The sequence below is a fragment of the Eretmochelys imbricata genome, chromosome 3 (genome assembly GCF_965152235.1).
Source record: "Eretmochelys imbricata isolate rEreImb1 chromosome 3, rEreImb1.hap1, whole genome shotgun sequence".
NCBI classification, from domain to species: domain Eukaryota; kingdom Metazoa; phylum Chordata; order Testudines; family Cheloniidae; genus Eretmochelys; species Eretmochelys imbricata.
In genome coordinates this window covers 46784947-46929125 of record NC_135574.1, presented here as the reverse complement: position 1 = coordinate 46929125, position 144179 = coordinate 46784947, and the positions used below count along the sequence as shown (strand labels likewise).

The 144179-nt window shown below is 41.3% G+C and overlaps 1 protein-coding gene across 1 annotated transcript; it reads right to left on the bottom strand.

Annotated features, from left to right (window-relative positions):
• Positions 1 to 72681: 72681 nt before the first annotated feature.
• FAM83B (family with sequence similarity 83 member B) lies at positions 72682 to 134531 on the bottom strand. Its single transcript, XM_077811586.1, has 5 exons — positions 134088 to 134531; positions 93957 to 94121; positions 78176 to 78300; positions 73220 to 75076; positions 72682 to 73162 (listed from the first exon to the last, which is right to left on the bottom strand). Exons 1-5 carry the CDS (start codon positions 134529 to 134531, stop codon positions 72682 to 72684), a joined length of 3072 nt encoding a protein of 1023 aa, XP_077667712.1.
• Between the last annotated feature and the right edge of the window lie 9648 nt (positions 134532 to 144179).

The following is a 144179-nucleotide window of genomic DNA, read 5'->3' as shown; positions in this document are numbered from 1 at the left end:
GCCAATTTTCTGATCCTATTTTCAGGGACTCAGAGGGTGGAATAATTGCGAAACTACAATCCTCCTGTTCTTTCTCTCAGTCTTCTCTTTTCCAGACTAAACAAACCCAGTTTTTTCAATCTTCCCTCATAGGTCATGTTTTCTAGACCTTTCATTTTTTTTTCTTTTTTTTATAAACACAATGGTGCCTTGTAGCCTCGGAATCTATGAAAAATTTATAAAAGTTCATTCATTTCAATGCAATGGGTGAAGTGGCTTCATTATGTCCCCCATTTTGTATCTGTAACTTTTGTGTGTTCTCTCTGTGTAAAGAATTACATTAATTGGTACCAAATCTCTCTTTTTTGCCCTCAGCACCTATTTGTCTTTGCAGTTCAGTCTTCTTTTCTTTTTGTTAACTATTTCAATTTTGGCATGACCCACAAACATAATCATGGTTCAACTGATATCAAATAAATACCCAAGACAGACAGACATGAAGTAGATTCATGGAGTACAGAGAAAGGGTACATTTCAGGGTTTAATATGTCAAAAAAATCTACTGGAAACCCTAAAACAGCCCAGGGCTACACTTTAATTGTCAGAAAGCAACACTGACAGATTTTTCAGCACTGTGAGAGACAGCTCTGTGACTTACCAGTGATGCAAAGAGTACAGGCTGTGAACCACCGCCCTAGGGGATATTAATCAAAACCAACAAAAGCTTTGAAATATAGATTAGTAATGTCTGTTTAAAAGATTCTATTTAACTCTTCAAATTATCCTTTAAAATTCATTCTGTCTTTGTAGAGATCACACTATCTCCCTTCCTTACTGAGTAGTTTTTGGTATATGGGCATTTTCTGCTTATTGATCTTACTCCTCTTTACTTTTTAATTAGTCACATTGGCCTTTGCTACCCCTTTTTCTCTTAAATCCTCATTGAGATCAATTTCAATTAACGATAGGCTCAAGCCACAGAAGATCTCTTCTGGATCTGGATCTTGATCAGCCCACACTTGGACGGTTTGTATCCAGGGTTTTGGCTCAGGCACTTCTCTAACTTAAGACAGAGTTTCAATGAATGAGTTAAGTATGTCTCACCTTTCTGCAAATGTAGGCGAAAAAAAAATGATTTTTGCCATGAGGCAATCTCACCACATATTTACAATCACCATTAGCTGTTCAATCCCTCCAGCAATGTCCTGTGACAGGCTGCGGGAGCAATTTGATGTCCTCAGCAAATCAGGAGTTAAATCTGGCTTCTGTTACTCCACACCCTTGCACAGATGTTCAGTGGAGAAGCAATAAGAATGGCTGCTGGGAAGCTAGAATAGGGAAAATGCTGTAGAAAGACAAGGATACATGGTCCAGGTTCGGAGGCCTAAAGAGTGCTAGGTTGGACTCTATGGTGAGGAGTGACTTCTGATAGCTTGCTCTGAGCACCTCTCATAAAAATTTACTCAAAATAAGACACCTCTTACTGCTATCTTACTTATACTTATTCACCGGTTTACAAGAGTATTAAACTATTCTTAAACTGGATGGGTAAGCTATGTAACCTTTATGAAGTTTGACAGTGATATATAGTGTATGTGTATATCTCAGAAGAATTAAATCCCTATAAATGGACTTGTAGCGATTGTATCTTAATGGTAATACATGTAAAACAACATTTTACATGCTCTTAAATTCATGGAGAGGGACAATAATCAGAGTTTTTGTCTAATTTATGAGAAATGTTGGAAAAATATAGACTGTCCTTTTACATCAGATTTAGAAGTGGTCTTCTGAATATACTTGTTGCACTGACATATGATGAGATTCACACAGTAGTCTACAGTTTTCCTGGAAACCAAGAAGTATAAGGAATAGAAAACTAGTGCTCTTTTTATAAAAAGCTGTTTAAGGAACATGGCAGCCAATTTGGTAGATGCTAATTAGCAAAAGGTGGCCCGTTCATTTTAAGGAAAGAAAAGAAAGCTTTTGTTGAGGTGGTGAATGTCATTTTTATGGCCAAAGCTAGTAGCATCTTCTGCTACACCCTGACTGCTTCCTTTTCAACCTAGATGATCACAATGGTTCCTTCTGGCCTTGGAATGTAGGAATTTATGACTCTCAAGGACACAGGCATTTTCTTATTGTTTCTACAGGTCTCAGTTTTTGAAAGTTCTGTGGTGGAACTAGCATGGACAATCACACATTGCACACCTTTAGACAACACATATTTTTGCCAAAATTCTGCATGATAATCTGGAATCACCTTCTTTTCAAACTGTGGATTATTTAAAATTCTACTTTTAGCAGTTTAGATCGTGTAGACACTAGTCCAGTTGATCCCAGTTTTAGCAGCCTCTGAAAGAGAGCCAGGAATGGAGGGCACAATCACTAAATCGGGCCTTCCTGAGAGACAGTTATAGACTGTTTCAACTGGGCTCCCACAAATACCCGTTGCTTTCCACCTTGGCATGACAGCAGGTCAGGAAGAAATCAAAACGAGGAAAAGAAGAATATACTTGCTATCCCAAGGCAGGACATTCAAAGAAAAAGATCAAAGGTAATTTTCCTATTGCTACTGGGCATTGTTCTGGACAGCATTAGCCATGCGTCCGCCCAATCCACCATCTTGCCTCTGCGCAATCCACCAGTTTACCTCCCTACATAGCCTTCAAACCATGACAGGATGGGATGTTACTTATCTTATATGCTGCCTTACAGCTGGATGCAAACCCCATCTTCAGAAGTTCTGTGATTGCCAATAAAAAGTCAGTTACCACAACAGCTAGGTGAATAACTCAAATTTCTATTTATCTATTAAAAAATAAAAATAAAAAGGAGAGAATAGGAATAAGCTGTTGTATCCTACATAGCTTTGTGGTAAAATGTTGATTTATTAATTGTGACTATCATAACAGAAGCTCCTTTATCTTTTTTGACAAATTTTTGGCTAATGTATGTATTGACTCCATTTAGAAAATGGCATGTAGCCAAGAAAACACTGAATGATTTTCTTTTGGCCTGTGGCTTGCCTGTTGCATTTTACGTAAATGACAGAGTTCAAGGCCAAGTGAGTGAATGGTAAGTGTTTTCTATTTAAGCACAATAATAGATTTGGAACATTTAGAAAATACCCTCTAGGTTGTGTGGTTCATTCTTTCATCCAGACCCTTTTTGATGGCATGTTCATTCATTGCCATTCTTTCAGTCATTCTTTGGAATATGTATCATTGCTTATCCTTGAATGTAAAATATTTATGGGCTGAACTTCAGTGCTTGGAACAGGAAGATCTTTAAAGCACGTACTGTGGAAAATTAGGTCTTTTGTTCACTCCATAGGAATGGCAATGGACATGTGGCAGGATAATTTTGTCATTTGTAAAGGCCTACAATTTAGCTGCCAGGAAATAAGATCTCTCAGATGTCATCGGATTTATTCTACCAACAAACACTGATCATAATGTTTCCTGATACTCCCACCTCAGGTGGTGCTACTCCAAATCTCTGTCAATTCTGGTCTGTGCCTTGAAAACACTGTTCCATGTTAGCACCTTTCTGGTAAATAATATTTACAGAGATAAAAAGATTTACAGCAAACATAAAAGCCACAAAAATAAGAAAGAATTAGTGGGATGTGATTTTTTATTTTAGGCTGGTTAACTGGAGGATCTGAGAAATGTAAATTTGCAAGGCACATTGTATATGCAAGCTGAGCCCAGTTTTTGGGCCACTGAACTGATTGGAAAACCACAGAAGAGAAGTTAAATGGGTTTTAGCCATCCCACATCTTGTGACAATGTTGTCTTGTTCAAGCAGCTTTTACCTACATATAGTGTTTGAAATTCAACAGAAGCAAGGTCATTTTCACAAACACCAGGTGTTGCACTTATTCAGGGTCTGGCCTAGAATGACAATGATCCATCATGCTCTATGCTGCACTAAACTTCTTTTCACATGGCCTCCAAATTGGCAAGTATGCAACATATAGTGTTTGCTAGCTACAGGGCAAAAGACACCACTAAGAACACTTACAGTGCGAATTCCTCACTGTAGTACAGATTCTGTATATTCTCCACAATATACCCCTTACTTCCTTTTGTTTTGTTTTTTTTTAAAATGGTGCGCAATTTAGGTAAAAGCATGGGTCAATTTTTTTCTGATAGTTTTATTGATTTTAAATGTATTGATTTACACAAGTGTAATTGCAACAACAGTATATGGGCCATCACTACTAATGCAAAGATCAGAGGGGAATTAGTTAAGGTCAATAAACCATTTTAAAACTCTGTGCCTCAGCTTACCAGTCTGTGAAATGGGGATGATAATACATGCCTATCTCAGTATGCAAGGCTCAATTCATAAAGGGCCAGATTCAGCCACCCTTACTGCTGTAGAATAGGTTTCAGAGCAGCAGCCGTGTTAGTCTGTATTCGCAAAAAGAAAAGGAGTACTGGTGCCAGAATAGTACATTTCCTATTGATCCCAACTGAGGTGTAAGATAGTATGCTCATTGTGAGGAAGGGTGGCAGAATCTGGCTCTAGAATTTGTACAAAAATGTGAGAGCCTTGAAGGGAAGGCATTACAGAAATGTGACAAATATTAACAATTCAGTGAACTACGTTAAAATAATTCTGAGGTTGCAAAGTGAAACATGATAATTGCCGGCATGCTTAAGTTACAGTTGCACGCACAACATTAATTCCACCCTCTTCTGCATACACATTATGATCTGGATATGTTGTTCAATACTATATTCAAATAATGTAGTATATCACTGTCATGGTTCCCAGGCTACCTGCACTTCTGACCCTGCCTAGTCCCTGAGTGCATGCCCTCTCAGATCTCAGGCCTTGAGCTATACAGTCTCTGAATATAGAATCAGGTTATTCTTCCTGTGGAGAATTAGGGAGATAGGGGTGGTGGTTTTTTTTTCTAAAATAGCATGTGCACCTTAGTTTGTCTTATGATATTATCCTGCCTGGCTGCATAGAGTTAAATCAAAGGAGGCTGGAAGAGGGAAACCAAACAATAGAAAAGATAAGGTACTGTCAGAGAGAATACCAAGGGTCCTTGGACACCCCATCATCTCAGGCATTGGCTTACCCTAACAGCAGGATTGTCTGGCTATGTGGACTCTCTCTGCAGGCCCTACACTCCCAGCTATCTTCGAGACACCACTGACTTCCTGAGGAAACTACAATCCATCGGTGATCTTCCTGAAAACACCCTGCCACTATGGATGTAGAAGCCCTCTACACCAACATTCCACACAAAGATGGACTACAGGCTATCAGGAACAGTATCCCCAATAATGTTACAGCAAACCTGGTGGCTGAACTTTGTGACTCTGTCCTCACACATAACTATTTCACATTTGGGGACAATGTATACCTTCAAATCAGCGGCACTGCTATGGGTACCCGCATGGCCCCACAGTATGCCAACATTTTTATGGCTGACTTAGAGCAACGCTTCGTTAGCTCTCGTCCTCTTATGCCCCTGCTCTACTTGTGCTACACTGATGACATCTTCATTGTCTGGACCTATGGAAAAGAAGCCCTTGAGGAATTCCACCATGATTTCAACAATTTCCATCCCACCATCAACCTCAGCCTAGACCAATCCACACAAGCAGTCCATTTCCTGGACACGACTGTGCTAATAAGCGATGGTCACATAAACACCACCCTATACTGGAAACCTACTGACTGCTATTCCTACCTACATGCCTCCAGCTTTCACCCAGATCACACCACACGATCCATTGTCTACAGCCAAGCTCTACGATACAACCACATTTGCTCCAATCCCTCAGACAGAGACAAACACCTATAGGATCTCTATCAAGCATTCGTAAAACTACAATACCCACCTGCTGAAGTGAAGAAACAAATTGACAGAGCCAGAAGAGTACCCAGAAGTCACCTACTACAGGACAGGCCCAACAAAGATAATAACAGAATGCCACTAGCCATCACCTTCAGCCCCCAACTAAAACCTCTCCAACGCATCATCAAGGATCTACAACCTATCCTGAAGGACGAGCCATCACTCTCACAAATCTTGGGAGACAGGCCAGTCCTTGCCTATAGACAGCCCCCCAATCTGAAGCAAATACTCACCAGCAACCACACACCACACAACAGAACCACTAACCCAGGGACCTATCCTTGCAACAAAGCCCGTTGCCAACTGTGTCCACATATCTATTCAAGTGACACCGTCATAGGACCTTATCACATCAGCCATGTCATCAGGTGCTCGTTCACGTGCACATCTACCAATGTGATATGTGCCATCATGTGCCAGCATTGCCCCTCCGCCATGTACATTGGTCAGACCGGACAGTCTCTACGCAAAAGAATAAATGGACACAAATCTGACATCAGGAATCATAACATTCAGAAACCAGTAGGAGAACACTTCAACCTCTCTGGTCACTCAGTAACAGACTTAAAGATGGCAATTTTGCAACAGAAAAGCTTCAAAAACAGACTCCAATGAGAAACTGCTGAACTGGAATTAATTTGCAAACTAGATACCATTAACTTGAGCTTGAATAGAGACTGGGAGTGGCTGGGTTATTACACAAATTGAATCTATTTCCCCATGTTAAGTATCTTGTCAACTGTCTGAAATGGGCCATCTTGATTATCACTACAAAAGTTTTTTTTTCCTCTTGCTGATAATAGTTCATCTTAATGAATTAGCCTCTTAGAGTTGGTAAGGCAACTTCCACCTTTTCATGTTCTTTGTATGTGTGTGTGTGTGTGTGTGTGTGTATATATATCTTCTTACTATATGTTCCATTCTATGCATCTGATGAAGTGGGCTGTAACCCATGAAAGCTTATGCTCAAATAAATTGGTTAGTCTCTAAGGTGCCACAAGTACTCCTGTTCTTTTTAAGGATCCTTGAGGAAACAATGGGGAAGCTATTGACTGAGGAATACCACCAGCCTGGTTCCAGCTAATCAGGCAAGGTTTTTCTCTTCCAGATCTAAACCTAGGATCAAAGAGGATGCTAAAACCTCAAAGATGTTAGCCCTGAGAAGGATGGGGGGTTAAGTAGGCTGACAGAAGCTGTTCAGGAAGTCTGTCAGAACTGACAGGATGCAGTGAGATCCACAGAAAGCAGCAGGACAGTTCAAAAAGAAAGATACAGATGTTTCAGTTCAAAATGACTTTTTGTTTCCAAATTTCCTTTAATTTTATTAAAAAACAACCATTTTCAAATGGTAAGAATGGAAGCTTCAAAAACAAAATTTGTTTCAATTTTCTAAAAAAAAGAAAAAAGAATGTTTTGACTTCCCCACCCCCTTTTTTTTCCAACTTTTTGATTTGCCAAAAATTTCATTTTTGGTCTGACCTAAAAGAGTTTTTTTTCAGAACTGCCAGCAAACCAAAACAATTGTTATTTGTGCAGCTCTACTAACAAGCAATACTGTTGACTGCTTGAAATGGAGGAAGAAGAAAGGGATCGTAATCTCAGTCACAGTAGCACTGGTGCTTGCAGAAGTGCTTTTTCTCAAAGTCTGTCCTGTGTGCACAGAGCCATTGTGTTTGTATGGAGTCTGGAAAGACTGTCCTGTATTGCTGCTGTTCGATAGTCTGGCCTGGCTTCCTTCCCTGCTCCCTAGCCAACCTTCTTCTCCTGTTTCCCCCTTACGTTTGGTGCCATGAAAAATACCATTCTGCAGTGGTCATGCTGCTTGCAATGAGCCAGTTCATCACTGTTTCTACACATTTTGAGTTACACGGGGGAAAATTAGAAAGAAGACAGTAGTAGAATCTAGTAACAACAGATAGCTTCTCACAGGAGAAAACCCTCAGGGTAGAGTTGCTCTCAATCCACAGGTATTCACAGAGTTTAAGGTCAGAAGAGACCACTAGATCTTTTTTTCTGACCTCCTGTATATATCACAGGCTATTAAATTTCATCCAGTCACCCCATAGTGAACCCAATAACTTGTGTTTGACTAAAGCATATCTGTCCAAAAGGCATCCAAGTCTTGGTATGAAGACAAAAAGCAATGGGGAATCCACCACTTCCCTTGGTAGTTTGTTAATCACCCTCACCGTTGAAAAATTGTGCTTTATTTCTACTTTGAATTTGTCTGGCTACAGGTTCTTGTTATGCCTTTCTCTGCTAGATTAAAGAGCCCTTTAGTACCTGGTATATTCTCCCCACGGAGGTACTGTAATCAAGTCACCTCTCTGATTTTTTGTGGGGGCTAAACAGATAGAGCTCTAAGTCTCTCACTGTAAGCATTATCTAAAGCCCTTGAATCATTTATGTGGGTCTTGGCTGCACTCTCTCCAGTTTGTCAACATCCTTTTTAAAATGAGGATACTAGAACTGTACGCAACATTCCAGTACTAGTCTCATCAGTGCCATACACAAAGATAAAATCACCACCCTATTCCTACTCACTATGCCTTTGTTTATACATAGCCCCTTTTTGCCTCAGCATTGCTTCTGTTCAGTTGAAATCCTTTTCAAAAATCACTGCATTCCATGAGACAGTGCCCCATTCTGTAGGTATGGCCTGCATTCCTTGTTCGTAGGTGTATAACTTTGCATATGGCGGTCTTAAAAATCACATTTTGTTTGAATGGACGGTTTACCAAGTGATCCAGATCACTCTATAAGGCTGTTATCGTTATTTACCACTTGGCGAATCTTTGTGACAACTGCAGATTTTATCAATGGTGATATTATATGTACTCCCAGATCATTAATTAAAGTGTTGAACAACACTGAGTCTAGAACATATCCCTGCGGAACCCCAATAGAAACACCTTCATGCAATGATGATTCCCACTGACAACTTCTTCTAGAGCTCTGTCAGTTAGTCATTTCTTAGTCCATTTAACACATACTCTACTGACATTGTATAGTGCTTATTTTTAATCAGCTTGTCCTGCAATACTGAATCAAACACCTTACAAAAATCTAAGTGTATTACATCTACGCAGTTCTCCATTATCAACCAAACTTGTAATATCAAAGAATGAAATCAGTCTTGTTCAACAAGATCTGTTTAAAAAAAACAAACAATTTGACTGGCATTAATTATATTCCTATCCATTAATTCTTTATGAATTGAATCCTGTATCTCATTGTCTATTATTATACCCAGGACTGAGGTCAGGCCAACCATCCTATAGCTACGTACATCATCTCACTTGCCCTTTTTAAATATTGGCACAACACTACACTCTTCCAGTCTTCTGCAATTTCCCCAGTGTTCCATGATTTATTAAAAATTAACAACAGTGGTCTTAGAAATCTCCTCAGTCAACTCTTTTAGGACTCCTGAGTGTAAGTTATTGGGCCTGCTGATTTAAAATTTTTTATCCCTGGCAGATATTGTTTCACATTCTCTTTAACATCCCTAGTATGGCCCCTAGGACCCTGGGTGGGGCCCCTGAACTCCTCCCCCTAGGTGCTCCTGGCACAACGCTTGAACCATTCCAGGAAACCCTGACATGATCTCTGTGGCCTGGAAAGGGGCCACTGACCCCCTTGCAGAGCTCTTTATTCGTTTTGCCTTTCTATCTGCTATCACTGAACCCATTGGTCCAAGGAAGGTGCCAAATTAAGATCAAATCACACACAGCAACACTATAAAGAGATTGTGTCTAACCCTACAGCCCTACCGCAGAAGAGCAGAGCAGCACCAACACATGGCCACGTTGTGTGTATAGAGCACTTAACCACTGGGTGGTGAGCAGTTAGCCCTCCGCAGTAGAAGACACTGTCAATCATAGCATCTCCCTAAGCTCTTTGACAGAGACATGCTGCTACTACAACTTTTGCGGGTGCGCAGAATTCACACATCCCTGCAGCCACTCTGCTACCAAGTGCAGGGTAGGCCTTGGCCCTGAGTTCTCCTTGCCTTTCTGGGGTGCCTAATGCAACCCAAACAACTAAACCCCTTTTTATTGCTTTTTCCTCTGACTATCACCAGCCATTGTATTACTGTTGCTCCAAACACAATTTGGGAGATGGGAAAGAAAAAAAACACACCTCTGCTTTCTGGAGTCCACCAGTGCTGTTCTCTCAGCCAGAGTTTATCAGAGAGACACTCCCACCTTCAAACACCTGATGCCACAATATTCACACTCGGATTCTTCAAATCAGGCACCTTAGTCGTGATTCTGATTATCAGACATGTGGAGCATTCATAACTCTCATTGACATCAGGGGACCAGGATCTGGCCCTTAATTACCAGTTGGCAGCCAATAGCTGAGTCAAGCCAGTCTAAATCTATTAATACAAATCTAATACATGTAGAGTAGAAAGGTCAAGCAAAGCAGAGTAGATGTACATTCAGTTACAACAAGTGGGCCCTCTGGTTCCCTGCAAATCATTATACAAGTGGTTTCTCATCACACACAGATATCATTTGGTCTCATGTCAACAGAAAATGCAATATTATTTGGAATGAATAATTATTTTTAGTGACAAGAGAATCTCATTACTAGAGGCCCAAAAATTAACAGGACCCTTCTTTCAAAGCACAGGAGTATTTAACTAAATTTGGCTTATTTAGCAGTGGAAGCCCTTAAATTTCTACAAATAAGTGCACAATGATTTAGCAAGCATGATACCGAATAGATGGAGGTTCTCCCATTACAGCTTGTTCTTCAGGTGAACCTATATCCCCTTCCAGTCTCCAGCACCATCTCCTTTTCCAGCTTCCTACTAAGTCATTCAGAGAAGACAACCATAGTATTTAGGTTACGCCTGAGGGGGTCACCCGTGCCATTAGCAACACAGTGGTGAAATTACATTTAATCCTGTTCTTATTTCCCCACAGGCAATAGAGAAGTGAAGTAGGAAGCCTTTGGGATCATGGGGGGAAAAGATCTTGGGTTTTCTGGAGGTCAAGCCAGGTTCTAGAAGCAAAACAACAGGACTGGGGAGGGACCAGATTGTGTGCTTATTTATGGTTATAGTCATGGACCAGGACCCCATGATACTAGGTGCTGTCCACAGAATAAAAATATGTTCCCCACCCCAAAGAGTTTACAATCTAAGCTGGTGGTCTCAGCACACCAGAGGGACATCAGTAGAGGAGAGGATGTCAGGTGGGTCAGGCTGCCATATCTGATCTCTCCTCCACAGCCATCATATTAGAGCTTTGTATTCACTAAGGCATGAAATTCAAATTATGTTCCCCAGTTGGATTCTATCCACATTAAACTTCACATTTAATGTCTCCTCTACCTTGCATTAAGGGGCATGGGGAAGTTTTCACATCTCCAAGTATGATTTTTCCTGTTTCATGGATGCACACTTAATATATATGAGATTATATTAAGAACTGTGAGAAAAACTGATTCTTTTTTTGGTTCACTGGCAATTCCAAAAAAAAAATCAGAAAAAAAATCTAGTTTGGGTTGATCCAAAATAAAAACTTTTCAGAATTTTCAATTAATAGAAAAAAAAGTCAGAATTTGTTTCAAGTCAAACAAAACATTTCAGTCAACTCAAAGTTTTGTTTTAATGAAAGCAAAGGAAATGAAAGTCTAGATTCTCAAAACACTGGGGAGAAGATGATGGGGTGCTACTGTTATGCCTAATACACTCACCTGAAAGGAGATGATGTCAGTTTAAGTCCCTGCTCTAGAGGGATAATTCATAGAATATCAAGGTTGGAAGGGACCTCAGGAAGTCATCTAGTCCAACCCCCTGCTCAAAGCAGGACCAATCCCCGATTTTTGCCCCAGATCCCTAAATTGGCCCACTCAAGGCTTGAGCTCACAACTCTGGGTTTAGCAGGTCAGTGCTCAAACCACTGAGCTATCCCTCTCCCCAATTCAAACCTGGGTCTTCCCTATCTCAACTGAATGCCCTAACCACCAGCCTACGGGGGTCGATCACTCGCAGTTTCTCCTGTTGAAGCTGTTTCACTTTGTATAAAATATTTGAATAGTCATTGTGCCAAAGAAAGAGACTGAGAATGATTCCACAGCCTGGTAGGTAGGGCACCCACCTAGGAATGGGGGACACTGAGGTTCAGGGCCCTGCACAAGTAAAAATTTATTTGTTTCCCGGAATGCAAGTCATCAATTGCCCAACTCAGTGTCAGAAGAGCTAAATCACTTACTCTGTATTCAGGCAAAAATCCCACTCGAGTCATGGCACCAATCTACCTATTGACTTCAGTGCTAGCTTTATGTCTGAGTCAGGACTGCAGATTTAACTCATCATAACTTGGAGAATATGAACCTTATCATTTGTACAATAATTTTCTTGTTACTGCATCTCTTACTGTTGGGCAGCAAATAACAGAGCTTAGTTCATTTAATAACATACCATTATTACCATCCCATTAACCTTTCCATTACAAATCCTTTTGCAGACCGTCCTTTCCTGAAAGTAAAGGAGTACTTGTGGCACCTTAGAGACTAACCAATTTATTTGAGCATGAGCTTTCGTGAGCCACAGCTCACTTCATCAGATGCATCTGATGAAGTGAGCTGTGGCTCATGAAAGCTCATGCTCAAATAAATTGGTTAGTCTCTAAGGTGCCACAAGTACTCCTTTACTTTTTGCGAATACAGACTAACACGGCTGTTACTCTGAAACCTTTCCTGAAAGCAAATTGATCAGAGGTACTGATTCTTGGCACTGAGGGCACGAAATTTAATTGCATTATCTTTAGTAATTAACTTAGACCAGTTCCTTCAACAAAGTAGAATGACCTCTAGACTCCTTGTCCACAAGGCTCCTACTTTCCAGTGAATTCATATTGTTTGGTGAGGGGGTTTGCTTGGAAAATTGAAACAGTTCCCTAGGTCCTCAAGCTCATCTTTAACACATGCATTGTTAGATTCTATAGGTCAAATTTTTATCTCTCTCCTCTTATGGTTACCATATTTCCCAAAGTCAAAACCATACACCATGTGGGGCTGACCTGAGACACCTGGCATTGCCACTCGCCTGAGCCCCACACTGCCTAGGACTGGGATGACCACCCATGCCCCATGCTGTCCAGGACTGAACGCATGAGCCCCATATTGCCCAGGATTGGGGCTGACTACTCAAGTCCCATGCCGCCAAGAGCGGACAGCCAGAGCCCCGCCACCCAGTGGCTTGCATTGTCACTCCCCCCACCCCTAACGTTCCTCTGCAATGATCAGTTGGTATAAACAAATGGGTCAAATGCCCATTTTCCCAAAAAATATCATGATGTCCAAGAGAGGGCTTAAAAAGGAGACTGTCCTGGCCAAAACGGGATGTATGGTGACCCTCTCTCTTTTATATATGGCTTTTGTCAATAAACAGTATCAGATTAACTGGCTCCAGCAGTTTTATGCTATATGTTACTATCTAATCATTAATGATTACGGGCCAATCATTTTAGATCAATTTAGTTTAGCTGTAGTGATATTTGACCTATGTACTTTTTCCTTCTTTTAATATTGTAGCTTTTCAGAGAGCTTTTTAAATGGTACCTATATAATTTATATTGTTAGCAACATTCATAACTATAGTCTGTGAATAATGGTTTTGAAACCATGTCAATGGGTTAATAGTCTGGGTCTTTTGCTCTCACTACTGTACTATTTTTAATAACAACACTTCTGAGCTAATAATTCTGAGAGCACTCATTCCATACTAATTGAACAGGTCACCCTCAATTTTGCTACATTAAATAATTGTGGTTTTTGAGAAAAACTGTATTATGGTTCAGCTAATTTATAGAAATTTCATTTGGGGCATGAAGTGAGTTTATCATTTTATCCCTATATTAGATGCCTCTGTCTACTTGGATTTTAAGAAGAACTGGCAATAAAGGAACACATTTATGATTCAGAATTTTGGATCATTGCCTCAGATTAGCTGTTAGATTACTTAATTCATAGATTCATAGATTCATAGATATTTAGGTCAGAAGGGACCATTATGATCATCTAGTCTGACCTCCTGCACAACGCAGGCCACAGAATTTCACCCACCACTCCTACAAAAAAAACCTCACACCTATATCTGTGCTATTGAAGTCCTCAAATTGTAGTTTAAAGACCTCAAGGAGCAGAGAATCCTCCAGCAAGTGACCCGTGCCCCATGCTACAGAGGAAGGCGAAAAACCTCCAGGGCCTCTTCCAATCTGCCCTGGAGGAAAATTCCTTCCCGACCCCAAATATGGCGATCAGCTAAACCCTGAGCATATGGGCAAGATTCATCAGCCAGATACTACAGAAAATTCTTTCCCAGAAAATTCTTTCCCAGGTAACTTGGATCTTACCCCATCTAAAACCCATCACAGGCCATTGGGCCTATTTACCATGAATATTTAATAACCAAAACCATGTTATCCCATCATACCATCTCCTCCATAAACTTATCGAGTTTAATCTTAAAGCAAGATAGATCTTTTGCCCCCACTACTTCCCTCGGAAGGCTATTCCAAAACTTCACTCCTCTGATGGTTAGAAACCTTCGTCTAATTTCTAATCTAAATTTCCTAGTGGCCAGTTTATATCCATTTGTTCTTGTGTCCACATTGGTACTGAGTTTAAATAATTCCTCTCCCTCTCTGGTATTTATCCCTCTGATATATTTATAGAGAGCAATCATATCTCCCCTCAGCCTTCTTTTAGTTAGGCTAAACAAGCCAAGCTCCCTGAGTCTCCTTTCATAAGACAAGTTTTCCATTCCTCGGATCATCCTAGTAGCCCTTCTCTGTACCTGTTCCAGTTTGAATTCATCCTTTTTAAACATGGGAGACCAGAACTGCACACAGTACTCCAGGTGAGGTCTCACCAGTGCCTTATATAACGGTACTAAAACCTCCTTATCCCTACTGGAAATACCTCTCCTGATGCATCCCAAGACGACATTAGCTTTTTTCACAGCCATATCACATTGGCAGCTCATAGTCATCCTATGATCAACCAATACTCCAAGGTCCTTTTCCTCCTCTGTTACTTCTAGTTGATGCGTCCCTAGCTTATAACTAAAATTCTTGTTATTAATCCCTAAATGCATGACCTTACACTTCTCACTATTAAATTTCATCCTATTCCTATTACTCCAGTTTACAAGGTCATCCAGATCCTCCTGTAGGGTATCCCTGTCCTTCTCTAAATTAGCAATACCTCCCAGCTTTGTATCATCTGCAAACTTTAGTAGCACACTCCCACTTTTTGTGCCCAGGTCAGTAATAAAAAGATTAAATAAGATTGGTCCCAAAACCGATCCCTGAGGAACTCCACTGGTAACCTCCCTCCAACTTGACAGTTCACCTTTCAGCAGGACCCGTTGTAGTCTCCCCTTTAACCAATTCCCTATCCACCTTTCAATATTCCTATTGATGCCCATCTTATCCAATTTAACTAATAATTCCCCATGTGGCACCGTATCAAACGCCTTACTAAAATCTAAGTAAATTAGATCCACTGCGTTTCCTTTATCTAAAAAATCTGTTACTTTCTCAAAGAAGGAGATCAGGTTGGTTTGGCACGATCTACCTTTTGTAAAACCATGTTGTATTTTGTCCCATTTACCATTGACTTCAATGTCCTTAACTACCTTCTCCTTCAAAATTTTTTCCAAGACCTTGCATACTACAGATGTCAAACTAACAGGCCTATAATTACTTGGATCACTTTTTTTCCCTTTCTTAAAAATAGGAACTATGTTAGCAATCCTCCAATCATACGGTACAACCCCTGAGTTTACAGATTCATTAAAAATTCTTGCTAATGGGCTTGCAATTTCTTGTGCCAATTCTTTTAATATTCTTGGATGAAGATTATCTGGGCCCCCCGATTTAGTCCCATTAAGCTGTTTGAGTTTCGCTTCTACCTCAGATATGGTGATGTCTACCTCCATATCCTCATTCCCATTTATCATGCTACCATTATCCCTAAGATCCTCTTTAGTCTTATTAAAGACTGAGGCAAAGTATTTGTTTAGATATTGGGCCATGCCTAGATTATCCTTGACCTCCACTCCATCCTCAGTTTTTAGCGGTCCCACTTCTTCTTTCTTTGTTTTCTTCCTATTTATATGACTATAGAACCTTTTACTATTGGTTTTAATTCCCTTTGCAAGGTCCAACTCTACTTGACTTTTAGCCTGTCTCACTTTATCCCTACATATTCTGACCTCAATAAGGTAGCTTGCCTTACTGATCCCTCCCTTCTTCCACTCCCTATATGCTTTCTGCTTTTTCTTAATTACCTCTCTAAGATGCTTGCTCATCCAGCTTGGTCTACAACTCCTGCCTATGAATTTTTTCCCCTTTCTTGGGATGCAGGCTTCCGATAGCTTCTGCAGCTTTAATTTAAAATAATCCCAGGCCTCCTCTACCTTTAAACCCATAAATTCTTCAGTCCAATCCACTTCCCTAACTAATTTCCTTAATTTTTGAAAGTCAGCCCTTTTGAAATCAAAAACCTTAGTTGCAGATTTATTTTTGTTAATCCTTCCATTCAGTTTGAACTGAATTAGCTCATGATCACTTGAGCCAAGATTATCCCCTACAACCATTTCCTCTATGAGGTCCTCATTACTCACCAAGACCAAATCTAAAATAGCATCCCCTCTAGTCGGTTCGGCAACTACTTGCTGAAGGAATCCATCAGCTATCGCATCTAGGAAAATCTGAGCCCTATTATTATTACTAGCACTCGTCCTCCAGTCTATATCTGGGAAGTTAAAGTCTCCCATGATCACACAGTTTCCATTAGTATTTACTTTATTAAAAACATTAAAAAGGGCTCTATCCATATCCAAATTAGATCCCGGCGGTCTATAGCACACCCCAAGCACTATCCCAGGGGAGGCTCTAATAGTTTTCTTCCCCAATTTAATTTTTGCCCAGACAGACTCAGTCATATCCATTTCATCGCTTCTTATTTCTTTACATTCTATCTCATCATTGATATACAGTGCTACTCCACCACCTTTACCTTTATTTCGGTCTTTCCTAAACAGCACATACCCTTCAATACCTGTAGCCCAGTCATGACTACTATTCCACCAGGTCTCTGTTATACCTATAATATCTGGTTTCACTTCCTGCACCAGTAACTCTAGTTCCTCCATTTTGTTACCTAGGCTCCTTGCATTAGTGTACAAACATCTTAATTTTTGCTGTTTAGCCTCACTCACATTCTGTACCCTATTAGGCACGGTTATTTTACTACCAGTATAACCTATTAGACTTGTATCTACACTGCCCTTCCTCCTACCTACAGCTGTATCCACTCTTACTTCATTTTCTTTCCACTCTATGCTTAATTCTGGCGTGGAGATTACCTGGACATCTCCCAACCATCTCCCCCAAATTCCTAGTTTAAAGCTCTCTTAATCAGTTGTGCCAGCCTCCATCCTAGAAGTCTATTTCCTTCCCTACTCAGATGAAGTCCATCCCGAGAGAACTGTCCTCTATCCATGAATGCCTCCCAATGGCCATACATCCCAAAGCCCTCCTTATAGCACCACTGCCTAAGCCATCTATTGATAGTCATAATCTTGTCACACCTTTGTTGCCCTTCTCTAGGAACAGGCAGAATCCCACTAAAGATCACCTGAGCCTCAATTTCCTTAAGCGTCCTCCCCAGCCTAGCATAGTCTCCCTTAATACTATCCAGCGAGAATCTAGCCGTATCATTTGTTCCCACATGAAGGATAATTAGGGGATTCTTTCCCGCTCCCTTTAGAATCCTTTTCAACCTCAGGTCTACATCCCGTATCTTAGCACCCGGAAGACAGCACACCCTCCTATTTTCTGGATCAGCTCTGGTTACAGGCCTATCTATTCTTCTCAGTAAAGAGTCCCCAATCACATAGACCTGCCTTTTCCTAGTGACTGTACTATTCTCCAGTCTATCCCCTGTTCCCTCTGGCTGCAAGTTCTTTCCATTCCCATTCTCCCTTGTAATCCTTTTTAACCCATCCTGTATCCTCCTGGGGCTCATATTTGGTGTAATCTCCATTAACTCTTCCCCTTTTCCTATAGGACTAACCTCTCTTCTCTTCTTCCTTGCCCTGTCACCTTCAGTGACTACCTGCTGAGCCCCTTCCTCATTTTCCAACTCTGCAAACCTATTCTTAAGCTCTATTTCTCCTTCACTAGCCCGTCTTTTCCTCTGCCTAGTTCTTTTAGTCACATGCTTCCACTGACCACTTTCCTCACCCAGTCTCCCCTCAGAATTCCCTAGTCCTGCTTCCATCTGCAAGTCTGAGCTTTTCCCTTCAGATACCTCATGTCTTTGCTCCATAATCTGCTCAAACCCCTTCCTAAACTCTACCAGACTTTCCACCTGCATCTCCAAACCTCGGATCTTTTCCTCCATCAGCTCTATCAGACGGCACTTCATGCAGACAAAACTCTTACCAGGTGCCCCCTCCAGGATCATGTACATACCACAGCTTCCACATCCAGTCATCTTCATTGTGTCTTCTGCTACATGGGTCACTCCCACTGCCACCTCTGTATCTGTCATATCCTTCCCACCTAAATCCTGTTACTCTGGGAAACACAAACCACACCAAAACACCACCACCCACAGCAAAACCAAACCCAACACAAGCACCGCAAGACAAACTCCCCTTTCAAACTCCCACTCAAACTCCCCTGTTTACAGCTCTGTTTGCTAGCTCCTGTGCCGCTGCAGCTGTCTGTGCCGCTGCAGCTGCCTGACTGGCTGCTACCTTTATAGGACCCCTAGTCAGTGAAGCCCCGCCCCCTAATCAGGGCTCAGCTTCTCTCCCAGCACAAAGCCCCTACAAACCTCTACACATACAAATACTACCAATACAAAACCAAGCACACACAAATACCTTCTCCTCCAACAGAACTCCCACTCAAACTCCCCTGTTTACAGCTCTGTGACAAGTGGGAAACCTGAGTAATGCAGACTTGAGGTACCTTTAACCAACTTTAAGCAATCAAGTTTCTAAAGGACTGAGTCTAGGTATTGGGAGGGACGACAATTTGTGACTTTACAAATGAATTGCTGGAGCATAATTAAGGCTACAGGACTAAAAAGCACGCACAACTGAACTGCAAGCAAAACAATTTGTGGGGGCAAGTGTCTGTACAAAGCAAGGCTGTCCTATTGAAACGTCTGGCTCCTGCGAAATGCTACCTTATTTAGCTATATACATGAACAGAAGAAAACTGTGATATAGCAGTTATCAAAGCATGGTAACACTTGGTTAAGGCTGACTTTTTCTTGGGAACCACTCTATGTAGCATAACCCCAAGCAAAGCACTGTATGGGACTATTTTTAATCCTGCTCCGATCCCGCCCCATAATACCCACTCCCATTTGCACTATTATGGCAGCTGGTCCTGTGGGATCCATGGGATCCCAGTCCTACTGCTGGGCCCTACGCTAGTCCTGCACAGGGCTCTAACCCCAAGGATGTACAACGTTTCAGATCTCCACGGTCTTAAGGAAACAGATTACTGTTCACAATAGCAGCTAAAAATGGTCGTGAAAAATTTAATGCTCAGTGTAAGGAAAGCGTTTTAGGAAAAAGAAGAATGAGAACTGGATAGATCTTTGCTACATAATGAATAAGAAGTGCAAGAGATATGGATGGCTTTTCTAGCAAAGTCAAGCTGGTGACACATACATAATAGATGTGACATCATATACATTCAGATGTCAAAACTAGCATGGCCTAGTGGGGGTGCGTTGCATACATTGACTATAGTTGGTGTGTGGGTTTGCCTCAATTTTGAGGTGGAATTTTCTCAGGGCTAGAAGGTTTTAGTTTAAGTAGTTTGAGTTGTAGTTTAAATAGTTAGTAGCCTATGCATTTCCATATGTAGTTCTTGAAAGGGTTTCCTTCTTTGAAGATAATTCTTAAGCAGGCCATTTGAAGTTTATGGATAGTCACTTGCTCAGGAAGATGGGGGGTGGGGCAAGAGAAGTTGACAGATGGAGCAGTCATTTTGTTTGAATGAGTCTGTGAGTTGAAAAAAAAACAACTTCCTACTCATTAAGTTTTGGGGAAACTAGAGCGTTGAATTGAAAGACATCTAAATGTGATTGTTTCTAATGAGTAAATATTATATTTGTACTGCTTCAGCTGGGGTGTTAAGAGGAAGGAAAGCAGAAACTAAAATGACCAGAAAACCATGAGTATAAATACATGTTAATTTTATGTGGTTATGAATGTTGAAATTATAAAAATATGTTTAAGGGGAATGACTGATTATTTTGTTATTTTAAAGGATATAATACAAGTGGACCACTGTAGCAGAAAAAAATCAAATCACATTAAAGGAAAACATAAGATCTGAAGCTTGGTGCATTAGTCTAGGCCTGCAAGTTATTCAGAAATCAGCAATAAAGGGAGATTTTTGAAATAGATTAAACACTATAAAGAAAACATATTAGATTATAAATATTTAGGAAGTAGATTTTTAGTATCATTAAATTTATTGCCACCCTGTACTCTGTGGTGCAATTTTTTGTTGTTTGCCTCGATTTTTGTTGTTGTTGTTTTTATTAATAATCAAACAAAACAGAAGACAAAGGGAGGAGCATAACCAAAGGGGGGGGGTTTCTACCATTTACACCCCCCCACTGGAACTGGACTACATGGAGTTTAGCAACACAACCATCCCTGGCAGGCAGACCGAATTTTGCCAAGTCATCAGATAGTCCCACCACTGAGAGTATTCTTTTTGGGCATAGAGATTTGATTTTTGTCTTGATTCTATGGACTATTTTCAAGAAGAGTGGACTCTGTGAATCAAAAATGCAGGGATGGGGTTGAATATCATGGGAGTTGTGATGGGTTTGGTCACAGAGATCCCCTTTGGACTGTCACCTGATGTGCTGAAATTACCTCTGAGCCCGTTTTCCTTGTCAGCTTGGGACTCCAGAACCCTGCCTTGTTGAGCCAGACATGCTAGTCTGGCGCAACGCATACCCAGGGTCTGGGCCATGTCCCCAAAACTGAAGACTTTAACAGCTCAGCAGGTTACCTCTCTCCAGCACCCAGACACCCAGTTCCCAATGGGATCCAAACCCCAAATAAATCCGTTTTACTCTTTATAAAGCTTCTACAGGGTAAATTCGTAAATTGTCCACCTTCTAGAATACTGATAGAGAGATATGCACAGCTGTTTCCTCCCCCAGGTATTAATCACTTACTCTGGGTTTATTAATGAACAAAAGCGATTGTATTAAGTATAAAAAGTAGGATTTTAGTGGTTTCAAGTAACAGCCAAAACAAAGTAAGTCACAAAGCAAAATAAAACAAAACACACAAGTCTAAGCCTGACACATTAAGAAACTGATTCAGGTAATATTTCACCCTCAAAGATGTTCCAGTAAGACTGACCTCACATTTGGTAAGGCAACTCCCATCTTTTCAAGTATTTATATCTGCTCCTGTATTATCCACTCCATGCATCTGATGAAGTGGGTTCTAGCCCATGAAAGCTTATGCCCAAATAAACTGGTTCATCTCTAAGGTGCCACAAGGACTCCTTCCTACTCTGGGGCCAATCCTTTCCCCTGGTACAGTCTTTGTTAGATCCAGTGCGGGGAGTTTGAGTGCAGTGGAAAATTACTGAAAGTCAGCTCAAATGAAGCATGTGATTGCAGCAGTTGTCTATAACTGAACTCACACTGGGAAACCTCCAACTGGGGAAAGAGCCTTTTTGCACCAGATTAAGATGAGGGAGGCTCATTTTAGGCTCAGATGAAGATGTTGCAGAGACTGGTTGGCAAAGGGGCAGAGGACCTTGTCTGCCTGATAGAACACAGATGATCTCCAAGGACTCTCAGAGGAACATTGAACTAATGAGGGACATTGTGTTTAGGACGTTTCATTGTTTTGTATGACCTGTACTCGCTTGTGATTTACAGGATTAAATATAAAGAGCATAAAGATGTTATACAGTTTGAAGTGTGTGTGTGTGTGTGTGTGTGTAAAACTGCTGAATAGACCTGAGAGAGAAATGGTAAAACAGAAGCTTCACAGCTTTTGGGTGGAGTTCTGGGAGGAGGTGTGTGATTAAGTAACTGGGGAGTCTGAAGGGTCAGCGCTGCACCCAGCAGAGCTAGATGGCCGGACAGCAGGTTCTGATACTCAGTGGCGGGTGCTAGACAGAATGTCTGTGCTCTGAGAGTGTGCTTAGGGATCTTGAGATGGTCTCTGCTCAGGCTCCAAGAGCTTGAAACACCCTAGGGATCCAGAGCACAGAGGCATGGATTTCCCTCACAGCAGGTCTAGTGGGCAGCTGGGAAGGGGCACTTGTTAGGAGCTGTGGCAGAACTTACAAGGTTTGAAGGCACAGACATAGAATCCAGGAAGGACTGATGCCCCCAATGAACCATGTGTCATGCTTTTTTGGTTATTAAATCTGAACTGAATCTCTATGAAGAAATAACAATACAATAATCCCCAAAATAGTCAAAGGCATCAGTCCTTATTGTGGCCAACTACATAAATCAAAATTTGAATTTCTAGGTCCACCTAATCTTAAGGTCTGGCATTTGGAAATCAAGAATAATTTTAAATGAAAAAATACATTTTTTTTAATAATCTGAAGCAGAACCAAATAAACCTAAACCATCCCTGACAGGAATTTGCCAACTTGTTCTCCAGTAAGTGTAGACAAGCTCTGAGTAGAGTGCCCTACACTTTGAACCCCCAAGGTATATACTCTACATGAGCCCTCTACATGGCCAAGCAGTGCCTTCCATGTCTACACTGCTAATTTTAGCTTCCTGCTGCCTTCCCACTGCCAGAGCCTTTCTCTGCTGCAATGAAAGGCTCCAACAGTGGGGAAAGGCTCAGCACCTTTAAAATCAGGCTTGAGGTGTACACATTCGAGCAACCACATTTAGATAGCTCTTTTGAAACATGTCTGAAGTCACAGGAAAAAATGTGTCAGAGCAGGAAAAAAATCTCTTGCCTCCTAGTCTTGTGTTATAATCACTTATGGGTTTGGGTCCATGTGGGGTTAGTCTGAAGCTTTGCCATAAACTCAAAATCTTCACTGAATCTTAGTCCCAACTCTTAGCCCCCTGGTCTAAAAACTGGACTATAGACGGGGAAAAAACATCATAAACCAGGGCTTTCATCCAAGGTTTGGAAATACCAACTGAGGAGTGCTGTGAGCAGCTAAATCATTTTTTCTTTGCTCTACAGTGTTAAGGAAAATGAAAATGCAAGTACTTGCGATATGTTGTCTTTATTATGAAGACTCCATTTCCATTGGCTGCCAGTTCATAGGAGCAGGCATTGCTATCATTCTTCCTTTGACCGTACCATCTTTGAACAGTACTAATACAAGAGTGTCACGCTTTACCTGACATTTTCTCACCAATGCAGAAAGGCCTTTTTTGTTTTTCTGTTAGTTTTAGAGAAACAAAAAGGAGGAAAAAAAAGTAATAGAGGACCACCACTTCAATACAGCTGTTTAAAAGAAAATGACAGCAGACGTAGTGGGGGGCGGGTGAGGGGAGGAGGCTGTGAGCTCCAACGTTAACTGTCATCCCTAAATCAGTAAAGAAAGTAGAAGAGAGTTAGCCAAAATAATGCAGCTGAGAAAAGCCTACTGGCACTAGAGGTGGGGGCTCAGGAGACAAGTCGCTAGCTGGCCAGTTTCAACAGGGAATAAGGCAATATACAAAAGATGCAGTAAGCACCAGCTGCAAAAGAAACATAAGAATATCAGGGTTACCCAAAGGTGCAAGTGGAAGAATCCTTAGGATTCTTTTAAACACGGCTCACAACTTCAAGTTAGGATAGACCTGGTGCCTCAGTCCCAGGGGTCATCAACAGAAGAGGTGACTAAACCATGTCCAGTTATTGTTTGACAATATAACTTGATAAAGTCCTAGACGTGACTCATAGAAAACATTAAAGGGAAAATGAAGCAACTAAGAAATCTACAGTTTGCAAGACTTTTTTTTTTAACCAAATACAAAAAAGCTTTCTTAAATGCCAGAATATGAGAGAGAGTGAGATTGCGGATATTGTGAGAAAGAATTTGCAGACTGGCTTGGTTAGCGTTAGGTGGATTCCATCGGGTAATTTCAGGAAACTGCCAATGCCCAACAGTGTTATACTGCTTTTGCCAAGAAATGGACATGTTTCACATTGTGCTGTAGTTGGTCTGGCATTTAAAGTGAGACTTTGCTAAGCTGGTGGTCACATGGCTTTACCTACAATTGAATCTTTATGTTCTGGGCTATATCTAAAAAGTACTGTAGCAGTGAGCACCAGAGAAGAAAAAGGATTCAAAATGAACTCTGTGGGCTAGTTGAAAGGCTCCTTGAAGATTTAAAGTCAGTCCTCTATTGTGTTTTATAAGGTACTTTAAAAACATGTGCATCAATAAGGTGCTAATCCTGCAACTTGTTCTGCACAGGTGGACCCCAAGTCCAAGTCCAAGTTTCAGGGCTGGGGCTTTGAATTGTACTTTTTGGGGGGCAGAGATTATGACGTGTGGCATATGTCTGTGCGCACATGCGCACACAAACAGTGCCTGGAACACTGTCAGAACCCAAGCAATTCTACCACCAATAATAATGAGTGATCTCATTCCTGTTTTCAGAGACAGCCGAGCAAATGACCATTGCTTAATGTAGTAATACATAATTTACTATTGAAATTTCTTGCATTTTGTGTCTTCATCTGTGAAAATATGAATAATGTAAAAGCAGAGCTAAGTGTCTACATTATTCCTGTGGGAAAAAATAATGTATTTAATAAGGCTATTGGCCCATGAGTTCATTTGATTTGTTTTATGCATTATGTATGTAGTTATCTGGACAGCAATGGCATGATTAGACATGTGTGAAGGTCTCACATGAATGACCTTCAATAACAATTGCCATATATATTATTGTTCAGTTATTACTATTTCTGCTGTAACAGGTGGTTGGGTGAAGACTGAGAAAGAGATAATCTGTGTACAACATTCATATAAACCAGAAGAAATGTCTTAGGACCCAGAGAGTTTTGGGGGGAAGGAAGGAGAAAACTGCAAGATAAAAGGCCAGTTGATCTTGGTATTTCTTTAGGCTCTAGTCTGGCTAGAGGTGGAGTTTTGTCCTTAAGGAGATGTTTGAGGCCACCAAAACTCCATTCACACCACCAAATCACACAAAACCTGGCCAATCATTTCTCTACAGAACCTGTCTGACAGATCCAAGTCTTGTACTCCACAGATTTATTTAGAGAACAATCACAGTCAGAGCAGGTGAGAGGCAGAGTACTGTGTGACTCAGAATTGACTATCCTGCAGACCAAGGGATAGTAAGTCTGAATGCCATCAGGTGAAGCATTTAGGAATTCATCAGATTCTCTTACATGGTCAAATTTTGAGAAATTAAGTTACTCTGGGATCAGAGAAAGTCTTTCTGTGCCAAGTGATTGGATGAAGTGAGGGAGGAACCACTAGTTGCTGATAACAGAAACAAGAGAAATAGTGCGAAGTAGCGTTCAGACAAAAAGGTATATGGTCAACTGATTCAGACAGTTATTTACATGAATATATATTTATTGAGATTAGATTATTTCCCATACTTCCCTGAATGTTAACTTTATTGCATTAGATGTCAGAGGACTTCATAGTCCTACTAAATGAAAAAGAATCCTAAATTTTCTCTACACTGGTGATGTTTTCCCAAGAAATGCACGTGAAAGAGGAAGAACATCAAAAATTGATCAAACACTCAGTAGGAGAAGACTTTTTTGCATCCTTCTAACAGCAGAAGTAGAGGCAAAGTAATCCTGATCAATCAATATACACCTTTTAAGATGTTAAAATGTGATTCTGACCCATGAGGTCACATTATAAATGTAAAGGGATAGCTATTTAGGAACACAAGAGTGTTGTTCTGTAGATATAGCTCACATAGCACAGGAAGCATGGTCCAGTGGTTAGGGAATTAACTTAGGAGTCTCTGCTTTACTTCAGACTTCTTGAGTGACCTTGGGCAAATCACTAATCCTTTCTGTGCCTCAGTTCCTCAACTGTAAAATGGAGATAATAGCACTTCCCTACTCACAAGGGTATTGTGGGAATAAACACCTTAGGAAGATTGTGAGTTGCTCAGATACTACACGTATGGGGGGCCTAGATAGATAATACCTTTCTAGTTGGCAGGTGGTCAAAAGATTTTACCTCAGGACTCCCAATCCTTACATTTGGAGACTGAATTACCAAACCCAAAGAAATCTGGGATAAATCTAGACTTCAGGAGTAGAATGGAATCCCTGAACAATGCCTCCAAAAATATTAAAATGATGTTATCCAAACTCCATTAGAAGGTGTTTGTTGAGAGAGACTTCATCTTCTTTAGGAAATGTGATGATTGCAAAAGCTGTATTATATTACTTGTTTGAGTCCTCAGTCCTGCTAGTAGATATATTAATTAATTGTTGTGACCATATTTGGTTAGTGTCCATTACATTTGCAGCTTTATCCCCCTGGTGGAGACAGATCATTCCAAACTTGACAAATCAATGGCAACCTGCTACCCTTGCCAAGATTTTCTGCTTAGTAAATTACCTAAAATATTAAGAGAGTCCTCTGATTCTATTAGTTATAATCAAGCCAGTGTTGAAGGGTAAAGTTATAGCTTTTGCATTGTGTCATGAAAGTTCGATGCTAGGAGAAATTTCCATTTAGAAATAAACACACATACACAAAAAGGAGGGGAACCAAAAACATATGAGATATTTGACGAGAGCAGGGCCAAAATTAATGCCTTACAAAATAAATTAACTGACTCCATAAATATGATAAAAGAAAATGCAGCAAGTAGATCAATATAGGTAGTAATTGCTAATGCTATTACATTTTAAAAAAATCATACTAATAGGGTTAATGAAGGTTCCACTGTTAATGAGGATAAAAACAAATTTTTATTTCTAAGTGAATTCTATTATGAACTTTATTACCCATCTTCTAGCAGAAGCAATAAATGATTAGCTAAGGAATAAACCTATGCCATCATCTAGCAGGAAGAAGAAATGTGCTTGTGAAGGATATTAACTTAGATGATCCTGGATAAGCCCCCACAAATGTTACCTTTCTGCCCAGTGTTGTCAGCCACATAAAGGGAGAGGTTCAAATATCTAGGGGTTCCTCTTAATTTACAACACACCACCAGCTTGAGCCCCCATCTAGAAACTTGACAAATACCCTCCCTGGGCACCCATAATAGGGAACACTTCCCTACTCATGAGTATTGAGTCTGTGTATATAGCAATCAAAACTACATTAAAGGGGAAAGGAATATTGCATTAATTTGAGAACACACAACAATAAATCAGCAATATATTTATACAAATAAGTAAAATGCCCACCCACCCCCACAATATCTTTGGCAACATCCTTACATCAGTTTCCCCATTTGATGGTCTGACAAACAAAAGTCCCTTTAATACCCAACCATCCCCTTCTGCTCCACTGCACCCCATTTTCCATTTGTTGCCAGGGATTGGCAAAGTCCAGAAGTCTACTCTGGCAGGTCCATCTCCAGCGGACAGAGCTATAACTAGGCATTTTAGCCCCTGCAGTGAGCAAGCATATTTGTGCCCCCTACTAATTTTCTTTGTTATTGCCTCGCTCGGCCTGCCATGGTTATGGCCTTGCCTAGGAAACATGCTATCTGGCTTCCATGAAGATAAGCCTTACTACTACCTCTACACTGTTACCTCTAGCCTCACCATCTTTACACAATCCTGTCTGCTTTCAAGGCTCCACCACTTAACTCAGCTATAGAAATTACATCTTTAATGGTATTGGGGTGAGGATCCTTACCAGAATTCACTCCACTTTCTCACTGCACTGTAGAAAGGGGTCAGCACTATATGAAAGAGCAAAGATCTCACCACTACAGATTCACTCTCTGCTAAAAAAACAAACAAACCAAAAACAAAATACAAACAAACTATTCTGTCTGGCTTCTGGCCAAGCACCAATACCCAGCCATGTAGAATGGAGTCTTTAGATATGGTGACTTCTCACTCAGGTAGTTCAGGTGCCCTTTGTCAGACAATAAAGATAACAATATTTAATTACTACTGCACCGTAAACTTAAATTAATTTTAACATGACAAAAATGTGGACTTGGGAACAGTGGGTAACAAATATGCAAATAAAGTTTGGCTCATTCTGTCTTTTCTTCCAGTTCATCAAGAGATGGCAGCAGAGAGCTCCTTCTCTTAGACCTCAAGGGTGACTTTTAGGTGCCCTGCCACCTAGTGGAGTTCACAGTCCCAGGCTAGGCACCCAGGCTTCCTACACAATGCATGGGGAGAGTTACATGCCTAAAATAAAAGGAGTATATGTGGCACCTTAGAGACTAACCAATTTATTTGAGCATGAGCTTTCGTGAGCTACAGCTCACTTCATCAGATGCATACCGTGGAAACTGCAGCAGACTTTATATATACACAGAGAATATGAAACAATACCTCCTCCCACCCCACTGTCCTGCTGGTAATAGCTTATCTAAAGTAATCATCAGGTTAGGCCATTTCCAGCACAAATCCAGGTTTTCTCACCCTCCACCCCCCCACACAAATTCACTCTCCTGCTGGTGATAGCCCATCCAAAGTGACAACTCTTTACACAATGTGCATGATAATCAAGTTAGGCCATTTCCTGCACAAATCCAGGTTCTCTCACTCCCTCACCCCCCTCCAAAAACCCACCCCCATACACACACAAACTCACTCTCCTGCTGGTAATAGCTCATCCAAACTGACCACTCTCCAAGTTTAAATCCAAGTTAAACCAGAACATCTGGGGGGGGGGGTAGGAAAAAACAAGAGGAAATAGGCTACCTTGCATAATGACTTAGCCACTCCCAGTCTTTATTTAAGCCTAAATTAATAGTATCCAATTTGCAAATGAATTCCAATTCAGCAGTTTCTTGCTGGAGTCTGGATTTGAAGTTTTTTTGTTTTAAGATAGCGACCTTCATGTCTGTGATTGCGTGACCAGAGAGATTGAAGTGTTCTCTGACTGGTTTATGAATGTTATAATTCTTGACATCTGATTTGTGTCCATTTATTCTTTTACGTAGAGACTGTCCAGTTTGACCAATGTACATGGCAGAGGGGCATTGCTGGCACATGATGGCATAAATCACATTGGTGGATGTGCATGTGAACGAGCCTCTGATAGTGTGGCTGATGTTATTAGGCCCTGTGATGGTGTCCCCTGAATAGATATGTGGGCACAATTGGCAACGGGCTTTGTTGCAAGGATAAGTTCCTGGGTTAGTGGTTCTGTTGTGTGGTATGTGGTTGTTGGTGAGTATTTGCTTCAGGTTGCGGGGCTGTCTGTAGGCAAGGACTGGCCTGTCTCCCAAGATTTCTGAGAGTGTTGGGTCATCCTTTAGGATAGGTTGTAGATCCTTAATAATGCGTTGGAGGGGTTTTAGTTGGGGGCTGAAGGTGACGGCTAGTGGCGTTCTGTTATTTTCTTTGTTAGGCCTGTCCTGTAGTAGGTAACTTCTGGGAACTCTTCTGGCTCTATCAATCTGTTTCTTTACTTCTACAGGTGGGTACTGTAGTTGTAAGAAAGCTTGACAGAGATCTTGTAGGTGTTTGTCTCTGTCTGAGGGGTTGGAGCAAATGCGGTTGTATCGCAGAGCTTGGCTGTAGACGATGGATCGTGTGGTGTGGTCAGGGTGAAAGCTGGAGGCATGCAGGTAGGAATAGCGGTCAGTAGGTTTCCGGTATAGGGTGGTGTTTATGTGACCATTATTTATTAGCACTGTAGTGTCCAGGAAGTGGATCTCTTGCGTGGACTGGACCAGGCTGAGGTTGGTGGTGGAATGGAAATTGTTGAAATCATGGTGGAATTCCTCAAGGGCTTCTTTTCCATGGGTCCAGATGATGAAGATGTCATCAATATAGCGCAAGTAGAGTAGGGGCTTTAGGGGATGAGAGCTGAGGAAGCGTTGTTCTAAATCAGCCATAAAAATGTTGGCATATTGTGGGGCCATGCGGGTACCCATAGCAGTGCCGCTGATCTGAAGGTATACATTGTCCCCAAATGTGAAATAGTTATGGGTAAGGACAAAGTCACAAAGTTCAGCCACCAGGTTAGCCGTGACATTATCGGGGATAGTGTTCCTGACGGCTTGTAGTCCATCTTTGTGTGGAATGTTGGTGTAGAGGGCTTCTACATCCATAGTGGCCAGGATGGTGTTATCAGGAAGATCACTGATGGATTGAAGTTTCCTCAGGAAGTCAGTGGTGTCTCGAAGGTAGCTGGGAGTGCTGGTAGCGTAGGGCCTGAGGAGGGAGTCAACATAGCCAGACAATCCTGCTGTCAGGGTGCCAATGCCTGAAATGATGGGGCGCCCAGGAGTTCCAGGTTTATGGATCTTGGGTAGTAGATAGAATATCCCAGGTCGGGGTTCCAGGGGTGTGTCTGTGCGGATTTGATCTTGTGCTTTTTCAGGAAGTTTCTTGAGCAAATGCTGTAGTTGCTTTTGGTAACTCTCAGTGGGATCATAGGGTAATGGCTTGTAGAAAGTGGTGTTGGAGAGCTGCCGAGCAGCCTCTTGTTCATATTCCGACCTATTCATGATGACAACAGCACCTCCTTTGTCAGCCTTTTTGATTATGATGTCAGAGTTGTTTCTGAGGCTGTGGATGGCATTGCGTTCCGCATGGCTGAGGTTATGGGGCAAGTGATGCTGCTTTTCCACAACTTCAGCCCGTGCACGTCGGCGGAAGCACTCTATGTAGAAGTCCAGTCTGCTGTTTCGACCTTCAGGAGGAGTCCACCTAGAATCCTTCTTTCTGTAGTGTTGGTAGGGAGACCTCTGTGGATTAGTATGTTGTTCAGAGGTATTTTGGAAATATTCCTTGAGTCGGAGACGTCGAAAATAGGATTCTAGGTCACCACAGAACTGTATCATGTTCGTGGGGGTGGAGGGGCAGAAGGAGAGGCCCCGAGATAGAACAGCTACTTCTGCTGGGCTGAGAGTATAGTTGGATAGGTTAACAATATTGCTAGGTGGGTTGAGGGAACCATTGCTGTGAACCATTGTGTAAAGAGTTGTCACTTTGGATGGGCTATCACCAGCAGGAGAGTGAATTTGTGTTGGGGGTGGAGGGTGAGAAAACCTGGATTTGTGCTGGAAATGGCCTAACCTGATGATTACTTTAGATAAGCTATTACCAGCAGGACAGTGGGGTGGGAGGAGGTATTGTTTCATATTCTCTGTGTATATATAAAGTCTGCTGCAGTTTCCACGGTATGCATCCGATGCAGTGAGCTGTAGCTCACGAAAGCTCATGCTCAAATAAATTGGTGAGTCTCTAAGGTGCCACAAGGACTCCTTTTCTTTTTGCGAATACAGACTAACACGGCTGTTACTCTGAAACATGCCTAAAATAGGGATTCACAGAAGCCAGCAGGCTGAGTGGAAAGCCACCTAAGTTAGCCATTAGGCGATACCTAGGCAAGAGGTGGTAAGTAAGACCCAGATGGGATGCACAGCTTTGAACACTCTCATGAAGTGGGGCACCTATGCCAGGTCAGCTCTTTCTTGTAAAAACCCAGAGTGGAGGAGGAGGAGGAAGTACTGGTGGTGATGGCACCCACCTTTGTACCCAAGAGATCAGTAGACCCAGGTTCAAATCTCTGCTCTGCCTAATTCCCTAACCATGGGCTTCAGAAACACTGTGATTCTTTTGCTGGCACAATGTTTATGTAAGTATTTTTATAAGTGGAATGGCTTGAAGGGGAGAGACAGAGAGACCCACCCCACAAACCCCCATGGCCAAGTGGCTATTTGGTGTCAGAAATGAGGCAGCTGTGCGCATATCCACCAGCAAAAATTTAAATGTCTCCGAGACTTCAACAGTGAAAATTTAGGCACCTGGGGACTTCAGACCCCTCAGGGTTAGGCAGAAGCTAAGAAGGGGTTTTGTCAATGCCGGTGGTGCCCATGTGTTGGATTCAAGTGCCTAACGGCTCAGTTAGTCCCTTTGTGAATCTAGCCCTCAGAGTGCATGCTCACATTACTCTACTGAACATTTCAACTCCCCTTTTACTACAGGAGGCTCAAACTGCAATATCCCGCTGATGGACGGAGAGTGTGCGTGCATGGGAGGAAGGGAAGGATTGAATAAAACATATCCACGCCTGGTGGAAATGTCCAGTAATTCAAGAACATCAGTGATGCAGTTTGTTACTCAGAGGCTCAGACTGGTCCTATGGCATTTCTGCAAATAAGAACATTCCTTTCAAACAAAACAGGTTGTATATACCAAACAATGCATGCTGCAGAAATGCATTTTTGCCCTACCTCCAACAGGCACGGAGTCCAATTCGTACAGTCTAGGTAACCCAACTTAGAGACAAAGAGGAACTTTAATATGGGATTACAAGAATGGTAGAGAGGAAACTAGAGCAAATTGAAAATCACTACCCATTGCTTTAAAATTAACTCAGTCTTGAACTCTTGCATTCTTTCACTCTCTAATTATTTTCTCTCCTCTTCACAGTGCACCTTTCTAACAGAACTAAAGCAATCCAGTAAGTAAAAAGGGGAAAAAAATCTAATATTTTCTGGTGCTGTAAAGGAATTAGAGAACACATGCTGCAAGCTCATCTATCATAGAAATATTTATTCCAGACAGTAGTGCATAGGAAAATATCCCCCTCCCACCCCTTTCAGGCATAAAAATGTGAACTGCCAAAAAGAAAAATGGTTGTATGCAGTGTAGTTGTAGCTGTGTCAGTCCCAGGATATTAGAGAGATAAGGTGGGTGAGGTAATATCCTTTATAAAAACTGTCAGACTATGCAGAATTCCTGGTTTCTGTCTTCTGTGTGCCGAACACTATATTCGCAGGCAATACTTGGTGTCTGCTGGCGTACTACACGTTACAACCCCCTAGGTGACTGTCCCACTTTGTATGCCTCTTCGTTTAACTGGTTCACAATTACAGATTCGCTGCAGTACCTAAAAATAGACATTAATTTTTACAGAGTACATAAAACTAGACATCTAGAAACTGTAAGCAAGACATAATATAGTAGGCAGGATATTTTTCTGGGTAATTGTTGGATTCATCTGATGGTGTGAAGCTTTAACCACTGAAGATATCCTATCATTTCCAGAAGAGTAGTTATTTTGGCATCTTTCATTACTATTATGAAATGGAATTTCTATAGAAAAATACAGAAACTGGCAAATCTTAGCAGTCGCTGGCATTATTTCTTTTTAACATAGGTCTGACATCCACTCTTTCCTTTGAGAGAGCACATTACAGAAAGCTGCTTCTAGCATTCTGTTTTGTGGGCTATTGCAACTCTTTTCTTTAACTCCCAGCTCTCCAGACTCCATCTCATGTAGAAGGCCACTGTCCACTTTCATAGACACAAAGGAGCATGACCACATCAGTCTCATTCATATCAGTATTCAAAGGGAACACAGCAAAGGAGAATCTAGCCCAATATTCCTTGTTTCCTTTTCTGCCATAAAACCTTATATGTAAGGTTGCCAATTTTGTTGGGCGTATTTCTGGAGATTTCATCACATGACACAATCTTCAATTAAAGATTAATCTTTAATTGCTGGAGACTCCAGGATAATCCTAGAGGGTTGGCAACCCTACTTATATGTATAGGCTATTCTCTCTTTTAAATTATTGAGAAGCTTTAATATCCATAGATAAACTAAGTTAGTGGCAATATTGATAAGAAAGATACATTTCTTCTCTAGATTTCAATATCTTACATGCCTTTAAATTAATGCACATTTTGAAAACATTAATACCAACATTAGTACTCATAAAGGAGGTTACATATCTTGTATCACTATGGAATAATTACTATTGTTTAGAGTGTTAAATAGCATTAATGATTGAGAATTTCAAGTTGGAAGAATTTGTTGTTGTCGTTGTAGTAGAGGCTTGGATCAGGGGGTTTTACTTTCATCTTTACAACAATCAGGAAGTGATACAATAACTTGATCATAACAAGCTGTAGGGAATAAATGCAGGGGACAGGAATTGCTTTGAAATATCACAAGAAACACAACAAGTGCAGAAGCAGAAACTATTATACCATGTAAAAGAGGGCACTTTGCCATCTTCCCACTATTAGCCCCGTACTGCCTGCCAGTGTAAGGAGGTTGTTGGAAAGAGGAGAAGGATGTTATCGTCCCACCTTCTATTCTATTCTATTCTGCATAGAGTCTTATATTGCCCTCATCGTCATCATGTTTTAGCACTTTCCAGCAGCGCATTATCTGAGGTTACTGCTTGTGTACATGCTTTCTCTCATCTTCTCCCTATCCATACTCACACTATAGCTGGCAAACTGACAAATTTTAGTCTCTCTTCTGCAGATAGAAGTAAAGTTATATTTAAGATTATATATGAAATCTTCTCATGGGGTTTGGAAGACTGCTTACCTACTGGGAAAACTTCTGGTATGCTGTGCATTGTCATTCCAATAGCTGGTTGCTAACTTTTGCTGTTTTCCAAATATTTTTCTGGTAATTGCTATTTCATTATGTGTGGGCACAGTTAATTATGGGACTAATCCAGCTAATCTTTACCTGCATGAGTATGCCTTGATTTAGCCTCAAGAAATTTTCCATAACTCTGAATTGCCATTCTCAGGAACATAGCTAATAGAGAACCCTGTCCTGAATATGTAGTTATTCTGATCTCTTGAACAAAAACATAAGGATGCAGCTTCAAAAAAAAAGTTAATATTCGCCCTCGAGATGAGACCATTTCAGTCTCTTGTGTATTCTAATTTGGGGAATGCCTGCTTTATCAGTATTAAAAATTCATAATGCAATTTGTTGTAAAAATGCCTTTGGATAAGCAGCAGTTGATTAAAAATACAAAACAAAAACCCTCTAGAATCTAGAGGGGAAGGGGTAAAAGAGGGAGGGTATCCAAAGTTTGGTGGTTTTTTCTTGTTCATTATTTGTCCATTTTAATTTTTCAGTAAGATTTTTAGCTGCAGACTTTTTAGAAAAGGGGATTCACCTACTCATTTTCCTAAAGAAACTGTTGTCATGTGAATCAAGACTAGGCCAGCAGATACATTTTACATGGTTTGCAAAAATAAAAATAATGGTACATTTTGTAATAAATAATACTTTGGAGCAGAATTTTCAACTCTAGTTATAAACCTACAAGAGCAGAGGTTCATAATGCAATTATTATCATAGAATCATAGGACTGGGAGGGAGGTCATCTAGTCCAGCCCCCCTTCTCATGGCAGAACTAAGTATTGACATCACCACCCCTACCGGCTCCAGCTGGATCCCAACCCATCGGAATGTTGATGGGCAGAAGATCCGGATGTTCCTAGATGTGGGTTCCTAGAGACAGGCAAAGAACTATGGTTCTTATTATAAAATTATTTGAACAGCAGCAAATGCAGAGGCATCAATGCAGTAACCTGCAAAACTAAGTCAAACACTAAAGGACAAGGCTATGTTTTTGTATTTTGGGACCTTGAAGTACAGACACTGTTGAACAAACTTAATAAAAGCCTAATCTCTCTGTATAATGAAAGCTGATCAATATGACAGACCCCATTAGCTGGGAAGGAACACACTGTCTGCTAGTTACAGCACAGCAATCAGATTCAGGGGCTGTTTCCTCCACTGCTTTTCCATGTGACTTTGGACAAGGCACTTAAGGCTAGTTGTGATCACTTACACTTCCCATTACAATAAAATGGGACCAATGACACAAATAGGGTAATCACAATCCTAGCCCTTCATCTCTCTGGGCCCAATTCTGCCAACCTCATTGAAGTGGAGTAACAATTTAATTCTTACATTGTCTCGGTCACTTCCGTTGGACTAATTGGGGATAAGGTACTACTCACTCAGGGCGGCAGAATATAACCCTCTATGTATGTCTCAGCTTCCGATCTGGAAAAATGGCGATAAAAATACTAATCTGACCCAGAGAGATACAGTGAGGATAAGTTCATTAGAGCCTATAAAATGCTTTTTAGAGGAGAGAAAAGTTTGTGGAGTGTGGTTCTCTCTACACGTGCCGGTAGCCCTTGTGCCTCCCAGCTGGAGTTCACAGGCTTGCTGCACAGAATCTCGGTTTGTGGGATGGGAGGAGAGGCAGCATTATGACAAACACAACTCCCTCCCTTGGTGTGTTTTTCTCTATGTAAGTCACTGTTGACCTCACACACTTCTACCTTTTCTCCAGTTGAATAAGGAACAGACAAAAGATGATGGGTCATATTCTGCACTGATTTACAACCTTAACTATGTCAATGAGATGAGGTGTAAGTGAGTGCAAAATATGGCAAAGTCTTTATATTTTTATTCTGTGAAAGTTTATAATGCTGTTCTCTAAATGCAGTCAACCCTCACTCAATGAGATGCTTGGTCCCTCCATTCAAATCTTCAGCCTGCTTAGAAATTAACTGTCTTTAATACAAAAAAAGAAAAGGAGTACTTGTGGCACCTTAGAGACTAACCAATTTATTTGAGCATGAGCTTTCGTGGGCTACAGCTCACTTCATCGGATGCATACTGTGGAAACTGCAGAAGACGGTATGCATCCGATGAAGTGAGCTGTAGCTCACGAAAGCGCATGCTCAAATAAATTGGTTAGTCTCTAAGGTGCCACAAGTACTCCTTTTCTTTTTGCGAATACAGACTAACACGGCTGCTACTCTGAAACCTGTCTTTAATACATCATCTTCTTCCTCTCCACTCCCATCCTCTTGAAGAATAGACAAATAATTTTAAGGCCTCAAGCTGGAAGCTCACCATATTCTCTAGATGGGGACCTCTTAGAAAATTATGAGGGAAGGCATGCCACTGTCTTGAAAGCAGTGAGTTTGCAAAAACTGTCAGGGTGACAATTGAAAGAAAGCTGAGTATGATCTTGTGATTTGACTTTCTTGCAAAAAAAGTACTGCGATATTAACAGAGGTACTCTGTTTCTAAGAGTCCCACATATAAAACTAGGGAAGGCATAATGCCAAACTATGGAGTTTTGGGGAAACCATAGCTGGGATGTACTAATATGTATAATGTTCTGTACATCTAAGCTGCTGTTCACAAATTAACTAGTTTAATCCTCACTGATGAAAATCAGTATTTACTGCAATCCTTGTCCTAGCAGTTTGGGAATACTAAAATAGTAAGTAAAATAGCAAAATACAGAAGGTCAATAAAAAGTACAGAAAACAAGATATATGAGGAGAGAGAGAACTACATTTATATTCTCTTGGAAAAGAGAAAGACTAATGAGGGAGTCTTGTGGATCAGAATCTAGAAATACGTAAAAGGTTACCCTGTAAATGGAGAGAATTTTTCACAGTCTCAGAAAATGGCAGGAGTAATGTGAAACTACATAAGGGAAAGTGTACATTAGATACCAGGAAGAGTCTGTGGTTGAGAGAGAAATCAGGTAGTGAGCTATGGTGATAAATGTAGTATAAGGAGTTCAGAACAGACTACCATGGGAGGTGCTCAAAGCACAGTCATTGCAGATATTCCAAAACAAGTTTAGATTAGAAATGAGGAGGAATGAAGTAATAAATAGCTTTTATGATGGAAAGGGAGATCAGGATGGAAAACCAGAAGCTACAGCTACCAAGCTTTTACTTCTATGGGTAGCCCTGGTTTCATTTTGCTTGTTTGGTTTTGGCTTTATTTAGTTTTGGCCCCCCAACCCTTTTTTCTTTTTTTAAGTGTTTTAGTTTAGGGGTTTTTTATGGGTACATTTGTCCCAAGACACTGAAAGGGCTGATTTATCAATCAGGAAAGAAAATAAATATTACCCGCATACAGACTCACAGATAATTTCATTATTACTCAACTGTAACTTGTTTCATTGGTAGACAGTATTTTCTATTTCTGTTTTTCTGAATAAATATGTTAAACGATATATTGTTGACAAAATACATTGGATTCGCAATGCAGCTAATTTAGTGTTTAGTACCTTAATTGCTGCATTTCATGGCTTTTGTGATTTTAAATGGACAACCTAATTATTCGATTAATTAGGCTTTCATTAGTTTATTTTGTATTTGCGTATATTGAACGGTCTAAGGCCCTCAACCTGCAATCAATTCCATATTGGCTGTCCCTAGGGTTGCCAGGTGTCCAGTTTTGAACTGGAATGCCCAGTCAAAAAGGGACCCTGGCAGCTCCAGTCAGCACCACTGATCGGGCCATTAAAAGTCTGGTCAGCAGTGCAGCAGGGCTAAGGCAGGAGTAATGTGGCTGCCTGCCTGCCGTGGCTCCCGGAAGCAGTGGGATGTCCTGCCTCCAGCTCCTATGCATAGGGGCAGCCAGGGGGCTCCGCACACTGCACCCGCCCCAAGCGCCAGTTCTGCAGCTCCCATTGGCTGTGAACAGCAGCCAATGGGACCTGTGGGGGTGGTGCCTCCAGATGGGGCAGCACGCAGAGCCACCTGGCCATGCCTCCATGTAGGAACTGGAGAGAGGACATGCTACTGCTTCTGGGAGCTGCTTGAGGTAAACCTGCAACCCTGATCACCTCCTGTGCCCCAACCCCCTGCCCTGAGCCCCCTACCACCCTCCAAACCCCTCGGTCCCAGCCCAAAGCACCCTCCTGCACCCCAAACCCCTCATCCATGGCCCTACCCCAGAGATCACACCCCTAGCCGGAGTCCTCATCCCCCCGTCCCAGCCCTGATCCCCCTCCCATGCTCTGAACCCCTCAGCCAAACCTGGAGCCCCCTCCTTCACCCCAAACCCCTCATCCATGGCCCTATCCCAGAGCCCACATCCTCAGCTGGAGCCCTCAGCCCTCCCCCCACCCCTACCACCTGCCCCAGTCCAGAACACCCTCCCACACTCTGAACCCCCGAGCCCAGAGCCCCCTCCTGCACCTCAAATCCCTCATCCCTAGCCCTACCCCAGAGCCCACACCCCCAGGAAGAGCCCTCACCCCCTTCTGCATCCCAACCCACTGCCTCAGCCTGGAACCCCCTTCCGCACCTTGAACTCCTCCAGCCCAGAGCCCACACCCTGAGGTGAAGCCCACACCACCTCCCGCACCCCAACCCCCTGAGCCAGCCTTGTGAAAATGTGTGAGTGAGTGAGGGTGGATGGAGGGGGCAGGGCCTCAGAGGAGGGGCGGGACAGGTGGCAGGGCAAGGGTGTTCAGTTTTGCGCGAGTAGAAAGTTGGCAACCCTAGTTGGTCCTAATGCCTAGATGGATTTGAATAGAGGATTAACAACTAAAATGTGACATTCTCTCTCAACACTGTTCTATTAGGTTATCAAATTAAAGCAGAGAAAATGTTAATGCCAGCCTGGGAAGATGACAACCTGCTAGCCATGTACAATTGCAAAACAATGTTTATTGAAATTCTATGGAAGCTTGATTTCAAAATTAATACAATAAAACAAAATTTAATACAACTTTATATTTTGCAAAACATCTCAATTCAAGTCTATGGAGGCTATAGGACTCTATGATAGAAACAACATAGAAAAGAAAGATTTTTCAATGTAATCCCTGGACAGCAGATTAATACAGCAGATTACAATAGCAAAATCAATGTAAATCTATCAAGGTAACACAACAGTAATATACTAATGAGTATATGTTAAACTCTGGCTATCTACAAAAGAATGCATCAGAATCAGCCCATCTATGTTTATAAAGGCTCCACGTGCTGGTTCAGTAAAGGAAGCTCCTTCACCTTAAAGATCCAGGACTCTGTTTTGTTTCAGAAGGATATTTTGTTGTTTTTTTTTTTGCCCCAAAAAAGGGGGGAGGGGTCTTGTTTCACCTAAAGTGTGTCTCAGATTTTTTAAAAACCATAAGTTCTATACTACAACTCATATCTTGGAGTATTAAAATGGAAATTAAAATACCCAACAACAACTAGGTGCAGATGTTTAAAATGCAACATACACCATCATACAGACAATTCACCTGGTTGTGCATACTGTGCTCCCTTGCACAGGCAGTTACTGTAACTGTGCATGTATAGTTCTGAAACTGTGGAGTCTAATTTACTTTCCACTGTTTATTTTGTGCATTACTCTGAACTTGGACAATGAAAGTTGTCTGCATTTATCGGCGACCAGTATCGGCCAAAGGCGTTGAGCCTTTGGCCCATACTGAGGGCACTTTCCAGCAGGATTTTGGTCCAGGAGTCATAATCCCTCCTTGGACATCCTTGTGTGAATGCTGCACTTTCCCTTTGTAGGGTACAGTTTACTCTCCTATCCACAGGCTGGTGTAAGGACGCACAGTCCCATCTCATTCCTTCCCCTTTGGGGCAATGTACTCTCCACCGTAGTTTTTAAAAGATTATCAGATTTGAAACCCAGAAGGAACCGCTATGGTCATCTAGTCTGATCTCCTGCATAACACAGGCCATAGAATTTTAACAGGTGGATCCTGCATCAAGCCCAAATCTTCTGCTTGAGCTACAGCTGAGAAAGGAATCCATCCGGTCATGATTTAAAGACTTCAAGTGATGGAGGATCCACCATATCGTTAACTGTTCAAACAGTTAAATTCACTGAAGGAGCATTTTCTTCACTTTCCTGAATGTGAGGACTGCAGCTGGCTGATACATGGAGGGCTCAAGGGGGTTGTGGGTTAGAACACACTTTGGGTCAGATTTTTAAAGGTCTTTAGGTGCAAAAAGCACCTAGTGGGATTTGCAAAAGTATCTAGGCACCTAAATCCCCTTGATTTCAATGAGTTAGGCACCTAGGTGCTTTTAAAAATCCCACTAGGTGCTTATCTGCATCTTTAGGCACGGGCTGAAATTGTGGAAAAGCAGCATCACTTGCCCCACAACTTCAGCCGTGCAGAACACAATGCCATCCACAGCCTCAGAAACAACTCTGACATCATAATCAAAAAGGCTGACAAAGGAGGTGCTGTTTTCATCATGAATAGGTTGGATTATGAACAAGAGGCTGCTCGGCAGCTCTCCAACACCACTTTCTACAAGCCATTACCCTCTGATCCCACTGAGAGTTACCAAAAGAAACTACAGCATTTGCTCAAGAAACTCCCTGAAAAAGCACAAGATCAAATCCGCACAGACACACCCCTGGAACCCCGACCTGGGATATTCTATCTACTACCCAAGATCCATAAACCTGGAAATTCTGGGCACCCCATCATCTCAGGCATTGGCACCCTGACAGCAGGATTGTCTGGCTATGTAGACTCCCTCCTCAGGCCCTACGCTACCAGCACTCCCAGCTACCTTCGAGACACCACTGACTTCCTGAAGAAACTACAATCCATCGGTGATCTTCCTGATAACACCATCCTGGCCGCTATGGACGTAGAAGCCCTCTACACCAACATTCCACACAAAGATAGACTACAAGCCGTCAAGAACACTATCCCCGATAATGTCACGGCTAACCTGGTGGCTGAACTTTGTGACTTTGTCCTCACCCATAATGATTTTACATTTGGGGACAATGTATACCTTCAAATCAGTGGCACTGCTATGGGTACTCGCATGGCCCCACAGTATGCCAACATTTTTATGGCTGACTTAGAACAACGCTTCCTCAGCTCTCGTCCCCTAAAGCCCCTACTCTACTTGCGCTATATTGATGACATCTTCATCATCTGGACCCCTGGAAAAGAAGCCCTTGAGGAATTCCACCATGATTTCAACAATTCCCATCCCACCATCAACCTCAGCCTGGTCCAGTCCACACAAGAGATCCACTTCCTGGACACTACAGTGCTAATAAACGATGGTCACATAAAACACCACCCTATACCGGAAACCTACTGACAGCTATTCCTACCTACATGCCTCCAGCTTTCACCCTGACCACACCACACGATCCATTGTCTACAGCCAAGCTCTGCGATACAACCGCATTTGCTCCAACCCCTCAGACAGAGACAAACACCTACAAGATCTCTATCAAGCATTCGTACAACTACAATACCCACCTGCGGAAGTGAAGAAACATATTCATAGAACCAGAAGAGTTCCCAGAAGTCACCTACTACAGGACAGGCCTAACAAAGAAAATAACAGAACACCACTAGCCGTCACCTTCAGCCCCCAACTAAAACCCCTCCAATGCATTAAGGATCTACAACCTATCCTGAAGGATGACCCAACACTCTCACAAATCTTGGGAGACAGGCCAGTCCTTGCTTACAGACAGCCCCCCAACCTGAAGCAAATACTCACCAGCAACCACATACCACACAACAGAACCACTAACCCAGGAACCTATCCTTGCAACAAAGCCCGTTGCCAATTGTGACCACATATCTATTCAGGGGACACCATCACAGGGCCTAATAACATCAGCCACACTATCAGAGGCTCGTTCACGTGCACATCCACCAATGTGATATATGCCATCATGTGCCAGCAATGCCCCTCATCCATGTACATTGGACAAACTGGACAGTCTCTACGTAAAAGAATAAATGGACACAAATCAGATGTCAAGAATTATAACATTCATAAACCAGTCAGAGAACACTTCAATCTCTCTGGTCATGCGATTACAGACATGAAAGTTGCGATATTATAACAAAAAAACTTCAAAACCAGACTCCAGCGAGAGACTGTTGAATTGGAATTCATTTGCAAATTGGATACAATTAACTTAGGCTTGAATAGAGACTGGGAGTGGCTAAGTCATTATGCAAGGTAACCTATTTCCCCTTGTTTTTTCCTACCTCCCCCACCCGACGTTCTTGTTAAACCCTGGATTTGTGCTGGAAATGGCCCACCTTGATTATCATACACATTGTAAGGAGAGTGGTCACTTTAGATAAGCTATTACCAGCAGGAGAGTGGGGTGGGGGGAGGTATTTTTTCATGCTTTGTGTGTATAAAAAGATCTTCTACACTTTCCACAGTATGCATCCGATGAAGTGAGCTGTAGCTCACGAAAGGTTATGCTCAAATAAATTGGTTAGTCTCTAAGGTGCCACAAGTACTCTTTTTCTTTTAGGCACTTAAAGACCTTTGTAAATCTGGCCCTTTGTGCCTTTCTCCCACCCACACGAAGGCTAGCAACCAGACAGTGCTCCTATTTTCATCCTTACCAGATGCCAACTTACATTCTTTTGTTCCAATATGACAGGCTGCAACTGTATTTGGCAACACACTTTTCATATAAGCCCCATACAAAAATGCTATGGCTCCTTGAATCACACAGTGACACAGTTACAAGCATACATCATAAAAAGAGAAACCAGAGGTGTACTGGCAGGAAAGATGATGTGTTTTCAGCTAAGAAATGACATGCGATGAAGGGCTGAGGAGGCAGAGACACAAAGTCTGTTGTAGATAGTAGGAGCAGCTGAAGAGAAGGCTCTCACAGGGACAGTGGAAAGATTATGAAGAAGGGAAAGGAAGGAGATTGGTGCTAGACAACAGAGAAGAATAGAGAGAGTTATTACAGGTGCTCAAACAGGATGGTAATGAGAGAACAGTAGCATAAATAGATGTAAGGTCTCTGAAATAGGCTGGAAGAAGTCCACTTTAATGTAGTTACTCCAGACTTACTATACTGTCATGAAGCAGAATCTGACCCAACGGATATTACATAATATCATGTAAAAAGTAAAGGTTATTTGATTAATTTTTTTAATCATAAAGGCAAGAAAATTCCAAATTCAGTCTCAGCTACTTTAATTTAATTCTTCCTCCTGGAGTACCTAAATATTGCAAAACATGGACTTCTATGAGGGCCAAATTCAATAACAACTCCCTAGCTTCCACACTGTAGAGCCTCCAGAATTGTATTTAATGTTACCAAAACGAGAAATATTCCATCCTCTCTAGGCAACATTTTACTGCTTAGGAATAAGTCACTAAACATCTTGTGGAATGGAACATTTCCCATGATTGTTCGGCCAGGATATGCTACAATGCCTAAACCTGTGAAGTTTATCTACAAGGGCTATATCCTGCTGTCTCACTCTGGCCCGTTGACATCTATACCAGCTGAGGATCTGGTTGATGGAAAAGTTCAAAGCACTTTGAAGTTACCCAGTCATATTTGTGCAAGCCATTATTCAAAAAATGTTCAGATTTACGTGTGTTCATACTTTATCCTTTATACTGATTTAATAAACATATAGGGCTAGATTTCTCCAGGGACATGAGCTGAAGGCTTTAGCACAATAAGAAGAGAGGTGGAAGGAAATGTTGCGCACAAGATGATCAGAGCAAAATTTCTGCTGGTGTAAATTGGTGGATTTACACCAGCAGAGGATTTCAAACTTTAGCAGAGCAGCAATGCAACCAGAAAGTGTGCACTGAGAAATATGGGCAGGCTAGAGGCATGGCCTCGAGTCAAATCTGTCACTGAGCATAGCTGAAAATAAGTTTAAACTGAAATGTAATTGCTTCGTAATAGGAATTGCATGTGGATTAATGACTACCAGAGACAAACATACAACTGATGACCTCTATTATTGTAACCACCAGTCCAAACAAACCCATAACATTTGCAGACAGATACAGAGCCAACTGTGTGTGTGGGAGCTGTAGCAGCCTGCATGGAATTTAGAGGAAGGAGGATGGGGGCAGGGGGTGCAGGAGGGAAGAATTTGGAGGATTCACCAGAAAGTTAGTGTGTGTGCACGTGGCTTGAATACTTGCTGCAGTTGCAACATCTCTGTAAATAGTTATCTTCATGAAGAGCCAGTTTGGTTTTACAAGCTTGGAGTCCTTTCATGTGATTACCTAGCATGCAGTACACGAAATAGGAATCACTCTGCCAGCATGAGATGCAGAGAACAGGATAGGTAGTCCAGCGAGCCCACAGATCACACCCAGACCAGGAAAACAGGTTATATATGGGCAAAGGGTCAACTTCTTCAGTATGACAAAGAACAATGGTGCTAGAGTTGTAGAAATGAGACAAATTATCACAGGGACTTAAACCAGGACCTGAAGGAGGAGACTCTTGTCATACAGTACTACAGCGGTCAGTGTAATCACTGCCTTAGGATTTCTAGTCACAATGTCTTTCCATAGAATTACTGGGGACACCCCCAGGTACTAGCCATTCAGCTGCATCCTGCTATATTAACCTTTCCCTTGGCACTATTCTCAAAAGCGCATAAGCAATATAGGAGTCTAAGCCCCATTTTCAAAAGTGATTTAGGCACTCAGCTCCTAAGTGCCGTATTCACCTTTGCAAATGAGACAGGCTCCAAAGTCACTTAGGTGTTTTGAATATTGTACACAAGAGATACACAATATATTTGTTTTCCACAAGAAAGACAAAATCAACAGCTGTGCACGTACTTCACTTTTGACTCCATTTCCCATTTACGCAGAGTCAGAGATGCCCACGATTCTTCACCACTCTTTCCAGTCCATAGCATGGGTTCATAGCTGTTGTAGTTCCAGTCTTTTTTCTCTTCAGACTTCTTTTGGTAGTGTCTTTTCGTCACATGCTTGGTGGCTGTCCTCTTCGTCCCATGCTTTCTTTGCTGGTCATAGAATCATAGAATATCAGGGTTGGAAGGGACCTCAGGAGGTCATCTAGTCCAACCCCCTGCTCAAAGCAGGACCAATCCCCAATTAAATCATCCCAGCCAGGGCTTTGTCAAGCCTGACCTTAAAAAGTTCTAAGGAAGGAGATTCTACCACCTCCCTAGGTAACGCATTCCAGTGTTTCACCACCCTCCTAGTGAAAAAGTTTTTCCTAATATCCAACCTAAACCTCCCCCACTGCAACTTGAGACCATTACTCCTTGTCCTGTCCTCTTCTACCACTGAGAATAGTCTAGAACCATCCTCTCTGGAACCACCTCTCAGGTAGTTGAAAGCAGCTATCAAATCCCCCCTCATTCTTCTCTTCTGCAGACTAAACAATCCCAGTTCCCTCAGCCTCTCCTCATAAGTCATGTGTTCCAGACCCCTAATCATTTTTGTTGCCCTTCGCTGGACTCTCTCCAATTTATCCACATCCTTCTTGTAGTGTGGGGCCCAAAACTGGACACAGTACTCCAGATGAGGCCTCACCAATGTCGAATAGAGGGGGACGATCACGTCCCTCGATGTGCTCGCTATGCCCCTACTTATACATCCCAAAATGCCATTGGCCTTCTTGGCAACAAGGGCACACTGCTGACTCATATCCAGCTTCTCGTCCACTGTCACCCCTAGGTCCTTTTCTGCAGAACTGCTGCCTAGCCATTCAGTCCCTAGTCTGTAGCTGTGCATTGGGTTCTTCCGTCCTAAGTGCAGGACCCTGCACTTATCCTTATTGAACCTCATCAGATTTCTTTTGGCCCAATCCTCCAATTTGTCTAGGTCCCTCTGTATCCTATCCCTGCCCTCCAGCGTATCTACCACTCCTCCCAGTTTAGTATCACCCGCAAATTTGCTGAGAGTGCAATCCACACCATCCTCCAGATCATTTATGAAGATATTGAACAAAACCAGTCCCAGGACCGACCCCTGGGGCACTCCACTTGACACCAGCTGCCAACTAGACATGGAGCCATTGATCACTACCCGTTGAGCCAGACAATCTAGCCAACTTTCTACCCACCTCATAGTGCATTCATCCAGCCCATACTTCTTTAACTTGCTGACAAGAATACTGTGGGAGACCATGTCAAAAGCTTTGCTAAAGTCAAGAAACAATACATCCACTGCTTTCCTTTCATCCACAAAACCAGTAATCTCATCATAGAAGGCGATTAGATTAGTCAGGCATGACCTTCCCTTGGTGAATCCATGCTGACTGTTCCTGATCACTTTCCTCTCATGTAAGTGCTTCAGGATTGATTCTTTGAGGACCTGCTCCATGATTTTTCTGGGGACTGAGGTGAGGCTGACTGGCCGGTAGTTCCCAGGATCCTCCTTCTTCCCTTTTTTAAAGATTGGCACTACATTAGCCTTTTTTCAGTCATCCGGGACTTCCCCCGTTCGCCACGAGTTTTCAAAGATAATGGCCAATGGCTCTGCAATCACAGCCGCCAATTCCTTTAGCACTCTCGGATGCAGCTCGTCCGGCCCCATGGACTTGTGCACGTCCAGCTTTTCTAAATAGTCCCTAACCACCTCTTTCTCCACAGAGGGCTGGCCATCTATTCCCCATGTTGTGATGCCCAGCGCAGCAGTCTGGGAGCTGACCTTGTTAGTGAAGACAGAGGCAAAAAAAGCATTGAGTACATTAGCTTTTTCCACATCCTCTGTCACTAGGTTGCCTCCCTCGTTCATTAAGGGGCCCACACTTTCCTTGGCTTTCTTCTTGTTGCCAACATATCTGAAGAAACCCTTCTTGTTACTCTTGACATCTCTTGCTAGCTGCAGCTCCAGGTGTGATTTGGCTCTCCTGATTTCATTCCTACATGCCCGAGCAATATTTTTATACTCTTCCCTGGTCATATGTCCAACCTTCCACTTCTTGTAAGCTTCTTTTTTATGTTTAAGATCCGCTAGGATTTCACCGTTAAGCCAAGCTGGTCGCCTGCCATATTTACTATTCTTTCAACACATCGGTCATTCTTCTTCCATTCTTATCACATGTCAAGCCCACCTCAAACGTGAGCAGTCCAGCCTATCAGAGAGTCCCAAGTTCACCCTCTGCATACTTTCTTCCATGTGCACCCCTTGTCTGCCCTCTGCTTGCCTGCCATTTTCCTCAGTAGATTATTTTCCTCTTCCAGTAGAGTATCTTCCTCTTCCATCTCCGTAAGACCCACCATTTCCAAACATACAGGAACAAACACACATAGCATACACTTTTTCTTACCGTTTGTTGACTGCTGGTCCCACAGTACTGCCGCCACCTTTTTTATTGATTTCCATGCACGCTGATTTTTCCTTTCAATTATCCAGACCTCTCTCCAATGGTACTAAGTGTACTTCCCAAGGGCACATCCTTTCTTCTGATTCAGCTTCTCTCCTGACTCCTCAATCAACAGCTCTTCTTCCACCTTCTCTACTTGTATAACTTCAGTTTTCTTTTTGTTACCTTCAGACCATGGTCTTCAAACACAGACACCCACTCTGATACCATATTTACATGGTGGTTTTTTTTTTATAATTGAGATAGGCAAAATTCTTGACTGAAACTTTTTCAGTGAAAAAGGCAGATTCAATGACACCAATACGTTTTATGGACTTATGTCAACTTTATTAAAAAAAAACCCTCAAAGAATCAAAACTTTGTTTCAACATTTTCGAAACAAAACATTTGGATTTCAATTTGAAATGACTTTTCATTTGCAAATTTCCTACGATTTTAGTTTAAAAATTTTTTAAAAACATTAAAAATGCTCAAAGTTGAAACAAAACATTTAGTTCAACTGGAAACCATCTCATTTTATTTTTCAATTTGTCAAATATTTAAAAAAAAATCTTTGAATTCAACATGGATTTTTTTCTCCTGATTTTTTCAGAATTGCCAGCAAACCAAAAAATTCCATTATTCACCCATCTCTACTTTATTGACAAAGCAAAGAAAGATCCCTGACTGAGGAGTTTGAAATCTAAGCTAAACTATAAAAGAGTTCTATGGCATAGCAAAACCTCATCACTTGGATTGGTGCTATAGACTGCACTTACATCTCTCTTGGTCCTATTCCCTTCCTCCAGGGAATGAGGCGACCTACAGAAGCTGGACTGTTTTCCATTCATTCACCATACAGAAGATGCACAGTACTCAGGATGGTGTCATACCTCGTACGTCCTCAGACATTCAGCCTTAGCTACAGCATTTGGAACCAATGATCTTGGTAGTGTTTGGCTGTTTGTACAGGACTGACCTTGCTGTGCATTTACATAAAGAAAGATTGATTGGACCAGTGGTCCTTCTAGCCCAGTATCCTGTTCTGTCCTAGTGGCCAGTACCAGATGCTTCAGAGGAAGGTGCAAAGGCCCTGTGCAGTGGACAATTGTGGAATAACTTGGCCACAGAGAAAGTTTCTTCCCAGCACCCTCATAAATTGACTTATGCTCTGACACATGAGGATTTACAACACCCCTGACAAACTCAGGGTTTAAAACAAATCCTGATATAATTATGGATGTTCTCATTCTCTATACAAATACTGATTGCCATAATAATGCAAAACCCACATAGCAGTTGTATTTGCCCTTTCTTACAGCTGACAATGACTCCCATTTTCTTGCCACTGAACTCCTAAGGAAGAGTTACAATGCTGCTCACATAGCCAGCAGATCCACCCCAGAAAGACCATGTAACAGTCTGAAAATGCAATTCCAATGTCTAGATTAGAAAGATGCAGTGGCCTCCTATTATATTGCCACAGCACAGTCTGGGAGATATTCCTGACTTTCAACATATTGTACAACCTTGCTATCAGATTTGGAATATCTTTAATGGAGGAGGGAGATAGCAGCCGGAAATGTTCGCAATGATTACAGTCTGGAGGGGCACTTGCAGACTGACTCATATCCTAAGGCTCAGGAAACACAAAGTCAGCATGAGACTAACTGAACACAATGTTCAGAGTAAGTGAGAACTACACAGGTAAACATATTTCACTACTAGACATAGTTGGCAATTTGTAGGACAGCACTGCATGGCATCATGCAGATAACACACTGTCTTGCAAATTTCATGAAGCAAAATGAATGTGACACACATATATATATATATAGTGGCAGAGCTCCGACCTTGTCCCCGTGGGTCCCGCGCTTCCAGGTGGTTTATGCTAGCTTCAGAGGCCCACTGCAACCCTCCACATAGCCCTTCTTTCTCTAGGGCCAGGGATACAGTCTACTGAGCCCTTTTCATCATAAGCCAGCAATGGAGGTTGGTGAGAGAATTCCCACAGTCTCTGTTGCTCCTACAGCCTCATGCAAAACAGTTTGCCTCCTGTCCTGACAGGGGCCTGTTTTCTCCTCCCAGGAGATGTTTTCTTAGTAGTAGGTGGGGGGGAACACGGCCCACCCTCTACTCCGGGTTCCGGCCCAAGGACCCTAATGGTAGCAGCTGTTGGCAGCCAACCTTTTCCTGCCAGAGTTGCTACATTTCCATGGGCCACTTCCGCACAGCTCTCCTGCTTCTCCCTTCTTCACCCTTACCTTAGGGCTCCCTTACCAATGACTCGATGGTATCTTCATTAACCAGCATTTCAGCCGTACTTCCGCTCCTCTGACTGGAGTGAGCCCTTTTATATTATCAGACCGGGCCTTAATTAGTCACGTGGTCATATTAGCTTAATTAGCCCCACCTGACTCTTTGCAGGTTAATTGAAGTCAGGTGTTCTCATAAGCCTGGAGCAGCCCCTGCTCTGGCCAGTCAGGGAACAGAAAACTGTTAATCCGGTGGCCAGTATATCTGCCTTCTGCTATACCCAACTGGCCTGGGTCTATCACAATGTATATATATGTCAGCAAGAGACGGCAAGAGAACTATGTTATGTAGTAAGAAATCTAATGACAGACTTGTTCCACTGCAATTCAAACATCAGCTATTCAAACAGCACAGAGCAAAAAGAGTCAAATAAAAGAGGCAGATGTGTCCTGAACTCTAGACATTTAGATTAAAAAAATCACTCATTCCCTTCTGACTCTCTTCTTCTTTGTTATGGCATAGAGAGCAGTGGTGTCCAATAAAAATTCGATGCTAGCCACACTGCTAGCCACACTTGTGGCTAATAAGAAAAATTAAAAACCACATTATAAAAAAGCCACAATAAGCCACATTATAAAAAAGCCACATGCATTAGTCACAATTAAATAGCCTATTAGCCACATGTGGCTAGTGGTGAACATATTGGACACCACTGGCATAGAGGTTTCTTCAGAGTTACCTCTTCATCCAGTCACTATAATGCACCATAGTTGTTTCTGGTGGCTCTTGAGAAACACTGGCCAGAAGGAACCTCCACCACATGTTTCACTAAGCTTCACTGGACTTGTGCCTTTCTGTCCCCCTGAGCATGCCTCTTTATACAATCCATGTCCTCAAACATGTCAAAATTGTTCCCTGCTCCTCCTCCGCCAGAACTTCGTTTTGCTAAATTGTAGTGGTTTCAGGCCCAGATTGAGATGTCCATGGGTCTGCACCCTTACGAGTGCATAGATAAACAAATATCCAATGGTTACTCTTTTTAGTCTCTAAGGTGCCACAAATACTCCTTTTCTTTTTGCAAATACAGACTAACATGGCTGCTACTCTGAAACCTGTCAGTTGTTATGGTGTTCCAGGCTCATTCAGAGGCACGTGTACTGGAGATTGTGACCTCTAGCATAGGATCTATCAACATTCTAGACATTTTATGCTAATGTGGATGTTTTGAACATATTGCCAGGTGCCTGAGTGATCCAAACATTGGTGTACCCTAACATAGACTCAAGCAGGGCGTGTAGCTCCAATCAGTCTGTAAGTCAGCAACCGTCAGATATGGATAATCATGTACTAAAATATATTTGGCATCGTGGGTGCCATTGAATGGTGTGGCCACAATTGCAGCACTGCACCCCATTTATTTAAATTAATCAGCATCATAAAAGGCAAGGGACATAAAGAAAATAAGAAGAAGTTCTATAAATACATTAGGAGCAAGAGAAAGATAAAAGAATGGAAAATGTAGGTCCACTGCTTCGCAGAGAAGGAAAGCTAATAAAGGCGGACATCAAGAAGGCTGCAGTATTTATTGCCTATTCTGCTTCAGTCTTCACTAAAAAGTAGATTGTAACCAGATACTTAACCTGATAAATATTAACAACAAGTGGGAAGGGAAGCAAGCAAAGATAGGGAAAGAATACGTTAAAGAATATTTAAATAGACTATATATGGGAGCTGCGGAGCCGGCACTCAGGGTGGGGTGGGGGCAGCACACAGAGCTGCCTAGCCACACCTCCGCCTGGGAGCAGCAGGGACATGTGGCTGCTTGCAGGGTACCGCCCAAGGTGAGCGCCGCCTGGATCCGGCTCTCTGCAGCCCCTCCTGTGCCCCAACACCCTGCCCCGAGCTCCCTCCCGCACCCAAACTGCCTCCCAGAGCCCGCACCGCCCCTGCACTCTGAACCCCTCATGGCCGTTCCTCCGCCTAGGAGCAACAGGGGCATGTCGCTGCTTCCAGGGAGCCATGTGGTGTCAGGTAAGGAGCCTGCCGGCCCCGCGCCAACCAGACTATAAAATGAACTTTCAATGAAGATCAGAAATGCCGGTTTATAGAGCTTTCTGGCTGGTAAAGTGCCAGATAACACAGCTTTTACTGTATACGGCTTGTTAAGCACTGGAACTGGCTTCCAAGGGAGGCTGTGGAATCTCTGTCACTGGGTGGTTTTAAGAACAGACTAGACAAACGCCTCTCAGGGATGGCCTAGGTATATTTGGTCCTATCTCAGTACGGGGGGCTGGACTAAATGACCTCTTGAGGTCCTTTTCAACCCTACATTTCTAGGAGTCTATTATATGGGTATCATGCAAACGTATCTGCTGATTGCTGTGCTTGCATCTCTGCATACAGTTTTGGTGATACTTGGACATTGAGATGGAACTTGTGGGAGGTTCTCTACTGATATCTTATTCTTTTTTTATCTCAGCCATGAAATGGGCTTGTTCAAACATACTTCATGCTCGCTGGTGCGGCAATCTCTCATGTTGTAGAATTAGGCATGCCAAAATGTTGATGTCCTCTTAGCTGACATTTGGGGGCCTTTTCCTCCTTGCCAGTGCTACACCTGTTTGTGGTCCGTATTTCCTGTGTCTCATAATTTTTGATATTATTGGTTGTCATGTAGATCTTGTACTCTACACTGACCAAGGTCAACAAAGTCCAACTCATGCTGTTCCATAAAATTGTTTATGAAAAACAGGAGATTCAACAGACTGGATTGTTTAAGTAAAAAGAACTGTGACAAAGGGACTTTAAGGCTTCTGATAAAGCTATAGGTTTATAATGACAACAAGCGGAAAGAATCAAGAAATGGGAGGAAACATTTGTAGTTGAAATTTCCAAAACATGTTTCTATTGGGTAATGCTAATAGGATGAGATTGACCCCTGTTCTTGGGCATTGTTTATCTAGGGGTCACTGAAAGGAAGTGTGGGGGAGGAATAAGTTTTTATCACCTCTATCATCTCCTGGGAACACTTGGATCCACCATGACACTGTTGGGCCTGAACAGTCCTGATACTAAAAGGCATCCTGACCAGAGCAGTCCAGAGAGAGGGAACGATGACATCACCACCTCTACCAACTTTGCCTAAATTCTGAACACCAGCTGGCATGAGAGACTTGGGTTCCTGCTATCACGCCTTCCTTTATTCGTCCTTTTCCTTCCCCACCTTATCTCCCTTTTTACTCTCTTCCTTTTTTGCCCTCTGTTTAATAAGGGTCTGGCTTAGTAGGCCAAGACTGAATCTTCTGCAACATTTCTGTGAACTCATGATCAGTAAGGCAGCTAAAAACCATGACCTAAAGAGCTGAATATTGGTACAAGTTTTCCAGGTCTCAGAGCAGCTGATAGAACTCTGTGCTGTGCCTCTGTTTCTCCAGCAGTGAGGCTGCAAGTGAGAAATAGCACCAGACACAGAAGCTGCGTTTTCTATCCTTTAAGGACTGGACTTCAGTAACTTCAGATGTAGCTCCAGCTCATCTCAACTACCTACTTCTGTTTTCCCCAGAAAGGACAGTTTTTACCATCTTTAATACCCTCTAAAAGACTGTAAAACTGGGTTTTTTTATCCCCCTTACAAAAACAAACACTCTACCACTAAAGAGAAAGGGAATAAGGGATATTATTACACTGAAAACCTTATTTTACTTTACATTTCAAAAGATTTAATTACTTTTCCTTCTTTTTCTTCATCTCTAATATAAGGTTAAATATTTGTAATGTAGTTTGAAAGAATGGGAGTTACCAACCATAACGTGGCATGAAACCCCAGACCACACTTTCACTATTACAACTTTAAATAATAAACAGAATTTTATTTACATCTTGTCCATGGTCGTGTTTCAACCCCCACACCCCTTTTAAAACACAAAATTTCTAACTCAGCCTGGCCTCTGATGCCACATTAAGCCTGAACATTTGTGCCTGCAATTTGCATGAGATCCCTTCATTGTGTTTAGGGTTTAACTTTTTCCCCTAACGTTTACCTTTCTGCAAAGGATTTGCTATGCAATGTGCAAAAACATGTCCCCAACCTGGTAATGCTCTTCTTTGTTTTAAAATATAGCTCCTACTATTATTGGGGCTTTTCTTCTACCTATAAGAGCCTAAACAATCTTATAACAGCAGCTTATTCAAAAACATTGCTTTCTTTTGCATATTATTTTCCCCCAGAGGTGGGTTGCATGCTGTTTCAACACTTCTATTATTATTCTATTATCACATGTTATTTTATTGCAGTGTGAGCTGCCTTAAAATGCTAATAAAATTAAATTCTAGTTTATAGTCTTTTTTTAAAAAAATGTTGATCAATTTTCCAAGTATTTTCCAAGAGCAGTGACAACAAAGGAGCTTTGTAACAAAAAAGAATGGGAAAAATCCATCTTTCATGTAAGTTCACTGCAGTTAGAAGAGATATCCCTGGGGTGACACTATACCTAATACTAAACTCTTTTACAGTAGTATGTATTTGTATTATGGAGGTGTCTAGAGATCCCAAAAGAGATAAGGGCCATGGTGCTAGGCACTGTACAAACACATAGAAAGAGGCAATCTCTACCCCAAAGATGTTACACCCTAAACAGACCAGACAGATAAACAGCGGGAAGAGAAAGGACATACCCAAAGTCATAGAGCAGATCAGTGACAGAACCAAGACTAGAATCCTTGTCGTCAATGACACTCTGTGTTTGTTTATGACATAAGGTCTTTTCAGGGATTCCAGATTTTTCTCAGGTTTTCAGTCTATTTTTCATTTTGAACTCCACTCTCGTAAGTTTGTATTATGACACTTCCCCACCTATTCTCTTGTTGGTGGCCCTCTGGGATTTCCACTTCTGGGTGATGCAAAGTTTGTCACAGGAAAATAATACATGAAGTAATTTTGTCATGTAATCAATTCACTAAATTATCTAAATCACCCTGCACGCGGCCTAACAAACAAGTTATGCAGCTAATTGCAAGGAATCTTTGTTTCCGGACAGCGTTTATTATTATTCGAGTGATCTCTCTTGAAGTCATTTGTTTTTCTGTTCCCCCTTATGTAAGAAATAGTTAATCTGTTATTACTGTCCAGTAGTTATGACACATCTTGGTTTCAATGCATGGGAATATAATCAAGATCTGACAATAAGTAAACATGAAGTACTGGACTTGGTATTCCTCATTTGTTCTGTTATTGCTAGAAATTTGCTCATTACCCTCCCTTCCTAAAGTCACATTCAGAGAGGACTCCCAGATTCCCCCAGAGGGTGTAAGCTTGTGATGTGTTGTATTTACTCTCTTAGAGTACGTCTGAGTAATTGAGGTTTTAGATGTTTGGCGTGCTGAGCAGATATGTTTCTGATGTGCTTTATTTCCTTGGCTCAGTTCTTTCCTCAGATAAACCCATATTTCCCCACTCAAGGGAGGCAATGTTCTTTTGAAAATAACGTAAAGGGTCACTACCAGTCACTGACTGGATCTTAAAGCTTTTCTCCCCTAGTGGAGCCCTTTAGGGTATATAGCTGTATCCAGGGCCGGCTCTAGCTTTTTTTCTAGCGGCAAAGAAAAAAAAAAAGAAGCAGGACCTGCCGCCGAATTGCCGCCGAAGAGAGGGGGGGGGGGAGTGAAGGGTGAAGGACCCGCCGCCGAAGACGCGGACGTGCCGCCCCAATTACAGACAGAGTGACACCCCTTTCTATTGGCCGCCCCAGGCACCTGCTTCCTTCGCTGGTGCCTGGAGCCGGCCCTGGCTGTATCCCCTTCTTCAGCACAGTTATCCTGTTGGCATGGGTGTGTACATACAAATTCCACTCTCTACACATGCAAGGATGAATATGGCCTAAGAGTGTTGCAAAGGTATAACTGAGGTCATGTTCATGCCTAATATCTTAATGGAAGGTCTATTCTTTGTCCTATTCTGATCTTCTATCTCCATGGAGATATATGTTATGAATGCATGCATCTCTGAATGACTTTTCACTGCTTTGTCTTCATGGAGATATGAGACATGAAGGCCAGCTTGTCTAGAAAAGTTTTGCACTCTGACATTGTTCCAATGAATACAAGCATTTCTTGATATTCTGTAAGCTGTAGTTTCAGATGAGTCAGCAGGGAGTATCCTTAAACTGTATAGTCATACCTATAAACAAGAGGTTTGATTCACAGATGTCTTAGCCAGACTGGGTGTGGTAACACTGAAGCGATTCTAAAAAGACTTGGAACAGACTGGTGAGAATGTAATTCTATGAAAAGCCATTTTCACATATGTTTTTTCAGTTTGAAGGCAGAATGATGCGTTAGTCATGGAACTCATTTATTCTTGATTTTTTCCCTCGTAAAGCTAAGTAGTTTTATTCTGAAAAGGCCTCAGGGTCTACTTTCCACCTGACCTTATCATAAAGAAATCTGCTGGGTCATTTCTTTGGGGAAATAAAAGCTGGTTTAGCTTTGAAAGAGAGTTTTTCCATTATACTTCAGCACAGTTTACACTTATTTAATATTTTATCCTGAACATTTTTAATATTTCGATAGGCCTTTCCATTTTGTGGTCTTTGGAGATGAGATCTGCACATAGTTCCTCATAAGGGACAATAGGTTGATTTTATATGAACCTCTGTACCACTTATATAAAAGGATCTGTATCTAAAAACATGAATATGGTATTATATAATGCTGGTAAAACTTCCCAAGCCTTAATTGAACCAATGTAAAGTTAGTGATAAAATAATTTTAGTTCATAGTGGGCCATATTCTCTTTTTGTGACAAGATGGAGGAGTGAGGAGATGGCTACTTTAATTTAACTCACCTGGCTGATTCCCTGTAGGATCACAGGTCAGCTGAGAAGGGGCACAGTGGAGCTCCAGTCAATGCATTTCCAGACCAGAAGAGTGAGCCGGCTGGTAAAGGAGCAGGCTCTGCTGGCACATTCAGCATTCCCATCTGCTGAGGGAATTCTCACTTCGTCGCCTGCAGCCAAATTACCTGGATGGACCTGGAGCTGAAAATCTGGCCCATTGTCTCTCCTTAATCCTTGAAGTCACTAGTTAGTTTCACCAGAAGCTTCCAGGCTTCTTTTGGCTTAATTTCTACTCATGTAAAAACCTCACCCCTGCACATCTGACAGATAGTCATTGAAAATATTTGGCAGACAATATTTTAATTATGGATATTAAAATCCTACATACACACAAGATTGTCTGTCTGTTATAACCCAATATTTTTATGCCTACTATGATACAATGTTTTTTAGCATCCTAATGCCTAGCTCACTTTGACAATGACATGTAGCTGACACATTCCTTATCTGTAAAAAGTGATGCATGATATTGCTGTGAATTTATTCACATAAGCCATTTCCACAGGATAATCCAGCTGTGGCTAGTAAATCAACAAGGTACTAAAAAGCTTCTCAGACCATCGAAGCCAAGGCAGCTCAAATTCAGCAAAATAAGACCCCCACTGTGAACTATGTACCTGCAGACATGCCTTACATAACTAAAGAAATAAAACTAAGTAATAAATGGCATTTTACAGCTTGCACCTTAAACTCAAGGGTAACCATAAATAAATATTGTCCTTCCCTTAGGCTTGCTATACTGAACTTGAAGGTCAAGACAAATCAGCCTAAATGACAGAAACACCAAGGCAGACTCTCATAAGAGCCTAGCATACACTCCTAAAGAAAAGAATTCTCCATGTAAGAAGAATATTAAACAAGCTGAACTGGTCAGTAGAAGAGGTTCTAGAGCAGCCTTAACGTAGTGCATGGTTGCATGCACTACATTAAGCGTGCTCTAGAACCTCTTCTATCAACAACAGCGATACAATAGCTGGACTTCACTTTGCACCTTCATGCAGAATCAGAATGAAAAGTACTGCCAGTCAGCAGTGTGACTTCAAACTGGCCTTTGGATGCTTTTCTTTTTCTTTAAATTAGACTGAAAACTTATTGCTAGAAATTGTTACGGCCGTGCTATGCATATTAAAAGGTTTAGCTATTCCATGATGCACCCGCAAATGTACAGCTATATCAATAGAAAACTTCAGGAGAACGGGCTCTGCTGGACTAGGTTTTTGGCACAATGGTCGGGGAATGGAATCAAATAGCAAAGTGCAAGAGCAAGTCAAGGCTTACAAGAGCGACTAATGATTTGGGGTGCCTCTGTATTTAGGCACTCAACTTGAAATATTTTAAAGGGCTTTATTTGCCGCACTTATTGTTCAGCCCTTTCCGAAAACCATCTCCCCTTATGGTGACTTTTATTGAGTTCCCAAATATTGATGTGCCGGAAATCACCAGTCACTTTTGAAAGCCTTGGCTACAATAACCAAAACTACAACCAGAAGAAAATGTTTCCCTGAAGAAAGAAAAGGGAAAAAAAGTTTTATGTTGCTGAAACAAGTTCTTATTTCCTTTACTTGGAATCAACAGTGCATACACTATTCATCTGTGCACACCTCTTTAGTTGGAATGTGCAATATATTATGCTGTTAAGCTTTGCCTCAGGCCTAGAACAAGTATTTCAATTGCCTGTTCAATTAACAGCAGCCACTTCCTCAGTGGGGCAAAACAGAAAGCAGCTTCAAATATGCAGAAAGGGTTGTGTTTGTTTGTTTGTTTTGTGGGGGAGGCTTGTTGGTAGATTTTTGTGCAAAGGTTAGTGTTTGCAAGCATGCCAGTTGCACAGCCCTGGAGACCAAATTCCTCCATCTACATTGCAGGTACAGCACAGGGAGCCCCAGGGCAATTCACAAGTCAGACTCAAATGGTCTCTCTTTGGGAGTGACGCCATTTCTAGGGGTAATTCAGTTTCTATAACCATTTACTCCTTGGCCTCTCTGCTAAGGTTGTCCATGAGGAAGTCTTGAAACAGGGCTCATTATAGTGGTACTTGTTATTTGGAAGCCTCTCTGCTGGGAAATGGACTAACAGCAAGTACATATTGTGTAATTTACCATCTGGCTGGATGGAGTGGATGAGGCACAATCTGGTCCCTAGCTCCCCAGCTGTGCAGAGAAATGCACCTGCTGCACCATCCCTTTAGAGGGTACAGCCTGCTGCTGCCCTTCCGCACTCCTAAAGTGGCTCCCTCGGCGGCACCTCATGTGGAGGCTGGGGCGGTACCAGCTGTATGTCTCCTGTCTGTGCCCTTTGGGGTGCCATGCTTGGAGGGGGCATCCCTGTGCTCTCCAAACATTTTTTCTTCTTCTTCATTTTAAAAGAAGATAAAGGAAATTGAAGAAAATGATCAAATAACTCTCCAGATTGGAGCAAAGCCTTCAGAAGTCTAGCTTGTCGAGGTAACTTTTTTTAAAAATTCATTTCTGTGGCAGGTTTTTTTATAGCAATACAACAAAATTAACCCCACTAAATGAAGGGCAAACTCAAAAGCTGCCACATAACTTGATATTCTACTGAATCATGCACTAACCTCCTTAGCCTAGAATCCTGACATCCAAAGTTATGCCCTGCTCTAATGCTACAAGTACCATACCTTACCAATTCTGGAAGAGATCTGCAGAGCACAAATGCTTACTTCTGTCTGATGAGCCCATGAAGTTATGCCCAATCTATTCAAGTAAATCTGGGTCCAAGTTTCATAAGTTGTTTAACCAAGTGGCTAAGCAGGAGGATTTGACTTATTTTTACTTGAACTGGAGGCCGTTCTTTCTTTTTCTGTCCTAAAGGTGTTAATGCATAGTAATGAGAACATGCCATCTCTGCAGATTAAGATATGGAAAATGAAGGAAAAATGCAAGAGTACTTACCAGTTAGCAGGGAAGAGAATGGAGCATGCAGAAACTACCTGCACAATGGCGACCTTAGGCCTACTCCTGCTTGGCTCTGCAAAATTTAAAGGGCCAGGCCACAGAAAGGCATGTGGAAAAAAAAGTTCCTATAAGAGGGCTACCATCTACTGGGGAGAATTAGATGGGGCCAGGTAGTCACAAAAGAAGGTGCAGTGTGTTGCATTCTTCCACTGTAGGGCAAGTAACGAAAAGACCCAATTTACTAGAGCTTAATGCCAAGAGTTGCTGAGTACCCTCAACTCCCATTTGAACATGCACAGGACCTTATTAGTACCAGTACATAAAACTGAGTTGATCTGAGCAGTATTTGTGGATTAAGCCATGAGTTGGCCTCAGAAACTGGTGATTATTGGGTACCCTTAATACACTGGAAAAAGCACTTCTCTGAGTACATTTATTGCATATGTGGGGATTTCCTTCAGCTGAACTTGCTCAGTGGAAGTAGAAGTTTAATAAAGCTTGAAATACCCTGCTATAATCTTTTTTCTCTAGGGTAGGTAACCCAGCACAGAAGAAAAGATTTCTAAGAAGAGCATAAGTGACCAATATTGAGCTCACATTTCATATTGGTAGAGGTGTTTCTGAGCAGAATCATAGTCTTTGATATGAAGTTTAGCAATCTTTCTTGAACTACAGATAAAATCACCACGGAACAAGCAAGACCCAAGGCTATTTTTGTTGTGCACAGGTACATGAAAAAGCTAAGTAACTGAGACAGATTCTGTCATTAACACCAGCGCCTTTACAGGTGAGCCCACTGAGGTATCTAGTGAAGTTAATGAGAGTTTTTCCATTGATCTCAATGGGAGCATTTATTAATGATTGATTACCATTAGTCTGTATTTGTATTACAGTAGTACCAAGAAGACTCAACCAAGATTGGGACCCCATGATACTAGGCACTGGCAAACACAGAAAAGAGTCCCTGCCCCAAACTGTTTACAGTCTAAATAGACAAGCTGGGCAAATGAAGCATTATCAACCCCTTTTTACAGATGGGAAATTGAGGCAAAAAAAGAAAAAAAGGATTCATGAGCTAGATTTAAAAACAGTATTTTAGTGCCTAAAGAGGCAGATAGGCTTCTAGTGGGATTTTGAATAGCACCTAGGCACCTGACTCCTATTGAAATCAATGGGAGTTAGGCACTTAGAGGCATTTGAAAATCGCTCTAGGCACCTATTTTTGTCTTTAGGCACTAAAATACCTTCAACAATCTGGTCCTAAGTGACTTGCCTAAGGCCAGACAGGAAGCGTGTGGCAGAACTGGGAACTGAACCCAGATCTCCTGAGTGCCAATCCTTAATGAAAATATCATCCCTCCTGAGGAGAAGGGTTAGGCTTTTACTGTGCGTAACTCAGGATGGAATTTATCCCCAAACTCTTTCAGTTCACATCAGTGTAGCAGCTGGCAGCTCTAATATTAGCTGAAACAAGTGAATATGTGTTAATTGCACTTCACAGGAAGTATAATCAAGGTCCTTCACAGAGTATTGCTTATAGATGAATACTGAAGTAAAATCGTATCTCCATCTTTAAAGGCAATATGCATCAGCTTCATGAAAAAACAGTGATTTGAAAGAGTACATAATCAGGTTCCTATTTTCTATAGCTTTGCCCATGATAATTGCCATTTGTATGCCTGCATCATAATCACATAGAAAACATATAATTAATTTGCTTTTAATGTTCCATTTTATATAATGGATTGCTTGCTGGATTAAATCTCAAATCAAACTTCACACACGTAATTTTGAAGGCTGGAAAAGGGACATCTGAAAGCCCTGAACTGTTTAATGATGGGTATTTAATCCCAGGACATTTTTCTACTTTGTTAGGTCTTTTAAAAACAGATGTTCTTGTATGTATTGTGAATTATGTTTGGATCTTATAATAGTTTAGGGATCAATAACAGCCTATACATCTCAAACATATACATCTCATTGCTAATCACTGCACAGAGTAGTTTGTTGTGGTTTCCTTAAAACTGCTGTCGTGTTAAAACACAAATACTCGCATGCAAAAAGTCATAGTGGCAGTAGAATTATCTTGTTTGAGTTACTACTGTACTAATGCCCCAGCATAGAAATGTGTTGCTGTAGAGCATTTCTTTAGGAACTGTAAAACTAAACTCGTAGTTATTCTTGGGATCATAAGCTATCCTGGTTGTGTGTGTAGAACTCGCATTGGATAGGGGAACAATATGGAACATGATCGTTAAAGCATCCACAGAGTTCTTTGCAGGAATGAGGCTATTAGTTACGCTAGGTGTCAAGTCCAAATTCCAGTTTCAGAAATTACATTCTAGCTACCTAAAACTCCACTCTAGTTTCAACTGGACACATTACTAATCACTCTCCCTCCTTAAAGTGTGCTGCTACTCTGAAAAGTGACTCTAAAAATATCATTAAGGTAGGAATTTGCATTTATTCCTTCTGTGACTTTCAATAACAAACTTTCTCGATTTACAAGAAGCTGTTTATCTATCTGCCAACAATAGATATCGACCCTTGAATCTGAAAGTCAAGCTGTGTTCTTTCAGGCTTATGCATCACCAGCAGTAGCAAAGATTTTGGAACTGGAATTTTCTAACTATTTTGCTTGATGGTTCATGAGACTGAAAAGAATCCAGCTCACACAAAGCTCTATGTGATCTTCCATGCTAAAAGACATACCTCCCCCGGCCCGCCCCCCCCCCCAAAAAAAACCTTTTAAAGCAGGTATGACTGTAAATGCAGGCAGGGAGCAGATTGATCTGTTGAGTGGTTAACATACTTACATAGCTTTCTGGCTGTAACTGCACTTCAGGTTGTTGTGTAATGTTAAAAGTGAGGCATGAGGTCCCATTTTACAAAATACAATGCACAGGTGGATTGATGTGCCCCATTGACTTGAACAGGGGCTCTGCATGGGTTAACTTAGCTCAGAAACACCTTATATTTTACAGGATTGGGGTTTTCTATTTTCTCAAAATAGATCTTTTGTAAGAATCTGAGCTTGGAGCTTGTTTCCTTTAAAAATAACAATAAATAAGTCAATGTTCCATGCAAAATACTAACCTATACTTTCCAGTGTTGTCATCTGTAACCTTATTTAGCTACATCAAAGTGCTACAAATTTGGTCTGTTGTTCAAAGAAAATTAAAAATGCCACTTTGGTTGCCTCAGGCAGCCAGAGAGACTAATATTTTCTCCTCTGTGATTTTTCCCCTTTAATTAAGAGATCTACAAAAGTGTGTTAAAGTAGAGAGTCTGATCTATATATTTACCTCAAATTATATTCTCAGGATTTCAAGGGGATTTGTGGCATTCACCACTCTGTTGAGAGGGGAAAAAGCATTTAATTACTCACAAAAGAACATAGTGATGTATATTCTACGGGCCACTTCTTAACACTTTGAAGCACTAAAGCAGATGAGGTTTGTCAGACCTTTTGTGCATCATATACGTCTTTAATCCAAGAGTGGCAGGGGAGGTGATGGACAGAGCGACCATTTAAAATTCAAAAGAAGAGATTTTATTAATTAATAGAAGGCAGTTCAATCGTGGGCAAAGAATCATGGCAAGATTGGAGATCTATTTTGATGAAGTGTAATCACTTCTGTCCTAATTTAAGCTATTTGTTAAATATTTATTACTCAGACTCTCTCAGAAATGAAGAATCAAACACATCCATGATAGAACTCTGAATTTACACCAGAAAAGAATGTGGCCCAAGAGTTGTCTTTATGACCAAAATATTGCATGTAACCATCCTTTAGAGAGAAGCTCAATTTGGATAACTGGAATCTCTGGCATAGTTTACTAGAATCTTTGTATAAGGAATGCAAAAAAAATTTCAAAAGCAGCTAAGTAATTTAGGGCCAGTTTTTTTACAGGTAGTTAGATGCCTAAAGATGCAAATAGGAACCTACTAGGAATTTTGAAAGTACTTAAGTGCCTAAATCCTAGTTAGGAGCATAGGTGTTCAAAAGAGTCCACAAGATGTCCACCTGCATACTTAGGCACCTAAATACCTTGAAAATTCTGGCCCTATGCATCTTAGTGACTTTGAAAATGGGATTAAGGCTAGTAAATCACGTAGGCACTTTTGAACTTTTTTTTTACTTTTGAACTTTTTTTTACCCCAGATATGGGAATGTGAGTTTTGAAATTCCTGCTGTTTGTTTGTTTATTTTTTGGTATCAATACCACACATTTTTAGGACTGTCCCATGCTTAATGAAAATATAAAGAAAGCTCCATACATTTGGATTTTGGCTCTTATCTTTCTTGATGTGATTGTGTGCCCCAGTAAATGTAAATCAGCTGACTAGATTGGATTTATACCGCCAAACACCACCTTAATTTACTAGTAAACTCTCAAGACCATAAGATCTAAATTGTTATAAACAATTGTTCTGAAAATAATTCAACCAAATTATTGGCTTTACCTTTTGTAGTGAATGAAATATTGGCTATTAATCCCATGATTAAAGGCAGTGAATTCATCTCTGAGAAAAAAGTCCTCCATTTGGAATTTTATTTGAGTATGATTGATGTCTTTAGGACTGATGAGGCTGAATCTATATGTGATCTCCTAGCCAGGTCAAACCCAGGAAATGTGCTGGAGACTGGCTCTATGGAACATTAACCTTACTCAGAGAAAGGCTGTCCTGATGTAGAGCTTGTTTTAAAAAACGCTGAGGGCCAAATTCAGTAGTGAAGTAAATTGTGGTACAAACTATATGCTTGATATAAATGGGTTAGAAGATGGGTCTATGCAGTCCATAAGTGGTACAGTAGTGTAACTTTACAGTAATAGAAAAAAGTGCACAAAATAGGAGCGAGGGCTAGCAGGAAAAGCAATGACCAGGAGTATGTAAGATACAGCATTTCCTTCTACCTTATCTTTTACTCTACAGTCCATTGCTTTATCTGGTACATCCTCACCTTCTGCTCCCTTGTCTTGTCTGTGAAATTGCAGTGAAGAAGGGGCTAGGCAAAGCAGAAAGTCTGTCAGTAATCCCATATAGAGTTCATATTTCATTGCTCGAAGCGGTGTTATTGCTTTGAATCTGTACATTGTGAGTGATAAACTTTACCATCCTCAAGTTGAAAAAAGGAGTCAGACAGTAGAATCTATAGCGCTTTATTTGGGAATACACACCTCTCTCAGATAAAGTTTAATCTGTCCCAACAAATTGAACAGAACATTCCTTTAGATCCGAGATTTGTTATGCTGGGCCAGGCTGGTGACCTCAAGTTTCAAAGTACAGTGACAGAGACAGCTCCATTCCAGGCCACTTGACTGAATTTTATTGAGGAATTTCTGTACCTAGAAGAACTATGCTTAATTTTCAACTGAGAACTGGAGACTTCAGTGCCAAGTGTCCAGTGTTTTGAACTCTCTGAAACAAAAGAGGAAAAAATTAGACGATTGTGTTCATTTCCTTTTAAAGTACTGCTCAGTGACTGCTTTTAATTTTTGCTGTCTGCATAATGCCAGTTTATCCGTGCTCATACATGTATTTATGTAGGCTGATAAATTCTGTGGAGTTGCACCTCAAACGGAATTTATCCTTACTCTGGGGGAGAGCAACTTTTCCTCTGTGATTATGAACAGAGAGACTTTTAACAGTCAGTACTCTTATCCTCCTGATTTATTTTTTTTTCTTTCTCTTCTTTGTGACCCAACCCACCTTTCTCACCCAAAACATTTGTAATGCTATAAAAAAAGGAGAAAAGAGGCATGAATCTTTGAGGCTTTTTTACTGCACTTGCCTGACAGACATGTTGCTGCAGTCAGCCAAGCCTGTACATCCTTGTAGCTACTCTTGTTCACTTTGAGGTTTATTCAGTTGAGGAACAACTCACCAGGCCGGCTCTAGGCACCAGCTAAGGAAGCTGGTGCCTGGGGCGGCAAATCAGAAGGGGCGGCACTTCGGCACTTTTATTTTTTCCTTCCTCACTGGCACATCAGTGGCTGGCAGCTTTTTTATTTTTTCTTCTTTGGTGGCTGCTTTTTTTTTTTTTTTTGCTTCGTGGCTTGGGGCGGCAAAAAAGGTAGAGGGCCCTGGAACTGACAATCAGGATTGAGTTCCTGTGTGTGTGCTCACTGATGGTTCTTTGACATCTGATAAACCAAAATTACCATCTATGGGCTGGCTCCCCAGCTGGTGTAAATCACTAGTTCCATTGGCCCGAGTGGAAACACCCTGAATTACACCAGTTGAAAACTGGCCCCTGGTCAGATAGTGTGGTGTTCCGAGCTTGGGAAAGCGAAGTGAAGAATGATCAATGAAGACAGTAGCTGCTTCTGATGAGCTTAGAACAGACTGCTGTATAAAAATAATAAAGATTACCCTATATTGCCATTGAACATTCAACATGTACAGGCAGTTACCACAATGACAGCACTACACTGAGAATGGAAAATAAGTGGGTATCTCAAATACAGTGTGGTAACTGTCAGTGATTTTTTGAGACTTTTATGGAAACACTGTTATATACCTATACAGAGGCCTATTTTCAAAATGGACTAGTGATTTTGGGTGGATCCATTTTGAGTCTCCTTAAATGGGCCTGATTTTCAGAGGGAAAGTGTTCAGCAATTTCTGAAAATTTGGCTTCGGCTCAGGCAGTCAAAAACGTAGGCAACCGATATCACTGGTAATCTTTGACATTTTAAAATTTGAAGGTTTAGGCCACTGGCAGGAGACTGAGGACTGGGAGTCAGGAGACCTTAATTATATCCTCAGCTTTACTATCAGCGCACTATGAAATCTTGGATGAGTGACATAAGACCTCCGTACCTCAGTTTCCACCATTTGTCAAACGGAGGTAATAATGCAGAGTCTCTGAGATTTAAGCACTTTCATAGCAGATTTCATCCTATGTATTATTATTTTTAACAGTACATACTGAATCAAAAATGACATGACACTTTTTGCTGATAAATAATATCTCATTGCTTAGTCTCAAACAAATCAATCATTTGTATCATAAATTAAATCTGGATTTTGTTTAGCTACAGAGACAAGGCTTGTTCTTCAAGTCAGTTGAGACTTTAATAGGGTTAATTATTACTGATACTAATTTTTGAGCTCCCAAATAAATGCTAGGCACTTTAGAGAAAGAAGTTGAAAACAGTCCCCCGCCCTGAAGAACTTACAGTCTAAGTTTAGATTTGACACAAGTGAGGGAAATTAACATAATGAGGGGAAAGGGAAAAAGTGGGACCCAGGAGTGTAATCCTGACATCAGGTGATTACTCAGTTACAGCACGGACACATCTTACTGAGTAGGTTAAATCTTTATGCTCTTTTATTTATATTTCTGTATATAGGGGACATTGTCTGATTTTATGTATCTGTATGTCAATCTGAACATGCGCACACACACAGAGACACACACACACATCCCATAACCAGATAACCACCCAATCTTATTTCTAAAAATCTTGTCCTCTCTTTTTCTTTCCTCTCCTTTTTGTCCATTTCCTTATTAAGTTTAAATGTAGACTGTGAGCTCTTTAGGACTTCTTTTTGCTACTTATTTCTCTAAAACACCTAGCACATATTCGGATATTCAAAATCAATTCCTCAAGAGACATGAAGTTGGAAGTCTACGCTTATGCACAGAGGTGTGTGTGAAGACACTTCTTGTAAGCAATCTGATAAAAGTGAGTTTTTAGGAAGCATTTAAATGGGGAGAGGTTAGATGCTAGGCAAACAGATTTTGAAAGGGGCAGCATGGAATAGGCCCAGAGGTGGCTGTGTTAGAAGGAAGAAAGGAAGATATCAATTATCATTAACAAAGCAGAGGTAATATGAAAGGAAACAAAGCTGGAGATGTATGTAGAAGCAGAGTGATCTAAGACCTTGAAATTAAGCACAGGAAGTTGACATAATTGACCTCATCCTTGTAACCTTAGTATCTCCTTTATTGCTACCTCTAGTTTACTATTGATATTCTACAGAAAATTATTTAAGTTTTCATCCTTCAATTCACAGTCCAAGGGTAGACTGCTGATCCTGTACCAGGCCCCATGGAAATCAGTGAGGCTCCATGAGAGCATAGCATGCACTAAATTGCACGGTTGGAGCTTTCATTACCAACATTTGTTGCTTGACTTGTTTTATGTCAGTAAATTTTTTTAATTAAAAAATGTGATGAAGATATTTAAAACTAGAAATATTAATAGTAGCATGAAATCAATGTAAATAAAGATGTCAGAGAAACTAAGCTTTAAAAGAAGCATTTTATTTGGTAAAAAATAATAAAAGTAATAAATTATTTCTTGACAAATTTTGGTTTGCATTTGTACATATACAGTATATGCATGGCATAACTACCATGTAATGTAAGTATTTCCACTGAGAAACCAGGGTTTATGTAATGAGTAACAGTGTAAAACTAAATCCAGAATAGAAACAGGCATATTAATCTGGCGTGGCCAAAACCAAGCTTCATGGAATTCCCTGGTGCTTTCAAAATTTTTGTAAATTCTATTTTCTCCTTTGCAATCAAGAATACCTATTCTGGATGCTTGTATATGTGTATAATAGCCTGTCTATTTCCTTTGCATTATCTAGATTACAAACAGCAGAAGTAATAGCTACCATTTACATGGGGCTTGGAAGGGACAATAAAATCCTGATCTGGCTATAGCTTGGCTGTGTGAAATCCAGACATTGCTCTAAGTAAATAAAAATACCATAGATTTAGATTAGCAATTGATTGGAATATGTGATTTGATGTCCAAGTAGTATGATGAGTCTTTAGACCATGATAAAAGAAAGCACTTAAGCACATGCTTAATTTTATACTTTAACTTTATGCTAGGACTACTTGAGTGCTTAAAGATAAGCACATGCTTAAATGCTTTGCTATATTGGGTTCTAAGAGCTTGATATAAAGGCCATTAAAATCAGTGAGAAACAATCAGGTTTTTGAGCTCTGACTGCTAGATGAGGCAAGAACAGGCATTTTAGAACAGACACTTAAATGCACTATGTTCACATGCAAATATTTGGTGTTTTGCATCTAGTGTATTCTTAAATCAGTAAAGAAAATAAAATTTTGCTAACGGTATCCTGCCAGTATTTTAATAGGAGACTCCCACAGGAAGGTTCCTTCCTGGACTATGTTACACCCTGTGTACTCTACTTGTAGAGAAAGTGTGTCAGGTGAGCAGTCTAATTTCCTGCCCTCCCCACCATTTTCTCAACCATACCCATCTAGAGACACAACACCAATTGGCAAACAAATTTATATTAGGTGCATTTTACTGGAAATGTTTATTATGTTCTTCCTCTTGACTTAGCAATCTACCTTTGATAGAAGAAACAGTAATTTTCCAAAAATTGTAACAAACTATATCGCATAAGATTTACTACAAGTATGTATGTACGTACACAGACACACAGAACTGCCATTTTTAACACCTGCCATGGAAGCCCCAAAAGGAAAAATATGAACCTTCCATGGTGGTATGCTGGAGAGCTTCCCAGGGCAGGAGAATGCAAATAAATGAGCTTCCATTGCCTACAAATCATGACTTACAGGTCCATGAGCAGCTCTGCAGCTTGTGTGTATTCCCGTGGAGTTCTCTTCATTGGGACTCCCTCCTAAAAACTTGCTGATCATAAAAGATGTAATGTTAATAAGAAATGCTGCTGTCTAGAGAGCAACAGGAGTCCCCATACTGGGCAGCCCCCTATAGTTGTGAGGAGGCATTTTCTGTACTGAGATAGGATCTGAAATTGCTGTCTGCTACATGTCAGAACGCTCCAGGTTTGCCAGTTCAGCATGGAAAAGGCAAACTAACAACATGTATTAGTGAAGCAATTCATATACTTTCTGCAAATATCTCAGCTAAGAAGGAACTGAATACTTTCGGTAGAAGGAAAGAGAAAGACCCAAGATACAATTGAGACACAAGAGATCACCACTAACTGTAAATACCATCCCCATTATGTATTAGTTATTGTTATTAAATATCATTTTGCTTAAAACTGTTCTCTGGGAAATGTCCTGATCCTGCCTCATAGAAGTCACTGGCAATAACCATTGCGATTTTAATGGGAACAGGAGAGGGTTCTAGGTGAAATGCAGCACACTATAGTTCAAGGACTCCCATCACAGCAATAGGTGGGAAGGAACAAGCAGGTTTCTGACCTAGCTGGTGAACAAATCAGGCATGTGTTTTTTTGGTTTTTTTTTAAAGAATTAAAATAGCATATCCCTCCCCTGGAATTTTTGAGGAGTGCTGTTGGGAGAGGGAAATTCTTTCACATCAACCACTGATTATACATTTTACTTTATCTTTCAAATTTCATGGCCCAATCTGCTGTCCTAACTGCATCTGGAAATTCAGAGTTCAGCTACGTAAGGCCTATTATCTTTGGGTCACATCTCCTTTAGGTTTCAAACTGAATGATTTTATAGACCTCTAAAGGTGGATATGATAGAGGTCTATACAATCATGACTGGTGTGGAGAAAGTAAATAAGGAAGTGTTATTTTCTCCTTCTCGTAACACAAGAACTATGGGGTCACCAAATGAAATTGATAGGTAGCAGGTTTAAAACAAACAAAAAGAAGTATTTCTTCACACAACGCACAGTCAACCTGTGGAACTCTTTGCCAGAGTATGTTATGAAGGCCAAGACTGTAACGGTTCAAAAAAGAACTAGATAAATTCATGGAGGATACGTCCATCAGTGGCTACTAGCCAGGATGGGCAGAGATGGTGTCCCTAGCCTGTTTGCCAGAAGCTGGGAACAGCTGACAGGGGATGGATCACTATATGTTAGTGTAAATCAAAAATAACTCAGTGGGGTTACAGGAGTGTAGAGCACTTAGATACTATTGTGCTGTGGTCCGTATTTGTTCCAAGTTATACAGATAAAGCTAAATGAAGTGAGATCATAATCAGGGCCTTTCTGTCAATCCAGTGATGTGAGATTAATTCAAGACAACTTTTTCCATAATATTAACAATCACTGCATGAAAATACGGTTGCTTTTAAAAAAGTTATTTGGATGGTAGCTACTCTCCTCTACAGTACAATATTCTTATTCAAAATCCCTCCCCCATTAAAATAAAGGAAATAACATACAGAAATCACTGGTGTGCTCATCTCAACAATCAGTTCAAGTACAGACATTAAAAATAAACGTTTGTGAATGAATTAACATTAAATATTAATCATCAGCATCATACTCTTCTCATATGAAATGTTGTTGTAGCCATGTTGGTCCAGGATATCAGAGAGACAAGGTTTCTCAGATCTGAAGAAGAGCTCTGTATAAGCTCAAAAACTTGTCTCTATCACCAAAAGAAGTTGGTCCAATAAAAGATATTCTTCACCAACATTTTCTCTCTCATACTCTTCTTATATTTACTATGCACAGTAGTGGGGTCCTGATTATCTTACTGCTTGATACAAGTAACTGTTATTGACTTCAGTGGGAATTACTCATGTCTTAGTTAAATAAAATGGTTGGGTCTTGATCCAATGTCCATTGAAGTCACTGGCAGAACCCAAATTTTGCAAACAGATTATCTCAATCTGAGAAATCCTTAAATTAGCACTGACCAATTCAAATGAAAAGAGTTTGTGAACATTTCCATACTTTAAAAAAATTATTTGAATGCAAGCTGGTCGAGTGAACAGTGAGCATTGTTGTGCACGGTCCTTTGGTCCATATAGTAACGAGGAAGAAATTAGGAACAGGAGTTTATAAACAAGATGGGTGAAATTTTGGCTCCACTAATGTCAATGGGTACTTTACCACTGACTCCAATGGAGTCAGAATTTCACCCAGTCTGTCTAAAAGGTAAGCTCTTTTCTTGCTTCCATTACTTTAGTCTTCGGAAATACTTCAAGTTTTGAGTGAAATACGTGCCTACAACTTTTCTTAACTGAACTACTTAGAATTGCAAATTCAATTGCGAACATTTAAAGCTAAGTACTGTATGGAGAACTTACCAGCTTACCTGAGATATGGTAATCCACAGGCTAATTTTCTTTCTTGATGCTCCAAATTTAAAAATATAGGAAAGCACACGTTTCTAAGGATGCATTATGGAATATTGGCATATACGACAAAAGGTTTAACTCCAATTGCAGCCTACTTTCAATAAATCTTGATGCATCAATAGATTTTAAAATGTCACCCTACAGTTACAACCACTTCACATTGTAAACAAGTACACCACACCCTGGTTGGAGGGTAACTTTGAGGTTTGTGGTGATATGTAATTACATACAATATTCAGTACAATAAGTGAGATTCTCCATTTGTTATGCTCACAGTTCAATATAGCAGTCTGTGGAGACAATCAGTAATATGGTAAAGTCTGTAAGAGGTTTTCAAAAATTAGTTTAAATGGCTAAGTAACATGCAATTAATTAACATCTGCTTTTATCACTTTCAAGAGTACATAAATGCTGAAAAGACACAGCAGACCACTTATCCCAGTATTATTCTATTTTTAAACGACAGGTTTTTGAAAAAAAATATTAGAGTTTAAAAAACCTCCTCCCTCTTTTTCACACTTATAAGATATTATTACATACTTTCTGCATGAGGGAAAGTATCTATCTCAAATTAATCTTACAGTATAAACATTATAAACATTGCATTTAAAACATCTTTTAGACACAGAACTTGTGCAATGACTGAAGTATAATAACTCTAGGTTTATTACATAAAAACATATACATCAATTCCAAGGTTCTAACCCCTGCAGAAACCCTTGTAAACTTTACAGGCCTGCCCATCTGTCTAATTCAGTTCAATACTTACAGCCCTGCTGCCTTTGCTATTTTTCACATAGTCCTCAGACTATATAGGTTTTATTTGTTTTTGTATAGTAAGTTTCCAAACTTTTGCATAAATCCTCGAAGCTTGTTTTCATTTGGCTGTAATGGATGGTATACGGTTGAGTTGTAATGAGCCACCTGATTGCCCCTTGCATAGTTATTCCCTAAGGTTTTGCTTTTTGTTTCTGGGGGCTGTGTACTGGTCTTGGGTGTATTTCTTGCTGGTTGACCAGAGCTTTCCATCTTCAAGAATGGCTCAAAGCGACTATAAACACGTCTTTCACTCAAACGAGATCTTAATAACTCCTCTTTGTGCTTTGAGTTTCCAGGCTGGGATGTCATTGTGCTTACTCTTTGTGGAGAACTAGAAACAGGTGCAGTTTCCTGTGTAGCATTAGTTATAGCTTCTTTCACCTCTTGGTACTGGATCTGTTCAGTATTAAATCTTGGAGTGGATGCATCTCCTACAGTTTCTAAGAACTTTTCAGGGGGGCATAAAGTAGGGCACTTTTTACTGCTTTCATCAAATGGAGGTTTGGGAGACTTTGGTGGCTTGGGAGACTTGGGTGGCTTGGGAGACTTGGGTGGCTTGGGAGACTTGGGTGGGCTCACAGTGACATCCTCTTTACTTTTATGCAAGCTGCCTTGTGAATTGGATGATGTGATCCTCTTTTTTCTTGGAGAAGAATCAGCCTTAGTCTCAGATATTTTTGGCTTTTGATTCTCTTCGCCTTCAGAAACCAACGTGTCAGAACTGCTGCACATTCTATAAAACACAGGAGCTTTGTTTTTTGACAAGTTTTCCTTCTTGTCTGGTGTGAGATTCAGCAATGACCTCAGTTTCTGGGATCCCTTTTTTAGGAAACTTGGAGAATTCCTATTTTCTTTCTTTAAAGTACATTGTTTGCTAGGTTCCTCTTTGCTATCTTCAGCTAGAGCAGCCACAGAGATGGCCTTCGTGGTAGTGGGGCTCTTTGATTCTCCTTTGAGATTTTTATCTTCATGTTCTATGTGGTTGGTCACACTGTGAAAGCTTTTAGAGTTTTTTATTGTATCTTCTGGGGGCTTTAGATTTTCCGGCCGCTTAAGTCTCTGCCTAGTCAGTGTGCTGTACACATAGCTGGACGCCTGCTTGTTGACACCATGATCCAAAGCGGACTTGGAGTTATCAAACATAGGGAAACTTCGCCTTTTTAGTATATTTTCATTTTGATGGTTCTTTACATTTTCTGCCTGTCTGTTTACATAGAAGGCTGTGTACATGTAGGTAGATGGGTCCCTAGTGGCATTTGGATATAAAATAGGTTTTTTGTTTTCTGCAACCTGCATTCCAGGCTTTTTCGGTTCATCTGAGTCAGGTGGGACATTAGTGCTGACCTCTGCTGATTCTTTGTCGGTCACATTTTTCACAATTGGGATATGATTGGGTGTCCCTTTAGGTGTTTCACTTCCCTCTGAACCAACGATAGTTGAATTTGAAGAACTTGTACAGCTGCTTACTTCCTGCTGTTCTGGCAAAGTTGGCTTAAAAGCTAATGATGACCTCAGGCGAGAATGAGAATAAAGGGCATGAGCTTTAATATTTTCAGCTGTGTCATAGCCCTCATACCTGTCACTGACTGCTGATCCATTGCAATCTGCAGCGGAATCTGACTGATCATTTAAGTATGACTCAATTCGCCAGTTACGTAGAAATGATTTTGTAGTGTGTTCAAGGGTTGGCATCCTCTGTTGCAGATAGCGGATATGATTATCTGTTCCACTGAAAGACCTCCGTACAATTGAATTTCTTTCTGCAATATTTATCTTTGGCTGTGCAAACCGATTGGCAAAACTTTGTTGGGGTGCATTGCAGTTGTTTGTATAGCCTCCCTTTAATGAAGATACAATACTAAGACTATCAGATGGCATCTTCCAAGTATTTGATAGATTATTGGTCCGATTAATAGCTCTGTGTAGCAAAAAGTAAGGAGTCCTTTCTGGGTTTTCCCCAGCATAACTATGTCTCTTCCAATGCTCATTTTGTTCACTGGGTTGATACTGCTGAATTTTATTTTGCATGTTAAAACCTGGATGAAAGGGTAGTTTGTTGTGAGTTTGATTTCTCAAACCATATGTATCTATTTCATTCACTGCATATCTTCCTCGAGTTTTCAAGTAAATGGGATCTAGTTTGTGAATTTTGTCTTGCCTACCAAAAAGGTTTCGCTGGCTGGAGACTGAAGCTAAAGAAGACTGTGAATGCTGGTATGTACCATTCTCCCAGAATATCCTGTGACTATTTATCCTAACTAATTCTGGGGCAAATGAACTAGGAACAGAGGAACGGGCATACAGCGTCCTAAACTCTTCATCAAAGGATTCAACCAGTTGTCCTGTGATAACTTGAACCATGCTGAGGTTGGCTTTTTCAAATGACCACATAAAGCTGAAAGCAGAACAAATTACAATTAATAATACTCTAAAACTTTTGGACAAATGCATCATACCAGCCCTCATTATTATGAGGGCCTCCACCCAGTCTGTGATTTAGCAGGCACAATTTTTCATGCACAAATACTTATTCATGCAGTTAACTGTAGACATGATTCATGGCACTTAGATATGGAGGGCCTGACCCAACTCCATGTGAATTCAGTGGAAGACTTACCATTGATTTCAGTGGGAGCTGCATTAGGCCCATAACTATCTAATTGTACTTACAAACACTATGCATTTCAATGTTTCCATCCACAAATTGGGTAGATAGGTGCACATGTGCAAATAATTTCACTAGCAATTAATAGTGTATGTAAGACTGTAGGTACAATTATTTGTAGGTTCAAAATTAGCCCTGCAAGTCAGAGGCCACATGTATGTACAAGCAATTTGTATTATTATATGAAAACAGTAAATTAAGAATATATGCAAAAGTCTTTCTGACAGTTCTGAATAAATAAGAGCTTATCTACACAAACATTTACTTTGCTGCAAGCTAGGGCATGTGTGAGAGAGAAATACTCTGTCCCTCTTGCTTGCTGTTGCAGCATGCTCGATGTGGAGGGGCAGGGCTTCAGGGTGTTTCTGAGGAGGTAGGCATGGTGCAGGCTTTGTCCCCTCAGGCAGAGCACAATGTAGCAGCCTGCCTGCTTAGTGAATTCCCCCAGGAGTATAAAACAGGTGTAAAAGTTTTAAGGCTCCTTTACACTGCCAGAGTGGTGTAAAGGACAGTATGGCCTTATGAATGCTTATGGTGCTTTAGTGATTAGAACTGGTCTAAATTTTTGGAATGAAAAAAATTCCTGTCAAAATGTGCTCCATGAACTGTTTGCTACTGATCTTTCTGGATATGGTCAGTAGCCAATACAAATTGTGAGTTTAATTCCCCAGTCCTCACCTGCTGTTCAGTTGCCTATGATGTAACACTGAGCATATGGCTGCATTTATTTGTTGACTAATAACTAGAAATAAAGGATCAAACCTAGCTACATTACTAGTAGGCAAGGGGGTTGGGGGATTTCGTCCAATGCTCTCCACTCCCTTTCTCCATCCATTGTATTGTAGTTTAAATAAATTACTGAAATAATTGAAACCAGAGTGATTATATTGCGTTATTTTGACAAATATTTGCAGAATTTTAAAATATTGTGCGCAGAATTTTTAAATTTTTGGCACAGAATTCCCCCAAGAGTAAAGTGTCACACTGTGATGTCACTATTAAAACTACATATTTTGTAGATTACATTTGTATCAGATATACATTTATCTTATGATCCCATTCTTCCTTGCGTCAAAATAATGAAAGAAAACTGAAAGTGAAGGTATTAAGCAATATGTTACCATTTGTTGGTCCTAATGATAGTAATAAGGATTGTTGAGTTAATTTGAATGGTCTTACTTCTTTTATTTTATTTGTTAGTTAGTTTTGTATTTTTCAGGAAAGAAATAAGAAAATTAAAATATAACAGAATTACATCAAAAAATTAAATTAGTGACTCATGTAAAAACAGTTTTATTTCTCATTCATTTTCAATGAGGTTATTAAATGAGCATACTGTACTTTTGAACATTAAAAAATGTCTGTAGTTTTAACTGATTTTTAGAAGACAAATTCAAATAAGATAGTCTTAGCTACCATAATGGCTAGAAACATTTTTTTAATGGAAGCTTAATTTCAACAGAAATGGATGATTTAGGCCCCATAGTGCTAGGTCATGAAAACTGCAATTTTCTAAAATGCTTTTCTTTGAGACATAGAAATTTTCAAAGTCTCATTCTCACAGACACTAACATTTCAAAGGCATTATCGGTGAAAAAGGTCAAACCAGTCAGATTCCCTTTGCATCCTCTTATACTTACTGATGCCACTTCCCTCATCACCTTGCACACCTCACATTTGAATTTAGTTAGCCGAGTCTTGCTAAGCATAGAAGGCCAGATTGTCAGCTGCTGTACACTGGTAGAACCTCTATCAGTCACCAGCTGAGGATCTAGCCCATCATCTCTATGTTGCTGCAAATCAATCTGAGAGGCCAAAAGAGAGAAGTGTTGCAAGAAAAGCAAATAAAAATATAATAACGTGAAAGACAAAGTTGGCCATCCTCCTTTTAGCTTACCACACTTTTATAGTCTCTTCCAGCTCCTCAGTATGTAAGTTATGCCAATTTTCACTCCCTTGCACATATTTGTATATTGTTAAGTAGGTATAAGTTGGTCTAAGGGAATCTAACCAAGTGTGAGAGAGTCTAACTTATCTTACCTTATACATTATCACCTCTGAATTTGGACCACAGTGTAGAACACAAAACAGGAAAGAACAAATTAATGATGCAAGTATCTGGAGGACTATTACAAATAGAAGTTTAACAGGAGAGCTTATGAAATATACCTTGGTGATGTTTTCTAATGTGACTATTAAATAAGAATAATTAAATGGTATGGGACAAATACTGGGGTCCTCACTCTGGCCTTATCTACACTACCAGGGTAAGTAGACCTAAGTTATGCTACTCCAGCTGTGTGAATAACATAGCTGGAGTTGATGTAGCTTAGGTCAACTTACTGTGGTATCTACACTGCACTGTGTCGACGGGAGACGCCCTCCCATCAACTTACCTTACTCTTTTCATTCTGGTGGAGTACCGGAGACGACGGAAGAGCAACCTGCAGTCAATTTAGTGGGTCTTCACTAGTCCCGCTAAATCGAACCCCATTGCATCAATTACAGCAGTGTCGATGCCCGGTAAGTGTAGACATGGCCTCTGTTTTTACTGACTTCATTGAACTGAAGCCAAATTGAGTGTGCTTGAGTCCTTATTCACTAAATACTGAATGAGGAGTTCAGAATTTGGCCCTACATTATGCTAGTTACCCAACAAAACTTCTATGTCAGACTTTTAAATAATATACAATATAAATTATATCAAAGTTAACCATAGAGTATACTGACCATTTTTAGAAATAGCAAAATTACTTATCATGAAAGAGCCATATTCTGATTACCTTTAAGGAAATATATTCTACTCACAGCCTTGTGTATTGAACTTACCTGTAAGTACCATACATGACTTTCTTACAGTCAACCAGAAGAAACTTCTGTTCCATTTTTCCATGGAATTTTGCCCCTGATTTGGAATAATACTCTTGTCCTTTTACTGTCCGCACCCTCATGTTCTGAAAAAGATTATAGAATATCTTTAAAATGGGCAAAATGAATGTTGCAGTTTATATTTAAGATCTCAGGGCCCGATACTACACTTTTAAGTATCAGGGAAGTGGGGGGGTTGGAGGCGGAGAGAAATGGTTACCTACCTTTCGTAACTGTTATTCTTCAAGGTGTATTGCTCATGTCCATTCCATTCTAGGTGTGTGTGCGCCAAAGTGCACAGTCAGAGACTTTTGCCTGAGCGGTATCCGTAGGGTTGCCTGCGGCACCCCCTTGAGTGCTTTGCTCATGCGTCAGTATGCCACTGAACATGCGCCCTCTCAGTTCCTTCTTGCTGGCAACTCTGACAGAGGGGCAGGAGGGCAGGTAATGGAATGGACATGAGCAACACATCTCGAAGAACAACAAGTTACAAAAAGGTAGGTAACCGTTTTTTCTTCTTCGAGTGTTTGCTCATGTCGATTCCATTCTAGGTGACTCACAAGCAATATCCTTGGAGGTGGGTTCAGAGTTCATGGTCTTGTGGCTTGCCACACTACTCTACCGAAACCAGGATCATCCTGAGCCTGCTGGATAAGCATGTAATGGGATGTGAACATGTGGATGGGTGACCTGGGGGCTATCTTACAGATGTCCTGGATAGGCACCTGGGCTAGAAAGCTGCCAAAGAGGCTTGTGCTCTGGTTTAGTGGGTGTTCACGATCACCGGAGGTGGCACCCTTGCCTAATCATATCAGTAGTGAATGCTGGCAGTGATACAAGAAGAAATTTTTTGAGCAGACACTGGACGACCTTTCATCCTGTTGACCACCACGACGAACAATTGCATTGACTTGCGGAATGGCTTGGTCCTTTCAGTGTAGAAGGCTAGCATCCTCCTCATGTCTAGGGAATGCAACCTGTGCTCTTCCTCCTCGTTATGCAGTTTGGGGGAAAAAAAACAGGTAAGTAAATGTCCTGGCATGTATGAAACTGTGAGACCACCTTGGGCAGGAAAGCCAGGTGTGGGCGCAGTTAGACTTTGTCTTTGTAGAAGACTGTATAGGGCAGTTCTGAGGTAAGTGCCCTGATCGCAGAGACCCAGCAGGCAGATGTCATTGCAACCAACAATGCGACCTTCCAGGAAAGGAGAAGGAGAGAGAAGGAAGCCAGAGGGTCCTGTGAGCCACGACAGCACAAGATTCAGGTCTCACAGAGAGATGGGGTCCCTGATGTGCAGGTAGAGGCACTCGAGGCCCTTGAGGAACCTGACAGTCATGTCAAAACCAACCTACCCTCGAGTGGCGGATGGACGGCTAAGATAGCAGCCAAGTGGTCCTTGATAGTGGAAAGGGACAGGCCTTGGAGCTTGAGATGCAAAAGGTAGTCCAGGATTAACTGCAGCGAGGCCTGCTCGGACCGGATGCATTTATTCGAGATCCAACAAGCAAACTACTTCCATTTGGCCAAATAGGTTGCGCTGGTGGAGGGCTTTCTGCTGCCCAACAGGACCTGTTGGAAACCAGCCAAGCACTCTTGTTCCTCTGCATTTAACCATGCAGCAGCCAAACTGTCAGGTGCAGCGCTGCCAGATTTGGATGCAGAACACTGCCATGCTTTTGTGACAACAGATCCAACCGGAGCAGTAGACATAATGGAGCAGCCACTGAGAGGTCATGAACTGCTGGGTGTAGCTCAAAGATATTATGTTGAACACCCAACGGTCCAAGGTCAGCCGCAACAAGGCCAACCGGAAGGGGTGCAAGTGCTTGAGGAAAAAGCAGGGGGAGTGGATCCTGGGAAGTGACGGGGTGCTATCCTTGGGCCCATCCTCAAAATGCCTGCTTCTGGCTTCCTTGGCCTCTGGAAGAACCAGGTTGGGCAGAGGAATGGGAAGACAAAGGGTGCTGCCGCTTAAACTCTTTGTCTCTTTCCTTCTTCCTGTAGGAGCTGAACCGGGGGACACCCCAGGATGTCGACGGAGAAGGTGGGGGATGGAAGAGCTTTCTAGCCTGCAGAGGCTCAAGGAACAGAGGGTGACACAGGAGTCTTTAAGGCCATGGAGCCCTGCATCAGTCAGCTCTGAGAAGAGCCCTGCTGCCTCAAATGGGAGGTCCTGAAGGGTAGTCTGCATCTCCTGAGACAGCCTGGAGGATTGCAACCAGGGGCTGTGCATCATGACCTCCGCAGAGACGACTACCCTGGCTGCTGAGTCCATAGCATGGCAGGCCATCTGGAGGATGCCTCTACCACCACTTTGCCTTCTTCCACCAAGGAGGCAAACTCCTGGGCTTGGTCCTGTGGAAGGCCCTCCTTGAACTTGCTGATGGAGTCCCACAGGTTGAAGTTCATAGAATCATAGAATCATAGAATATCAGGGTTGGAAGGGACCCCTGAAGGTCATCTAGTCCAACCCCCTGCTCGAAGCAGGACCAATTCCCAGTTAAATCATCCCAGCCAGGGCTTTGTCAAGCCTGACCTTAAAAACTTCCAAGGAAGGAGATTCCACCACCTCCCTAGGCAACGCATTCCAGTGTTTCACCACCCTCTTAGTGAAAAAGTTTTTCCTAATATCCAATCTAAACCTCCCCCACTGCAACTTGAGACCATTACTCCTCGTTCTGTCATCTGCTACCATTGAGAACAGTCTAGAGCCATCCTCTTTGGAACCCCCTTTCAGGTAGTTGAAAGCAGCTATCAAATCCCCCCTCATTCTTCTCTTCTGCAGGCTAAACAATCCCAGCTCCCTCAGCCTCTCCTCATAAGTCATGTGTTCTAGACCCCTAATCATTTTTGTTGCCCTTCGCTGGACTCTCTCCAATTTATCCACATCCTTCTTGTAGTGTGGGGCCCAAAACTGGACACAGTACTCCAGATGAGGCCTCACCAATGTCGAATAGAGGGGGACGATCACGTCCCTCGATCTGCTCGCTATGCCCCTACTTATACATCCCAAAATGCCATTGGCCTTCTTGGCAACAAGGGCACACTGCTGACTCATATCCAGCTTCTCGTCCACTGTCACCCCAGGTCCTTTTCTGCAGAACTGCTGCCTAGCCATTCGGTCCCTAGTCTGTAGCGGTGCATTAGATTCTTCCGTCGTAAGTGCAGGACCCTGCACTTATCCTTATTGAACCTCATCAGATTTCTTTTGGCCCAATTCTCCAATTTGTCTAGGTCCTTCTGTATCCTATCCCTCCCCTCCAGCGTATCTACCACTCCTCCCAGTTTAGTATCGTCCGCAAATTTGCTGAGAGTGCAATCCACACCATCCTCCAGATCATTTATGAAGATATTGAACAAAACCGGCCCCAGGACCGACCCCTGGGGCACTCCACTTGACACCGGCTGCCAACTAGACATGGAGCCATTGATCACTACCCGTTGAGCCCGACAATCCCGACAGTTGTACCTGCCCAGCAGGGCCTGATGGTTAGACATCTGAAATTGCAGGCTGGCTGTTGAATAAATTTTTCTGCCAAACAAGTTCAGCCCCTTGGTGTCTTCATTTTTCAGTTTGCCGCTCATCTGTCCCTGCCTGTCCCTTTCATTGATGGCAGACACTGCCAAGGACCCCACTGGAGGGTGGGTATATAGGTATTCAAAGCCCTTTGCCGGGACATAGTACTTCTTTTCTGCCTTGTTGGAGGTAGGTGGAATGGAAGAGGGGGTCTGCCGCAAAGACAGCAATTTTTTGGATCCCTGGGTGGATAGGCAATGCGATCCAGGCCGGAGTGAAGGAGCGTATGACATTAAAGAGGTCGGACTCCTCCGCTAGCTCCTCGACCTCCAATTTCAGGTTGGCAGCCACCCTTTTGAGCAGGGCCTGGTGCTCCTTGAAGTCGTTGGGGGTGGAGGGACGGGGAAGGGCGGCTCATTTGCTCCTGGTTGCTTTGTCCAGAGACCATTAAAAGGACTGCGCTGCAGGAGGAGGGACGGCTTCCCCGTCGTTGCCTGGGGACTGCTCCTTGGGCATCAGGGCCTGCTGCGTCCACCCCGCATCAGATTCAGCACCGTGCTCCAACTCAGGTGCCAGCTGTGCCGGGGCAGTTTGTCTGATGTGGCTTGGGAGGAACGGTGGGAGTACGGGACTGGCATAACACGAACACCCCCCCGGGTTCCATTACTGCTGTGGAGCGGACCACTGCCCCTGCCTCCGTGCTGCCACCACAGGAGCCACACCGGTCTCGCAGGCTAGTGGCAATTTGCCTTTTAACAGAGAGGGGCTGAACTCTCCTTCTAACTCAGACCATTGCCCTTCCAGTGACCAGGGCGGAGCTGCAGATGCCTGAGTCTGCTGACTGACCCCTGTCGGCGACCGGGAAGGAGAGGATGAGGATCGGTGCCTGCCCAAAGAGCGATACTGAGGAGCTGGAGACCAGTGTTGTGACCTGGAATGATCCCACACCAGGGGGAATCAACGCCTGGAAGACCACCTAGGCAATAGTGATCTGTGCTGTGGTGATCTCTGGTGGGAGGCCCAATGGTACTGTGGGTACGGGAATTGGCATAGTTACTCAGGTGTCCCGTGCTTTGTAGGTGGAGATCTTGGTGTCAGGGACCTGGGTCTTCTAACCAGGGACTGAGGCTGGAGTGCTAGAATACCAGTGATGGGTATTGATGCCTGCAGTCTGGGGACACTTGGCTTCTTTAGAGGGTAGTCCTATAACCGGCTTGCCCCTAGATGCCAAGGCCTTAGCTGGGTCTGTTGCCTGGCTTGGCATCTGCGGTGCCATCCAGACTATTTGTTCTTTGGCCACTGGGCCTGCTTTGGGCACAGATGTCCGTACGCCAATGCCAAAGTGCCAGGCGTGGAGTCCGATCGAGAGGGATCCAAGGCAGGATGAAGCGCAGCCTCCATGAGGAGGGCCCTCAAGCAGATAGCCTGCTCCTTCTGAGTTCGAGGGGAAAAGTTTTTGCAGATCCTGCACTTTTCCTTTCTGTGGGACTCCCCCAAACACTTCAAACAGCTCTTGTGGGGGTCGCTAATGGGCATCGGCCAACTGCACGATGAGTATGGCTTAAAGCCTGGAAAACGGGACATGCCCCGCTCCTTGGTGAAGTCCCAGCCGGGACTCTAACTCGTAAGCTACTACTCGAACACTTAACTTAATGGTCTAACTAAGTACCTATCAACTAAATACAAAGGATACAGAACAATGGGCTGTAAGAACTGCTAACACTCTTGCAATGCAAGACAAGGTGCTCTGACCAACCATTGCGGATGGTAAGGAACTGAGAGGGCTTAGGGTCGGCAATGCCTAATATACTAACACATGAGCACGGTATTCAAGGGGGCACCGCAGCCGACCCTCTGGATACTGTTAAGGGAAAAGTCTGCACGTGGGCGCGCATACACCTAGAATGGAATCGCAATGAGCAAGCACTTGAAGAAGAAAGATGTATACTTAAAAGGCTCACTGTTCCTTTGTATCTGTCACTGTGAAAAGGGACAATGTAAACACCCCTTTTGTAGCTGGCTTTTACAGCGGAAGCTGCTTGTAAACAAGTTGCCTGCTAAGTATCTGTGTGATACAGGATGCTTTAGGTAGCCATGAAAAACACCAAGAAAGGGAATGAGCAGAGGGTTAAATATATATTCTTTTTGTGCAGAGTTTATTTCTTTTGTTCTATCAGATTTCCCAATAGTTTGTGGTGTTATAAGCTATTTATTACTATTTAAAATAAATGAAACACTAACGTGGTAATTTGAAAGGTGCTAGAATAGAAATGAAACCAATGAGTTATTGTATATACATATCTACACAGAATTTGCACATTTACAGCACTATCTTCATTATTATTATTTATGGTAAATATATGAAATAGTGGAATATAACATTTTTGAATAAGGATCAATAGCTTGCCCAATTTAACTGTTCATAAATAAATAATGGGCTACATTCTTCCCTGACTTATACCATATGATTAAATGCACAGTTTGGAAATCAGGGCAGAATTTAGCTCTGTAAAAAAGTAATTTGATGGAGGATGTAGGAGAACCATTAGGTCAAGGCATTGTCTACACTCTACAGAGTCAGAGGAATCAAAATAAATATTTCACTTTAAAAACAAACTGTACAGCATTTGGTCTCCATAAGCTGCCACTAAATGTACAATATTCTAAACCTTAAACTTGCCAAAATCTTTTATCCTGTAAGTGCTCCCTTAGACAATATATATTTAGCTAAACCATGGAAATTATAGTATATTATGACTATAGAAGGTGTAATGGCGTATTGTAATTCACTGAAGAATATTTCTGGGGAAACAGAAATTCAGTAAAAGTTTTAGAAAAACTCCCTAAAGTAAAGGATGAATAGCAAATAATGGGTAGTTTGAAGAGTCCTACACATTTTACTCTTGATTTTTTTAAAACCATCTCAAAAGATCAGACAGTTCAAAGAACCTACTGCCACCTGGAACCATATCCAGAGACAACTGCTAATGGCCAGGGGTCTGCTAAATTACCAACTGCTGCTGCTGGCAAGTTATACCATACCATGGCTCATTAGCTTGTGTGATATTGTATGATTAAAATATGACTATGTATATCATTGTTGCTGCCACTGTTATACAAGTGCAACAAATCTTATGGAAAGTATGTCATGTAAGGTATCAAAAGTTACAATCTATCAAATGATTATCCTATTTATATGCATGTACCATTTTTGTGTCTGAAATTAGGAATATTTACTATATACCTGTATTTCAAATGTGTTTGCTGCTTGAGTAACACCCACAAGGTAGCTTGCAACCCATGTATCCAGCACATTGTGAATGGACTATTCAAGTTGATGACCCATTAGAGGTCAATTAGCTTGCACAACTGATGATGGAAGAAGCCTGTCCCTACCTGATGGGCCTTCTTGGAGATGTTTTAGCTAAAGTATGAGTAATGGCTGCTCCTATGAGTCATCAAATCATGCATGGGCATGTGACTAGCTCATATGACTCTGGACTCCACAGTGTGCCTGTAATTTTCCACAAACTAAGACTGAGGGCAGTCCCTCCACATGAGAGAAGGTATAAAAAACCCTGGAAGCATCTCCATTTTGCCTCTTTCCTGCTCTGATCTCTGGACTATGGACTTACACTAACAGGAACATTACAACCAATGGACTGAGGACCTTCCAATCTTTTAGAAGTTACCAGAGACTTAAAAAGCCAGCAGTTTATTCCATCACAGCTACAAATCTGAAATAAGAACTTTACTATGAGTGCATGTATTTGTTTTCCTTGACCATTATAACTCTCACCTCTTTCTTTTCTCATATAAATAAACCTAAATACTAAAGGATTGGCAACAGCTTGATTATTGGATAAGATCTGAGTTATATATTGACCTGGCCATGTGGCTGATCTCTTGGTATTTTAGAAGAACCCTTTGTTTGATGAAATTGGTTTTAAATAACCACTCATCATTAAGTCTAGTGTCTGGGTGGTGAAACAAGGGCTGGGATACCTAAAGATACTCCATTTCTGACTTCTTGTTAACCAGTGTGATGAGACAGAAGTTTACTTTTGTTCCCGGCTTGGTATCTTATGGAAGAATAACCACCAGTTTGGGTTGGGGCTGCCCCATTTCTTAGCAGTTTGTCCTGAATCTGGTATTCTCAGCTGTGACCCACTGAGGCATGATGACAGCTTGCTATGTATGTTCATTTGCCCATAGAAAGAAGGGCTGTAAATTCAGGAGGGTAAATGTCATCCAGTAATAAGCACTTGCATAACATTTTTCATTTTCAAAGATCTTTATAAACATTAATTAATCCTCATAATTCCTCAAGTGTTTACAATATAACCTAGTTAATCTGCACTTTGATAAACTTGTCATTGAAAGTTCCAGTCCAGCGAAGTAAACAAAAAGTGAAGTTCTGCTTTTGCTGTGATAGGACCAATGCATATGACATCACACTCCCAGTGGAACAAGATTCCTATACTGTCATATTGCCTTGGACCTGAACTTCTGAAGACTCTAAGAAAAAGGGCTACTATAATTACTGTTCTCCCAGATGCTCATTGTGGCGCTGCTACTGCCCGGGGGAGGGGCCAAGCTCCTTGGAACTCTGATCACTGCTTTCTGCACCCAGAGTTCTAACTTTTACACTAGAGAACTAGCTCATTGCTTGTAAAGTCTGGAGAGAAACTGGCAGCAGCTTTGCACGGAGTGAGGAAACCTTTAGAAAGATTTTCTCCAATGCTTTGCTGTCACCCATTTCAAGAGCAGCTCTGAGAACAACTGTTTTCATCTCCTCTGCATTCCTCAAGGAACTGAGCCCAACAGCAGGGCTTTATTCTAAACTCATCTTTGATAAGTTTTCAAGGTTCTTTTTGGCCAAACTTTCAAACCTGGGTGCTTAGAATTAGACAAATAAGGCTAACATTTTCTATCTTGGTGACAGAAATCAATAAGAGCTGTGGGTGCTCGGGACATCTGAAAATCAGACCACTACTGACAAAGGCATGGATTTAGTGCCTAAGTATAGGCACCAAAGATTTTTTGTAAGTTATTTAGACACTGAGGGCTTGTCTTCTCTATCCCCCTAAATCAGCGTCGCTGCCATCAATGCAGTTGTGCCGATTTAGTGAGTCTGGTGAAGACACATGATGTTAACGGCAGAGCACTCTCCTGTCAACATAATTACTCCACCTCAATGAGATGTGGAAGCTATTTTGGCAGGAGAGCGTCTCCCACTGACAGCATGGCATAGACACCACTTTAAGTCGATGCAACTTACGTCGCTCAGGGGGATGTTTTTTTCACACCCTTGAGTGACTTAACTTATATTAACTTAAGTGGTAGCATAGACAAGGCCTGATAAATGTTTGTCTTCATTACAGTTGATATAGGTGAGCTTTCACCTCTGAAGGATAGTACAGATTTTGAAGAGAAAAAAAGCCTCCAAGATCCGAACTTTGGACTAATATTTAGACTTTTAACAGTTGAACCTTTTCCATACCACAGGAGCATTTGGTGCTAGCTGTACAAACAGGTGGACTTTATTTTTTAAACCAAACATTTTCTTCCCTTTTAAACTATTTTCACAAATCTCTCCCAGGTGAAAAGTACCGCCAAATTCATACTTTTCAGTACAGGAATTCTATGACTTTCTAGAAGAGGCATCAATTTCTCTCTTAAACAGGCACTATCAATTTCCAAATAAAATTTCACCATACATAATTATCGGTGTCATTTCACCATAGGGGATGTCAAATTATACCCTAGATTCATACTGTAAGATTCATCTCTTTTGGTTATTTTCTCATGGTCTAATCCTCTTATTTAGGGTCACATTTTCTTGAAATAAGGCCATTGCACAAAATGTACATTGGTGTTTTGGGATAATCTTGTATTTAGTACTCACTGTGACCTAGAGCATAAATGTCCACTTTAACCAGTAGATCATCAACTGGAACCTGTTCCCCGCCACTAATGAAAACAGATGTAGTTAGGGCATTCTTACATCATTAATTTATAAGTGAAATGTGGTGTCGTAGATGAAGTAGGAAGAATGAATACACTAACTCTTCCCATAACAAGCAGAATTGAACTAAGGTATGGTCCATTGCCAGAGGTGCCTTTGCCATCTCACGTTTTTTTGTTTTTCTTCTTCTCCTGTTTTAATTTTTTATTGTCTGCAGTATTGCTGTAGCCATGTTGGTCCCCTGACATTAGACAGATAAGGTGGGTAAGGTAATATCTTTAATTGGATCAACTTCTGTTAGTGAAAGAGACAAGCTTTCAAACTACAAAGAGCTTGAAATAATAAATATTATTATTCTCAGACTATCATGCTATTCAATCAAGACAACTCAACCGGGTTAAAAAGAATACCCTGGCTTGCAGAAAGGAAGCAATGGTTGGGAAACGAGAAAAAAAAAAGTCTTGGGGCAGGCATGAAAGCACTCTAGGGGAGTTTGTTAGATAACAGTGAATTGACAGTGCATTTTTATTTTTCTTATACCCGTGTTCCTACTAACTCATCCCCTCCTTTCATTGCTCCTTGTCTGACCCCTTTCTCCTTGCTGAAAAACTTAAACTAATAAAATAATGGAACTATGAAGACAAATGCCAGTCATCACCCTGACTAGTTTAACTGTGTAGTGTATCGCTGTCATCCAACCTTCACCTGGTATTTCTCATCTATTTTAGACTATGATTTTCTGGCCAGAAACAGTGTCTTTCTATATTTCTGTAAGTCCCCAAAATATTTTGAGTAATACTGTAATATAAATGTTAATAAATAAGAAAATAAGCTATAACTTTGGTTCTTAGATATGACTGCACAACTCTAAGTTCAATGGAAGCTGTGTGAACCTAGCTGGGAGAACACTTTGGCATGTTATTTTCAGCAGCAGCAAGTCTCCAATGTGATAGAAAAATATAATGGAAATATTTTTTTCCAAAGCATTTCAGCAGATTATGTTTGTGGGGGCTGTTTTCATCAGTGTCCAATTACTCATCCTGTATTTGCTGCCAAGAGTGTCCAGAAAGAATAAAATGGATGTCTAATATTTTACCTAAATATATTTTTAGAAAGAAAAAAATCCAGGTTTCAAACGTTTTACATTAGTAAAATGTTTAATTTTTCATTATTTATTATGATGAATCGTCCGTGCTATCAAGATATGTGATCGTGCAATGGTTTTTGAATTAGTTTCTGTTCTGCTGTTAGGGCCTGATCCAACTAATAACTTCATGTTTCAGAGTAGCAGCCGTGTTAGTCTGTATTCGCAAAAAGAAAAGGAGGACTTGTGGCACCTTAGAGACTAACAAATTTATTTGAGCATTAGCTTTCGTGAGCTGCAGTTCACTTCATCAGATGCATGCATTGTCACTGGACAATAGATCAGATCCTTAATTCTCAGTTCTTTGAACAGATGTAATCCCCAGTGAGGTTAATGAGAGCTAAGAGACTAACCAATTTATTTGAGCATAAGCTCACTTCATCGGATGCTCAAATAAACTGGTTAGTCTCTAAGGTGCCACAAGTACTCCTTTTCTTTTTGCGAATACAGACTAACACGGCTGTTACTCTGAAACCTGTCATTAATGAGAGCTGTACATGCCTATCTGATGGCAACGGTAGTCCTATATTATGGAAGCACCTGAAAGCTTCTGTTGAAATACAGCATTGGCAAGATATAATGGATCTAATTCAGCTCTCAAGTTCACACATGCAACTCTCATTGTGAGCCTAGGTGCATCTTAGACATGTGAATCTGAGGGCAGAATTTGCCCAAAGGAAATAAAGATAATTCTTTATCATACTGTATTACAAAAATATCATTATTTCCTCATTCTTCCATTTCAGTGAATATGTAAAGGGCGTATCAAGAGATAAATGCTTCCTGCCAAATTTGTTTTCTCATCATGCAGCAGCAAGTCTGTTTCTCGTGTCTCACATGAGAAGTAAATATAAGTGTTTGCAAACTACAAAGTCTGTCACATACCCCACCTATTATCTCTCAAAACATGATGATCTGACATCAGCTGAACAAGTTGGATCACATCTCAGGTATTATAAAACATGTTCAAGCTCTTATGTTTGTTCATTTTTTAAAAATCAGAATTAAGTACTCAAATTAAAAAAGGGGGCAAATTCTGGAGACTCAGCATAGTGGTACTTAAGTGCTGTTTTCTTAGGTACCCTGGTTCAAATCTGCTAATTCATCTTGCTACTGGAGCACCAGTCAATCATCCAGAAACAAAAAGGGCTAACACTTGCTTCTAATAAGTTTTGAAAATATTTTGCCTCTACAGTTTTCATTAGATAGACGGCCCTCATCATCTGAAAAAAAAAAAAAACCTCAGAGGATTTTTGATGACTCTTTCCTCTTCTCTCCCTCCCTACACAGATGGGTGGGGAAATTATTGAAATAAGTTGCGTGGGGAGGAAGAGAAAAAACAATGCAGGAGATAGAGGGAAAGATAGAGAAGAGAGGGTTAAGATAAACTGACGAAGTCTAAAGTGGAGAGAGAGATTTTGAGGAATAGAAGGGTACAATGTTTAAATTGTATTTGCAAAAAGAAAAAGAGTACTTGTGGCACCTTAGAGACTAACCAATTTATTTGAGCATAAGCTTTAGCTCACGAAAGCTTATGCTCAAATAAATTGGTTAGTCTCTAAGGTGCCACAAGTACTCCTTTTCTTTTTGCGAATACAGACTAACACGGCTGTTACTCTGTAAATTGTGTTTGACTTTCTTTTGGCTGCCAATCAACTAATGATGATATTTTCAAATAGCTTCAAATAAACTCACCCTCCTAAAATTTTTAAATCATTCCCCATTTGAAAAAAAAAATGCAGAAAAAATGTTAATTTAAATTTCTGACTTGTACATTCCTCCATATATGCCACAATAATCCTTTCTACAACACAGTCTATCACTATTCCTGGTTATGTGTGTAAAAAAAAAGCAGATGAACAAGTACTGACATGAAGTCAGAATATAGCTGAATGCGGATTTCTGCATGGCTATTAAATGCAGTTAAGAATAAATATTTGTTTCTCCATAAATAGGCAAGTGAATGGTAAATGTCATAACTCAAAACATAGGGCCTGTTTCACCACTCCATTACTCCAGTTTTATACCAGTTTAATTTTGTTTATTTCAGTGGAGTAAAGAAGAGTTAGAAGAGGCTTAGAGTGGGACAAAGGCTACCTCTACTGCCCCACTCCCTTTTTTTATACAATGCCTGTTTTTGGGAAGATGAACACAGACTCTACCATGCTCCTGGAGAGTTGAGCCAAGCCATGTGAGAATAACAATGGCTGCTGCTGGGTCTGTAGGTTGAAGGAAGAGAGAATATCCATACGACTCTACCCTCTCCTCTTTCTCATCCAATGACCAGGAGGAGGTGGAGCTGAGGGACATCTTGTATACCTAAACACAAAGAGTTGATAGTGGCCCAGCCTTAAGAACCTTGGACAGAAGAGAAGCAGAGATATGGAGGTGACTTCTCTACAGACCGGCCAACCCCTTCAAGGGTGCTACCAATTCCTTATCATTTTTTTCGTAGCCATAGAATTTATTATTTCAAGCTCTTTGTAGTTTGAAAGCTTGTCTCTTTCACTAACAGAAGTTGATCCAATTAAAGATATTACCTTACCCACCTTATCTGTCTAATGTCAGGGGACCAACATGGCTACAGCAACACTGCAGACAATAAAAAATTAAAACAGAAGAAGAAGAAAAACAAAAAAACGTGAGATGGCAAAGGCACCTCTGGCAATGGACCATACCTTAGTTCAATTCTGCTTGTTATGGGAAGAGTTAGTGTATTCATTCTTCCTACTTCATCTACGACACCACATTTCACTTATAAATTAATGATGTAAGAATGCCCTAACTACATCTGTTTTCATTAGTGGCGGGGAACAGGTTCCAGTTGATGATCTACTGGTTAAAGTGGACATTTATGCTCTAGGTCACAGTGAGTACTAAATACAAGATTATCCCAAAACACCAATGTACATTTTGTGCAATGGCCTTATTTCAAGAAAATGTGACCCTAAATAAGAGGATTAGACCATGAGAAAATAACAAAAAGAGATGAATCTTACAGTATGAATCTAGGGTATAATTTGACATTCCTTATGGTGAAATGACACCAACAATTATGTATGGTGAAATTTTATTTGGAAATTGATAGTGCCTGTTTAACATAGGCTGTCTTTGGTCTCACGCAGGAGGGCCATTCTTATGTTCTTATGTTTGAACAGTAAATTGAGAACCCTTGTTATAAAATAAACTAGAAGATAGTAAACATCCAAGTTATCTGTGGACCATTATCTGCTTACTATTTACCACAGGTTTTGTGTCTTTTAGGTAGACCTTGGAATCTACTATCCTCTTAATGAATGCACATATATTACTCCCATTCAAGTTACTTGGCCCCACATAAAATGTGATCTCACTGCATTATCTCTGCCCAATTTCTTTAAAAATGGCAAACTTTTCTAATACACATTAATCTTCACTAATTAATCTACTCTAATTTAATTACATTAGTTCCATCAACCAGAATACAAATTATTTATAGGTTTAACCACCCAACCCCACCCAAAACACAGGTTCACAGCCCATTAAAACAATAGTAACAGCACCTGAGCTTCATACAAATGAAAAGAAGCAGCTGAATGTCACTACTCCACACACATAAAGGAGATCATGGATACTCCAAAGTGCAGTGTCCTCAGTCTGAAGGTGTACAGAATTTGTATCTTATGCTATATCCTTCATCTATTAAATCTCTTCAAACCACTTTACAAAAGCAACCATGAACTTATACCATCTGTACCTGTAGCCACTTTTAAAGCTTCATTTTCTATTACAAATGTCTCTTTATACATAGCTTTGAGAGAGCTTGCAGCCATTTTTTCCATCAGAGGAAGTGTCTTAAAGACAGTGGTCACAAGCTCCTTTCATATGAATGCCATTATGGAAGGTTTTGGGGTTTTTATAAGCTAACTAGCACACTACAGATGTTGCAGAAGACTTTTTTCAAAAACTAAGCATTACATTGCTAAATATATTTAATTAAGTTAGTTTTATGAATTAATTTTCAAACACAGTCTTAAATTCAGTTATGTAACTTTGGGTATCTATTGCAAAAGCAATTTTGAATACTTCCTCTAGAAAACAAAGTTTTAGAAGTAACTACAACTGCTCACTCTTCAGAAGAAATGAATCCAACATGACTGCTGTGATATCACAGTTCCTCCAGGACTCTTAAAATGTCTGCATTAACTCCTTGATGATATGATAACACTGTAAATAGTCTCGTAACAGTCGAGAACATAAAAACTACACACTTAGTATATTTACAAAGAACTGCAAATGAATAAGTGCTAAAGTTCAATGAAGGAAGCTGCTTATAGTATCTCACAGGAAATGTAGAGAGCTATCATTGAGCAGCTTCAATATTTTTTAGTGTTTTCCTTGGCACAACAGACCTAGAAGAACATCCCACATATTTGTGTAAGATCAATAGAAGTACACTGTATTGGACTGTGCTCCCAATGGCACACTAAGGACATACAGTATGATTTCTGGAGTATTTAGATTCTATCCCTTTACATATGATTTTTCTTGGCAGAGAAAGGCACATATTTTATAAATAGAAGTTTATCTCATGATACAAGGACATATATATCTGGTAAAGCTGTTCATAGGAAAATGATGAAAAAACGGAATCCTGTGCCTTTTGATATAATTTTAACATAGAATCTCTTGAAAGGAAATCATGGTTTTTTTTTAAAAAAAAGAAAGCCCATATTTTGTTTTCCTAAACAATTTATATTTTCTTTATGCTTACATTTTGCAGGCTGATTTACAAACATAAAAACAAATTGATTAAGTCCTTCCAGAATATAATATTCTTAAAATAATAATAGTACTCAGAAAAAATATGTAGTTTTATAGAATGTACTGCATGTATTTATTTTGCAAAGTCCTGAAAAGAACAAAAAAAAATTTGAAGGTAACAAAAATAGTGTAAAGTTGTGCTTTGAGCCTATTGATAGCAATTATTTTTTCATAAATTACATATTATATTACATAAAATAAATCAATATTAGATATTTACTTCCTACAAAAATAATATCCTTGAAGAGCACTACATAAGAGCTAGGTATTGTAGTAAATATGTATTTTATTGTAAAACATGAAGCCTTACCCTGAATCTCTGAACTTGAAAGCCCTGTTTTTCTGTCATTTTAAGAAAGTGACTGAAGTTGAACTCATCAAGCAGAATATACACAGCAATCCCTCTGGTAGATGCCTCTACAATTTCTCTGAAGATATCCACATCTGTAAACATATCCATAATTATGGCAATGACCTGTTTTAAAAAAAGAAGAGAAACTACTATAATAAATTAATCAGTGTATAAATAGTATTCCTTCATGACCTCAAAATATATAACATTTTGAATAGTGCATCTAATGAATTCGTACTCTCTACATGCCAAAAAGCGCTTTTTTTTTTTCCATCCAGGATAGTTAACATGGTACAATTTTGGGGGGGAAGAGGTGGAGCGGGGGGCAGATCTGGGGTCGGGCGGCGGGGAAAGGGGAAGAATGTGGTGGGGCAATGGGCGGGGCCATGGGCAAAACAGGGGAGGGGCCCCATGTCTGGAGCTCTGGCCAGGGCCGAGATCTCCTCTGCGGTCCTGACCGGAGCTGAGAGCTAGACTGCAGCCAGGGCCAAGCTCTGAGCATCCCCGCCCCTCGATGGCCCTGAACGAGCTCTCAGCCCTCTCCCTCAGAGCAGTGAGTGGGGGTGTGGCCTTGGCCAGAAAAGGCGGGGCCTTCACCAGAAGAGGCAGGGCAGGGGGCTAGCCTCCCTGGGGGAAAGATTTACCCCCCCACACCCATGTTCCCCATATAGGTACTTATAGACTGTGATCAAGTCTCTTTGTTAAGATAAACAGATTGTGTTCCTTGAATCTAACACTATAAACCATGTTTCTAATCCTTTAATCATTCTCATGGCTCTTCTCTGAACCCTCTCCTGTTTATCAACATCCTTCTTGAATTGTGAACACCAGAACTGGACACAGTACTCCAGCAATGGTAGCACAAGTTCCAAATACAGACGTCACATGACCTCTCTACTCCTATGAGATTACCCTGTTTATCCATCCAAGGACCATATTAGCCTTTTTGGCCACAGCTTCCCACTGGGAGCTGATGTTCAGCTGATTATCCACCACAATCCTGAAATCTTTTTCAGAATCACTGCTTCCCTGGACGGAGTCCCCCATCCATCCTGTAAGTATGGCCTACTTTCTTTGTTCCTAGATGTATACATTTACATACATTAAAAGACATATTGTTTTCTTGCACCCATCTTACCAAGTGATCCAGATTTCTCTGTGTCAGTGAGCTGGACTCTTCATGATTTACCACTCCCCCAGTTTTTGTGTAATCTGAAAACTTTATCAGTGATGATTTTGTGTTTTCTTCCAGGTCATTAATAAAAATGCTACATAGAATAGGGTCAGGAACCAATCCCTGAGGCACCCCACTAGAAACACACCGGCTCAATGATGATTCCCTGTTTACAATTACATTTTGAGATCATTACATAATGGTCTCGTCTGGCTTCAAATTTATTAATATTCCTTGAATTTCTGGTTCTTTGCACTCATGTACCCCCCTCCGCACTGGAGGTGCAGTTTTGTAATTAATTAGAGATCAAGACTTGGCAAAAACACTGAGGATTACACAGTTAATTAGTATGTTAATTTGTTTAAAGCACTACTGATAGCATTAGCAGCTTTATTTATATTCTGCATCAGTTTCAAAGTACTGAATTTAGAGTTGTGTTTTAAATTGTTTTTAAAAGCTCATCTGCAGAAATAATGTCTATGCTAATAGTAGCAGCAGGAAGTCACAAAACAATGAGATCTACTAAGGGAGAGCGCAGAGGAAGAAGTGATACAAATTCAAAACATATACAAAAAGAAAAGGAGTACTTGTGGCACCTTAGAGACTAACCAATTTATTTGAGAATAAGCTTTCGTGAGCTACAGCTCACTTCATCAGATGCATACCATGGAAAGTGTAGAAGATCTTTTTATACACACCAAGCATGAAAATATACCTCCTCAAAAAGATCTTCTACACTTTCCACAGTATGCATCCGATGAAGTGAGCTGTAGCTCACAAAAGCTTATGCTCAAATAAATTGGTGAGTCTCTAAGGTGCCACAAGTACTCCTTTTCTTTTTGCGAATACAGACTAATACGGCTGTTACTCTGAAACCTGTCAAAACATATACAGCAAGTCACAAAATTGTCCGTTGCACAAATGCTGTACGGAACAATGTTATTTTGGGTTAATTGATACCTATCCTCTTGTAAAGGAATTCCCCATAATCTGAGTAGTACTTAAAATTATACTGAAGTGTTTACCTATAAACTGTCTTTGTTCTTTTTGAAACACTTTATAATCCTTGAAAAACAGAAGTGTCTTCTGAAACAAATGGCTATGTTCATTTTGTAAAATGTACAGTGTTCAAATTTTACAATCAATACTGACTGATTTAAATGGTACTTTCCAGCCAAACATTGCCAGAATCTTAACTCCAGCAGAAATCTTTACACACCTTTTCAAAATTATCACTCAGCAATAAAAAGTGACCTTGAACTGAAAACAACTAAGCATTCTTCACTGTCAGAGGAGGAAGGTAGTAGGCTGCGTAAGCAAAAGTGCTCACAGAGAAAACAGAAAATTGAATTGCTCCCACTGATTTAGGATTAGATAGTAATAGCTGAAAATGACTACTCCTATAATTTATGTTTATTTTCTCTCCTAGTATTCAAATTTTAAAGTCTGTATTTGTCATAGATTAGATATACAAATGTACCCACTCCCACACATTTGCTACTGTCTTCTATATTTTCTAAGTGGTGCATGGGTTTTCAATAGGTAAGGCCAAATTGGCTCTCAGTTACATCGATTACAAATATGTAACTCCACTGAAGTCAATAGACTCAAAATTTTTCCCATTTAAATAAATAGTTTTCATTGACTTTACCGAAGGTACTGTCAGGTTTTATAATCTACACTTACATCAGTGAAAGAAGCAGAGCAGAATTAGACTCACAGTACGAGTAAAATGTCACGTTACTTTAAAAATGTAGATAAATTTAAATAAGTTTTCAATGATAAGAAAAAAACAAACATTTTCGCTGAATAGCGCTTTGGTTTTAGGAAATGAAATGAAATTTATATCAGCGGAAAGCAAAATAAGTGTCTTTAAAGCGACACAGAATCTGTTCACAGTATTTCAAACTAAGGTCTCGTCTACACTACACGTCAACCTAACTTTGTAAGCGTCTACACTACAACGTTGCTCCTGCCGATGTACGTGACCCACTACACCAACCTACTAACTTCCCCTCTGCAAGAGGAGTGGTGCTTAGATCGATGTAGTTAGGGCAATGCAGTGTCCCTGTAGACACTGTGTTACTTACATTGCCCACTGGCTTTCAGCCCTGTGCCTGGTTCACAGCTGGAGCCCTCCGCCCCAGGGCTGACAGCCCCAGTTGTCATTCCCATGTGGGGCTGCCCGCCGTGCCTCTGCGGTGCTGTAAGTGTAGAGAAGCTCTCAGTTCCTAAAAAGAACAGAAGTACTTGTGGCACCTTAGTCTCTAAGGTGCCACAAGTACTCCTGTTCTTTTTGCAGATACAGACTAACACGGCTGCTACTCTGAAATCACTTCCATAAAAGTACCAGAACATGTTAATAAATGATTCACAGCTCTCTCCAATAAAAAACAAAACACATTTATCTGATAATGGTTTGAATATAGGAAATGATGTCTTTGTAAATCAGGGATCGGCAACGTTTGGCCTGCGGCCCGCCACGGTAAGCCTCCTGGCAGGCCGGGCTGGTTTCTTTACCTGCCACATCTGTGGTTCGCTGCTCCAGGCCAATGGGGGCTGCAGGAAGAGGCACAGACCGAGGGATGTACTGGTCACCGCTTCAAACAGCCCCATTGGCCCGGAGCAGCGAAGCGCAATGCGATCGGCCGAACCTGTGGATGCGGCAGGTAAACAAACCAGCCCGGCCCGCCAGGGGGCTTACCCTGGCGGGCCGCGGGCCACAGGTTGCCGGTCCCTGAACTAGTCATTCAAGGTGAGGGGTTGAGACACATTGGTAGGGTATGGGGTTGGAGCTTTTACTGCCCTGCTGGATCCATTCTGAAAATAGCCGACGACTTCACTCTCCCGGACTGTTCAGCCAATTCCTCTCACAACCAGTGAATTCACTTTGAGAAAAATGGATACCAAGTGGAGGCTACTTTTTTTCTTTCTTTTTTTTTTTTTAAAGACTTTGAGTATGTGAACAGCAGAGAAGAGATGTTCTCTGATTCATCTGCTTCTTTCGTTCATGCTTTACTGGAAAGGGCAACCCCCAAGGTACTGATAAACCAGCAGGAACACTCAAGACCTACCTTCACTGCACTAGCATGCACTAATTCCTTGTAGTACACACGAGCCCTAAAACACAAACGCTGCGACAGAAATACATGAGTGTACAGCCCTTCAGGAAACTCGGAGAAAGCGATAAATCTGCTTGTCCCGCAAAGAAATCAGGAAGGGCCCAATTTGAAGTAAAATCTGATGGGGAAAGCACTTTGCTGACCTTTTAAAGGCTCTAGACTTAGGGGTTTCTGAGAGCCAGTTAAAAGCCAACACAACCCAGCAGATTACAAATTCAGATTTAGAAAACAAGAGGGAGTGTGGGTGGAGGTACTTAAAAGGCAGAGAACCTCTGACCTATGAATGTAAAGGTAACTGAGTGAACCCCCAAATCAAGGAGGAGATGGAAAGAGACTTTCCAAGATCTAATGCCCTTAATGGCAAACTGGAGGAGTCCCTGTATAATCTAGCCCTGGCCCAGCTACTACCATACCTATCTAGCTTGTTGATGATGGGCCAAATTCAGGAACCATAATCTCTGATTTAGGGTTAACTGATACCTTCCCCAGCAGCATGTCATAAGACTAGCTGGCTCCATTCCAGGAGTTCTTTATGGTCATGGTCAAGAACTCTGATCAGGATGCTGTGTTTGTCACAGTCCTTTGGAGGGATTCACGGCCACTAGAAAGAGACCTTCCCTTCACCCTCTTCTCTGATGACCATTAGACTCAACCAACAAACTATTAGTGCTGGGCTACTGCCCAGGGAGGAACAGATGACACTGATCAGTTTCCTGACCACACTAGTGCAAGTAGTAACTTTGCTATATTTTAATAAGAAAATTAAAATGTTTCTTACAGCAGACATGTATTAAAGTATAGTCTGTTTAAAACCATAAAGAATATGTTTTGAATGATTAAAGTTAGATGCTTTATTCTGTACTGCTAATTTTTTAGTACATAATACACATTATACAACCTTGTTACTCTGTAAAAGGCCTGTGAGCTGAAGTAATGGGAAATTTTAGCTGAGTAAGGAGTGCTGAATAGATCCCTAAATCTTTTGTAATGTTGTTATTCTTTATAAAGCCAATATGGGTGGACATATCCATATTTTCATATGTTTCTTCACTGCTAATTCATTGAGTTTGCATTTTCAAGGTCTCAGTTTTAAAATGTGTTATAAATCTGAATAGAATTAATAGTTATCCACTGAAATATACTTTCAAGTGTTTTAGTTGCTTGCTTTTAGCATGCTTTTACCCATTTTCCTCAATAAGAAATAAAATCCTGTTATTACATTAGGAAAAATACATGATTTTCTCTTTTACCAATAATTCTAAAATATTCAAATACTGAGATCATAACAACATCATTAAAAACTTATTTCACAGAAGAGGAAGGTATTGCAGCACATACAGTGAAAGGTTCAGGCACTGTCTTCTCATGGCAGAACCTACAGCAGGTCTCCACCTATGGAATTAGCTGGAGTAGAAATGCATGGCACAACCTGCCTATGACTTCCTCTGCCAGTAGTCTACAGCCAGTAGGTGTAGCGCAAAAAAGAAAAAAAAAAGGGTGGGACAAGCCAGGAGGGTGTTAGGCTGGCAAAGAGATATGTTGATTCACTGCATCTTGCAGGCTTCCTCCACTGCTGTGGCTTGTATGGATCCCCAACTGGATTTTGAAAGCTACCCTACCTCTGGAGTGAATCTTCCCTCTGGCTGCGTTTGAATCTGGGCTATGGGAGCTAATATCAGGCAACAATCTAAGACTCTTACAATACAGTATAACAATAACCCACAACACAGTGTGTCTTAGCAGGCTATTAGTGCACTGCTTGGGTGCATTGTGAGGCATTACTTTGAAGTGTACAAACTGTCTACTAATGCCCAACCTGGAGTGCCTTACTGCTCGTAATTTTATGTTATTTTTTTAAATTAAACATAGGTTGAGGTGGTTTATGCAACATATCCTTCCATTACAAAAAAGTAGTTTTGAAACCAATAGATACTGCACCTGTTTATCTCAGGGCTGATTGATCTCCCAGTGCTTGGTTGAAACGCCAAGATCACACGAGCTAACTCCAAGGAACATGATTTATTAGAATATAAGCTTCATGTTTAGTGAAATTCTAACAACTAAATGGATGAATATTATCCACCCTCCTAACACAACTATCGAAAAACAAGACAATGCTCATAGGCCAAATCTCTGCTGACTTACAACTTATGCAATACCCATTAAGTTAATGTCTTTGCATGAAGTAAATCAGGACCAAATTTGGCTCCATTTATTCAAATTTAATGCATTCTAATTGATTCTGCATTAAAGCTGAAAACAACAAATCACAGTCAAGAAATATACTTCTACCTATATACTGTTACATTCTTTAGAAGAAATTTCCATCATCCATTAAAATCCACTGGAGTGAAGGCGGAGGCCCAACTTTAAACATCCAATTAACTACACTAACAGAAACAACACAACACCCGCCCAACCTCCTCTCCCTCTGCCCCGCCAACCTCCCATCTCAAAAAACACCACCTTTATACTTTCTGTTCTGTAAATATTAAATGTACACAAATTCTAGCAACAATACCTGCAGGGCAGAATTAGGTCAATTCCTTCTCCTAATCACCATACAAAAAGAACATTAAACTTCTGATACTGCCTCAAAGCACCAAATAATGCCTCGACCACAAAGAATTACAAAATCAAATACTAAATCTAAATGAAAGTGTAATGAACTCATAATATTATGTCTTAATAACACTTATCATCTCAAACAGTGATTCAAACAAACTCATCCAAGAATGAATAGTATTCATGAGGCTAATGACACCAATAAATGTGTCACTGGAAGAAAAAAAAAACAGCAAGTTAGGATATGCGGAGATCTGTAGCAATCTATCTCATCACTGCAGAATGCGCAAAGCTAAGGCGAACTCTTACAAAATACTGAATCCGTGACCATAAACTACAGATTAAAACTGGGAGACCCAAAGTGCAGATGAAAGATTGTGCAACCAATGTGACTAGGATTTATATGTAGAGAAATTCTCTACTCCACTATCCAAGACACATTTGAGAAAGATATTTCATTGAATTATTAGAAATGCTAAAATAGTTGCTATAAAAAATGAGGAAAAATATTGCATTACCCCTAGCAGAAAGGAAAGATATAGCAGAAATAGCATCAGCTAAATTTCAAAAGGATATGGGATAAAATTTCAAACGCATTAAGAAGATCTGACCTCCAAATTGCACCTGCCTTTCAAATAATTGAGGGGCTCTGCCATTTTCTCACTTTGGCAGCACTTCTGCAGCTCGTCAACATGCCAATAAAGCACTACTGAAATGCACTGTGCGCTTCTATGGCCTGCATTACAATATTACAATAAATGAGGAGAGGACCAAGATTAACCCAGTCACAAATGTAATTACAGTATTACAGCTCTCTTCTGACCAGTGACTGTAAAAATGGCCTCATGCAGTTCCATGTTTATTATCTCTCAGTGATTCTGGACCAAATCTGTTTGGTTTATAAATAAAAAAAAAGCGTTTCTATTTTAGATGCCAGCCTTGCTAACTCAGTTCCGAAAATTAAGCAAGATTCTTTCCAACTTGCGCATTATTCATGGTAATAAAGGTTCAACAGGCTAAATTAGTCTCTCAATTAGACCACACCATGTCTTAAAGTTATGCCTTCAACAATACCTGTTCAAATCCATTGCCTTTCTAGGGGAAAATATGCTGTTTTGCAAATATTTTAAAAAAGACCTGTATAGCTGTTTCACTGAAAAGCCTACCACTTCTATGTTCTGGAGTAGGGATTAGAAATTTTCGCACGGGGGACCGCACTGGTGTCAGAGATATGTCTTTTTCTTTCTGCAAACCCCTTCCTCATTCACTCATACACTCTCCAACTTCTGCAACAATAAGGGAGCAGTCCTACAGAGATCAGTCTCCTTCACTATACAACCCTGATTCATTCCCAGGGCACTGTCCCTCCTGTGCACTGAATGAGGCAGAGGTCTTACAAAAAGAATAGTATATGACCATGCAATTAAAGAATATCATAATGCACAGGTGGCGAGAGAGCCAAATTTAGGTTGCACAGGCAACCGTAAATATGACATTTCCTAACTTTTGAGTGCTTGACTGTGCAAGCTAAATAAAATTATCTTAATGTAGTAGGATCTTTATGTAAATTTTTTTAGGAAACACTAAACAAATTTATTATGCCCAATTATAAAAGTCCCCCCACTGTGAATCATCAGCAGAATCTGAACCTTGAGCCTTCAGCACCACAGCAGTCTGCTGCTACTGGAGGTACACGACTAGCTACGCAAACTAGCAGCACAAGACGGTTGCTATTCCAGAGGGTACATGGGCCACTGGGACCACGTGCTCAGTCTGGAGGATGGTCAAGAGGGTCCTGGCCTGGGTATCTTTGCCTCCAGGAATCAGGGAAACTCCTGTCCCATATAGCGCTTCCAGAAGGGTAGATGGGATGCGGAGGTCCTATGCTAGGTTCAGGTGATGAGATGAGGGGAAAGCTCAGCCCCTTACCCAGACTGCTACAGTTGATCCAGTAGCTCTTAGCTATTCCTAATCCAGCGGGTGCTACTGGCTGCTGCTTTGATGACACTGGAAGACAGCAGTATTTATTCAGCTCTTCAGAATGTTCTGATTCAGTTGCTATTTTGGCAGGCTGCCAAAGTTTTCCTACAAGCAACAGAAATTATTTAGCAATTTTTAATAGTTTATAATTCACCTAAACCAAAACGGAATTACAAATTAGGAACAATAAATAAATGGATTGTTACCAGTTCCCCCTAAAATATGTTAATGTTTGTGTTGTTATGAGTATACCAACATGTATAGGATGTGTAATCTGCCTGAGTCTGTGTTATGAGAACCTTACATTTTATTTTAAATTTGTATTTTTATGTGTAAGATTTTGTATTTTAATTTAGCGAGACTGTTCAAAATGCACAATTATACACATCCACACACTATAAATTTTAATCATTTCTTCAAACTATCAATAGTAGTTACAGCATGCTATGCACTAATGTCTTACCACATTTAAACTTCGTAGTTGCTATAGTATTAGAGCTGTACTACTAACAAACAAGCAACCACAACAGCTGATACGAAAGCACAGGCGGATTGGATTTTTAGTTCATTATATGCTTTTCGGCTAAAAAGATTGAAAGATTTGGCATTTGTTTACTTCCTCTCCTTTAGTTCACACCGCTGGTTGCTCTGTTGGTCACCTACATAAAATTAGCAGGTGTTTCTTTTTTGTTGTTCGCTTTTGAACAACTTGTTATTAACCTTTCAGATTTGAGTTTGATGTATTAGTGCAAATGACCTATTCCCAGTTAATGTTATTTTTTTTTAAGCTGACTTTAGTGAAAGAGATTATACTATTAAAATAAAAAACAATTAGAATAATACTGTAATACTATAATATAGGCCCCGATCTTAGAAATACTTATGCATGTGCTCAACTTTATTTCTGTGAGTTGTTCCTATTGATTTCGATGAGACTTCTCAGGACACGGAAGTTAAGCTCACATGTGTTGCCAGGGTGAGGGCTGTAGGCCTTGTTTCAACTTTAAATGGTATGTCTAACTTTAAACATGTGAATAGGCCCACTAAAGTCAACAGGGCTTTTAGCTCTTGTGCTTAAAGGTAGGCATGTGCTTATGTACCTTGCTGAACTGGGATCGTAATTCTCAGTTTTCCCAGCACTTTGGAGGACAGGATTAGAATTCAAAATGACCTTGACAAATTGGAGAATTGGTCTGAAATCAACATGATGAAATTCAATAAAGACAAATGCAAAGTACTTCACTCAGGAAGGAAAAATCAAATGCACAACTACAAAATGGGCTATGCAGCAGTATTACTGAAAAGGATCTGGGGGTTATAGGGGATCATAAACTGAATGAGTCAATAATGTGATGCATTTGCAAAAAAAGATTAACACCATTCTGACATGTATTAACAGCAGTGTCATATATAAGAGGTATATGGGAGGTAATTATCCTGTTCTACTCAGCAGTGGGGAGGTCTCAGCTGGACTAATTCTGGTCACCACACTTTACCAAAGATGTGGACAAACTGGAGAGAGCCCAGAGGAGAGCAATAAAAATGATAAAAGGTTAGAAAACTTGACCCATGGGCGGCAGGTGAATGTGCCCTTGGGGGAGGCTAGCCCCCGGCCCCTCCCTCTCTGCCCGAGGCCCCGCCCCTTCTGCTCCCCCACTGGAGCCCAGAGCATACTGCCCCCCCCCCCCCGGACCCCCGCATGTGTCCAGTGCTGGGTGGGCAGACGGGTGGTGCGGCTGGAGCACCCCCAGGCCCAAGGTGGTCCCAGCACCAGAAGGACAGGTGGCCTGGTGTGGTCTTGTGCACCAGCCTGCCCCAGCCTCTCGGCCACAGAAGGGAACAGCAGGCAGGAGGAGCCCTGGTGGAGCATGGGTGGGGCCACACTAAGCTGTTTGGGGAGCCATGGCCTCCCCCTCCCTACGATACTTGCCGCCCATGACCTGACCAATCAGCAAATGTTACAAAAAATTGGGTATGTTTAGTCTTGAGAAAAGAAAACTGAGGGGGCACCTGATAACAGTCTTCAAATATGTTAAAGGCTCTTATAAAGAAGATAGTGATCAATTATTTTCCATATCCACTGAAAGTAGGAAAAGCAGTAATGGACTTAAATCTGCAGCAAGGGAGATTTAGGTTAGATATTAGGAAAAACTTTCCAACAATAAGGGTAGTTAAGCCTTGGTAATAGGCTTCCAAAGAGGTTGTGGAATCCCCATCATTTGGAGTTTTTTTAAGAATAAGTTGGACAAACTCCTGTTAGGGATGATCTCAGTATACTTGGTCCAGCCTCAGCTCAGAGGGCTGGACTTCACAACCTCTCAAGGTCCTTTCTAGCCCTACATTTCTATGAGTCTATGATTTTATGCTAAGAGCAGTAAAGGAATTTATATTTGAGCTTTCATTTAATATAATTTCTTTTGTAAGAATGCTCCTTATTTTAATTTGTATAGTTGTTTACAGTGGTTTATTTTCCTGATCTATCTTGAATATTGTTTTCTATTAATCATATATTTTACATCAGATTCTCTCAACTCACAGAAGAAGCTGTACAACCTAATAGAGATTCTATAGTAGTTTACATAACTTACCCTTCTGAAATTTGGACCCTTGTTGAGACATATCCAAAGGCAGAAGTGATTTTAGAAGCTAATATCAGTACAGCTCCTGTTGAAGTTGGGCTGTTCAAGACCAGGCTGGGAGTGGGCACGGTGATGATTGGCAGTGCAGATGTCTAGAGCCTTTATTTACCATTTCTCACTAGGAGATCATTCTGAGAACGTGTGTGTATGTGTGTGCATGCATGGGGCAGTGACAAGTGGAGCAAACAGAAGCATTCAAAGGATAATCAGTGAACTGAAACACCTAGAGTTTCTGCTCCTCTAGTTGGTTATTCCCAGTAGGGGAAAATGGGACTCTAAATGCGAAGTAATCCTTTCAGATCCACACAGATCTGAGAGAGGGATTTCACTCCAATTTTTTTCCCCCATTAAACCTATCATATAATTTAAAAAATAATCTGTATTTTGTTAATGTGCTTTAAAACCCTTTCCAATATCTTTACACTGATGAATCATGGATGCACTTTGTCATGTATAAGAAAAGTCAGCATGTGAAACAGCAGCCTTCAAACTCTGAAAAACATCACTGCAACATTACATCAGCTCAAGATAATATAAACAATGAAAGAAATGTGCTAAAATGATGAACTCCAAAGTGTTTCTGCTAATGAATACTATGTGTGTGAGTAAAGCCAAAGTTCTTCAAAGATTTTTTTTTTAAGGGGAAAAAAAACCCTGCTGCTCACCAGAGAGTCAGGGTAGAGGATTGGAATTAATGGTCTTTACAAGCTTCCTTCTAAGAAAATTGATGTTGGTGGGGTTTCCACAATGTGGAAGGTGGATGGAGCTTTTAAGTGAATCCACCCCATTGCTCCTTTCTTTTTCTTTAGAAATGTAGTATGAACACATGGTCAGCGTTCATCATCTAGCACACTGGATTTCCATATTGAAAAATAAGATGCGTAGACAAATCACAGTGTTAAAGAACATTAATGGATATGAGCTACAGTATTCAAGCAAAGTTCCATTAAACCAGCCAACTTTACAGGTATTGGCTAATTAGATTCATGACAAATTGCAAACTTCCCTGTGGTTTAGTACAAAAGCAGATTTTGCTGGAAGAAATGATTCCACAGAACCTGTTTTCCAAATTCAGGAGACTGGTTTCTCCCATCACTTCTCATGTAAAAACTGTATAAGAATTTTTCATCTTTGAGGATATAACAATAGGTTTTATAGGAAACAAAAGTTTCTTAAAATCATACAGGGCTAGTATCTGACTTCCATTATTATATAAGTGAACAGTATATTTTAAAAATACCATATTAAATGTTCAGTGCTGATGCTATCTTAGAGTCCGTGATAAAAGCTTTTTACAGAAAACACAAAAATTTCATTTAATTGTAAAATGATGCATTAGATCTCCCACTGTTACACGACTGGAGGTTTTACTGTATACACACAAGCACCCATAACCCCACTCCATTTTATAGAAGTGGAGAAAGACTTCAAGAAAAGGCCAAGAGAGGGAAGATCAGAATTTTTGTTTTCTCTGCAGAGCAAGGATGTTCCTACTTCAAAATCTTTGAGTGGCTGAGAGCCCCAGGAGAAACATGGGGATAGGAATGGATGGCAGAACAGCATATTCCTCATTCTAAAAACATATTTTAGTTAACAATGCTAAGAGCAACCTGATTTTATGGAGCCAAATTCTCTGCATCTTTTAAAATTCCTATCTTCCCTTTCCTATTAGGAAAGGAACATCTGATTTTGATTACAAGTATTTTCACTGTAAAAAAAAACACCAAAAGAAAAAATATTGAATTATTTAATGTCACTTTTTTCACTGAGCAAACAGATTTTGTCTGTTGGGATGGTTCATCTTCATATGATTAAATAAGCAGATTGCTGGTCTTCAACAGTAACACAAAAAGCAATCTCGGTTCCATCTATAAGTAAACAATTTGCACACAAAATTAGAACAATCTAAACAACTTTAGTTATGCTGCAATATCTATCAACTACAAGCTTTTTCCTGTAAACCAGCGAGCATGTAGATCAGACATTCCAGTGAGAAAACAAAACTAAATATGTATTACAATGTGCTGAATACTAAAATCTGACTATACTACAGAATTTAGTGTCAATGGGAGTTTTCCCTGCATACAGGACTGCAGCACCAGGCATCCCTCCCAATGCAAACACAGTTCAGAACTAAGTCTGGGCAGTTTCCAGACTTCCTTAGAGAAATGCATATGGCACAATGGCTCTAAGCACTTCGCAATACAATTTGGCAGAAAGGTAGTGCAAATATTTTGTAAAAAAAAAAAAAAAAAGCAGCAACCCCAAATCAGACAATTTTGGCCTAGTTTCACAAAAAGAAAAGGAGTACTTGTGGCACTTTAGAGACTAACAAATTTATTTGAGTATAAGTTTTCGTGAGCTACAGCTCACTTCATCGGATGCATGCAGTAGAAAATACAGTGGGGAGATTTTATATACACAGAGAAAATGAAACAATGAGTGTTACCATACAGACTGTAACAAGAGTGATCAGGTAAGGTGAGCTATTACCAACAGGAGAGAAAAAAACAAAAAACAAAAAAAAGCCTTTTATAGTGATAACCAAGGTGGGCCATTTCCAGCTGTTGACAAGAACGTGTGAGGAACAGTGGGGAAGGGGGGAAAGGAGAAAATAAACATGGGGAAATAGTTTTACTTTTTGTAATGACACATCCACTCCCAGTCTTTATTCAAGCCTAAATTAATTGTGTCCAGTTTGCATATTAATTCCAATTCAGCAGTCTCTTGTTGAAGTCTGTTTCTGAAGTTTTCTTGTTGAAGAATTGCTACTTTTAGGTCTGTAATCGAGTCACCAAAGAGATTGAAGTGTTCTCCGACTGGTTTTTGAATGTTATAATTCTTGACATCTGATTTGTGTCCATTTATTCTTTTACGTAGAGACTATCCAGTTCGGCTAATGTACATGGCAGAGGGGCATTGCTGGCACATGATGGCATATATCACATTGGTAGGGGTGCAGGTGAATGAGCCTCTGATAGTGTGGCTGATGTGATTAGGCCCTATGACAGGGTCCTCTGAATAGATATGTGGACACAGTTGGCAACGGGCTTTGTTGCCAGGATAGGTTCCCGGGTTAGTGTTTTTGTTGTGTGGTGTGTGGTTGCTGGTGAGTATTTGCTTCAGGTTGGGGGGCTGTCTGTAAGCAAGGACTGGCCTAGCTCCCAAGATCTGTGAGAGTGATGGGTCATCCTTCAGGATAGGTTGTAGATCCTTGATGATGTGTTGGAGAGGTTTTAGTTGGGGGCTGAAGGTGATGACTAGTAGTGTTCTGTTATTTTCTTTGTTGGGCCTGTCTGTAGTAGGTAACTTCTGGGTACTCTTCTGGCTCTGTCAATCTGTTTCTTCACTTCAGCAGGTGGGTATTGTAGTTGTAAGAAAAATAGACTCCGACGAGAGACTGCTGAATTGGAATTAATTTGCAAACTAGATACAATTAACTTAGGCTTGAATAAAGACTGGGAGTGGATGTGTCATTACACAAAGTAAAACTATTTCCCCTTGTTTATTTCCCCCCCTACTGTTCCTCAGATGTTCTTGTCAACTGCTGGAAACGGCCCACCTGGATTATCACTACAAAAGGTTCCCCACTCCCCCACCCCCCGCTCTCCTGCTGGTCATAGCTCACCTTTTCTCATCACTCTTGTTACAGTGTGTGTGGTAACACCCATTGTTTAATGTTCTCTGTGTATATAAATCTCCCCACTGTATTTTCCACTGTATGCATCCGATGAAGCGAGCTGTAGCTCACGAAGCTTATGCTCAAATAAATTGGTTAGTCTCTAAGGTGCCACAAGTACTCCTTTTGTTTTTACTTAGATATTAAGGTCAGAATGGACCATTATGATCATCTAGTCTGACCTCCTGCACAATGCAGGCCACCCACTCCTGCGAAAAACCTCTCACCTATGTCTGAGCTATTGTAGTCCTCAAATCGTGGTTTAAAGACTTCAATGAGCAGACAATCCTCTTGCAAGTGACCCGTGCCCTGTGCTACAGAGGAAGGTGAAAAACTTCCAGGGCCTCTTCCAATCTGCCCTGGAGGAAAATTCCTTTCCGATCCCAAATATGGCGATCAGCCAAACCCTGAGCATATGGGCAAGATTCACCAGCCAGATACCCAGGAAAGAATTCTCTGTGGTAACTCAGATCCCACCCCATCTAACTGACAATGGACTTTGGGATACACCAGTCCACATCTAAGCTTTCCTGGGAACATTCAAACTAACATGTAAACAGTGACATCAGCCTGCAAAAAGCTGAATCATTCATGGACATGTTACTTGCCCAGGTGGCTACCAATTCCATCTTTTTGCTGGGGTTTCTGCCCATAAGAGAAAGAATATAAAAGGCCCTGGAAACTCCTCCATTTTGTCTTCATCTGGCTCAAGAGATGGCCTCTCCACCCCCAAGAGATGCCTAAAAAAACACTGGAACAAAGGACAGTAACTACAGGGGTGTGAGTGATTGCTGAACCCAGACTAGGAAGGAGTCCAGTCTGTGAAAGAAGCTTATTGGAACATCTCTGGGGTGAGCTTTCATCTGTAATCAGTTTCTTAATGTATTAGGCTTAGACTTGCGTGTTTTATTTTATTTGAATTGGTAACTTACTTTGTTCTGCCTGTTATTACTTGAAACCACTTAAATCCTACTTTTTATACTTAATAAAATCACTTTTTGCTTATTAAGCAAGAGTAAGTAATTAATAGCTAGGGGGACAAACCACTGTGCATCTCTCTCTATCAGTGTTACAGAGGGCAGACAATTTATGAGTTTACCCTGCATAAGCTTCATACAGAATAAAACAGATCTATTTGGGGTTTAGGCTCCTAGAAAGACTGAATACTGGGTGCTGGGAAAGTCTCTGTTAACTAAGAAGCCCCTGAGCTGAGTGGATCTCAGTTTCAGTGAACTGAAGGGGGCATGGCCCAACCTCTTGGTCTGTGCTGTAGTTGACTGGAGTGTCTTACTCAGCAAGACAGGAGTGGAGGGAAGCCTTCTCTGGCAGGGAGGTTTCTTCTCAGTGTTATCCCAGAACATCTAGTGACAGTCTTGAGGGAGTTTCTGTGACCGAACATGTCACAGTATAATTCCAGCTTGAGGAGACATACCCACACTATCTCTGATCGAGGTAGTACACTTAAAATAGAATGTAGCCACAGCAGTGCAAGGAGCAGGAGGGGCTAGCCACTCCAGGTACTTGCCTAGGGTCTCAGATTGGTAGGTACTCAGTATGGCTAGCCCCTTCTGCTGCTCACACCACTGTAGCTATGCTATTTTTAGCACACCAGCTTGATCAGCGAAAGCATGGTATTCCTCAAGCTGGGAATCACACACCCCAGGTCAAAAAGTAGACATACCCTTATTGGCAGCTAGAGGAATTCAGTCACTCTCTCTGTGGCTCAGATTTTCCAGCTGTAAAATAGGGATAATAATTCTTACCCACTTTGGTAATGCACTTTGAGATCAAAGATGAAAAGCATTGTGTAAGTACTAAGGCCCAGAGTTTTGAAAGTGTTTAGATATTGATAAACTCAGCTTTGCAATGCCTAACTGATTTAGACACGTAAATCACATTTTCCGAAAAGGATTTAGGCACTTGAGTGTCAATAGAAGTTAGGTTTGGAGGTGACTAAATCCCTGTTGAAAATGATGTTTAGGTGCCTAAAGCAGTTCAGCATTGCGATAAGTGCCTATATACCTTTAAAAAAAAAATCTAGCCCTAAGTATTATCTATATATATTTACCAAAGGCTCTTAAGCAAAGTAAGCTGTCTTGGGATAAGTGGGAAGATCCCCTCATGAATCAGTAACTGATTAAAAGATAGGAAACAAAGTGTAGGCATAAATGGTCAGTTTTCAGAATGGAGAGAGAAATAGTGGTGTCCCGCATCGGTCTGTACTGGGATCAGTACTGTTCAACATATTCATAAATAATCTGGAAAAAGGGCTAAACAGTGAGGTGGCAAAATTTGCAGATGACAGTTAATTCCAAAGTAGACTGCGAAGAGTTATTAAGGGATCTCACAAAACTGGTTGACTGGGCAACAAAATGGCAGATGAAATTTAATGTTGATAAATGCAGAGTAATGCACATTGGAAAACATAATCCCAACTATACATATAAAATGATGGGGTCTAAATTAGCTGTTGCCACTCAAGAAAGAGATCTTGGAGTCATTGGGGATAGTTCTCTGAAAAGAGTTTGAGAACCACTGCTCTAAGGTAAGTAATTTAGGGTAAGATGTTAAGAGTGATAGGAGCTGAGTATTTTTGAATATATGGCCCTTAATTTTGATTTGAGTAACATCTCTGTTTATTATTAATATGCATCATTATTATTGTATTTTATTTTCAGCAACATACTGAGGGTGAAATCCTGGCCCTTTTGAAGTCAACGGCAAAGTCTATTTTTCTTTTACTGAGCAGAGTCCTGAATTGCAATTTGATTTCAACCTATGTACCACCTGCACTGGAGTACTTACAGTGTTCTCTGTATAGAAGAATGTAGCTTTAAGTAAATTGTTTTTAGGTAATTAGGAGTAAAGAACATCTGTATAGCAGGATCATATGTATAAATGTAATAAATCAGTTCTGCTCCTTCAAACATCTGTGCACATGCTTAACTTTAAGCATGAGTAGTCCCACTGCAGTTAATGACACTATGCATGTGAACAAAGTTACGTATCTGCTTAGCTGTTTGCATGATCAGAGCCTTAAATTTCTATATATAATAGTTTTGTAAAATTGAAATAACATACCCTACTAATAGTGGCAGTTAAAACAGCATCATTTATAATTTAGTTCATTAACATTTTAAAGTAGCAATAGCATAAATTTCAAATTAGTTTTACAAAGTCTCAACCAGACTGAAAGCAGTGACTTAAACAAAAATCAAGTGACTTAAATAGTTATGTCAATTAATTATTTAAATCACTTCACTCCAGCAGTCCCTTTCATCTTGCCACCTCTTGACTCCACATATCTGGTGACCCCAGAAATCTGCCTGGGACTGGAAAGCCATAGAATCCCTCTCCAGTTTGCAACCCCAAATCTCTCTCACCTAATGATGGAATTACCAGGATATTAATGTGGTTCAACCCTGTTCTGGAGGAAATATCCCTAGGGTTACAATTACATATTTTTTAAAAAACAAATACATAAATAAACAAATCATACAAAATGGGTTCATTCATTATTTCCCCCCAAAATTGGCTGAATCCATATGGTCATATAATATACCTAATTCAGCTGATATTTGAGAAAAATCTTATATTTGTGACCAAGTCAGCATGACCCACACATTTCATATTGGAAAAAAAGCCATTTAGATGGCCAGCTATAAATAATAGAGTTATTTTACTAAATTTCTCCATTAGTATTTGCTTTGTATATGCTGCATTTTTATCTTGTTATTGCTGTGTAAATTTTTTGTCAGGTAGGTAGATAATGCAATATAAATTTCCAAAACAAATCAACGCAGACTGAATGCCTGAAAATACTTTCTTTCCACAACAGAATGAAACTAAATTTATACCTGAGGGACAGTAGCAGTGAAAACCTTTCCCAAAAAGATTAAACATACTGTACTACAGATACAAAACTAAGACTAATGTCCCACAGAGGAATTCTCAAAAATTCAATAGGGCCTGAGGAATCTGGCACTGGGATTCATATAGGTGTTCCAAGTAGAGACTTGGCCCCTTTCTGACCAGTACTGCAGCCAATGGCCTGTTATTAAAATAGCCCCATTGTACTAGGCACAGTGCAAAAATAGAACAATGTGTAGTCCCTGCTGTGACACAGAGGCCCAATGGTGCTTCACAACTCTAGGCTAGCAGCTTCTAGCAGGCTTGACATGCTCACTACACCTAACACACTGTTGTCATGATATATACCCAAAAGGTGGCATGTAATAGGTCATTGGACAACAAATAACTTACTTATTTATATTCTTCTGAAATGTATGTGTGAGTTGTGTACAAGAAGTTATGGATCTGTGCTAGATGGATGTTCTTAAATGTGTTTGGTAAGCAATGCATAAGCGCAGTCTGCTCTTGTCAAGGGAGGTAGGGTACAGATGTGGGGACCTGCATGAAAAACCTCCTAAGCTTATCTTTACCAGCTTAGGTCAAAAACTTCCCCAAGGTACAAAATATTTCCCCCGTTGTCCTTGGACTGGCTGCTACCACCACCAAACTAATACTGGTTACTGGGGAAGAGCTGTTTGGACGCGTCCTTCCCCCCAAAATACTTCCCAAAACCTTGCACCCCACTTCCTGGACAAGGTTTGGTAAAAAGCCTCACCAAATTGCCTAGGTGACTACAGACCCAGACCCTTAGATCTTAAGAACAATGAACAATCCTCCCAACACTTGCACCCCCCCTTTCCTGGGAAATGTTGGATAAAAAGCCTCACCAATTTGCATAGGTGACCACAGACCCAAACCCTTGGATCTGAGAACAATGAAAAAGCATTCAGTTTTTACAAGAAGACTTTTAATAAAAATAGAAGTAAATAGAAATAAAGAAATCCCCCCTGTAAAATCAGGATGGTGGATATCTTACAGGGTAATTAGATTCAAAAACATAGAGAACCCCTCTAGGCAAAACCTTAAGTTACAAAAAAGATACACAGACAGAAATAGTTATTCTATTCAGCACAATTCTTTTCTCAGCCATTTAAAGAAATCATAATCTAACACATACCTAGCTAGATTACTTACTAAAAGTTCTAAGACTCCATTCCTGGTCTATCCCTGGCCAAGACCAGCATACAGACTGACACAGACCCTTTGTTTTTCTCCCTCCTCCCAGCTTTTGAAAGTATCTTGTCTCCTCATTGGTCATTTTGGTCAGGTGCCAGCGAGGTTACCTTTAGCTTCTTAACCCTTTACAGGTGAGAGGAGCTTTCCCCTGGCCAGGAGGGATTTCAAAGGGGTTTACCCTTCCCTTTATATTTATGACAGCTCTAGACAATGGAATGTGTATTTGCTTCCCTGGTTGTCAGGCAGAGACAATGAAAGTGCATTTACATTAAAAGGTAAACAAAGTCATCAAGCTATCAAGGGGAAGAGGTAATGACTCAATTATTACCAGTGGAGAAGGAACCAGCATGAAGTCTTCACAGACCACATGGCTTTCCTCCCTCTGGGAATACATTTCAAATGGTTTATTGGACTATGTCGACCAGGGGTTGGCAATCTTTCAGAAGTGGTGTGCCAAGTCTTCATTTATTCACTTTAATTTAAGGTTTTGCATGCCAGTAACGCATTTTAACGTTTTTAGAAGGTCTCTCTCTATAAGTCTATATATTATATAACTAAACTATTGTCGTATGTAAACAAGGTTTTCAAAATGTTTAAGAAGCTTCATTTAAAATTAAATTAAAATGCTGATCTTACGCCGCCAGCCCGCTCAGCCCTCTACCAGCTCCTGGGGTTCCGTTCACCTAGGCTGACAGCAGGCTGAGCGGGGCCTGCGGCCGGGACCCCGACTGGCAAGGGGCCAGCAGCCAGAACCCCAGACTGGCAGTGGGTTGAGCGGGGCTGGTGGCCGGGACCCCAGACCAGGAGTGGGCTGAGCAGCTCAGCCCGCTGCCATTCAGCCCACTGCCGGTTTGGGGTTCCGTCTCCCGGCTCTGCCAGCCAGGGTCCCGGCTGCCGGCCCCACTCAGCCTGCTGCTGGTCTGGAATCCTGGCCCTGCCCACATAGAGTGGGTACCTACCTTCTCCCTGGTTCTAGCCCATTCTCTTCCTCTCTTTCTGCACTGAGCGGAGGGTGGGAGTGCACTGAGCACAGGGCTGGGGGTGAAGGAGCAGGCTGGGTGTTGGGGTGTAGGGTCTGGCCAGGAGCTAGAATGAGGGAGGTGGCTCAGGGTTGGGGCAGGAGGTTTGGGTGTAGAGTGCTTACCTGGGCAACTCCCATTTGGTGCGAGGGGTGCAGGTGGGAATGTGGGGGGGGAGGGTGCAGAAGCTCCCGTTTGGTGCTCAGGGTGGGGGTGGGAATGTGTGTGGGGGGTGCAAGAGTTAGGGCATGGGGGGCTGGGGGCGTGTGAGGAGGGTGTAGGAGTCAGGGCAGAGGGCTGGGGGGGTGCTGGAGTCAGGGCTGGGGTGTGGGGGGTGCAGGGGTCAGGGCAGAGGGCTGGGGGTGTGTGGAGAAGAGTGGGCTGGGGCGGGTAGGATTTTTAATGGCACGCTGCTGCCTGCCGGGGTCCCGGCCGCTGGCCCTACTCAGCCCACTGCCAGCCTGGGTTCTGCAGCGGGCTGAGTGGGGCTGGCGGCTGGGACCCTGGCAGGCAGCAGCGTGCCATTAAAAATCGGCTCGCATGCCATCTTTGGCACACATGGCGTAGGTTGCCAAACCCTGATATAGACCATGGATCTGAACCTGAAATTATAAGTAACTGAATAATTGACTGTATGCATTATTACTGTATTATAAAAGTACATCAGGTAAGGTCTTTTGTGAAAGCTAATGACACACTGGTGATTAAGATCACTGTAGAATGTATGTATTATCATAATATACAGAACTATAAATACTCACTGATATTATGCTTTAAAGTCTGTGACCAAACAAGGGAGAGACAGGTTCTCTCCCAGACCGGAAGGAAGACAGCTGTCTGCCTGTCTCCAATGAAATTAAACAACATGTGAAAAAAAAAATTGAAGCCCTATTAACATACGAATCAGCAGGGGGATGGAAAGTTCACCGGAAGGGAAGAACAGCATGGGGTCATGGTCTGGGGACAAAACAGTGAGTGTGCAAAACAGCGATAGAAGAAGCCATTTTGGCATCCACTACTGGACAGACAACGGGCAGAAGCTCTTGCAAGGTGATAAAGCTGAGTCCTTCAACAGAGAAAGTTGAAGTCTCTGGGAACTGAACAGAAGTGAAAAACCTTGCGTAGGCAAAAGCCTTTCACTTAAGAAGAGAATGGAGACCAGCACCTTGCACTTCAGTGGAAGGTCCTGACCAAGAGAAAGTCAGCCATGGCTGGAAACAAAAAAATATATTGACAAGAAATCTACCTTTAACCAAGGCTGCAACTTGTTGAGTGAAGTTGTTATACCAATAAAATACAAACCAGCAGAATCTTATTAAAGGGGAAAAGGCAAAATACCACATTTATTGTGAATACAGAAAGAATCATAGTAAGCAGTTAGTTATAGCTATAACATTCCTTAGTTACCAGCCTTAGAGTTGCTCATGTCAAGCCACTGGCCAGGTGGCCTGGATATGAGGAGGGGGCAGGGCCTCATCAGATGCACATCTGATGCTCCTGGAAGTTGGTTTGCAGAATCAGACCCCAAAGTTCTCACTTTCTAGAGTCCATTTTTATAGGAATTTCTTCCTATGCCAGTCTATGGGAATTGTTTCATCATGCTGTTGCTGAATCAATCAGCAGATGTCACATTCCTGACGGCTTTCCGTGCTGCCAGATGTTATCTTGTTCTTTGGTTCTCCCATTCTTGAGGCTGTTGGGTGGATTCCAGTCTGCACTCTGGGGTTCCTCTAGTTATTTCCACTTGACGCCTTCTTCAGCCGATGGACACTGGATTCTTAGGCTGGCACCTCCCTGATCATTCAGTTATTATCCACACCAAGCATCCATCCACATACATCCTCTATCTCTATTTTAATCACAATTGTTAACAAAGCGAGATGAATACAACAAAAGGGCGAGGAGTCTCTGGGTGCTGTTTCTGTTGTTACAAATTATTGCTTTGAGTCTCTCTCTGTGTGAGTAGTAGCTGTTACAAAGAATTGCTTTGAGAACAGACTCTGTCTCAGAATGTACTAACACAATTAGCAGCTTGCAAGTTTCACACATAGAGGGAGAGAAACAGTACTAAAAACCAAGAGACCTCTTAATTAGTAATACCCTGGAATTTAAACTATGGGGAATCAAACTCATTTGTGATTTTAATACAGAATTTCTTTAATATTATCCAACAAAGTATTAGCTACTAGAAAGCATATTTTAGTTTTATTTGCTTGTAACCACTTTGTCTTCATCTCTTGTACATGAACTCGTTTAAAACCTCTCTCTTTAGGAGTCTCCTTTTTGATTAAATAAACTTGTTTTATTTTTAATCTAAACCAACTCAGTGCTGGGTTAGGACAGAAGTGATTGTTAACTCCATTTACAGTAATAAACTGTGCTTTTGTCTCTCTAAAGAAGACAACACCCTTATTAATTCTCTGAGTGTTCCAGGAAACAGTTGGTTACTCCAGGGCAGATGTTTTTGGGGAAACCTGGGACTAGGGTCACTCTGCAAGTAGTAACCAAAGCTAGCGGAGATCACAGTGGAGCCGTTGTGTTGCAGGAAGGCTGCACAGCACACAGACACTCAGGGAACTGCCTTCTTGTCTGCTGGCTGTTGGTGTCCAGGCTGTGAGCCACAGCAGCAGAGCATTTAAGGCTCATAGGGCAGGTGGTAACGCAATCTCTTATCAAAAGGTGGCAATACAAAATTTTGCCTGAAAGCTACAGGCATGACTGCTGTGCCAGTTTTTAAATAATCATAAATCATTTTACAGGAGAAGAGGTGAAAGGAATGATATTAGTGTGCTTGTTTAATATGCTTGTTTCAAAGCAGCTGACTCCACAGCGCACTTGCTGGAACTCAATACTTGCTGAAACATTTTATCAGGGCTGAATTCTGCCTTCACTTACACCCCTTCAATTGCATTGGACATCAGTAGCAGCTGGAAGGGGAGGCAGCATTTGTCTCCGTTATTATCAATATGGTAAAAGTTTACCTCACCTAATACATACTGGTTCGAACCATTTGGGGATCTTTTCAGTCAGTCAGTTGATTAACATGTTTATGTATTGTTCTTTGCGAAACCAAGCAAGTTTCTCTAAATTCTATGAATCATTAAAATGGCATCACTTTCATCTAATTAGACTTCTGTAATTAATAAGCTAAGACAAGCATTGCCTCAAGCACAGTTTATCATTGTTCCAGTCTCTGTTCAAATTATATTCAAAACAGTTGGCACAGAGTATTGCTGAGAGGGTGAAAAAGGTTGCTCAACCCAGCCTCCCACACCCATAGTCTGTGATAAGTTTCTTTCTCAGTATGAACATTTATTTTTATATAAATACATACAGAAGTTGATCTTATTTAATTCAAAGTAGTATTTTATTAGCCTCCAATAGAGGACTATTTGAATACGCTAATAGATTATGTCTATGTCTACTCTGATTGATGCCCATAAAAGGGAGTCATTCCGAGACATTTCAATGGGCAGTGCTTTTATCCGAGCAGTGCCCATCTATTCTGTGATTCATATCTATTACTGAACCGAAAAGGCAACAATGACTAAAAAGTGGTTAATCACCTACTCGTAACTGTTGCTCTTTGAAAAATGTTGCATATGTCCATTATTCAAAAGGTAATAACAAAATGTTTTTTCAGTACATCAGAAGCAGGAAGCCTGCTAAACAATCAGTGGGACCCCTGGACGATCGAGATACAAAAGGAGCACTTAAAGATGACAAAATCATCATGGAGAAACAAAAGGAATTCTTTGCTTCAGTCTTCACGGCTGAGGATGTTAGGGAGATTCCCAAACCTGAGCCATCTTTTGTAGTTGACAAATCTGAGGAATTGCCACAGATTGAAGTGTCACTAGAGGAGGTTTTGGAATTAATTGAGAAACTTAACAGTAACAAGACACCGGGGCCAGATGGTATTCACCCAAGAGTTCTGACAGAACTCAAATGTGAAATTGCAGAACTATTAACTATGGTTTGTAACCTGTCCTTTAAATCAGCTACTGTACCCAATGACTGGAAGATAGCTAATGTAATGCCAATATTTAAGAAGGGCTCTAGTGGTGATCCTGGCAATTACAGACTGGTAAGTCTAACGTCAGTACCGGGCAAATTAGTTGAAACAATAGTAAAGAACACAAATTGTTGCGTGAAAGTCAACACGGTTTCTGTAAAGGGAGATAATGTCTTACTAATCCATTAGAGTTCTTTGAGGGGGGTCAACAAACATGTTGACAAAGGGGATCCAGGGGAAATAGTGTACTTAGATTTCTGGAAAGCCTTTGACAAGGTCCCTCACCAAAGGCTCTTACGTAAATTAAGTTGCCATGGGATAAGAGGGAAGATCCTCTCATGGATTGAGAGGTGGCTAAAAGACAGGGAACAAAGGGTAGGAATAAATGGTAAATTTTCAGAATGGAGAGGGGTAACTAGTGGTGTTCCTCAAGGGTCAGTCCTAGGGCCAATCCTATTCAACCTGTTCTTAAATGATCTGGAGAAAGGGGTAAACAGCGAGGTGGCAAAATTTGCAGATGATACTAAACTGCTCAAGATAGTTAAGACCAAAGCAGACTGTGAAGAACTTCACAAAGATCTCACAAAACTAAGTGATTGGGCAACAAAATGGCAAATTAAATTTAATGTGGATAAATGTAAAGTAATGCACATTGAAAAAAATAACCCCAATTACACATACAATATGATGGGGGCTAATTCAGCTACAACTAATCAGGAGAAAGATCTTGGAGTCATCGTGGATAGTTCTCTGAAGACGTCCACACAGTGTGCAGCGGCAGTCAAAAAAGCAAACAGGATGTTAGGAATAATTTCTAAAGGTATAGAGAATAAGACGGAGAATATCTTATTGCCCTTATATAAATCCATGGTACGCCCACATCTTGAATACTGAGTACAGATGTGGTCCCTCATCTCAAAAAAGATATGCTGGCATTATAAAAGGTTCAGAAAAGGTCAACTAAAATGATTAGGGGTTTGGAACAGGTCCCATATGAGGAGAGATTAAAAAAAGAGGCTAGGACTTTTCAGCTTGGAAAAGAGCTTGGAAAAGAGGAGACTAAGGGGGGATAGGACAGAGGTATATAAAATCATGAATGGTGTGGAGAAAGTGAATAAGGAAAAGTTATTTACTTGTTCCCATAATATAAGAACTAGGGGCCACCAAATGAAATTAATGGGTAGCAGGTTTAAAACAAATAAAAGGAAGTTCTTCTTCACTCAGCACACAGTCAACCTGTGGAACTCCTTGCCTGAGGAGGTTGTGAAGGCTAGGACTATAACAGGGTTTAAAAGAGAACTGGATAAATTCATGGAGGTTAAGTCCATTAATGGCTATTAGCCAGGATGGGTAAGGAATGGTGTCCCTAGGCTCTGTTTGTCAGAGGGTGGAGATGGATGGCAGGAGAGAGATCACTAGATCATTACCTGTTACGTTCACTCCCTCTGGGGCACCTGGCATTGGCCACTGTCGGTAGACAGGATACTGGACTGGATGGACCTTTGTTCTGACCCAGTATGGCCATTCTTATGTTCTTACATTTGTGAGTGAGAGAGACAGACAGATAGGCACACCGAGACCAGAGCTGAAAAGTTTCCCAGGCAGTAACCAAAGAAGCAGCCACGTGTGTTCTACGGTGTTCCTTGTGCTCTGAGATGAGGGTATAAAGGGCATAGCCAGCCCACCCTTCCTTCTGTTCCTTCGTACCAGACTCAGATGATAGATTCTGATGTGTTGGGAAAGAATGGTAGGTTGTGTAATGCACATATGCAACACATCTCAAAACAGCCAAAACTACAATGTAACTGTTTTTATTGCTCAGAGTGATAGTATATGTCCTGTCCTTTACAGTAGATCAATGGTTTTCAAACTTTTTTCATTTGCAGACCCTGTAGTGGTCCCTTGCTTGGGGAGGCCACTCCACCTCACTCCCAGCAGACTGCAAGTGACAGTTTGTATGGGAAATTCCAGCCCTCTGGGCAAGGCAGAGCCACAGTCTATAAGCCAGCCCCTTCTGGATGGGGCTGACAGTAATTAACAGACTATAAGGGAGCTGTAGCTCCCCGGGCAGGGCAGAGCACAAATAGTCCATCAACTCTGGGCCGTTTAGGCAGGCACAGAGCAAACACAGCAGACAAAGCAGTCTGGCATTCTGGCTCAGGTAGACGTCTCGGGTAGATGAATGCAGGCCTCTTGGGCCTCACGTGGGGAGGCTGCTACCGCAGGGGTAGGGTGGCAGGGGTATGCAGGCCCACCGACTCCACCACATTCCAGCCCAGACCCCTATCAGTGGTGGAGTGTTCCACCACAGGGTCAGCGGGGATCTGCCACAACACGCGGACTCACACTCCAGCAGCAGAACCAGACCAGAGTCTGCTTCCCCTAGGCTACTTCCTACTACAATCAGGGTGTAGGGTCCTGCAGTCCAAAGGTCCTCCATCTCCTTGGGTACATAGCCACTGGCAATCCCCACAGCTCCTCAGGGCATCCATCTGACGGCGATCCTGGCAGTGCCTCTGGGCACTGGTCTGTCTCCTTCGGTCTCAGCTCCACTCGGGGCCTTGTTTGGGATCCCGTTGAGATCCCAGCTCCCTTGAAAAGCCGTCTGCTCCCTTCAGTGCTCCAGCCCCAACTGAGCGCTGGGGCTCTCCTTTTATACTTCCTGTCCCACCCTGGGACTTCCAGTGAGGGGGGGGCAGGGTGGAGGGCAGCCAGGGGGATGAATAGTGGTCCTTCGCCCTGCTGCTCAGAGGGAGGCTACTCTGCCTCAATACACACTCCTAAAAAGTTTCAAATGGAGGTGTGGACCCCTTTGGAAATTCAACCTGTGGTCTGCAGACCCCTACCATAGAAGTCTTCGACTGAAATCTGACTGAACAGAAATCAACCATAACTGTTGCACGTGCTCAGCGTGGCATTTGATGCAGCATGAGAAAGGGCGCTAAACAGTGGGCTTTTATAGTACCACCACCACTTTGGGTTTTGACCAGTAAATGAGGGTATTCACATACTTCTGATTGATCAGAAAAACAGAATGCCTTTTCTGGTATCTGAAACTTTATTTTTATAGTCATCTTTCAAAAACCCCTTGCACATAGTCTGTGAACCCTCAGGTGTCCACAGACCACAGGTTAAAACCCACTGCATTAGGTGACTTCCAAGCAGTTTCCAATGGAGGTGGAGCTTCAAGTCTCATTGGAGGAGGGAATGCAGAACTGCTTTCTCCATGTTTTTATCTTCCCTTGATGCAGCAGCAACTACATAATGTGTAACAATGGAGTGGACTGAAGACCACGTTGCTTCTCTGCAGCTGTCCATGAAAAGAACATTTCCCACAAAGGCATAGAGGCTGAGTGTGTTCTAGCACAGAGAGCTTTTCCAATTGGATATATGGATAGTTGTTGCACTGTTATATGGATAGTTGTTGCACAGTTAGAGGAAGTCCTCTCATTCGCTGCAGATAGGAAATGAACAGCTGGGAAGAGACCCAAAAAGGCTTTGTTCTATTCTAGATAAAATGCCAGTGCTTGGTAAACATCCAAAGCATGGAGTTGTTGTTCATCTTTATGAGCATGTGGCTTTGTAAAGAAGATCCGCAAATATCCGGATGGTTGAGGTGGAAATCAGATACTACTTTTGAGAGAAACTTAGGGTGGCCGAAGCTCTACCTTGACCTTGATAAAACAAAGTGTATGCAGGATCTTTTACCAGGGCACATAGCTCCCCTACTGTCCTCAGTGGGGTGATGGCCATTAGAAAGGCCAATTTTGCTGAAAGGTGTAACAACGAACAGGTGACTAAAGATTTACAAGGGCAAATAGTACTAAGTTCAAATCCTACCATGCAATAAGGTCTCTGATAGGTGGAAAATCTTTCTAGAACTTTACGGAACTTGGAGGTCATGTGGTTAGAGAACACAGCCCTAGCAGGAACACAAAATTGCAGCCAGCTAGGAATAGAGTGGCCCCTTGTCCCTGGGAAGGATCCCAGGGCTGTGGTCCACCTTCGAACAAAATAGGGAACATTTACTGTTCTGAGAGGTTAGAAATCAATCCATTGATGGAACTTCTCCTATTTGAAATATTGCTCTTAGAAAGGTCATATTGAGAGATCATTCATGATCCAAGAGGAACAATCTGCTCACTCAGAGCACTCAGCCATTCTGGTCACTGTGATGCTATGAGAATCACGGAATTCCATATGGAGAAATTCCAGAGCTTGACTGCTTTCTCATGAATAGTTCTGCTCTGTATATGAGGCAGAAATTAGTGGCAGGCTCTGGCAGTTGCCCATAACTTTAAAATGTGTTGCCTGGTGGGTGGACCACAAGCCTAGAGCTTGCAGATCTCCCAGATGTGCTCCCCACCCCATGGCTAGAATATCCATTACCAAAGTCACTGAGGGAAGAGATGGGTAAAAACGGGACCTCTCCTGTAAATAATGCCTTGGTTCATCCACCAATCCAGGAAAGATAGGCAATTCTCTGGGATACAGACTAGTGTATTCAGGTGATGTATCTAAGGGCAGTAAACTGACTTGAGCCATGTCTGTAACCCTCTGAGATGTGGCATACAACTCACATAAGTACATACAACCATATGCCCCTGGAGCCTGAGGCAATTCCTCACCAAGTTTTCAGGGATGGGTCTTGAAGAACATACATAGCTTTTGTAAAGCTAGAAAACTCTGTGGCAGAAAAGCTCTTGCTCGGGTTGAGTCCAGCACTGTCCCCACTATTGATGCTGGAGGCCTGCCTGAAGCACAGGCAATGCCAATCCTTGGCACCAACGTCGAGTAGTCTGTCAGTTCCATGTGGAGAAACTTCCTCCATCAAGAGGAAGCAGTAATGTAGCAGTTGCCCGCTACTGACTTTGGATGGTCTTTTGTGACCAGGTGGGGAGACTTCCCTTCTCAGTGACTGATTTCTATAGTGCCGTAGATGAGGATTTCGATGCCAGAGGCATCCTGCATGTTACCCAGTAGGGCCTATAATAGGGTTGGCATGGTACCAGAGGCCAATTGTGGCACTGCATTCTCTCAATCTGCTCTTGCCAGAACTAGTTCTACAAGAGCAGGGATGACCCCTGGAGGAAGCTCTGGATTCCATGAAGTGGGAGACTTCAGACTCTGAGGAAGAGTATGAGTACTCCAAAGGCCAGGGTGGAACAGTACCAGCTGGTATCACAAGAGATCAGTACCATAATGTATGATGGGTCTACAGTTTCAGTGATAACATCAGGGGCTTCCTAGTTATTAGCACTGCAGTGGAGGGGTTGCCACTGGTTTTGGAGCAGGCATCGAGATTACTGGAAGCAGTACCAGACCTGATGTTATTGCCAGTGTAGCAGATCCTGATGTGGAAACCAACATGCAACGGGCCTGATGTATTAATTTAGATGGACTATATGCGGTAAAGGTGTTAACATAACCCAGTCACTGTCCAACACTAAACAGTGTTAAACAAGCTTTGAGATTTGGTATACAGAGACCTTAGCCTGCTTAGCACCATGACAAATACACCATTAAAAGTCCTTTTAACCTTTTTATTAAAGATAAAGAACAGAAGGAAAAACAGTCAATACATTTCAAATCTTTTAAGTATGGCTTTCATTTTAACAACTTTTTTTGTTCCCTTTCCCTTTAGATGGCGAACCCCCTTTGTTTGACAGTCTCTTCAACAGTATTAAAGATGAGTAATAACTGTCATCCCAGGTGTGGATTGGGATTCAGCTAGAACTGTCAGAGGTGGAAGGTCATCTGGGTCCCTCTATTTCTGGCCCATTCTGGTCAGGACACCTCTCAGGATCAGGATGAGGAAGGTCTGGGATCCCTGAAAACGATAGGGGTGGCAGCCATGATGGTGAAATTCGTTACAGTAGCCTTTTGTTTTCTTGCTGTTCTTTTCAACTTTCCCCACAGAATCTCTCCCTTTTAAGGACTCAAAAAATGAGTGATGGATGGAATAGCCCATCCCCTCATTATTTTGTCCACCAGCTAGGCCTAATAACCAACACACCAATTTTGGCTCATTAACTTCCAGCTCCACATTTCCTGTTTTTAACATAAAAACATAAGAACAGCCATACTCGGTCACACCAAAGGTCGATCTAGCTCAGTATCCTGTTTTCCGACAGTGGCCAGTGCCAGGTGCCCCAGAGGGAATGAACAGAACAGGTAATCATCAAGTGATCCATCCCCTGTCACTCATTCCCAGCTTCTGGCAAACAGAAGCTAGGGATGCCATTGATGGACCTATCTTCTATTAATTTAAGTTCTTTTTTTAACCCTGTTATGGTCTTGGCCTTCACAACATCCTCTGGCAACAAGTTCCAGAGGTTGACTGTGCATTGTATGAAGAAATACTTCCTTTTGTTTGTTTTAAACCTGCTGCCTATTAATTTCATTTGGTGGCCCCTAGTTCTTGTGTTATGAGAAGGAGTAAATAACACTTCCTTATTTACTTTCTCCATACCAGTCATGATTGTATAGACCTCTATCATATCCCCCCTTAGTCGTCTCTTTTCCAAGCTGAAAAGTCCCAGTCTTATTAATCTCTCCTGATACAGTAGCCGTTCCATACCCCTAATCATTTTTGTTGCCCCTTTTCTGAACCTTTTCCAATTCCGATATATCTTTGAGATGGGGCGACCACATCTGCATGCAGTATTCGAGATGTGGGTGTACCATGGATTATATAGAGGCAATATGATATTTTCTGTTTTATTACCTATCCCTTTCTTAATGATTCCCAATATTCTGTTAGCTTTTTTGAGTGCCGCTGCACATTGAGTGAATGTTTCAGAGAACTATCCACAATGACTCCAAGATCTCTCTCAAGTGGTAACAGCCAATTTAGACCCCCATCATTTTAGATGTATAGTTGGGATGTTTTCCAATGTACATTACTTTTGCATTTATCAACATTGAAATTCATCTGCCATTTTGTTGCCCAGTCACCCAGTTTTGAGATTCTTTTGTAGCTCTTTGCAGTCTGCCTGGGACTTTACTATCTTGAGTAGTTTTGTATCATCTGCAAGTTTTGCAACCCGTGTACCCCTTTTTCCAGATCATTTATGAATATGTTAAATAGGACTGGGCCCCCTACAGACCCCGGGGGACACCACTATTTACCCCTCTCCATTTTGAAAACTGACCATTTATTCCTACCCTTTGTTTCCTATCTTTTAACTAGTTACCAATCCATGAGAGAACCTTCCCTCTTATCTCATGACTGCTTAACTTTCCTTAAGAGCATTTGGTGAGGGATCTTGTCAAAGGCTTTCTGAAAATCTAAATACACTATATCCACTGAATCCCCCTTGTCCGCATGCTTGTTGACCCCTTCAAAGAATTCTAGTAGATTGGTGAGGCATGATTTCCCTTTACAAAAAACCATGCTGACTATTCCCCAACAAATTATGTTCATCTATGTGTCTGACAATTTTGTTCTTTACGATAGTTTCAACCAGTTTGCCTGGCATTGAAGTCAGGCTTACCAGCTTGTAATTGCCAGGGTCACCTCTGGAGCCCTTTTAAAAAATTGGTGTCACATTAGCTATCCTCCAGTCATCTGGTACAGAAGCTGATTTAAATGATAGGTTAAACTACAGTTAGTAGTGCTACAATTTCACATTTGAGTTCCTTCAGAACTCTTGGATGAATACCATCTGGCCCTGGTGACTTATTACTATTTAGTTTATCAATTTGTTCCAAAACCTCTTCTAATGATACCTCAGTGGGTATCATTGGGGACAGTCCCTCAGATCTGTCACCTAAAAAGAATGGCTCAGGTTTGGGAATCTCCCTCTCATCCTCAGCCATGAAGACCGATGCAAAGAATTCATTTAGTTTCTCCACAATGGCCTTATTGTCCTTGAGCGCTCCTTTAGCATCTTGATCATCCAGTGGCCCCACAGATTGTTTAGCAGGCTTCCTTCTTCTAATGTACTTGAACTTTTTTTTCTTACTTTGAGCCTTTGGCTAGCTGTTCTTCAAATTCTTTTTTGGCCTTCCTAATTATATGTTTACACATCATTTGCCAGTGTTTATGCGCCTTTCTATTTTCCTCACTAGGATTTAACTTCCACTTTTTAAAGGATGCCTTTTTGCCTGTCACTGCTTCTTTTACTTTGTTGTTTAGACATGGTGGCTCTTTTTTGGTTCTCTTACTGTGTTTATTAAATTTGGGGTATACATTTAAGTTGAGCCTTTATTATGGTGTTTTTAAGACGTTTCCATGCAGCTTGCAGGGATTTTACTTTTGGTGCTGTACTTTTAATTTAATTAACTAACCTCCTAGTTTTTGTATAGTTCCCCTTTCTGAAATTAAATGCTACCGTGTTGGGCCTCTGTGGTGTTTTTCCCGCCACAGGGATGTTTAAATTTAATTATATCGGTCACTATTACCAAGCGGTCCAGCTATATTCACCTCTTGGACCTGACCCTGTGCTCCACTTAGGACTAAATCAAGAATTGCCTCTCCTCTGGTGGGTTCCAGGACTAGTTGCTCCAAGAAGCAATCATTTAAGGTGTCAAGGTGTTATCTCTGCAGCCCACCCTGAGGTGATATGTACCCAGTCAAAAGAGGGATAGTTGAAATTCCCATTATTATTAATTATTATTATGGAGTTTATTTATTTTAATATCCTTTCTAATCTCCCTGAGCATTTCAGTCACAATCACCATCCTGGTCAGGTGGTCTGTATTACGTCCGTACTGCTATATTCTTATTATTCAAGCATGGAATTACTATCAACAGAGAGATTCTATGGTACAGTTTGGTTCATTTAAGATTTTTACTTCATTTGATTCTAGGCTCTCTTTCACATATAATGCCACTCCCCCAACAGCACAACCTATTCAGGTCATTCCTATATATTTTATACCCTGATATTACTGTGTCCTATTGATTATCATAATTCTACCAAGATTCTGTGATACCTGTTATATCAATATCCTCATTTAATACGAGGCACTCTAGTTAACCCATCTTATTATTTAGACTACTAGCATAACTCAAGGATTGTGTTGAAATTATATCAGCTTGGCCTTTTGGTTTAGATTAATTCAGTTATTCTGTCTTTCTTTCAGACCTTTTCCCATTAATATTTGTTATTATAATCTTTTAAGAATTTTTACATACTTTTTACAGTTGAACTCACAATTCAGGTAAATTTGTAGACCCAACTGTCACAACAGGCCTGGCAAGGAAGTCAGAGTGAATAATCAGTCAGAGTGGTACTGAGAAGCTCAGCAGATCCTTTACGTCTGCATAAGGCTCTGGAGTAGGCAGTACCAAAATGCCCCTCTTTGAGCAAAGGCAGCAGCTCCAGCACCTGCACCGAAGAAGTAGCCTGCCATACCAGCACCGGTATGGCAATCAGAGACATCAGCTCTAGGTTGATTGAGCCACTAGGATGCAACAACAGGGAGCAGTGGCCTGAAAGGCACACTTTATCTTCAATACCAGATTTGCTAGCAGCTTCTGCAGTTGCAGAGTTCTGCACCACGGACTTTAAGAATGTGGAGGCCATTCTCTTCTTTGGCTTTGGAGGGTGAGGGTGCTCCAAGCACTTGTGCCTCTTTGAGGAGTGCTCTGGTGAGGAGGATATCCTCCTCTCTCTGTCTGCAAGAGCAGGGGAGCACTCCCACATGGCTAGGAACTCCCTTTAGTCAACGGAAGTGATATTGATGCCAGGCCAACAGTGGCCTCCACAAGGATGTACTGGAGACGTTCTTCTCTCTACTTCTTGGTTCTTGTCTTGAAGCCCCTGAAAAATCAGATGCTTGTCCCTGAGTTCACCCTCACTGAGGCATTTCAGGCAGTGAGAGTCGCTCACAAGCACTGGTTTGTGACATCCAGAGCCGGGTTAGAAGTCAAGGGACCTTGGCATAGGTTCCTCCAGTACAAGGTAGAGCCTGGAGTCCACTGACTACTAATTGTGAACAATTGATTAAAAAAGAAAAAAGGAGATCTAAGGACCCCAAAATTAGTACCACTAACTAAAACCAGCAAGTTCTCTAACGGAATGATCAGAGAGCATGTTCTGACCACTGATAAGAAGGAACTGTAGGATAGGCATGGTGGCTCTACTCTTTATACCCTTAGGTCAGAACACAAATAACACCAGGTCACAGTGTGGCCACCCCTCTGGGTTCTGCTAGGAAAACTCTCCAGCATTGGTGCACAAGGTGTGCGGCACATCCTCTCCCCTCCCCGACCATAATAGACATGTGCAATCACTCAAAGAAGAATTAGTTTTTCTTATTGTACACAAAATCTCCTTCTAGGTTCATAAACAGATTCAGTTGTTTGGATCTAGTTAAGTCTTGTGAGCTGGAAGACAGCATAAGCAGTTACTTTCTGTGTGTGACCTGTATCTTTCTTGAGTTAAATTCAAACAGAGTTGGTACTTCTTTCTCAGTCAGTAAGTTTCTGCCATGAGTCCTACTACATTTAATAAAAGTCTTTTTTACAGTGTAGTTTTAATGTTTTCTAAGGTCCCAGTTTTGCAATCTTTTCTCACATTGACAGTCCAACTGAAGGTAATGCCCAAAATTTTCAAACTTCGGTGTATAAGTTTGGCCATGTAAATTCATTTAGTAGCCTTACTTATGAAATGGCTGGGCCCCACAACTTCCATTGATTTCAGAAACCCATGTTTGAAAATTGTGGCTCATAGGAGTATTCAAGTAAGTAAATGTAATTTGGTGTAAAGAACGCAGGTTCAGGGTTTTGGTTGCTTGTTTTTTTTTTAAAACATCTTTTGAAATACAGAAAAAAATATGCTTTGGCATTTTCAAGAATTGTTTCCAAGATCTGGTGTGTATGTTAACTTATTATATGCTGTCAAAAATTCTAAAAGTACTGCAGTAAGCACTGAGAGTTGTTTTCCAAACATCCTCCCTTTGTGGTGCAAACCAAACCTCATGGTGTTGTCTGAACTAGGCGATTCTGCAGAAACTAATTTGAATGATTTCCAAGAGGAGCTGATCAATATTTGAATGTCCACTATGAGACTTGGTAGGAACACGTGAGTGATTTAGGGAGGAGACAGAAACCAAGCTCATAAAATGAGAGGAAGAGACATTGTCACAAAGTACATCTCCCAGCTTCACAGCCACTTCTCTGTCCTCTTTCCTGCTGTGACATCTGTGAACCATCACACCTGAGATATTAATATAATATTTTTCTCATTTCTTTGCCACACCACAGTATGCAAGCCTCAGACCTGATAATATTGGAGGCAATTGTGAAGAGAGATCAATAGGGAACTCATGGAAGGAATATTTTATTAAGAGAGTTACCCGTGGTACTGGACAGTAAGATAAGGAAGTTTCATGTTGACCCAAAACAGAGGAGTAGTGTTCTTGATACCAGTGCTCAGAAGAGTAATTATCTGGGGAAAAAATATTATCCATCAGGTGCAATGAGTCAGTCCTTTTATAGCATCTTGAGCTCCAGAGGAGTTTGGAAAACAGGCCAGTGTTATTGACAAATCTCTGAAGGATGAGGATAACAAGCCAGCTGCCTTATTTCTGGAGGCCCTGTCTACCCTGCTTCATCCTCAATTTCTCTTCAGAGGGGGCTCAAAATCATGTAGCTGCTTCAAGGTGGCTTTGTACTTTTTCTCACTATGGCTATTTCACCGTCCTTTGTTTTCATATTAGTATGGTAGCAATTAAACTTAATTTTTAAATTCAATGTATTTTGCTGTGTTAATCTTTATATCATTCACAACAAGCTAAGTGGATAAGGAAAACATTATTGGCAAGATTCTTTGGACATCTTTTATGGATTCCCCCCTCCCCTGGCACAGCTTGACCTTACATCTGATATTCTTCCTCTGGCAGGGTAGATCCATCATTAGTCAGTGATGATATTTACAAAGCGTGCTTCAGTAAAGAAAGCAGTGGACAAAATTAACATATGTACTTATTTTAATAAATCACATGTTGGTGCATCCAACCTTGAGGAAAGAGGTCAAGAAAAATTAGTTCACCCTTAAAGTAATCTTTGTAATTCTTCCCCTGTAAATCTCCCAAAATTTAAAGAGAATCTAGATTATCTGATGGATCAACCACCACCACCACGTCTCAGGCTAGTTTACCTTGCACACTTAAGGTCTGTCTCTACTCCCATTAAAGCTGAAATTCTTATTGACTTCAGTGGGGGTGAGATAAGGTATTAAACATTTGGGGCCTCATCACCAAGTTATAAATGAAGTTCTCCTTCTTGAGGACTGTTTCATTTGACCACTCCCCATTATGTGACAAGTAACACATATTAATGAAAATGTCTCAACATAACCTACCTCTGCCAAGCAAGTTACCTGGTTCTTTCTGGAATCCTAATGTTTACTAACTGACTTAAAACATTTGTACTGCAGCTAATTATAAGTACCTCCCCTACAGTCCACCTTTAAGCATAACTATGCATGAATCACATACCTGCAGATACAAGAAAAAAGTTTAAAGACCCAGACAAATAACATTCAGTCTTGAAGGGGGAAATGGTAACTTCTGGAAGAACCTAATCAAAATCACCACAAGGCTCAGTTTTAAGACTGCTATTAAACTTCATTTTTTCCTGTTTGGTATTACACTGATCAACCAATCAAGCCTTTGTTCTGTCTTAACATCAACTACAAAACATTCTCTTAATTAACATGGAAGTCATTTAGATCTCTAATACTTTATTTAAAGTACTATACACAGATCCTTCCTTTAAAACAGGTAAAGGTCACATCCAACCTTTCCCATATCAACACACAGAGGAGTATTTGCCCAAAATTTTGAGCATTCATGTGGCAGCATCCCCTGCATAGGGCAGAACCAGTGGAAGAAGCATGGACTGTAGGCCCGAAAGAAACACGTACACAGAAAAGACATGCTATACCTCACAATCTCAGGTCTTCAGAGAGAAGCCAGTATGTCTTTTTGGTACTCCAAGCCCCCTCCACAAGGGGAAGCCAGTCCTGGCAGCATGGCTAACTGTGCTGTTGATTGCTTTCCCTAGGGGAAGGGGGTTTTCATGGATCAGGCCCTCCAATGGGGAAAGGAGATTAGAGTAAATTGGCAGAATTATTGCTGCTAACAGGAGCGTTAACATAAATACAGTATTCTGACTCATTCAGAAAGGAATATGCCATGAAAATCCACTCTTCCCAACTCCTCCCTCCTTTGCAACTGGACTGTTTTCTTCCCAACATGCAGCAGCACCAGTAAGCAAATGGTAGAGATGGACTGGTGGCAGCACTGCAGTGGTAGAAAAATACCACCACATAACTGCCTTTTCTCACCATTCTCTTACCAGTCCACTTCCTCTTTATGGCCACAAATCAGCACATGATTAAACCCATGTTTGTTCAGCAAAGCACTTCAGCGGGAGCTTAAAGTTGAGCACACACTTATGTGCCCTTGGTAGGCTTAACCATGACCTGCAGCCATCTGCAGGGAACTTGGAGGGAGGAGCACAGGTTGCAGGGGAGAAGGGTTTGGAGGAGGTACCATAAAGCCAATTTGTATTCTCCTGGCTTGACTACTAGCTACAGTTGCAGCATGCCTGTAAACAGTTCTCTTAATAAAGAGCCAATTTAATGTTAGAAACATAAAGTCATTTCATGGTTTTACTTAGTGCATGGTACATGAAACAGGGCCTAAAGTGAAACTCTTTGATAAATGGTTTGCTGAACAGGGATGAACTGCTGAATCTGAGCCTACACTCTTCCAGTGCCCCTCCATGCCACATTATTGAGGTTAAGTTTGGGGCTTTAAGTCATGTCTTTTCTTTGGACAGATGTGTATTTGCTTATACAGCTTTCTGTTACAAAAAGCTTTGATAGGTGCCTCATACATCATAGCTTAAAATTAGTAAACGTATGTTTTGCTTCTATTTTAAAGAAATATTGATCCAAGATTGAGACTCTTCTGAAATGGTAAGGAATTTCAATTGTGCTAATACTTCTCTATAGCTTTCCAGCAGCACACACAGTGATCAATGGTTAAGCTAAATATGATAATGTACAGTTAAAACGTCACAAGTCAAGGCTAGTCGGCTTAAAATAATACCTCTATTTGTTTTGCAAGATGTGAGTGCATGCAACTTTTTGATATGCATTCCTGATCCCTGCATAAAGATTTTTCCCCTCTGGGTCCAATATTCCACAGTAAATTAAGTACAGTTTGTGGGAGAACATTCACCTTTTCCTCATGTGTCAGGTACTGGCAATTTCTGAAGGCAGAATACCAGACTTTATAAATTTTAGGAAACAGGAAGATAGCATTTGGTTCATCTTTAGTTCATATCACACTTCTTCTTACCTCTCTTTTGTACTTTTCTGTTCTATTACTGTAAGCAGGAGTTGTATTCAAAGTCATTAAAAAAAAAATCTTGCTTCCTGAGCGCTTCAAGAAACATGACTCTGGTACATGTAAGTCAGCAAAATTTTCACAAGAATAGGACTGACAGACAACTTCACATGCACACACGAACACCTAATCACAGCAAAATAACAAACTGGATAGATCCTGAAGCTAGACTGAATGACACCAGCTAAGGATCTAGTCCAATGTTCCAAATTTATTATAACATTCACATGAAGATTCAGTTTATATTCAACATAAGGAAAGCTGAGGTCAAAACAACAAGTCTGTCAATTGTCTATGCATTTCTTATGTGCCTATCAAAGGCCTCAATCCAATAATTCTTTACTGTGTTCTTTGCATCCACTTTTCTTTCAGCCAGATTTTTGTTCATACTATCAGTGGAAAAAATAAGACAATATAAATATTGTTTAAACTGTTTACCTTTCTTGCTTCTCTTATCATCTTCCTAATAGTTTCCTTTATTGTGAAAGGCTGTACTCGTGGTGGATGAAAAAGTAGATCAATATTTGTACCTCCAGACATTCCAGGCATCAGATAGGGCCAGCCCAAGTCAAGGTTCGGAGCTTCCACATCAGATTCAATAGGCCAATAAGTTCCCGAGGAAGAGGTATCATCAACAGCATTGTCAGGGGAATAAACTGTGTTTTGAGGAAGTTTCTGAACAGTGTTCAAAATATAATTAATTTCTTCTTCTGCTAGGAACTCTGAACATCTCTCTTTGGAAAGAAATTCTTGGTAGGCTTCTAAACCTCCTTCAATTAAAGCATCAATAGCTACACGATACCATTCCTTGTAATGGGGTTCAATGTAATTGTCTGATCTGCATTCATCGTGTAAAGATGAAAGCATAGATGAGGTTTCCATTTTCACCAATATTTAGTGACAAACCTTTTAAATTTCCATTCATGCACCAATGAAATGTACCTAAGAGGAAATTGAAAGAAAACAGTTAACGTTTTTGGCAATTTTAATAATACTTTAACCTTCTCTTCCACCATCTAAGGATTTCAAAATGCTTTGAAAAATTCATTAAGCTTCACAAACCTAAGCCAACTGGGTATTATTCTCCCCTTTTTCAGATGGGGAAACTGAGGCACTTGTGAGTTAAGTGATTTGCTGAGGTTCATATGTAGAGTCTGTTGCAGGGCTGGCAATACATCACAGATTTCTGGATTCCTAGTCTAATAGTATAAACAGCACACGTTCTGTGTGTGGAGAATGAATATGTAAATTTCCTCCAGTCAGTTGTTTCAGTACTCTATGCTTGTTGGACCATTCTTAAAAGTGCTAAAACCCCAGCCCTGATTCCTGCTTCTTTATGCTCTAGTCTCTCATATTCCTTCCTTGTACACATACCTTTTCTCAGGCTTCTCTGAAACCACAGCCTTTGATGTCCTTATCTTTATCTATCTTTTTATTCCCCATGCTGATCTAATCCTCTTGCTGCTTGAAGCCGAAGCCAAAGCCAGCCTACTTCACTTTCATGAGTTACTTGAAACAGTTTTCTCCTCCCACATCTTGAATCAGACTATGACTCGGCAATCCGATTTCTAGTTCCACCCTGCTCACCTTATGGAGCGGCTGCTTTTATCTTACTGTTAATTTAAAACAATAATAATAAAAAAAAAACCCAGGAGTTTTTCATTGCTCACATGCTCTTTTTTCAATTAAACTGGAAGGGAGGTTGTGGCTGCTGCCACAGAGAAAGTGTGTAAGTACAAGGGGAGTAAGTACATAAAGAAGAATAGAAGGCCAAGTTCTCCTCTCATTTACAGGCATACAACTTCACTGAACTTCTACAATTTACTTATGATCATTGGCCTAGGGAGGTAAGCTATAACTTGGAAACCCATGAGAGCAGCATGCAAGTGGTCAGGTAGAACAGAAAGCAGGTACATTGCAGAACCTGCCCAACCCCAATGGTAACAACATAATGTGACTCAGAGAAAGATAACCAAAGGAGGTTAGGGGGGAGTTGGGAAAACAGCTATACAGTGCAGAGTAACTTAGGACACAGATATCTTAACGTGTTGCTAGAAAATTAACATGAAAATCCTTGTTGGAAGCCTATTTAATGATATTTTGTAGTAATACGTTATGTAAATAATAAATGTACATGTTATGCTGAACTTATTTATTGAGCACATAAAATATTCTATTTATATGTAGATCTTCCTAACTTTTTTGCAAGAAGTGCAGTGTGCATTTACTTTAGCAATCTGTGTTGGAAATAGCCTAAACATGAAAATGGAACTGAAAATGGCTTCTAAATACCACTTAAATTAAGCCTAATGAAATAAAAATTCTGTGCTAACTTAACTGTAAAATCCAATTCAATGTTCAAATATTTATTTTCAGTTCTGGATAGTAATCCAAATAATATTTGTCTGCAGATTTGTTTGTCTTACAACTAAATTCCTTCTAAGAGAGGAAAGATCAGCTGGATAAATGAGGATGAAATAGGGGTGAAAATTAAACCAAGACTGCTGTTGAGGAGATTGCTAAATCTGAAGTTTAAAAGAAATGGAAAAAGGCCAATCTGAGGCTAGCATCAGCCAGACACATGAAGGATTCAATTTGAATTCTGTCTCTGGGGCAGCAGGAGGAGATATCATCACCCAAAATATTGTGCTCTTGAGCCTGGGGAAAAGGAGTATTTTTTGCTGCTACTGTAATGGAGGATTTCAGTGGTTAGCAGTAAGCTAAAGGTGGCTTGGTTCATGCCCACTGACTGAGAATTATGATGTGTTACAGTAGTGGGAGATATGCAGGGGCTGACTTGCATCTGTGCAAAGTGTGTGTAAAGATGTTACTATTTGGAATAGTAACATCTTTACACACACTTTGCACAGATGCAAATGACTACACCTGGTGCAAGGCTGTGGAGAATCAGTCCATGATGGATAAAGGAGCAAAAAAAATTAGAGATAAAATTAGGCCTCTCATGAAATTGTAATAATATCACTTTGAAATCAATGCTTTATGAACTGAAACAGGGCAACACTTTTTCAAAGCTATTTAAGATCAAAAGTGAAAAATTACTAAGTACAAAATTCATACATATTCAACTGAATATTCATAGGGAGACAATTCACTAATGCAGGCTATCAAATTGACCAGTTAGCGCACTTTTGTAGGACTTTCTCTAGGGCTAATATCACCCTAACCATTGCATTGTTCGTTTGATGTTAAGGGCCTGATCCTGATTCCACTGAAGTTACTCTCTGTAAGGTATTTCTAAAGCTGGTTACTACTGTGGTATGTAAGTGCAGTTGAGAATGGGAATTCCCATTGATTTCAATAGTTGGAACAGGATCATGCAAATATAAAACATTGACATTTTGAGAACAAGTGAAAAAACACTACATTTTAAATTAAATAGATCTTATGGCAGTGTATAATCTTCAATTGCGGTGTTATAGAATATGGCTAGAAAGGGATTTCTACTTTCTGTATATATTTCTCCTCTACCCTTTGTCATGATTTCAGAGTAGCAGCCGTGTTAATCTGTATCCGTAAAAAGAAAAGGAGTACTTGTGGCACCTTAGAGACTAACAAATTTATTAGAGCATAAGCTTTTGTGAGCTACAGCTCACTTCATTGGATGCATCCAATGAAAAATACTCTTTTTCCTTTGTCATGATACATTCTTGCTTTATTCTCTTCAGTATGCATTGCTATTCAATTTATTCTGTGTGCACCTCCACCCATAATAAATATATTTTAAATATTGGGCGTGGGGACTGATGCATGATGAATGAGGCAAAGCTTCATTTGTTCCACTCCATTCCTTCTAACTAGTCTATGCAAGTCTCTGCAGTGGGGATTAAGGGAAAGAAGGTTTAGTTTTCTTATTTTTAATGGACTAGAAACTCAGATGTTGTAGACTGTAAAGCTCCATTAACTTAAATTGAACCCCAAATTTATTCCAGCCAAGCATCTGGCCCAGGACTGATATTTTTTCCTATTCTCTTGTTTTTAAATAAGGCTAGGAGGTTTTGGTTTTTGCTTGTTGTTTTATTGAAGAAAATGTATTAAATAGGGTATACAGGTCAAATGCAATTACCTGGGCTAAGACAAACGACAGCAGAATATAAATATAATATGGCTCTCCATCTCAAAAAAAGCTGCAGACTTCTGCATTAATGAATTTTGTCCCACACAAAACTAATTATGTTTCTCAGAAAATGTCGCTTATAAAAAAGTGTCAAAAGGAGAATCCTTTTAAGAAATTAAATAAAATTCCTGTTTATCACCAGGAAAAACAAGGAAGGCAAAGTAGGTGAGACACATGGAACGTATTGTCTGGAATTAAGGACATCAGTGTCTGGTACGTGGATAAGTACAGACAAAAGAATCTCAAACTGAAGTGATTGTATCATGTAGATATAGTACCATCTCTTACTCTCTTGAAATTGTCTTTTCCTCCCCAGAAAATAAGAGTTATTGCACAGGAAGGGCACCTTGATGGAAGGTTAAGAACTTGTAGAAGGTAAGCTATAGAACAGAGATTTAGGCAATTGGTCTGGCAGGCAAACTAAACTTTTCATATAATTGTTTATGGTATGTCCGTTGGTTAAAATTTCACCACATTTAAAAGAGGTAAATGGTTTTGATTTTTTGAGAGCTTTTTAAATATAAATCAGCACAGAGATTACATTGTGACACACAAAAAATCTTTCAGAAGTCAGCACACTTAAGTCTCTTCTGCCATGTATATTGTTTCGGTATAGTGGGCTTCAGTCTTCAAAAACTTATTCTCAAGATTAATCCTTACATCAGCAGCCCTATTACTGACACAGCTAAGGATTTGCAGGATTGAGCCCATAGTTTGAGGTTTGAGTAATTAGCCTAAATTCATCTTCCTATCTTTGTATGCGTCAAATGCACTTTGACTAATCAGACTGTGTGTGTACATACTTCTAAAACAGACTGGCTTTGAGAAAGTTGTCAGGTACCTTCTGAGACATACTATCAACTCCAGTGCTTTCCCTATGTTTAGGTGAGTGCACCTGACATTCACTGTATTAGCCATCTTCCACTTGTGGACATAGGGACTGGATATTTAACGTTGGTCAGAAAAGAATTTTCCTACAAAGAGCTGAAATGTGCTTCACTGAATGAATTGGGGATTTGCATTTCAGAGCATGTGCTCCAGCTGAATCAGTTGGTACAGTATGTAAACTCTGCATGCATCTTGCACTGGCTTGCTCACTTTTGCTCATGCTAACAATATACCCCGCCTTCTCCAATGTTGCTACAAGGAGCCTAGCAAGACAAAGCTTGTGTCAAGGTTCCTCCCCCACTCTGAACTCTAGGGTACAGATGTGGGGACCTGCATGAAAAACCTCCTAAGCTTATCTTTACCAGCTTAGGTCAAAACTTCCCCAAGGTACAAAGTATTCCACCCGTGGTCCTTGGAATGGTCGCTACCACCACCAAACTAATACTGGTTACTGGGGAAGAGCTGTTTGGACGCGTCTTTCCCCCCAAAATACTTCCCTAAAACCCTGCACCCCACTTCCTGGACAAGGTTTGGTAAAAAGCCTCACCAATTTGCCTAGGTGACTACAGACCCAGACTCTTGGATCTTAAGAACAATGAACAATCCTCCCAACACTTGCACCCCCCCCTTTCCTGGGAAATGTTGGATAAAAAGCCTCACCAATTTGCATAGGTGACCACAGACCCAAACCCTTGGATCTGAGAACAATGAAAAAACATTCAGTTTTTTACAAGAAGACTTTTAATAGAAAATAGAAGTAAATAGAAATGAAGAAATCCCCCCTGTAAAATCAGGATGGTAGATATCTTACAGGGTAATTAGATTCAAAAACATAGAGAACCCCTCTAGGCAAAACCTTAAGTTACAAAAAGATACACAGACAGAAATAGTTATTCTATTCAGCACAATTCTTTTCTCAGCCATTTAAAGAAATCATAACCTAACACATACCTAGCTAGATTACTTACTAAAAGTTCTAAGACTCCATTCCTGTTCTGTCCCTGGCAAAAGCAGCACACAGACAGACACAGACCCTTTGTTTCTCTCCCTCCTCCCAGCTTTTGAAAGTATCTTGTCTCCTCATTGGTCATTTTGGTCAGGTGCCAGCGAGGTTACCTTTAGCTTCTTAACCCTTTACAGGTGAGAGGAGCTTTCCCCTGGCCAGGAGGAATTTCAAAGGTGTTTACCCTTCCCCTTATATTTATGACACGCCCCCCAAATCTCAGCTAGGGTGAAACACTGGCTGGGATTTCTTCCTGGAGCTCTAGGAAAAACAGAGTTAATAAGACACATGCATCTCTAAATATACTACCAAGTACATAAAGACTAACAATATTTTCCACATCTTAAGGACGATTTTAACCAGTTGATTCTGGGAAACTTTCACGGGAGAGTGCATCAGCCACTTTGTTAGAAGCTCCTGAGATGTGTTGGATGTCGAAATCAAAATCTTGGAGAGCTAAACTCCACCGAAGAAGTTTTTTGTTAGTTTCTTTGACGGTGTGAAGCCACTTCAGTGCAGCATGGTCGGTTTGCAGGTGGAAACGCCGTCCCCAAACATATGGGCGTAGCTTTTCCAGAGCGTAGACAATGGCATAACATTCTTTTTCAGTGACTGACCAGTTGCTTTCCCTCTCAGACAGTTTTTTGCTGAGAAACACTACAGGGTGGAATTCTTGATCAGGTCCTTTCTGCATTAAAACTGCTCCCACTCCACGCTCGGACGCATCTGTGGTTACTAGGAACGGTTTGTCAAAGTCTGGGGCCCTTAGTACAGGGTCAGACATGAGTGTCGCTTTAAGCTTGTTAAAGGCCTTCTGACACTTCACGGTCCACTGAACAGCGTTTGGCTGTTTCTTTTTGGTTAGGTCTGTCAGTGGGGCAGCGATTTGGCTGTAGTGCGGTACAAATCGTCTGTAATAACCGGCCAAGCCTAAGAAGGATTGAACCTGTTTCTTTGACTTTGGGACAGGCCACTTTTGGATAGCATCCACTTTGGCCTGTAGGGGGCTGATAGTTCCTTGACCCACCTGGTGTCCAAGGTAAGTCACTCTGTTTAGGCCTATTTGACACTTCTTAGCCTTAACAGTTAGTCCTGCCTCCCTTATGCGCTCAAGGACTTTTTGTAGATGTTCCAGGTGGTCTGCCCAGGAATCCGAAAATATGGCCACATCGTCAAGGTAGGCGACTGCATATTCTCCTAATCCCGCTAGGAGACCATCTACAAGTCTTTGGAAAGTGGCGGGTGCATTTCGCAGCCCGAAAGGGAGTACATTAAATTCATACAGCCCGAGATGTGTGATGAAGGCTGACCTTTCCTTGGCAGATTCATCTAGCGGTACCTGCCAGTACCCCTTTGTTAAGTCCAAGGTAGAGATGAACTGGGCCCGTCCCAGTTTCTCTAACAGTTCATCTGTGCGTGGCATTGGATAGTTGTCTGGGCGAGTTACAGCATTTAGCTTACGGTAGTCCACGCAAAAACGTATTTCCCCATCTGGTTCGGGAACTAGAACCACTGGAGATGCCCATGCACTTTCAGAGGGGCGGATTACACCCATCTGTAACATATCCTGGATCTCCCGTTCTATAGCAGTTTTAGCTTGAGGAGACACCCGGTAAGGTTGGACCCTAATTGGGTGAGCATTACCTGTGTCAATGGAGTGGTATGCCCGTTCAGTCAGTCCTGGGGTGGCTGAGAACGTTGGCGCGTAGCTAGTGCACAGCTCCTGGATCTGCTGTCGCTGCATACGCCCAAGGGTCATGGAGAGGTTCACCTCTTCCACACCACCAGCACATTTCCCTTCGTAGTAGACACCTTCAGGCCACTCAGCATCATCTTCTCCCTGGGCTGTAAACTGACAAACCTTTAATTCTCTGGAATAAAAGGGCTTTAGAGAATTAATATGGTACACCTTAGGCTTTCGGTTGGAGGTGGGGAATGCTATGAGATAATTAACAGCTCCCAGGCGCTCCTGGACCGTGAATGGCCCTTCCCACGATGCTTCCATTTTATGGGCCTGGAGCGCCCTTAAGACCATGACCTGGTCTCCTACTTTGAAGGAACGCTCTCTGGCATGTTTATCATACCAGGCTTTTTGCTCTTTTTGAGCATCCTGTAAGTTTTCTTTAGCAAGGGCTAAAGAGGTTCGGAGGGTGTTTTGTAGGTTGGTTACAAAGTCCAGAATGTTAGTTCCTGGAGAAGGTGTAAATCCCTCCCATTGCTGCTTCACCAACTGCAATGGCCCCTTAACCTCACGGCCATATACAAGTTCAAATGGGGAAAACCCTAAACTGGGATGTGGTACAGCTCTGTAGGCAAAGAGCAACTGCTGCAACACTAGGTCCCAATCATTGGAGTGCTCATTTACGAATTTACGTATCATGGCCCCCAAAGTTCCATTAAACTTCTCCACCATGCCATTTGTTTGATGGTGGTACGGAGTGGCAACCAAGTGATTTACCCCATGAGCTTCCCAAAGGTTTTTCATAGTTCCTGCCAGGAAATTAGTCCCTGCATCTGTGAGGATGTCGGAGGGCCAACCTACCCTGGCAAAAATGTCTGCTAGTGCCTGGCACACACTTTTAGCCCTGGTGTTGCTTAGAGCTACTGCTTCCGGCCATCGGGTGGCAAAATCCATGAAAGTCAGTATGTACTGCTTTCCTCTGGGTGTCTTTTTCGGAAAAGGACCCAGAATATCCACAGCTACTCGCTGAAATGGAACTTCAATGATGGGGAGTGGCTGGAGAGGGGCTTTGACCTGGTCTTGGGCTTTTCCCACTCTTTGGCACACCTCACAAGACTGGACATAGGTAGAAACATCCTTGCCCATTCCCTCCCAGTGGAATGATCCCCCCAAACGGTCTTTGGTCCTGTTCACCCCAGTATGGCCACTAGGGTGATCATGGGCTAAGCTCAAGAGCTTGGCCCGGTATTTAGTTGGAACTACCAACTGTCTCTGAGGATGCCAGTCTTCCTGGTGTCCACCAGAAAGAGTTTCCTTGTATAAAAGTCCTCTTTCTACAACAAACCTGGATCGATTAGAAGAGCTGAGAGGCGGTGGGTTGCTCCGTGCCGCTGTCCAAGCTCTCTGGAGGCTTTCATCTGCTTCCTGTTCGGTCTGGAACTGTTCCCTTGATGCTGGAGACATCAGTCCCTCATTGGATTGTGGACCTAGGCTTGGTCCCTCTGGAAGCAATATAGGGGATGGAGCTGTTTCTGTTGACTGTGAACCGCTCTCCGCTGGTGCACTATGTTGGGATTCAGGCTCCGGCTGAGCCTCTTGTGTAAGGTTATCGGCTGCTGCCAGTTCAGGTTCAGTGGGGCCCTCTGGTGTTGAGGTTGCAAGTACTGGATTCAGTGCTGACACAGGGTCTGGTGTTGGTTGTTCGGCTGGTTCCGGTTCTGGGACTGGTTCCGTCTGGGTCTCTGGGACTGGATCCACTACTGCTGTTGCAGACATTGGCCTAAGGTCCAGGTCCATCACCTCTGACTGGGTCCTGATAGCAGTTTCCGGAACAGAGCTAGGCCTCACGGCTTGTTTAGCCTGGCTGCGGGTGACCGTTCCCACCCTCTTGGCCTGCTTCACATGATTGGCCAAGTCTTCCCCCAACAGCATGGGGATGGGATAATCATCATAGACTGCAAAAGTCCACATTCCTGACCAGCCCTTGTACTGGACAGGCAACTTGGCTGTAGGCAAATTGAAAGAGTTGGACTTGAAGGGTTGAATCGTCACTTGGATCTCTGGGTTGATTAAATTGGGGTCCACTAAGGAAGCATGGATAGCTGACACTTGTGCTCCGGTGTCCCTCCACGCGGTGACCTTCTTCCCGCCCACACTCACAGTTTCCCTCCGCTCTAAGGGTATCTGGGAAGTATCTGGGCCTGTGGACCTCTGGTGTGATTCCGGTGCAATGAACTGTAATCTGTTGGGGTTCTTGGGGCAGTTGGCCTTTACATGCCCCAGCTCGTTACATTTAAAACATCGTCCAGCTGACGGGTCACTGGGGCGAGGAGGGTTGCTGGAGAACAGGGTGGCAGGACGATAAGGGGTCTGGAGGGTTCTTTGGGAGGTAGGTGGGGCCTTGGGCGGCCCCCGGTAATAGGGTGTGGTCTGGGGTGGTCCCTTCTGGTCTCCGCTCCAACTGCGACCAGTTTTCTTCTTCTCTGCCACCTCCACCCATCTGGCTCCAATCTCTCCTGCCTCGATTACAGTTTTGGGTTTCCCATCTAGGATGTATCTTTCTATTTCCTCAGGAACACCCTCTAAGAATTGTTCCATTTGCATTAGGAAGGGCAAATTTACTGGAGATTCAACACTTGCTCCTGATATCCAGGCATCCCAATGTTTCACAATGTGGTAGGCATGTCGGGTAAATGACATGTCTGGTTTCCACCTTAGGGCTCTGAACCTCCGACGAGACTGCTCGGGTGTTATCCCCATTCTGACTCTCGCCTTGGATTTAAACAGTTCATACTTGTTCATGTGTTCTTTAGGCATTTCAGC

Excerpts from the sequence above, each read along its gene's own strand:
- FAM83B (XM_077811586.1), bottom strand. The coding sequence starts at position 134,531 with ATGGAAACCTCATCTATGCTTTCATCTTTACACGATGAATGCAGATCA. Across the intron at positions 78,301-93,956 it reads TTCAAGTTCAGAGATTCAGG|AACATGAGGGTGCGGACAGT; the intron begins GTAAGGCTTCAT and ends AATCTTTTTCAG. Across the intron at positions 73,163-73,219 it reads AAGCCACCCAAGTCTCCCAA|TAAAAAGTGCCCTACTTTAT; the intron begins GCCACCCAAGTC and ends TGATGAAAGCAG.